General features: G+C 46.1%; 15 protein-coding genes and 1 long non-coding RNA gene across 23 annotated transcripts; 5 read left to right on the top strand and 11 right to left on the bottom strand.

Annotated features, from left to right (window-relative positions):
• Positions 690-3,448, top strand: LOC8082122 (cyclic dof factor 1). 2 transcript variants are annotated; one of them, XM_002468383.2, is made up of 2 exons: positions 690-1,040; positions 1,990-3,448. In XM_002468383.2, exons 1-2 carry the CDS (start codon positions 948-950, stop codon positions 3,169-3,171), a joined length of 1,275 nt encoding a protein of 424 aa, XP_002468428.1. In that variant the 5' UTR covers positions 690-947; the 3' UTR covers positions 3,172-3,448. The 2 variants fall into 2 exon arrangements, with proteins under 2 accessions (XP_002468428.1, XP_021306904.1); XM_021451229.1 differs by lacking the exon at positions 690-1,040 and adding an exon at positions 1,556-1,615.
• Positions 7,367-11,104, bottom strand: LOC8082121. Its single transcript, XM_002465744.2, has 4 exons — positions 10,662-11,104; positions 10,223-10,261; positions 7,706-7,790; positions 7,367-7,611 (listed from the first exon to the last, which is right to left on the bottom strand). The coding sequence occupies exons 1-4, from the start codon at positions 11,019-11,021 to the stop codon at positions 7,529-7,531; spliced, it is 567 nt and encodes a 188-aa protein (XP_002465789.1). The 5' UTR covers positions 11,022-11,104; the 3' UTR covers positions 7,367-7,528.
• LOC8082120 (protoheme IX farnesyltransferase, mitochondrial) lies at positions 12,099-17,099 on the bottom strand. Its single transcript, XM_002465743.2, has 7 exons — positions 16,696-17,099; positions 14,413-14,542; positions 14,017-14,154; positions 13,767-13,900; positions 13,089-13,214; positions 12,894-12,997; positions 12,099-12,805 (listed from the first exon to the last, which is right to left on the bottom strand). Exons 1-7 carry the CDS (start codon positions 17,082-17,084, stop codon positions 12,414-12,416), a joined length of 1,413 nt encoding a protein of 470 aa, XP_002465788.2. The 5' UTR covers positions 17,085-17,099; the 3' UTR covers positions 12,099-12,413.
• On the bottom strand, positions 18,238-20,909 carry LOC8082119. Of its 2 annotated transcripts, none has more exons than XM_021465092.1 (3): positions 20,519-20,909; positions 20,040-20,339; positions 18,238-18,550 (listed from the first exon to the last, which is right to left on the bottom strand). In XM_021465092.1, exons 1-3 carry the CDS (start codon positions 20,534-20,536, stop codon positions 18,503-18,505), a joined length of 366 nt encoding a protein of 121 aa, XP_021320767.1. In that variant the 5' UTR covers positions 20,537-20,909; the 3' UTR covers positions 18,238-18,502. The 2 variants fall into 2 exon arrangements, with proteins under 2 accessions (XP_021320767.1, XP_002465787.1); XM_002465742.2 differs by having other exon boundaries at positions 20,040-20,342; positions 20,519-20,892.
• Positions 23,612-24,629, bottom strand: LOC8059815. The gene has a single exon (XM_002465741.2). The coding sequence runs from the start codon at positions 24,185-24,187 to the stop codon at positions 23,828-23,830; it is 360 nt and encodes a 119-aa protein (XP_002465786.1). The 5' UTR covers positions 24,188-24,629; the 3' UTR covers positions 23,612-23,827.
• On the top strand, positions 26,712-30,118 carry LOC8082118 (3-dehydroquinate synthase homolog). Of its 2 annotated transcripts, none has more exons than XM_002468382.2 (10): positions 26,712-26,888; positions 27,103-27,288; positions 27,591-27,760; positions 28,071-28,169; positions 28,532-28,600; positions 28,804-28,950; positions 29,144-29,233; positions 29,332-29,499; positions 29,586-29,661; positions 29,800-30,118. In XM_002468382.2, the coding sequence occupies exons 1-10, from the start codon at positions 26,795-26,797 to the stop codon at positions 29,922-29,924; spliced, it is 1,224 nt and encodes a 407-aa protein (XP_002468427.2). In that variant the 5' UTR covers positions 26,712-26,794; the 3' UTR covers positions 29,925-30,118. The 2 variants fall into 2 exon arrangements, with proteins under 2 accessions (XP_002468427.2, XP_021320171.1); XM_021464496.1 differs by having other exon boundaries at positions 26,713-26,888; positions 28,804-28,944.
• Positions 30,173-34,035, bottom strand: LOC8059814 (probable serine/threonine-protein kinase PBL3). 2 transcript variants are annotated; one of them, XM_002465740.2, is made up of 6 exons: positions 33,050-34,035; positions 32,060-32,418; positions 31,836-31,971; positions 31,606-31,742; positions 31,380-31,503; positions 30,173-30,887 (listed from the first exon to the last, which is right to left on the bottom strand). In XM_002465740.2, exons 1-6 carry the CDS (start codon positions 33,105-33,107, stop codon positions 30,382-30,384), a joined length of 1,320 nt encoding a protein of 439 aa, XP_002465785.1. In that variant the 5' UTR covers positions 33,108-34,035; the 3' UTR covers positions 30,173-30,381. The 2 variants fall into 2 exon arrangements, with proteins under 2 accessions (XP_002465785.1, XP_021320160.1); XM_021464485.1 differs by having other exon boundaries at positions 31,606-31,971.
• Positions 55,382-59,448, top strand: LOC110432022. Its single transcript, XM_021451953.1, has 8 exons — positions 55,382-55,911; positions 56,000-56,179; positions 56,316-56,420; positions 56,520-56,594; positions 56,738-57,355; positions 57,442-57,582; positions 57,668-57,736; positions 57,810-59,448. The coding sequence occupies exons 1-8, from the start codon at positions 55,845-55,847 to the stop codon at positions 58,916-58,918; spliced, it is 2,364 nt and encodes a 787-aa protein (XP_021307628.1). The 5' UTR covers positions 55,382-55,844; the 3' UTR covers positions 58,919-59,448.
• On the top strand, positions 59,691-62,144 carry LOC110432688 (ATP-dependent DNA helicase PIF6-like; the record flags this gene model as incomplete). Its single annotated transcript, XM_021453468.1, has 1 exon — positions 59,691-62,144. A coding segment is annotated over exon 1 (2,454 nt), but the record flags the coding sequence as incomplete, so codon positions are not given.
• Positions 63,943-67,496, bottom strand: LOC8082116. Of its 4 annotated transcripts, XM_002465739.2 has the most exons (5): positions 67,329-67,496; positions 64,983-66,059; positions 64,703-64,885; positions 64,315-64,619; positions 63,943-64,220 (listed from the first exon to the last, which is right to left on the bottom strand). In XM_002465739.2, exons 2-5 carry the CDS (start codon positions 65,934-65,936, stop codon positions 64,178-64,180), a joined length of 1,485 nt encoding a protein of 494 aa, XP_002465784.2. In that variant the 5' UTR covers positions 65,937-66,059; positions 67,329-67,496; the 3' UTR covers positions 63,943-64,177. The 4 variants fall into 4 exon arrangements, with proteins under 4 accessions (XP_002465784.2, XP_021307307.1, XP_021307308.1 ...); XM_021451632.1 differs by having other exon boundaries at positions 63,943-64,619; positions 64,983-66,051; positions 67,142-67,496; XM_021451633.1 differs by having other exon boundaries at positions 63,943-64,619; positions 64,983-66,051.
• Positions 72,547-73,352, bottom strand: LOC8082115. Its single transcript, XM_002465738.2, has one exon. It carries the CDS (start codon positions 73,272-73,274, stop codon positions 72,735-72,737), a length of 540 nt encoding a protein of 179 aa, XP_002465783.1. The 5' UTR covers positions 73,275-73,352; the 3' UTR covers positions 72,547-72,734.
• Positions 80,303-83,036, bottom strand: LOC8059811 (homeobox-leucine zipper protein HOX21). The gene is made up of 3 exons (XM_002465737.2): positions 82,716-83,036; positions 82,208-82,614; positions 80,303-81,211 (listed from the first exon to the last, which is right to left on the bottom strand). The coding sequence occupies exons 1-3, from the start codon at positions 82,942-82,944 to the stop codon at positions 80,780-80,782; spliced, it is 1,068 nt and encodes a 355-aa protein (XP_002465782.1). The 5' UTR covers positions 82,945-83,036; the 3' UTR covers positions 80,303-80,779.
• On the top strand, positions 103,799-105,713 carry LOC8082114 (uncharacterized protein At5g39865). Its single transcript, XM_002468378.2, has one exon. It carries the CDS (start codon positions 104,216-104,218, stop codon positions 105,224-105,226), a length of 1,011 nt encoding a protein of 336 aa, XP_002468423.1. The 5' UTR covers positions 103,799-104,215; the 3' UTR covers positions 105,227-105,713.
• On the bottom strand, positions 105,712-111,671 carry LOC8082113 (sucrose transport protein SUT1). The gene is made up of 12 exons (XM_002465736.2): positions 111,123-111,671; positions 108,770-108,835; positions 108,560-108,658; positions 108,364-108,428; positions 108,169-108,253; positions 108,049-108,082; positions 107,817-107,916; positions 107,491-107,566; positions 107,209-107,403; positions 106,957-107,100; positions 106,618-106,851; positions 105,712-106,510 (listed from the first exon to the last, which is right to left on the bottom strand). The coding sequence occupies exons 1-12, from the start codon at positions 111,303-111,305 to the stop codon at positions 106,232-106,234; spliced, it is 1,560 nt and encodes a 519-aa protein (XP_002465781.1). The 5' UTR covers positions 111,306-111,671; the 3' UTR covers positions 105,712-106,231.
• LOC8059810 (transcription factor ILI6) lies at positions 131,660-137,305 on the bottom strand. Its single transcript, XM_002465735.2, has 4 exons — positions 133,625-137,305; positions 132,929-133,048; positions 132,403-132,827; positions 131,660-132,034 (listed from the first exon to the last, which is right to left on the bottom strand). The coding sequence occupies exons 3-4, from the start codon at positions 132,526-132,528 to the stop codon at positions 131,882-131,884; spliced, it is 279 nt and encodes a 92-aa protein (XP_002465780.1). The 5' UTR covers positions 132,529-132,827; positions 132,929-133,048; positions 133,625-137,305; the 3' UTR covers positions 131,660-131,881.
• Positions 137,631-138,819, bottom strand: LOC110431666. The gene is made up of 2 exons (XR_002449084.1): positions 138,608-138,819; positions 137,631-138,122 (listed from the first exon to the last, which is right to left on the bottom strand). It is a non-coding gene; the product is annotated as an uncharacterized LOC110431666 (long non-coding RNA).

Below are 140,048 nucleotides of genomic sequence, written 5' to 3'. Positions count from 1 at the left end.
TACTACGTGACTGGTGCTTGTGAATTGCTGATGTTTGGCGGGTATGGGTGACCCGCCGGTTCTAATTTACCCACCCGGGTATGGGTTTGGGGAAATTCCCCCACCCATCACTATATATGGGGATACCCGTGGTGTCATATTGTTGTCACGGGGATGGGTCTGAGAAGTTCATACCCGATGGAGATTTAGGCCTTGTTTAGTTTGGGAAAAATTTTGGATTTCGCCACTGTAGCACTTTCGTTTGTTTGTGGAAAATATTATCCAATCATAGACTAACTAGGATCAAAAGATTCGTCTCGTGATTTACAGGTAAACTACATAATTAGTTTTTGTTTTCGTCTATATTTAATGCTTCATGCATGTGTCGTAAGATTCGATCTGATGGGAAATCTTGAAAAATTTTAGAAACTAAACAAGGCCTTACCCATTGCCAACACTAGTAGCAACTACTAGCAAGCAAAGGAGAAGCGCTGTTGGACGTCGACGTCAGCAGTGAAGAGGGTTTGAATTGATTGCCAAGTCAGGTGGGGGCGAGAGGGACCCTAGGGGCAAAAGCGAGATAGTGGGGAGAATCAAAATACCGCACCCCGCGAGGCCACAAATCAAGCTTGTGGCTCTCGGCCGCCGCCCGCTCGCCCACGTGGCCCCCACCCCCACCCCCGCCCTCCCGCTCCCCTTAAAACTATCCCCAATTCCCCGTCCGCACCGGTCGATCCATCCATCCTTCGATCGCCCACACCTCCGTCGCCTCCATCCAGGCCGGAGATAAATTCTCATTCCTGGGCCGATCGCCGCCGCCGCCGCTTAGCTCCTTCTCTGTGCAGCTGTGGTGGTGGTGTCGCGGTAAAACAAGACTGCTGCTCGAAGAGAGATTATTCGAGAGCGCACGCAGCAGGCGAGAAGAAGTTTCCAAGAGAAGAGAAGCCTAGAGGGAGGGAGGGGGAGAGATGGGGGAGGGCAGAGCAGGAGACGGCCTCATCAAGCTGTTCGGCAAGACCATCCCCGTGCCGGAGACGCCCGCCGCGGGCGACGCTGCCAAGGTTGGTCTCGGTTTCTCTTCTCCCTCCTCCCAACATCTCTCTGCTTTCCCAAGCAAGCCACATGTTTGAATTGGGTAGGAGTGAGTGCTTGCTTGTACTTGTACACACCCAGTGATCAGGGGGCAATCAGAATTTTTTTTCCCCACCTACTGTACTAGCAGGGGCGGTCGGGCGGAGCTACAAAGTTTTAAGAGCCTCGGCGATCAAAAATATTTATTATCTAGGAAAATAGAGTATTCCTAGTTCATACAGAAGAAAAACTTTCCTTTGCACTTCATCGGCGAGCCGGCCGCCAGACGATTCCACCGTGGCAACTCATGCACTAGACGATTTGATGATTTTTCTGTAGCAGTTGCTCCCTTAAGATTTATATATGTTTAGGATAGTGATTTTCTGTTCTTCCTGGTTTTACTTTTTGGCTTCCATTAGCAAGCGAATTTTGCGGTATTTTTTTTCGTCTCTCTCTCTCTCTCTCTCTCTCTCTCTCTCTCTAACAGCAGTGTTCTTGCTGTTTTCGCCCAGCATAGGCTATGGTTTTACGTCAGCCGAAGAAACACTTGGTAGTTTATTCAGAGGTGGCGCAGGATTTGCCCTTGCTTTCAAGGATTTTGCCACCAAATATCTTTTATTACACTACTACTGGGTTCCAGAAGCTGCTATATCAACCACTACCGATTGCAACATCATTAATTTGTTTCTTGAGCTCTAATTCAGAACATCACGCGACGAATGATACGGGATCAATTACATCACCATGCTTTAGTGTTAAAATCACACCATCAACAGCTGTTGTGGTAGCTATCAAGGAGTTAGAAAGAAAATAATTAACATTAAAATTCACTGATCCAACCGTTCCTGTGAATTCTATTTTTTCTACCCGCAAACTTGAACGCTCTTGCAAGAACTTCAGTAGGTCAAGAACTCAACAAGCTTATCTGCATGATTGCAGGACATCCAACAAAGCGGCAGCAGCGGCACGACTGATCTGAAGGGGCAAGAGAACACCCTTCAGGATTCCACAGGCTCGCCTCCGCAGCAGGAGGTTGCGGACACTGAAGACTCGTCGGCTGCCAAGAACTCCTCGGCAGACAAACAGCAGGGCGAGGCGGCCAACCAGAAGGAGAAGCTCAAGAAGCCTGACAAGATCCTGCCTTGCCCCCGGTGCAACAGCATGGACACCAAGTTCTGCTACTATAACAACTACAACATCAACCAGCCACGCCACTTCTGCAAGAACTGCCAGAGGTACTGGACTGCTGGCGGTGCCATGCGCAACGTCCCTGTGGGTGCAGGCCGGCGCAAGAGCAAGAGCGCGTCAGCTGCTTCCCACTTCCTTCAGAGGGTCAGGGCCGCTTTGCCCATGGATCCCCTCTGCACTGCAGCCAAGACGAATGGCACGGTGCTCAGCTTCGGCTCAGACATGTCCAGCTTAGACCTCACAGAGCAGATGAAGCACCTGAAGGAGAAGCTCATCCCAATAGCGGGGATCAAGAACGGCGATGAACGTTCAGTTGGCTCTTGCACTGAAGGACCTGCGAAGGCAGAAGACTCAAACCAAAAGGAGAATGTTACAGCAGAGAAATCTGCAAAACTTGTTCAGCATCCATGCATGAACGGGGTGGCCATGTGGCCATTTAGCTGTGCACCACCACCTGCCTGTTACACCCCAGGCAGCATAGCAATTCCGTTCTACCCAGCACCTGCTGCCTACTGGGGCTGCATGGTTCCAGGAGCTTGGAATGCCCCATGGCCGCCTCAGTCCCCGTCCGAGACAGGTTCGACCCTTAGCACTGCTTCACCAGCATCCACGAAGTCCAATTGCTTCACACCAGGAAAGCGCCCTAGAGACTGCAACGAGGAAGGAGATACCAAAGGAAATGGCAAGGTGTGGGTGCCAAAGACGATCCGAATCGATGACGTGGATGAGGTGGCTAGGAGTTCTATCTTGTCGCTAATCGGGATCAATGGCGACAAGGCAGGCAAAGATGGCAAAGGGTGCAAGCTTGCAAGGGTTTTTGAGCAGAAAGAAGAGGCAAGGACGGCAACTCACTCAGTCATCAATGGCTTGCCATTCTTGCAGGGGAACCCAGCTGCGCTCTCACGGTCATTGACCTTCCAGGAGGGATCTTGAGCATCATATGAACCTCAATTCTGTGAAGACAAGCCGTTTAGCGCGGCACAGCTGAAATTTTGTACATTAGAGGATTGTAATCTAGGTGTGGGCAATGGAGGGGTGTATAACATAGCTCATAGCTGCAAGCGGACCTTGAAACTATACAATAGATATTTGTAGATAGCAATATATATGGGTCGGGGTCGGGGAAGGATAAGGAGAGCAAGTTTCCTTATTTGTGGATAATAAATAATATTATAAAGATTGGAATATTTGGTTGCAAAATTGTTTTTCAGCAATAGCATCAGATGTTCTGAACAATTGGCTGTTGGCCCATTTCAGTGAACAAAAGTGGTCCACCGTATTCTTGGAAATTTGATACCTTTTGGCATATATTCGGTTCGTTTCCATTTGTCTATTTCTTCCTGCATAAGAATTGTCAGCTGCTGAAGAAACAATATCTGAGTCGTTGTTTTAGAAAATTGCACCATAGGCCCTAAACTTGCGCAGTTGTCTCAACTAGACCTCCAAACTTACAATTTGCATCCTTAACCCTGTGAATTTGTGTAGTTATCCACTAGACCATGAGCTTGCATGCTTGACAGGCCCGTCAAACTTGCTTGGTTCTCTCACCGAGGCTGCTTAAATTTTGTTTCTACAAGGGGGATTAGGTGACATAACGTGTAAGTTCAAGGGGAAGCGAGAAAGAAAACTGTTTCATGTTTGAGGGGCTAGGTGAGATAATCAAGCAAGTTCAGGGGGCTCCGATGCAATTCTCTCCTCGTTGTCAGTATCTTTCCTTCCGGTCTTATCCTTTGTTTCTTTATTCCTTTTATTTTGAGATAAAAGGATCATGAAAGTGATACAAAAAGTGGACAAAGGCACAGAAGAAAGTGGGAAAGCGATAGACAACTACTGAATGTCCCACTGACCTCAAATGCCAAAGAGGAATAAATTATTGCTTTCTGCCTTCACACAAACTGGATACTGCCAACTGTCCTGCAGAAAAAAATCTAACCAATAAGAAAAGGTCACAAAAAATATTAAAAACCACACCAAATTCTCGTCTGAATATCTGATAAATTAGACCGGTATTCAACATGCCGCCATGTGATCGAAGAGAAGCTTCTGCAAAAAGTCTAGTCTCTAATTAGGCATAAAGTGACTGCTTCTGACCCCCCAAAAAATTGACAACTAGTGTACTTCAGCCTAATTGCTGACCTTTTTTCTTAACTGACTGGTAGCACACTTGTCCTAGTCTTTTATTTTAAAAAGTTAACAATAACACAACCTACCTCTAATAATTTTAAAAATGTCAAAGAAGCTGTATTTGTATTATGGAAAAAATTATATTCTGTAATTAGGTCTGCTCCGTGCATGTTGATATGACAGTATGGCACAACAGTAATTATCTTAAGCTGAAACTTAAATTTGGGATCCATAAATACGAACAAAATCTTGTACTCATCATGAAACATATGCTAATAGGTACTACTAGTAAATAAAGTTTCCCCTTTGTTAGGTAACACTCGACCATTTAGAATATTTCCATAACATGCATTATTACCAGCACTCATCCTACTTTTTCACTCATTGACATCCGGTAGTGACAACTCCACTTAGACCATTGTCAACCAATTTAATAGGCCAGCATGTTTGACCATAAATCGAAACTTCTAATGTCCATCTGATATCCAGTCTACTTATTACAACAACATGCAAATTTTTGCAGCCAAATAAAAACCTTTGGGTAAAGAATAGCGTAAAAAAACAAGTTGGGTTTAGGAAAGAAAAAAGTGCTTAAAACTGCTGTGGTTTTTGTTCCATGTCTAAAGCATAAAGGATAAAGTTTTTCTAACTGAGCATAGCTCTAATTAGACCACACTTCTGACTTTTATTCCTCTCTCAATGTGAAAAACATGTTTAAGATGAAATACTCTTTGTACTGTACTAATACAACATGATATGGTAAACCCATACTTTTTCGCAAGTATTTGGACGCGCACCATGTCTATTGTTGTGACTTTCGGCCATGTTATGAAACAAGTGAATGATCGCTTTTGACATCTAAAGGTCAAACCCAATAAGCAGGTGCCTTTTGGTGTCGACATACCATTGGCAGCTTAAAACCTTAAGGACATAAACTTTGACAAACTTTTTTAGTGCACTTTCCCATCGAAGCCACGTAACACAAAAGTTGCACTAGAATGCTGTCGTCACTGAGAGAGTACCTACCTTCTGGTCCACAATAAGTATTTAACAAATTCATCATGGTAGCTTTGAAAACTATTTTATGTATGAGGTCAAGCTTAACTAAAAAAAGGAAAAAGAGAAAAAGATAGATGACAATGAGATTTCAACGAATCCACCATGGACACAGTAAGAGCAGTGGGCATGTCATCCTCAAAAACAGGAAATGTCTAAGCAGATAACTCTTTGGTTGTTTTTACTACAACGAAAAATCCAGAGTACGCAATTGGCAAATATTTATATCCATCCTTGTCTATGTATAAAAAAAATGAAAATTAAAACGAATTCTGAAGGCTTCTAATCTGAAGACATCAGATTGTCTTCACAAGTTTTAAGCTACTTCCAAGTCCCTAAAATGATCTTGGCAATGAATTGAACAACATATCATAAAAGTAATTCTGTAAGTGGTTTGTGATTTTCCACATGCATAAGATATGGAAGAATTCCAAAATTTGGCTAGGGAATTTGTGGGTTGTAACCTGACTATAACTTGGAGACCTTGGTTTGTTTATCTAACCCCGGTACCTGCCAGGTAATATGGAAGTGGGCAGCCAGCCAAACTGTTCAGCTGATCTTTACAACACCTGTGACACAATTATAAAAACACTGTGTAACACAAATTAGTGGCATAAGCTACGAGGATATTGTCATAGTAGATTTCTTTTTTAAGGTAATTAGCACATAGTTTCAGATCTCAATTTCACATACCGAAAAAGTACTGACATGGTCTCATGGATGTCAACAACACTGACTTCTATTGAACTAATTTGGTTGATCAACAAAATTCAAGTTTACAAAAAATACATATACCGTGATTAATTGACTGCCTTAACATGTAAAGCACACATCTGTACACACTATCACATAATGACAGAAATACAATACAGGTCTGTGTTATTCAAAATGACAGAAAACATGAGATCTGTTATAGTACACTATGATTCAGGACGAGCGTGAAATTGTACTCATTCTTAAAGTTGAACAGCGATATAAAACTGTAAAGATTTCAGTGAAAAATCTAGTCATTGCTAAAGTTGAACGATGATATAAAACTGTAAAGATTTCAGGAAATGCTGAAAAATCTCACAATTATACCAGTCATTGTCGCTTCATTGGCATCATCATGGCTGATATGGATATTGCTGCTCCGTGTGTTGCCACTTAATAATATTATACAGCTCCATGCGTCCTCATCCACTCATACATCTATGGATACAAATGTTAGATCAATCAAATTCACACAGAAAAAAATGCAGTATCCGTGTACGCACTCCTACAAACAAAATATGCAGAAAAGTGCAAGAAATGGGATCAATTGTGATGTCACAACTGAAGCAAAATGCAATTCTACATGCTTGACCTGATCACACTTTTGAGCCTGGGTATGGAATGTCAAAAAGAACGATCCTGTCCAGCACAACTAAGAGCTTATCAGCCGAATCTGTCAGCCATTCAGCAGTATTTTCTCACAACAAATCAGCCAACAGTACTTTCTGCCATGGCTTATCAGTCAATCCCTAGAATATGAGCAGCGATTGCAGAAACTTCTGAAATACTGACAAAATCATAGAAGCTTATATACAGTACCACTACAGACCATTTAAACTGAGCACACGACTTACTAGTTATCTGTCAGTATCCCAACATTAACGAACTGAACCTACAGCTTAGGTACCATTTGTACTGTCGTTAGTGTTTCCAGATGATCCATGATGGTGAATTCTCTGTGTTGCATAGTAAAAGAAAAGGTACATTCATTGGGTGGTTGGTGTTGTCATCTTAAGACTCGCAGCCCGCAGGTGTTAATGTGTTCAAATCTCGCAACATCCAGGCAAATTACCCATCAACCTGTCATTAGTGGGATGGGTATCAAAATGTGGTCTTCACTGGAGATTCGTCGCTGGCTGTCCAGTTTTTCGGGGGGGGGGGGGGGGGGGGGGGGGGGAGAGAGAGATGGGGTTACTGAGTATGAATGCAGACAATCATTGATTCAAATATATTATATATCACAATTTCTTTTCTCGGGTAAATCACTTGAAGTGTTAAGCTACATAGTACAAACATTCCATTCAGGTTCAGGCAACTACTTCGAACTGATTGACGTGATTCCTCAGATATATCTACTTCATTGGATTTTGCAGCCCCCTGAATCTGGCCCTCGCCGGACATTTCCATAGGCAGAGAGTTCAACAAGATCCATGTCCCGTCCTGCCAGTATCAGATAGGATTATTCAGTAAGCAGAGAACCAGAATCGCTAATGCTCCACTAAAACAAAGACTGTTTAAGACAGATATTATTTACCTGAAACCCTACAATATGCACTCTTCTGTATGAGCTCAGATTTGGATATCTCAGTCTTGTTGCCTTTAGATCGATTCACCGTAGCCTGCAAGCATAAATCTCTACATCGTCATCTGTCGTAGTTTTGTGACTTCTAAAACAAACAGGTTCATCACACTAGTCATACATACTGCTTGCCACACTGTTTTCCCAGCAAGATATGATACTGGTGTGTTTGAACCACACATGATTTAATTTACTACCATGGCAAATCACTAGCCGGTTGCCTTGCGCTGCAACGGATTTCTAGTAAAATGGTATTTAATGCCACAAGCTCGAGCAATTGAGGGTCATTGTTCCAATCTTTCTCTTTATCAGGAATTCACATGTAGAATTAAGCCACAAACGAATAGGTAAAGAAGTGGAAGGACCTCTATGCTTCATGCAGCACACACTATACACAGACCATTCCTTGCACAGACCCTCATGTAGAACCAACAATCACCACCAACTGTGTTTTCTTATAGATGTAAAGACAACTGGAATAGCTATTTTAGTTGTCCAACTTTTGCCCGAGGCTCAATTCCGTCCAATAACTATTAAAATGGCTGTTTTAGTCCTCAAAATTTTGTTTTGGGCTCAGTTTCATCCTTCAACTATCAAAATGACCATTTTGGTCCTCAAACTATTATTTTAGGGATCATCTCGTCCCTCATCCTACATGGCATGCCACTTTGCCATGCCTTATCAGCGAAAACCTAAGACTCCTAGGGTTGACGAAAATGCAGAAACACCATGTCCCTTCTACCTGTCCCTACTATACTCATTACCTCGAACATGCACCGAGCCAAAGTCCCACTGGCCCAATTTGTCACTCAAGCCCATCTCATGCCCTTGCCTCCATCCCTATCCATCGCCAAAGCTGTCACCAAAAGTTGCTTGAACGTGTACTTGAATAAATACAAATGAGATGGAGGTCAGTATTGGGATAAATGCCTCTGTGGCATGTACCTAATTTTATATTCCTATTGGTCAGGCTCAGACACAGGAAGGGGGTTCTTGGCATGCTCCCAAGTCAAGGAGCCTTGTGATTTCTACTATTGAATAGACCAAGAGTTCGAAGAGACCAAAGGATTATTGAAGACCTGTTGTCTATCAAATGAAGCTGTACAGTGCAAATAATATGTATGCTAACTAAAATAAAAGAGTAAAATGCACCGCCAGTCCTCAAACTTGCCTCGAGGTGCAATCCAAGTACGCAAATTTCCAAAAAATGCACATTAAGGTCCCTAAACTTACTAATTGTTTGTGTCATGTGAGGTCCAAAGCACTCTAACATGTGCTATTCTGCCTGTGAGGCAAACTGGATGATGACATGGCACCAATATATGGGCCCACATGCCAGCCTCATCTCTTATCTCCCTATATGTGGGCCAATGTCTCGGAGCAATGTCAACATGCAACAGGCTAAATAGGGAAGGTACAAGCGACATCTTACTTGTGTCTACATAGCCATCATGAAAACCTATGGGTGGCAACGTGGCGTTCCATGTAGGATTTAGGACGAGATTGGTCACAAATTAAAAGTTATAAACCAAAATGATTATTTTCATAGTTGAAGAACGGAACTGAGCCCAAAATAAAATTTGAGGACCAAAACGGTCATTTTCATAGTTGAGGACTTGAGGGAGGAAGCCGAGACTCAAGCAAAACCTTGGGGGGACCAAAACATGGGAAGTTTTGTTCTCGCTTATCTCATTTGTACGAAATTGACTATTATAGGACTCCAAACAAGTGGTTTCTCTATAATAGGATTCCTAACATTGGTTTCCCCGAAATAGGACTCCAAACATTTGGACTAAGCTATAATGAAATTTTGTGTCTTTTTAATCTCTTTTCTTATCTAAATACATGTATTTATTCCCAAAGTGACCCTTTTACCCTTCAGTCATTAGATCGTGAGGTCGACTCTGTTACAGGAAAAAAATTCACCGTGGCCTGGCTGGTTCGCTGCCTTGCCATCTCCTTGGCTCGCCTTGGCTAGCTGGCCAGCTGTGCGTGCTGGCCATGCGTGCTGGTTTGCTGTGCGTGCTGGCCGAGCTGGCTGGCGTGGTCATGGCTGGCCGTGACCATGTACGCCATGCCCAGCACGACCAGCCGGCCCGCCAGCCGCACGCACGGCCAGCCGGGCGGCCAGCCAGCCATACACACGCCAACCAGCTAGCCAAGGCCAGTCAAGGAGACGGCAGGGCAGCAAACCAGCCAGGCCATGGTGAATTTTTTTCTCGGAGTCGACCTCACGATCTAATGACTGAAGGGTAAAAAGGTTACTTTGGGAACAAATACATGTATTTAGATAAGAAAAGAGATTAAAAAGACACAAAATGTCATTATAGCTTAGTCCAAATGTTTGGAGTCCTATTTCGGAGAAACCAACGCTATGAATTCTATTATAGTGAAACCACTTGTTTGGAGAATGATTCTCAAAACAGCAACGATGAGAGGAGTTTGAATAGCAGCAGAACAGATATGACGTACCTGCAAAACCTGGCAATTCTCCAATGTGCTCTTCCCGCCCTGTCAATTTAACAAGATCAGTGATATGCTGATAAAATGCCACAAAAAAACGCATATATACGATCTAATAAAAGCACTAAAAATTGGAATAGTAGATATTAGTGTGTCTTATTGCTGTCCAGGAGCCGCTGGGTTCCCAGGCTTTTGCATCAATCTAATGACACAAACTATTTGATTCCCTTGCTAAACTTTAGCCAGATTTTAGTCACTTTAGTAGCTATACTTACAAACACACTAACTAAAATGAGCTAAAATAGTTTAGTCCCACTAGTCACTCAAAAGTAGCTAAAATAATTTTAGCTAGCTAAAATTTAGCTAGGAGAACCAAACAGAGCAAAAAAAAAACACCAAAGGGAAGCGTCGGGACAAGTGGTTTGGGATTGTCGTTGGAATCAGGGACCTTGGAGTAGGGGACGATGTGGTCGTAGTCGTGGCAGAGACAGCCGGGGCACCCCACGAGCTTGCGGAAGACGATGTTGCCGAGCGCATCGCGGCGCCACCTCTCCGGGTCGCGTCCGGGAACCCGCTCCGCCTTCTCCCAGCACTGCTGCTTCACCGCGTACGAGAAGCTCCGGGGCTCCGACGCGGACGGCGGGGGCGCCGTCAGCAGCAGCTCGTCCAGGTCGGCGGCGACCGCGGCAGCGGAGGCAGGAGTGGAGGCGAGCGAGCGTGGGGAACTCGGGCGAGCCGTGGCGCCGAAGGATTGCGGCGGCGGTTGCCGGTCACTTCGGCGGCGGCGCATCGGCTTCCGACCCACCATTACTACCACGTCCTGTAATCGTAGATGAGAGTCTCAGACGAGATGAGCCGCTCGGAGGGGTGTACCTTGCGGACTTGCGGTCAAGGCGTCCGGAGCTTTGAGATGCTGCCAAGTGGGGCTTCCCAGATAAGATAGAAGAAAGAAAACAACAGAGTTTTGGAAAATGGCACTATTGGAATAATAATTTTATCAGTTTCAATAGTCACCAAAAAAATTATCAGTTTCAATGGCAATTCAGTTTTGATTTGAGAATTTCTGGGTTTAAAAAATTTTCAGTGATCCAAATTCGTAATGGGGAACCTGTGTATGCGGCGGTGAGTACTTAAAGATCAGAGTGGAGAAGTAAGTTCAAAAACCAGTAGCGAACTATAGTGTATAGATCATACTGCGGCCTTGTTTAGTTCACCTCAAAAACCAAAAAGTTTTCAAGATTTTTCGTCACATCGAATCTTTTGACACATGCATGAAACATTAAATATAGACGAAAATAAAAATATATAAAAATTAATTGCACAGTTTACCTGTAAATCACGAGACAAATCCTTTGATCCTAGTTAGTCTATAATTAGACAATATTTGTCACAAACAAACGAAAGTGCTACAGTAGCGAAATCCAAAATCTTTTCACGTCTAAACAAGGCCTGCCAAGAAGGTTTGGTTCCACACTAGTGTAGTTTTTTTTTCTCAAAAATAAGACGACAAGAGCCCAAGCACAAACTTCATATTCCCCATCACATGAAATGGCAAATGTATAAAAATACAATTGTCTGTAATTTACGAGATGAATCTTTTAAACCTAGTCAGTCTATGATTGAATAATATTTGTCAAATACAAACGAAACGGCAAATGCATAAAAATACAGTTGTCTGTAATTTACGAGACGAATCTTTTAAACCTAGTAAGTCCATGATTGAATAATATTTGTCAAATACAAACGAAAGTGCTACAGTATTCATTTTTGTAATTTTTTTGAAACTAAACAAGGCCAAAAAATGAAGAGAGTACATTCTTAATAACAGTTTTAACATAAATGTGCCGTCATCATGAAGACAACCGTTTTACATGGAACTTGAATGTGCATTACCATGTTACTCCCTGTCTAGGATCAATTATTATTGCATATATTTCAGGACATCAAAATTTACAAGAAAAACACAATGTTTCAGGACATCAGCATATCCGTATTACTCGAGGCATCAGAATGAGCATCAACAGCACTTTTTACATTTAGGTGAGCCACAAAAAGCTCAATCCATAAAAAAAATTATTCTATAATTTTAACAACAGACGCACCAAGGACTCCCCTTGATTCCAGAAATTCAAGTAAGCCAAAAAATGCATGAATACATTGCTCCAACTGTCCCATTGCTGCAGGAAGAACCAGAGAGTTTTCATGACTCATATATGGGTACCGGTAGGAAAGGGAATGGAGCCACAGAAGCATAGGCAACTGGAGGGCGTGATTGCAGACGAGAAGGTTTCCTGTCTCGGTGTTTCTGTTGCGATCTTTCTTTGTCCTGCAGATCAGCCCCGTACAGAACTCCATCCAGCTCACTTTTCTCAGCCAGGTCAGTTTTCTCGGCTAGGTTGTGCACCTTTTGTTCATTAGGAAGTCGATGTAAAAGAAGTCCAGCCATGAAAGCAGGGAGATACAGCAGGCTGCCATAGAACATTCTCCTCGCAGTCTTCGGACTTGGTTCCAGCACAAATGATAGAGCTCCAATGGTAAGGCCTAATGTTAGGAGTGAAGCTTCAAGACCGAACCACTCAGATGTGAGGCCCCCTACAAGGGTTAATTCCATAAGATCTCAAATTTACAGAAACACATTTAAAGGAAAAGGAAACTAGAAATTCAATATGTTAGTACTCACAGTTGTATGCAAATAACCCCAAAGGTAGCATGTACAGACAATTTCTTAGTGATACCCACGCAGTTCTTTTACCAGTAGGGTCAGCAAAAGAAAACATACGATACCTGCACCAAACAGCCAGTCACATGGACACAGTTTTCATATAGACTCTTTACAGATAGACCCGCTAGTAATGAACTGGGACAAGTTAATTACCCTCCAGCAAGATAATCATTGCGACATAAGTACGCAAGAGCCATAAAATGAGGTATTTGCCAATAGTACAATGCGGCAGGGAGTATCATCGCATTTAGCGACAGTTCAGTTGAAGCTGCTGCCCACCTGTACATGTACAGAGAAAGACATATAACAACAAAATAGTACAATATATAACAACAATATATAATATATAACAACAAAATAGTCTACAGCAAGAATTGGCCAATATTAAACACACTTGAAGGTTTCCAGAAACTTTTTGTAGGATCTAATGGAAACAGCAAGGCATCATGGATGGATGGATATTGCTTAAGGATAGATGCAGAGTGGTCAAGATCACCACTTTGTACAGATATTTTAGAGTTATTCACATTCTAGACATCAAACTTACTTAATGCAGTCATGATACGCCCTTGCCTAACAACCCAGCCCATAGTCCCATGCTCCAAGCACCCCAGATAAACTAGTTCAACTTAGTAGGCACTGTGCTTCATGCATTTACAAAGTGGAATCAAATTCACAATTTGACTGCTACTGAGAGAACCTTTCCTTCTATATAAACCAACTACTGTCAATTATTGATGGCCTTTCACGTAGAAAATGTAAACAGTGCCATTACACATAAACAGCTACTCAAATTGCACCTAAGAATACCAAAAATGCTCAGTAACTTACCCCAGAAGTGGTGGAATGGCACCAACGACTGCCCCAACCCATGTATTAACAGGGTGTATTTGCTTCAATGGCGTATACACAAATGCGTACAGAACAAGATTAGAAGCTGCAAGCCCAGCTGCCAAGCCATTAGCCTGCACAAACCTTGCCAATTTTTTGTATGTTTAGTTCCAGTATCTACTTCACAGCTGAGTGCATTTCAAACGAAAGTAGAATATACATCTATAAAATGCAAAGAGAAAGCAAGAACCTTCCAGGCCAGCAAAGCTGTTCCTGCAACTCCAACACTTGTAGCCCACATGGCAGCATGTGCAGGACTAATGCGACCAGATGGCAGGGGCCGTCGCATTGTCCTTTTCATTTTAGCGTCATTTTTTATCTCGAACACCTGAAAGTAGGTGTTAATGATCAGAGAGAATACTGAGTTGTCTTGGGGCAGCTAAAGTAATTACAATGTCTCTGGACAATAACAGTCATATCAAGCATGGTTATCATATAGCTCCAAATCCAGATATGGCATAATGTGTGGGAAGGAGGATACATTAAGAAAAATAGTATTTGGTGCAGGATCATGAAGAACCAAAGATGTGCATGCATGTCAATACAATGTATATTGATTTAGCATGTCAAAAAGTGAAATGTATACCTGGTTGAGGGTATTTGCAGATGCTGCAACCATCATTGTACCAGCACATGTGCAACAAAGTCCAGCAATGTCCACGATGTTGCCACTACCGAGCACATAGCCAGCCCCCGAAGTTGCCACCACAAGAGCACTAAATACGAATTTTGGATCAATGATTAGATAAAAAGATGCACATAAAGGAGAAATTACATCTTCAGTCATCAATTACAAGGGGCCCCAGAATGAACAAGAAAGGTTAAATCCTGAATCAAAAGATTGTCTGAACCTATTCCCAGAGAGGTGCCACACTGCTATACGATATCTAGAGACATTAAGTGAATCAACAATTGTTGCACTGAGTGAAAAGGTTGTAAAACTGAAAATTTTGATACCCAATCCATAGCATCCTGGGATTGAAAATCCCATTGTCTCACTGAAAAGTGACAATGTCTAAAGGACTTAAATGTTAGTAAGACACACGTGGCAAATCCTAAAGTGTTGTTGGTTATTAGCAAGAAAGAGCTTTTACAACCTATGTATTTCAAAATAGGAAGGTGATTGTATAAGCATGGAATGAAGAGCGCAGAGCCAAACATAGCAGGTTAGCAAGTTCAGTGCCAGGGATTACAGTTGACTTGGAAGTTCGAATAGATTAAACAGATGAGGATCTACCCCTATGTTACATGTAGCCAAAAAAAGAGGAACTCAACACATGGAACCAGAGTTTTCAAGCAAATAATCCTTTGCTATCTAAAAAAAATCCTGGTGGAGACAAACCTCCTGCCCACCCATTACCGGTACCAAATAAAAAAATGACACTTGACTTTCTTACCAGTGTATGGATGTTAGCTCTATACCATTATAATTGTGCTTTACATAGCTATTTTTATACATAGACGACAAGCAGACAGGAACTCCCTCTGTCCCAAAAAGTGTCATTCTAGTTTTATCATAAAAGGTTATGAATAAGATTATCAACATTTATGACACCCATATGAAAATATTTTTCACTATTTATCTAATCATACTTATTTGGTATCATAAATATTGGTAATGTTTTGTATAAACTTGTTCAAAGTCAAGATTGTTTGACTTTGGACAGAGCTGGAATGACACCTTTTTTGGATGGGGAATGGGTATTTCTTTCTGGAGAAAAGACCATTTTGCAGACTATGGATATTATTCTGGTTCCATGTGCTGAGTTAGCTGGTTCAAAACAGGAACAATGATAAGTGTGCACTGCCACTGATTGAATTTTGAGCAACTGCCCCAATTAAATTTACATGATCCAACTAGAAACGAGTGGTACTATCTAATGTTCTAAGGGTTTAGTAACGTAATGGAACTGGACATAGTTGACATTAGCTAGTGCAATATGCTCATGTAGAATTAGTATCAGCAGAAATAACATTTAGCATCCATGCTCGTGTAGAATTAAACATAAAAGAAAATGCCTACCACAAATATAATAAGCATATTATTCAAAGTTCGTAGCTAACTTAGAATAAAAATTAAAGATCAAATGTTTGCAGAAAAAAACATCACAAGGGTTAAGTTAGCACAGACAGCATCAGCCACAGCAGAATTCTCACTTAGCAACAAGTCCATATAAAACTGAGCATATGGATTCTACGCAGTATATGTACATTAAATACCCATCAACAGGTTTTCGCTCAATTTTAATAAGTATGTGCCAAAGATGTGCTATGTGCATACAAAATCCTAGTTCTAATTTTCTCAAAATTCAACAGAAGTACCAAAGCAAAGAATATACCCATACTCTATAATGATTAAATTGTTAACAAGGAAAGAAAACCAAATATTCCATTATCAAACTTTTGTCCTTAAAAATCTACAGCTTCATACGACTCTAGGACTAGTTGGATATACAACAACAGTAAATCCAGTGAAGCTAGCGGATGAGGAGTTCCACGCAATTTTTTTTTTTTGTTCTGTTAGCTGTTTGCGGGTTATGCTGTAATGCAAGAGTTTGAATCTCTTCACCTCCCTCTTTTTTTGCTGTTTCTGAACCTGTCTGGGCAGTCTAAACTTGTCTAAAACTCTGATGTATTTCCGTTCAATTGCAATGGAAATGGGGATGATCCCTAATTCGAAAACAAAAATTGCAGTGAAGCTAGTTGGATATACAACAACAGTAAATCCAGTGAAGCAGCACCTATCCTAGTGATATCTGCAGTCGCATGAAATGATGGCGTGCTATTCAATTCATATTCGAAAGTCATTCCGAGAAACGTTACAACAGATCCATGGGTAAGATGGGCTGAGGGGGAGAAAAACGCGCACCTGAGGCGGGCTTTCGAGAGCTCCCAGTAGCAGTTCCCGTAGTGCCGCAGCGCGTCGGAGATGGATCCGGTATGCTGTGAAACGGATACAGCCGCCGCCGCCGCCGCCGCTTCTTCAACGATGGCGTTCGCCGCGGCAGTGGACGAGGTGGAAGAGGAGGAGGTACGCGTCGAAGCAATAGGACCGAGCGACGTGGCCGGGTGGTGGATGGGGTCGAGGAGGAGGCGCGAGCGGAGAGCCCTCGCGGCGGAGGCGGCGGTGGCGCCGCCCCTCCACATGGCGGCTGCAGGTGCGGGCTGCGGCGACGACGAGGCCCGGTGGTGGCCGGTGGGAATGGGAATACGGCGTGTGAGGCAGGTCGGGGTGGTGAGCTGGGCTGAGAAGACCATGACCCAGGAGTGAAATGGGCATATGAGATGGGCCGGGCCCAAGTGGTGTTTTGGCGACGGTGCAGCCGGGCTCGATCTTGGGCTAACTTGAGGGTTCTTAAATAAATAAATAAATAAACCTCCACGCGTTATTGTTCTCAAAACATATCTCAATTCACAAGTTATATCAAAGACAAAGAGTACAAAATCACAACATATAGAACAAAATGAGCGGGACGTGTCGGGCCACGGGTCGAGCCACCACCGTGCTGCGGGCCGAGGGTGTGGCCCATGGCCCGGTTCGGCAACGGGCTGTGCCGCCCGTGGCCCGCAAGCACCGGACCGGGCCAAATTTAACGGGTCAAATGTACATCTATATTGTTCTGGGTATTCAAAAATAGTTACAAGCAGATTTTGGATGTTAACTACCGAAAATAGGAGTATACATATGTATGCCGTTTAGGACTTCTAACTATAAGCTAGTACATGTTTAGGTCCTCACATATGTGGTTCTTAAATAGCTTAATGTAAATTCGAGGTACTTGCTGTTCTATAAGAACTTTCAAATGTGCCTCAAATTTAACTATAAAATATGCAATAGCAAGTGAAATGTGTTACAAGCTCTCCTCTAAACTAAAAAAATAGAGATAAGGGCACATGCTTATAGATGTTTTTATCTGTTCTTATCTTGATCATCGTGCACTCACGCTTGATGCGAGAAAAAAGATGTGAGCAAAACCAATTTTTTGGTGTCGTCTTGGTTTAGAGGATAGGTCCAAGGTAAATTAAACTTGCAATATATGTGATCCATTGTAGGACTTTGTTTGGATGTAGTCGGATTTGTATCAATCCAATGTACTGGCCTGCTGAAGTCGATTTGAGTGAAACTTAAACTAAATTCCATCTCAATCCACCTCAACACATGTAAATTGAGTTAAATCCGATCCAAATAAGGTCATATTTGGGCTTCTTTTTTTACCTTAAGGTATATTTCTACTTTTTCCACGAACGGCATTGAACGTGTATTTCGTAAGGTATATTTGTACTGCTGCTTTTATATGAAAAATATGTGTGCGCCCTTTGAAAAAAAAAAGGTGTTAGGAGTCATTTGTTCCTTCCGTATTTTCCTATCATAATTACAAAACCAATTCAAACGAACCATGCCCCTTGATCGTACAAAAAGACGGAGCTGATGCAAATTTCCCATCCAATATAATGATTACAGGGTAACATTGCCAATCACAAACAAATTGATTGTGATGTGTCCAAAGAGAACGCTGTTTACCCCATAAGCTGGTTTGTTCTTCATACAGGCCCAACGAGTGATCATAAGAACAAATATATTACACATTTTTGGATACTTAACAAAACCGAGACCTGATTGCTCACAGGTGTTCTGCTGCGACAAAACACAGGCACAGGCAGCACTGCAGTCCTCTTCAGGCCTTGATACAACACTGGAAGTAGCTCAGGAACTTCTTCCCTCCCTGCATCGACAAATTTCTGATTAGTAACTGCATACGTGGATCAAGGTTATGCAATAAAATGTCTGGTGCATAGCGAAGTAGACAATATGCGCACACAATCGAGATTAGCGTGCAGTTGTTTGAGGTTCAGTTAAATAACACAATTTCATATCTGATGTACTGTAAACGCACTCATGAGGTGCGGCAGAAATTGGATTGTGATTCTCCATCGTCACAAGCAACAATGTAAGAAAAGCATTATGAAGATGCCAATAAACTGTTGCAAAATGTTCTAGGTTGTTGGCAATTAATTGTTGGTTTGCTGCTTCTTCAACCATTTTGCTATTTATCACAGCTACAACCTGAGAGTTTGCTTATCCCCTCAGCTGGCTAAACCCATCATTAGTTTCCCTAAGATTCCCCTATGGGCAATGACACATAGATACATCAGCGCAGCTTTCTAAAGGCATGTAGATATGGACAATATGATTAAGAAAATAAGAAGATTCGTCCTTTCCGATCAGTTATGACAAAGAATATAATGCATGAAGTAGGAATAGGTGGTTCTTGGCTTGACGCGTCTAATTACTGGACAACCGATCTACAGTTGTTGGGACCTACTCTGATCCCAATCCGAGTAGCAGAAAGGTCTCATTATGAAACTATCATCTAGCTTGTTGAATCATATTTCAGTAGAACGCCTAATAATAGTTGATTCTAAATGGGAAGGGGATTTTGCACCATTCAATATATTTTGCATTATTCGTATAAACCTTGCATTCAGAAGGCAATCCAGATTTTTAGCGCACACTGCTCTTGTGTCCACACCTTATTATAATTTACTGTGCAGCATATGCCTTTGAGGATTCCATGATGGTAATGCTTGGAACTGACCATCAGCCGAACAGATGATTTTCAGCCAGGCTTATCAGCCATAAAACGGACATTAACCATTAGTATTACCAGTTCCAAGCACTACCACGTGGTCAGTTCCACCGTCCATGAAAAATTACCCGTGCTTTGGAATATGAGCTTGACCCTGAAATCTCACGCGGCTGCTATTGACTAATAAGGACCATTTCTAAACTAAACCAGCAGAACCATTATGCCATTTCAGGAATCTGTTTCAGAAGGACAGCAGTAGGAAATCGAGCTTCTACAGACTGCAGGGATGCTGCCTACTGAAGCGGTGAGGTGATTTTACGGTAATGCTACATTCCAAAATATCGGTGCCAGTTGCAATTTTTTACTCCACTGTCAGCTTTGCTAATCTGGCTCATCCGGACTGTTTATTTAAAGTTTGTACGTACTTTTGTAGTACTCCAGTCACTCGCAATTAGCAGCAAGTTCAATCCTCGACACTAATTATACCCCGCGCTTATAAAAATTCAATTAAAATCACAAATCGAGATGTTATATGCTGAAATTCCACCCAAAAAAAAAGAAAGAAAAGATGCCTAAGTTCGTTTAGTGTTTCTGGAACGGAACGGGACGCGAAACGGAAGTTTACCGTTGGGGAGTGGTCGCGGGCGTGGAGCGGGCGGCGGCGGTGGTCGTCGGCGGGGCGGGGGCGGCCGAGCTTGGGCTGGGCGTTGTTGGACTGCGGCTTGTGTGCCTGGGCGTGGGCGAGGAGGTCGTCGTCGCCGCCGATGCTGGCGCGGGAGAGCTCCTTCTTGTTCTGCTTGCGCATCTCGCGGATCTTGGAGAAGTCCATGGAGTAGTCCGGCAGCGCGCCGTTCTTCATGTCCCAGTCCCCGAACGCCGGCACCGTCATCCAGGCGTTGTTGCCGCCGGCCGCGTCGTGGCCCCGCTGCTGCACGCCACCAACCAACGCACGCGGTGTGTGTGAGAAGGACGCGAGACGAACACATGCACGGATCGCAATCGCAGCAGGGACCCGAGGTGAGGCCGAGCAAGCTCCGCGAGATGAGAAACCAGGAAGGGAGTGAGGAAGGATTCATGGAGGCAGAGATCGCTAGCCCGTCTTACCTCCTTAAGGTTCTCCATGGATGGATGGATGATCTCCTCTCTCCCTCTCTCTCTCTCTGTCTCAGGTTCGTGTTCTTGTCCTGCTGGGTCCGCGCGTGTGGGATGAAGCTGTGGAGCAAATTCAGCAGTCAGGCAGCAACAGTGTTGGACTTGTCTTCTTCGAGAGACACGGGCCGGGCAGCAGCTATCGCACGGTGTGGAGACGACGAGAGCAGAGCAGAGGAGGGAGAGAACGACCTCCACACTATATAGGGATTGGGATAGGGGCTAGGCTAACACGGCAAAGAAAATGCTAATCCAGCTGGTTTCGAGCTAACAGTGGGTGCCCACTGTAGCCTTAGCCGCTAATCTTCCTGCAAAGCTCTCTCTCTCGCTCTCGGTCTTCGATCCGTTGCTCCTCTGACCGCCCGTTGGACACACCACGCCACGCGTTCGCGGACGCGGGCGGCGGCCACAGCTGGTGACTGCTGTAGTGCTGTGGTGGAGCTAGCACTGCATTGATGATTGCCTGCCGGTCTGGGCCCACCGACCCGTGACTCACCCGGTCCGGTCCGGTCCTGGCCAATGGCCATGGGCCCATGGCTTCACACGGCTTTTGCCTCCTCTCGTCTGCGTGCGAGCTGCCTTTCCGGGAGCACTGGCACAGGATGGTGATTGGTCGGCAAGAAAAATCTGCTGCGATTCCCGTGTGGCCAGCTCGGCCGTGCCCCGAAAAGGAGAGGCACAATTCGGTGGATCGCCCGCCCGGCCTAACCGTCCTTGCCATTGCCAATCGGAGGCGACACCAGTCGATCGATCCAACCATCTTCCAGCAATCCCGTGAAGCATGTCACGGCACTAGCACGAGAGACGACGCGAGAGCATAGCATAGCGACGCTGACCCCCAGGGGTTTCAGAGGTTCAGACAGCTGCCAATTAAAGTTCTCAGAGCCTTCTAATCCAGCCAGCGTGTTGTTGGTGCCAACTGCCAGCGTTCCCGATCATATATCATGATTCATTCGTGGTAGCGGCTGGACGCGTTGGCAAAGAAAGGTTTTCGTCGTATTAATTTCCCGGATATGCATACGGAAGGAATACTAATGTGTATTCTGGAGTGCAAGAGTTGGGGACACCTGTGACTGTGATTGAAGCTATCTATCGGCTTCATACTTTTCTGCTGGATGTACCGTGTACGCAGTAGACTTTACAGTTCAGACTTTCAGAGTTTCGGTTCCAATGGCACCACACTTTTGTACCTTACTTTTTCTTCCATATACTATGGAGTATGTCACAATAATTTGTATGTAGCTGTTGTTGGTTGAGAACACAATATGCTGCACTAACAAAACTATATATGTTCTACCTGATGCAACCATAGACATCACAGGTACAGTTTTGATGAGTACCGATATATATATACACACAAACAAAAAAAAAGGTTTTTTTGAACAAGAGTTGGCAGTTGTGCAATGAACTGAAGTTGCGTCTAGTTCGGTAGTTAGGAAAAGTTAGCTAGGGTTTGGTTACTCCAAGCAACATTCTTTTGTGCAGCAAACTACTTTGGTTGGTACCACTCCAATCCAATGATAAGCAGCTGCTGATTATGATGATGCTGATTGCATTCTCTTCCAAAAGCTGCAGCACATAACCACTTAGGATTTAGGAAACAGTAGGCAGGCTGTGTTTGGGCCTCAACTAGCCCAGTTGTGAGTTGTGACCTGATCTCCGAAACATCATTTGGGCTAGTCAATGGTTTGCAAGGGCTATAGGTGTGAAATGCACACGGGTAACAGTGACATGTAGGGCGCCTTTTTTACTGATGTTGTCGATCGTTGGGCACTTTGGCCCGGTTTATTCCGAAAAGTGAAAAGTTTTCGGTACTGTAGCACTTTCGTTTGTTTGCGACAAATATTATCCAATCATGGACTAACTAGGATTAAAAGATTCGTCTCGTGATTTACAGCTAAACTGTGTAATTAGTTTTTGTTTTCGTCTATATTTAATGTTTCATGTATGTGCCACAAGATTCGATGTGACGGGAAATCTTGAAAACTTTTTGGTTTCCAGGGTGAACCATTTCATAGAAAAAAATGCAGAGTTTACAAAAAAGAAAGAATCCCGTGTTTCAAATAGGTCTTAGTGGTAAAAGAATCTTGCAGTATGAAAATATATTATATATGCATTTATTTATTATTATTGTTAAGGAAAAATACAATTGGAGTACAAATAACAAAATGGTATAATTCTGAAGATTGCCAACGAAACAAGCAAGCGTTAGCGTATATCTCACATTTCTCGGGGGTATAAACCTGACATTTCTTCTATCTTGGGCCTTGTTTTGTTTACCCCAAAACAAAAAAAAAATTCAAGATTTCTCGTCACATCGAATCTTGCGGCACATACATAAAATACTAAATATAGACGAAAATAAAAATTAATTGTACAGTTTACTTGTAAATCGCGAGATGAATCTTTTAAACCTACTTACTGCATAATTAGACAATGTTTGTTAAATAAAAACAAAATTGCTACAGTTCCGAAAATCAAAAAAAATTCGGAACTAAACAGGTGAATTATTTACGACACGACAATGATAACTTGACTTGATGCCATTACATTATCGGATAGCCAGTGTCTGGTGTATAAACAAAAGGATCAAGGATGCGAATGAGATTGCCTAGGAACAACTCCGTTATTTTCCTCTCGTCAGTCGCACAATAATGCCTGGACGTTTCGATTTCTCTGCATTTTCTTTGTCAGGTAGTCGACAGATGGATCACCAGACAGTGAGAACGAAATGGTCAAGAGTTTTGAGTTGGTGGACGTCATGTACTCATGTTCAGAGCTTCAGACAGTAACCGATGGCTATAATATTGTGTACAGCGTGTGAGTACAACGCGTCTATGACTATGGACACCGAATTGAGTGAAAATGACCAGAACCGAAATCCAACCTCCTAAATTCTAATCGATCGAGTTGCATGTTTGACGACGTCTTGTTGTAAATGGTAAAGAATTCAGAGACGAAGGAGAAACAGAGTTAAAGAAGCTGATGAGCAAAATTCAGAAGGACCAACAAGGCAAGCACTGCATACTGTTATCTAAAGAACTGAAAGGCAGTCAGAAATGGCTATCAGCCATGTGTTTATACGTACGTCACTTCAGTATTTCCAATAGTATCATTGTAAGAGATGTTCATCAATATGCACATTAGCATAAGACGAAGAAGAACGAAAAAAAAAAGAATTCGGATCAAAGAAACGCGCAGGACGGAGCCGCCGCATCCAAGGAGCCGGGCTCGGGCATGCCGGAGCAGAGAATATAATCATCATCACGCGTCCTGGGCGTAGAAGTCGATGATCTCCTTGAGGTCGAGGTGCAGGATCTGGGAGACGGACCGGGCATCGCAGGCGAGCCAGAGGATGTGCTCGAAGAGGATGGCGTCGACGTCGACGAAGATGGCGCCGCCCCTGCGCTCCTCCTTCCGGGCCACCGTCTCCAGGAGCAGCCGGAACGGGTAGGAGTCGAGCACGAGGCGGTCCACCGCGAACGCCCGCCGCTCCTTCCCGACCACGACCGTCACCGTGGCCGGCGACTCGTCGGCGTCGGCTGCCGCGGCGTCGAGGGAGCGGTAGCCGATGCGGGGCGGCGAGGCTGACGGCCACCGGAGGAAGACGCAGCAGCCGGCCATGGCGACGGCGCCTTTCTGCTGCTCCTCGGAATGGTTTCCGCGTGGCGTGGCAGCTGATGAATGTTTCTTGGGTGGGTGTGCAAAGGCTTGGCTTTGGATGGAGCGAACTCGTTTATATGAGATGAGACGGCGGGGGAGGTTGAACGAACCGTTGGGGGAGAATTTACGGAACAGGGCCTAGTATCTGTGGGAATCACCCAATGTAGTATGTGCACGAGTGGTAACTTGAAAGTATCTGATTCTTGGAAAGTAGAGGGTTCTATATGAAAAGTGCTACCTCCATTGGATGCTACTCCGTACTAGCTTTGTCTTGGGATAGCCGTTGGGTTGGACCTGGCCATGCTGATTGCGAGATCGTGGAAAAGGACAGGCCGGGGGCGTATTTCCTGAACGGGACCACGTCTCCGTGTCCGCCACTCCGTTGTTCTCGCTCGATGATGGGGGAGGGGGGCTGGGGCTTGTGCCTTGCCCGTTGTTTCCCCGTCGTCTCGTGCCCTCATGGTCACACTCTGACTCTCGTGTCATGTGTACTAACAACTTGTACGCTATACCTGACTCATCTCCATGACTCCATCGGCTGCTTGGCCGTAGAAAAAGCACCACCGCCCGGGCATTAGCGTGTGCGACGCCGAGACAGACAGAGACGTGTGCTCCGCTCGGTTCCATGCACGCGGCTCGGGTGGCGGCGCGCGGGCAACCAGCGGCCGAACCGAACCGTGGTGACGACGTCCCCTGACGCGGCGCGGAAGTGGCCTCTGCGGCTGTGGGCCTGTGGTGGTGGCGCCGCACGCGGTGCGGCCGGTGCTAGTGCCGCGCGGGGAACACGTCGTGGTGGCAACGGTCCAGCCCAACGGAAGTTTCGCGCGCGCCGCCCGGATCACTGTCCGTCTCCTTATCGTGCCTGTTGCAGGCGTACCTGCAGCAGTAGGCATCACCAACTCTTGACTCTCTATGCGTGTGTTCCTCTGAGAGTATACGGGCGCAGCTGACGGATCAGTTCCGTTCCGTTGATGTGGACTGTTTCTTCGTAAGGTTAACGCCCAAGCAGGGTAGATTGGTCATCTGCACTTTTTCTCCGAGGTGAATGTAACTTGTTTCTTTAGATTTTTTTATTTGGCATAGCTCCTTTTTTTCACTAGTGACGTAACTTTTTTTAGCTTGTGGAGGAGCTCTACTCGTAGAGATCTTTAAATTATGTTCTTATAGAATCCCACAAAGCAAGTTGAAGCACGAAGAAACAACTATTTTCAGCATCATCCCGCACTAATCTAGCATGTTTTTGTTTCAAAAATACTCGTTTGACAAAAGAAAAGCTTCAAACAAGTTGTGAAGTTGCTCGAAAAGTTAGGCTCATAGTTGACGTCGGCCCTCAAGACACTTGAACTTCATATTGGAACACAAGAACAATCTGGACTCCCAGGGCCGGTCCCTAGATTCCATGGCCACAAATCCTCCAACTCCCTTGGGCGCCCATGCCACAACAAGGGAAAGAAAGTCATTTTTGCCTCCTCGGACTCTATTTGGGACAATGCACTTATTTTGTAATGCTTTATTTCAATAAAATTGTTATGCAAATCATATACTTTATTGCTTTTCAAACATGCCCTTAAATTGTCCTTGTAGTCTAAAATTTTTTTCTCTCAAATTCCAAAAACATACAATAACCACAACTTTCAAAATCCGTTTAAACACCTCCCCGTCCGAGTTAGAAGTGATTTTAATGTGCCTTTGTTATTTTTAAACCACAAGAAACACTAAGCTTATAATTTTTTGAGAAAACAATCCAGAGATAAATTGGGACACAATAATTCCAAAGAAAATATAGCTCATAAATATTTATAAAAGCTTAAATAATTATTTTTAGCTTTATAAATATGATAAAATATCCACATAAATTTGGAAAATCTTTAATATCTAAATGTGCTAGCAAGCATGAATGCATTCAATATCAATGTCATGCATGTGTTATTCAATATTTAAAGGAATGATATTTTTTGTTGTGAAGAAGATTAAAACAAATTCATACATTGATTATAATGCTTTAGATTTTTTTTTTCTAGAACTAAATATAGTTTCCGAAATCTTCTAGATATATTGTCATAATTTACACATTTTTATTTTTGATTCATACCTCAATCTATTTCTAGGATTTTTTTTCTTCAAAATTTAAAAGCTTAGAGATATTTTTTGTTGTTTAAAAATCTTATGAAGTGTTTATTTTTTCTAACGGAGGTAAAACTGCTTTTATAAAAGCATTACAAAATGTTTATCGGGATGTTTGGACTTAAAAAGATAAAATCACCAGTTTTAATTGGAGTAGGAGGTAAATTGATAAAACAACATAATTGCGTGAGAGTGTTCTTTTATATAAGGATATAAATTGATTCTCAGAGTTGAGACGGACAGCCTCGTCGGAGGGCTGCACAATCCTTGGGCCTACGGCCTAATCTTGTCCAACGTGGGCCTCCAAGCATACATGGCTCTCTAATCTCGATAGAACTCCTAGCAGTGAGGACCGTAGTCCGTAGGAGTACGAGTACTGGAGGAGGAAGGAGGTTCCGGACGGACGAGGATGACGACAGAAAGCTCTGATAATCAGTCATCACAATGGGGTCAATGGCAGCATCCTCCTCCCTGGGCTCTGCCAAAGCCCTAGCGTGCTCCCACGCCTCCCTCCTCGCGCCCCAATTCCAAAGACCAGGTACCTCCTCGCGCGTTCTTTTTTCGTAGGATTCTCTCTCAATCCGGTCCGTGTCTCGCGAGTGGCGACTCCGTTCCGGGCAATTCAAGCCGTGTCCCCTCGATAATCCGTGTTCCGTCACTTCAATTTTCTCCTTTGCTGATGGTTTCTGCACTGCAATGCCTAGTATCTACTGAATATGAGCTGGGATTTTGATTCTCGTGTCGTGATGCAGTGGTCGCGCCAGCTCCGTCGCGCCGCACTTCCGTCAGGATGCGCGCTTCTGCTACTGCTGCCCCGGCGGAGCCGAAGAAGACCGTCTGGGTGTGGACCGAGAGCCGGCAGGTGATGACGGCGGCCGTGGAGAGGGGCTGGAGCACTTTCCTCTTCGGATCCAAAGATCTCGGCAAGGACTGGTCATGTCAGAACTCAGAACAATGCTTTCCTTTATTTCAAGCCGATTGTACTATGTTCTTTGCAGGTCCAGCAACTAGATAGATGTTGAGATAACCTGAATCCCTGATTCAAACTGTTACGACTTACAAATCCCAAAGACTAACGCAAACTAATTTCACATAGAAAAGAAAAGTGGAAATATGTGCCTTGTGCTCCTATTTAAACCAGGGCAGGCTGAGCACATGTCTGCTGTCATGCTGGAGGGAGAATGCAGACTTCTTAGATTCTGCTAGTTTCATGACTCAGTATGCTCATTTGATTTTTCAGCAACTGCTCGCATCAATCCTCTATTCATTGATGGCCCGGAGATTTTCAATGGGGAAAACCAAAAGGTTGCTGTAATTTCACAAGTCTCTTCGCCCAGTGAACTTGACCGTGTACAACCTGAAAATGCCGAAGCCGAGAACATTGTCATAGACTTTCGAGGTGATTGGCAGGTTAGAGAACTGAACGTTGCAGCACAAGCACTCACTCTTAAATCTTAACGGTCCTCTGTTGCATAGCAAGGAAATTACTTCAAAGTTCTGATTTATTATTATCACTTACATGCTGTTTGAATTTTCATAGTGACTTGAGATTGAGTATCAAATTACCACACTCTAGGTTTCTTATTTATATTTCAACAAAGGCGTGTTTGTAACTGTGTACACATATTCTTGTTTGACCAACAGCTTCTGAACATGACTGCATAAACCTACCTTCTGAACAGCAGCTTCTGAAATGGTATTTTCTTTATGCATTTCATAGGTTATACCGGCAGAAAATATAGTTGCTGCTTTCCAAGGATGCAAAGGAACTGTATTGGCTGTTTCAACCAACTCAACTGAGGCACAAGTTTTTCTTGAGGTAATTATTTAGAGATTTCAACATATGACATCATCTCCATGCATGCAATGCTGTTAGGCCTTGTTTAGTTCCAAAAATTTTTGCAAAATAGGAATAGTAGCACTTTCGTTTGTATTTGCAAATATTGTCCAATCATGAACTAACTAGGCTCAAAAGATTCATCTCGTCAATTCCAACCAAACTATGCAATTAGTTTTTATTTTCATTTATATTTAATACTCCATGCATGCGTCTAAAAATTTGATGTGACGGGGAATCTTAAAAATTTTGTAAAATTTTTTGGGAACTAAACAAGGCCTTAGGTATATTGTTGTAAATTATGTTGCATGAGGTTGTTTCATGTTCTGACACCCATTTTGTAGGCCTTGGAGCAAGGGCTTGATGGAGTTGTACTTAAAGCAGATGACATGGATGATATCATTAAGCTCAAGGTATTTATCAAGACCCCTTTCAAAGTCCTTTGTGCTTAACTACTAAACCCCTGCTAGTATAGGATGGTCCTGTAGTATTGAACACCATTGTTGTACTATATTTATATATAAGTGTACAAGAGACTACTTCATGCTACCGCTTATTCTTTATCTGATTGTACAATTCACCAGACATTTGTTTTCGTTTCCCTTTAATGACTCAGGATTATTTTGACAGAAGGAACGAGGCAAAGAGTCAATTACCATTGACAAAGGCTACTGTATCAAAGGTTGAGGTTGTTGGTATGGGTGATCGTGTTTGTGTCGATCTTTGCAGTATCATGCGACCTGGTGAAGGCCTTCTGGTTTGTGTATATCTCTCTCCTTTTCACTGTTGCTACACATATAAAAAAATGTTACAAAATTGTTTAAATATTTCACCGCGTTGGACTGGTTGACCACCTTTCTGCATTACTACCTCTGCATTGAGTGGCATTTTCTTGTTCCTATTATAGATACAAGTATCAATCCTGCCTCTAAAGTCTCTTGACGTCCTATTTTCAGGTTGGATCTTATGCAAGAGGAATGTTTCTTGTTCATTCTGAATGCTTGGAGACTAATTACATTGCAAGCAGGCCTTTCAGAGTCAATGCAGTAAGTTTAAAACAAAATGGATGGCCACAAGCTATATTAGGTATTTAGTGTATTGCAACAGACCTAGACCTATAAGAGTTTGTTCTTTGCCACTTTAGGGTCCTGTGCATGCATATGTCACCGTTCCTGGTGGCAAGACAAGCTACCTCTCAGAGTTGGGGTCAGGAAAGGAAGTCATCATCGTCGATCAAAATGGGCTATGGCGTACTGCAATTGTGGGTCGTGTGAAAATTGAATCAAGGCCTCTCATCCTTGTAGAAGCAAAGGTACATAGAAAGGGTGTTCTTTGCTGTAAGTGTTATGCGTTTATCCGTATACATGTCCATTTAATGGCCCGATTGGTTTCCTGCAGGATAACTCTGGAGATGACACGTATAGCATTTTTCTACAAAATGCAGAAACAGTTGCACTTATCATCCCTGACACGGGTAAGTCCATTATGTTCAAATTCTAAACCGTTGGACCATAAATGCTCATTATCGCTCCAATGCTTGCATAGCATGCCAAGTTAACATTGAGTCTCCTTTCAATCAGCTTATTTGTGACCTATTGTCTGATGCATGCAGGATCAAGTGGAAGAACAGCTATTCCTGTGACTTCCCTGAAAGTCGGTGATGAAGTTTTGGTGAGGAAACAGGGCGGCGCCCGTCACACTGGGATAGAGATTCAGGAGTTTATTGTTGAGAAATGAAAGTAGAAACACTGAATGCACCTGTTACCTCAGGTAGAGAGATTCAGGAGTTTATTGTTGAGAAATGAAAATAGAAACGCTGAATGCACCTGTTACCTCATTACCTGGTACCAACTTTCACGTCATTTTGAACAAAAAAATGATGTATGGTTGCAACATTCATCTATTCTGCTGTTGATAATTGTGCAACTCAATTGCGAAATTCCATTGCAGCAAACAAAGAGATCAAGTTATAGATGCCAGGTAAGTGAATCTCAGAACAGTCATGACACAGGCCAATAATGAGTACCCATTGAACCGGGCCAGATAACTTATCATAGGTTGACATGGTCAGATTCTGGTGTCATACACGATCTCCAGAACATGAGTAGAAGCAAAAGTTACAACACTGCTCAGAGCTCACTGCATGAACCCACAAATATACAACCTACAGGGCGTGGCCCCTCTAAGTCCAGTTCTAGTGCACTTGTGCAGTGCGATATCCTGCCAATGGGGATGCTGCCGCTGCTCCAAGTGAGCGCCGTGGTGAAGGTTGAACTCTCATTGGCGACTTTGGGGTGGTGCTCATTGGTGATTTTGGGGTGGTGCTCATTGGTGATTTTGGGGCGGCGTGTGAAGCTGTCCTTATGTCGACTAATGGTGATGGTGAACCATATTTGGCATCTTGTAGCTGTTCCAGCTCTTCCAACACCTGCGACATAGGAGGACGCAGCTTGGCGTCACCGCAAATGCATTGCAAGGCAATGCTTGCAATGGCATTTGCGCCTTTTTTTGGATACTGTCCTCCCAGCTTCGTGTCCATGATACGGTATAGTCTGCGCTTGTCGCCCAAGTGAGGTCTGGCCCAGTCAACTAGGTTCTGCTCAAAGCCTGGTTTTGATTTATCCAGGGCCCTTCTTCCAGTGAGCAATTCAAGCAACACCACCCCGAAGCTATAGACATCTGCCTTTGCAGAGAGGCGGCCTGCAAAGATTCAAGCAACATGAGACTAAATAGGTCCATAAATAGCACTGTATATTACCTAAATCCAAGAGTAATATGCCACATGTGGCCACTAGTATGAACAAACAAGACTGGAGCTATGAGGATTAATCTTGTTGACCGGAGCATTCACTATGTGAGGACTAATCTGGCGTAGCGTAATGCTACCTTTTTAGGAACTGAAGCACAAAATGGAACAAGTACAGTTGGCTCCAACTTATTGAGATAAAAAAAAGAAATACAGATACACTTATTTAATGGCAGGATGCCAGGACCCCACAATAATTTCTTTTAGGTGGCTTTGTTATACCCAGTATTACCCAAGATGTGTAGAGAATAAAATGATTAGTCTTTAGCTAACGCAGAACTAGGACCCATTATTGACATTTCCCATTAAAAGCTGAAGTCACAGACCAGAATAATGAACAACACTACTGCAATATTTCATAATTACGTGAGGAAAATATATCTAACCTGTTGCAATGTACTCTGGAGCTGCATATCCATGAGTACCCATGACTTGTGTGGATACATGGGTTTTATCCCCAGTTGGACCGGCTTTTGCTAAGCCAAAATCTGAAAGTTTTGCGTTGAATTCCTGCATCGAAACAAGGACAGAGAACAAGATAAAAGGGTCATTAACAAGACAGGCATGGTCGGCAATCAAAGTTGCATGCCTTGAATTCCTAATTAAGCTTACTGAATCTAGCAGAATGTTTGATGCCTTGAAATCACGATATATGACTTGGTTTTCAGCATCATGTAAAAATGACAAGCCCCTAGCAGCTCCAATAGCAACTTTGAGCCTTATTGCCCATGACAAAGGATCCGCGCCTCCTAAACAGTAGAAATATTGCATTATTAAATGTCCAAGAAAGTTATAAGAAACTGGGACTTCACAAAGCAGAGTTATAGAGATGAAATACATACTTCTAAACAGATGGTTCTCCAAACTTCCCTTGGGCATAAATTCATACACCAGAAGCCGGTTATCACCATCTGAGCAATAGCCAATGAGCTTAACAAGATTCTTGTGGTGAAGTTGGCCAAGGTAATCAACCTCTGTCTGCAGCAGCAAAAAAGTAAGAACAATCATGCACAATGACAAATGTCCTAGGAGAAGTAGGAAAAATGTAGAAGAGCGCCGAACCTACCAGCCACTCCTTGTGTCCTTGAAAACCTTCTGGTTTAAGCTTCTTCACAGCAACAACCATACCACTCCCTGGTCTTGAAGGAGCAAGCGTGTGTTCATCAATCCAACCTTTGTAGACATGCCCAAATCCTCCTTCCCCAAGAAGACTGTCCGGTCGGAAGTTCTTGGTTGCATTTTTTAGATCATTGAATGTGAATGCCTTCAAATTAGAAGATGACAAGATTTCGCCTTCTGTCCGAGGAGTAGGAAGCTCACTTCGATCTCTCATTGATGGAAGAGTCAAAGTTGAACGAGTTGAGTTGCTCTTGATTGTGGAAGGGACAGATGACAAACTTGTCTTGCTGGTCACTTTTGATGGGTCTGATCTCTCAACAATAAGCAAAGGAAAAATACGCATCAGAACAACTTGATATGGTATCAATAGTGTTTATGATTATGAAGCATACTCATGAATTCTGGTACCAAAATTGTGAAAATTAAGTAAGTACTCGTTAGGCTGTCAATTTGACAGCAATCGATAATCCAGGCTGATCATAAGTGGAAGTACTTCCTTATCTGGTGCTCTACCAAAATTTGAGAACCTACTGCCATACAAAGGAGTAAAAATATGCCAACAGAATTCCTACTGGATCCATAATAACCTCTCTTTTGCTAGCATGAAATCAAACTAATATAAAGCCTAATGTTCCGATTTGCAAATGATGACTGTGAAAGCGCCATAACTATATTTAGGCACAAAAGTTCCGACTGTTGCCTTTAAACCCTATCTCTGTCTTATCCGACATAAGTAACAAAGAGGAACAAAAGTAGAAAGGAAGGTGGTAACTAACTGCTAAGAACAAAAACTCTAAACCGAAATAGGTAACAGAACCAGAACAAGCATGCCAATCTAAAAAATTCATTGAATAAGACATAGCAGTCCAGGTTATAAAAGGCAAAATTGGACAAATATAGAGTGAAATAACTCTAGAAAGAGAAGCAGGGAACTCACAGGCAGCATTGTTCATGCTGTGATCCACCCGCGCCGTCGTGTCGATGCAATTCCCCATCTTTCCTCTCTAGTCTCTACCGTTCACCCACCGCCCATGCACTGTGCACCCAAACAAGAACTCTGTAGCCTCAAGATCCCCAGCTAGCAGATCAGCTCAATCTTGGCTCGCAGCACGAGAAGGCCAGTAACGCAAGGAATCAAGAGGAAGAGAGACCACAAAGGTCCCAATCTTTGCAAGGTCTGGATGGAACTCGGCCACTAATTCGGGAGGAAAACCAGCAAGGTCGGTAGCCACAGAGCCAAGAAACCAGCGTGCAGGAAGCAACCTGTCTAGTCTTACCCCGGCACCTCAAAAGTCAATCAAAATCTCGACGCCCAACCAGGTCAGCTTCTCCTTCGAGCTGACCAACCGTGCGCCCCTAGCAAGAATCCAAGCTGCTGCTTTTTTTGCAGGTGGAAGAACCCCGCCCAGTGAGTCAGTGACCCACTCACTCCTGACGGGAAGGGAAGAAACTCTGCTTCCAGAACGGCGCCGCAGCAGGTGTCGGAGCTCACACCTCGAGTCAACTCGAGGCCGCCGCCAACGCCAAACACACCCCCACCAAGAACCGCACGTCCGGGGAGGTCGAGTCGGGGTGCGACCGGATTCTCGCTTGACTTGGTGCTGGCTGGCTGGCTGGACGGACGGAGGCGAGGTGCGGCGGAGGCAGAGCAAGCAAGCAAAGCGGCGGACGGACGGAAGCAGCCAGCCCGCCACCGGCCGAGCTCAGGTGGTGAGGTGTGGAAGCTACGAAAGGGAAGCGGTGGCTTCTTTGGCTTTTCCCTCCCTCTTGTGCGCTGCACGCTGTGCTCTGAGCGGGCGTGGAGATTTACGTATATACCCCTTGTGAAGGATTCTTCATTCTTGTGTGTATGCCCTTTCGGCAATAGTGGTTGGATTTGCAGTTGCACTGCTCAGAGGTTCCAGTGTATCTTTCATGATCTCTAGCACCAATCTTGGTCTCAACTGAACTTTACTAAAGCAAAGGAGTAGTAGATCTTGGATAAAAATTGCGTGGTTTTGGACCCAAGTCATGCTCAAACCCAAATTGATATTTTTTTTCCCAAAACGACGTGGATGCTCACATTGCCTATCATTCGACAATAGTGGATGTACAAACATCGGATACCAATGAAAATTTGGCATATGAAGACCCCTTTAAAGATAACAACGATTTATGTGGTATCTAAAGAAAGAGGTATCTAAAAAAAGAGTCATCTTAACAAAAGACAATCTAGCTAAAAGGAGTTAGAAAAGATAGCAAATCTTGCTACAAGATGAAATATATTAATCATTTATTCTTTAAATGTTACCATTATGCTAATAAATTTTTCTAGCATGCCACTTATTTATTCTAAGGTCCACTGATCAATTTTGAAGATTTATAATTCAATAATTTGTCAAAACAAGGTAGACTGAAATAAAACTTCCTGTTACTAGTACCACAGCCATTTGTTGGTTAATATGGTTCACTTGGTACAATTAGGTTTGTAATGAACGAAGTCTGAAATCTTGTTTGGATGTGTTATTCAAGACGACACATTGGCTACGATTTAGGATCGGTTGCAGCAATATTGAGTATCAAATGGGGCCTATGGTTCACGCGCATTTTTAATATAACCTTCCGTTATGGAAAAATGTAGTTACTGAAAGAATCGTTAACATTCATTCTTTGAAGAGATATAACTAATATTGGAGGTGCAATCAGATTGCACCCTAACTGTAAAATGACTGGAAAAAAGATACTATGGTGGAGTAATAACCAGTTTTGCTGGGTAACACGTGAGAAAGAGCCTTTTACGGTCTTACCCTTTCAAAGGAATCGTTTTTGCTTGTGTATCGGGAAAAGGTCTCCCGCACGTCCTGCAAGCCAAAGACGAGTTGAGAAAAACCACACACGTACGCTTGATCACAAGGCTCCTCCGATGGTCAGATTATTCCCTGCTGAGGCTGGGTTTCATTTCACCTTTGGCCTTGTTTAGTTCCAAAAAATTTTGCAAAATATGAATAGTAGCACTTTCGTTTGTATTTGACAAATATTGATCAATAATGAACTAACTAGGCTTAAAAAATTCGTCTCATCAATTTCGACTAAACTGTGCGATTAGTTTTTATTTTCGTCTATAATTAATACTCCATGCATGTGTCTACAGATTTGATGTGACGGATAATCTGAAAAATTTTGCAAAATTTTTTGAACTAAACAAGGCGTTTGTTTGAGGCCTTGGGAAATCAACCTTATCGTTTCGCATTTTTTAATACTACTACTACCAGTACCGCCATCAAAAGCGAGCCTGAGAATCTCACCTTGTCATTTTCCTGGTCTCTGTGCCCACTTCCAGCTACGATGATGCCCTTCATCTGTCCATCTCCCTGTCCCGGATGCCGGATGCATGCATCGTTCCGTTTTCTTTTTCAGGGCGAGCAGAGGCAGAGCACACAAAAACGTGCCTGAATTCCAAACATGTACTCCAGCTGCAAACGAGACTACTGCGTGTTGGAGCATGCAGCTGCCAAGTGGACATTAAGCTTCTCAAGCTGTTGGCATGCATCAGATTTGTTATCAAGGCAAGGAGCCAAAATCTGATGTTTCCTTGTGCAATCACTCCAACTCGGCAACTCCAATAATCTGCGTCCACCCACCAACCTAGTGGCGTTAAGCTTAAGCATCATGGTGCACATATTCTATGTTCAGATATGAATGGTGTGTAGTGTGGAGAGTACTGGCCGGTACCATATTCCCTTGTCAAATGTAGTACCAATATATTACTGCATACTATCTCCTTGTTTTGTGTCCATCCCTGCTGACAGTGACATACAGAGGAGTCAATGCACGATTACTTAAAGATATGGCAGTACTTACTAGCAATTAATCTAGAAAGATATATTGTCAATGCGTTTACATTTGAATCACGCCGTAGACATGTCGCATTTTGTAAATGCAACGACATGTCGCCGATCGATCAGTTTATTACTATTCCGGTGCTACTTGACCTTTAATTAATTACACTGAAACGACTCAGGCCTTGTTCAGTTCAAAAAAAACCCCAAAATTTTTCAAGATTCCCCGTCACATCAAATCTTGCGGCACATACATGGAGTATTAAATATAGACGAAAATAAAAACTAATTACACAGTTTGCCTGTAAACCGCGAGATGAATCTTTTGAGTCTAGTTACTCCATGATTCGACAATATTTATCAAATAAAAACGAAAGTGCTACAGTACTCCGAACCAAAAGTTTTTGCGAACTAAACAAGGCCTCAACTCTTTTCCCGCAGCGGCAGCGGCAGCGGCAGCCGCCAGCCGCCGCCGCCTCAGTTTTCCACGGATGTGACGGATCCAGATGCATCGCATGTGTACACTGTCTGCACTGTCCTTGCGGTCCGGCTCCTTGCAAGTAGCTAGGAGCAAAAGCATCACCAAAGCAGAGTACCGTTCCCATGGTTGGTGCCCCGCCGGAAAGCATCGCCAAACCATGCATCACTGTTACCATCTATCAATGCTTGCTCATGAACGACCCTGCTACTGGTAGTAACTGTGGCAAGTAAAACTAACTAACTACTGGGCGTTTGGCCGGCTGTGATTATTCAGAGCTCGTGTTTGTTTAGCTGAATGAAATGGTCATGAACGATGGAAAGGTCTGCAGTTGCCACTCAACTGCCTTTCGTAGTTCCATCATTTGATGATGGTGTACTATTATATATGATATGATGCGTCCGCCCGGACCTAACCGGGGCTGCACTGCATTGCCATATCATACACGTACGAGAAAAGGAGATTCCTGTGCCTTGGCATTTTCAGGCGTCGTTTCAGGCTCAAAGCCAGCCAGACGACGGCTCAAAACAATGGCAATGATGGCATTCAATTTAATCACAGTGGTAGGTACCCTTTGCTTCTACGTGATCGATGCGTTGTTGTCGTGTCACCGTGCTTTCTTCTCCACCCCGGCCGGGCCCCTTTGAGCACGCGCGCAAATGCCTTGCTTTTCTGCTCTTGTCCCTTGTGCTTTCTCTCGTACACCATCATCGATCTTCTCAGGATTGCCAAGCAGGCACGGTGAATGAACCAGACCAAACCATGCCCAGCCCATGCAGATCTCTGGTACTACCTGACGATGTAATATAATGGTAGTGCAAATAGCTAGACATGGACAACGGAGCAGACTACATCTACATGTCTACAGCTGTGCTAGCTTAAGGGTTACTGCATCCAGCATGAGTGTTTTAGTTTCACAAAACGATACAGTGTACGTAGTATAATCCCATATAGGAACTGAATGACAAGTACATACAAACAGGAGTCGCTAGTCCATGCATGCATGGCCTTGGATTACCTAGAATCTGGTACACACGCATGTCGAGTTATGGGGAACAGCAGGAATCAAGTCCAGTCCCGAGTCCAACAAGTCCTCCGTCTGAATGCTATCCAAAGACTGCAGCAGTGTCCTCATCCGACTGAGAGCTACTACTATCTCCTGCAGACTGCAGTCTTTGGGTAGGATTCAGACTCGATGGGCTGCCGTCCAGATGCGCAGGGAGAGCCGGAAAGCGAACATCATTCAGAGCACCAAATGAATCCTCGTCGACCGGACCCAGTCAATGGCTGACAAAACAATAAATCTCGCATATCTTGCACGAGTGAAAACAAAAGGCATACTGTATATATAGAGAAGAACATGGACGGATAAGAATCTTGCCGTCAAGATCTATCTAGAAGTCGGAGGCAGCAGAATAAAGGGAGCTGCTTGCTTGCAAGTTTTGTTTCAGTTTGACCATTCTTCTCTCTTAACAAACTGCTTAAATTCACTGCAAGGTGGGGAGGAATCATGCTAGTTTTCTTTTTCTTTGCATGCAAGGTTGCAAGTACTAGTACGTATTATTAGGCCTTGTTTAGTTCGCAAAATTTTAGTTTTTTGGCTACTGTAGCACTTTCGTTTTTATTTGACAAACATTGTCCAATCACGGAGTAACTAGGCTCAAAAGATTCATCTCACAAATTTCAGATAAACTGTATAATTAGTTTTTATTTTTGTCTTTATTTAATGCTTCATGTATGCGACCAAAGATTCGATGTGACGGAGAATCTTGAAAATTTTTGCGAACTAAACAAGGCCTTAATCTGCAACTCGCAAGTGTATTATTGCAACCAGGCACAGTTAGCTAGTGGCAGATTGGCAGACAGGAGTTACCGAGTTAGGCAGCGAGCACTATCTGATCTGGTCTGTCAACAGTGAGGGAGTGTACTAGATTGTTCTAATAATAAGCAAGAAACCATCAGTGCTAAATTAAAGACCAACTATATAGCAAAATCGATGGCCATACATACGCTCTTTACCTGGATAGCGGGATTAAACAAATATAACGGGGACCATGCATCTCAAAGATGTGCGATGTTGACAATTCCTATGATGAAGCGGCGAAGCCTGTGCGGCGAGCCACCGATGACGAGACGAGAGGGCTCCATCCATCGGCAAAGCGAGAGCGAGAGGGGGACGCGCGCGGAGAAAATTAAGGCCAAGGAATCGGAGGCGGGCAAGGCAAGGCAAAGGCGAAGGAATTGGTGGTCGACCCGCCCCCGCCCACTTCTCTACCGGCCCGGCACCCCACTGCAGAGCTGACGCCAATCATCGCAGGCAGGCATCTCACCGCCGTCTCCGCTTTGCCGAGAGAAGGATCGCCATTTTTTACCTGTTAGCATGATGTAATTAGGCCTGTATTAGCGAATGTAATTGGGCCCATGCGGTAGGCCTGCGTGCCACCCTAGCTGCCCTATATGTAATCCCTGTAATCATACGAGGAATACAATCTGTCATTCCCTAAACTGACATGGTATCATTGAGCGGTTACGATCCGCTACCCTTCCGCAACCTCCGCGCGCCGCCGAGCCCTTCGCCGTTCCCTGGTCGCCGTGCTTCACGCCCGGAACGCCGCTGAACAGCCTCGCCGCGCCCGATCGCCCTGACCACCGGTCCGGTCGCCGATCTCCCCGTCTGCCTTGGTTCGTGCCGCCGCCGGCACCTGCTGCTCCACGCCAAGGGGCCACGGCGCCCAGGGCGGCCAGCGCAATGGCAATGGCCGTCGACGCGGCAAGGGCGGGCGCGGCCAGGGACAGGGCACCCAGAACACGTTCCAGCAGCAGCAGGCAGCTCCTCAGCACGGTCCTGGTGGTGTGCAGCACCCTACGTTCACCCACCCTTGGGCCGGCACCCTGCAGATGTGGCCGTACGGCCGCCCACCGCCCCCTCCGCCGGCGTTCACCACTGCCACGGCTCAGTATGGTGCTCCCTTCGGTGCTACAACCGGCGGCGGCCCCGGGATCTACGGCGGCGCTCCCAGCTTCTACGGTGCTGGCGCTGGCTACCCCTACGGCTACGGGGGTGGCGTGCCCGCTACACCGGCATTCCAGGGTACACCGTATCACTCGGCACCCTGGAACCCCATCCACGGCGGCGCATGGAACCAGGACGCGTTGGCGCAGAACTTCAACACGATGACACTCAACCCTCCGGCCCCGTCGGAGGGTACGCCGATTCTGGTGCTGGCTCTCACATGTCCTCGGACGCTGGTATACTCTCCACCACCTCCCCGCCCACTTTATCTACTCCTTTATCTATCATTGTGGGCAATGGTGCTTTACTTCCTGTCACAGCCATCGGATCCCGCACTTTTTCTTTTCCGCATCGTAATCTAGTTCTTAATAAAGTTTTGGTCTCTCCACATATCATTAAGAACTTGATTTCCATTCGTCGTTTCACCACCGACAATAATTGTTCCATTGAATTTGATCCGTTTGGTCTTTCTGTGAAGGATTTACAAACCAGGAACGTGATCGCCAGGTGCAATAGCTCTGGCGACCTCTACCCGTTCTTCCCACCAGCCACCAGCGCCACTGCACTCCTCGCTGCACCCACCTCCTTATGGCACCGCCGTCTTGGTCACCTTGGGCGCGAAGCTTTGTCCCAGCTCGTTAGTTCCAGTGCTATTTCATGTAATAAGGATGATGATTATCACCTCTGTCATGCTTGTCAGCTCGGTCGCCACACTAGATTACCTTTCAGTACCTCCACCTCTCGAGCTACAAACAATTTTGATTTAATACACTGTGATCTTTGGACATCTCCTATTGTCAGTGTGTCTGGGTACAAATATTATTTGATTATTCTAGATGATCGGTCACACTATATTTGGACCTTTCCACTCCGCCTCAAGTCTGACACTTTTTCCACCATTGCCAATTTTTTTGCTCACGTGCGCACGCAGTTCGGCACCACCATCAAGAGCGTCGAGTGCGATAATGGTCGTGAATTTGATAATTCCATGTCCCGCACGTTCTTTCTCTCACACGGTGTTGCACTTCGCATGTCGTGCCCCTACACGTCACAGCAAAATGGCAAGGCCGAACGCTCGATTCGCACCATGAATAATATCTTGCGTTCTTTGCTGTTTCAGGTGAGCCTTCCTCCGGTCTACTGGGTTGAGGCACTTCACACAGCCACATATCTAGTCAACCGGCTCCCCACCAAAACGCTCGCCTCTGCCACCCCATTTTATCATCTCTACTCTACACCACCCTCCTATGAACATCTCAAAGTTTTTGGGTGTGCCTGCTATCCCAACATGTCCTCCACCGCACCCCACAAACTTGCACCACGTTCCTCTCTCTGTGTTTTCCTCGGCTACTTCTCGGAGCACAAGGGCTATCGGTGTCTCGAGTTAGAGTCGAATCGCATCATTACCTCCAGACATGTCGTGTTTGATGAATCTTTTTTTCCCTTCAACGACATGTCCACCACCCCCATGGCCTCCTCTGCCTTGGACTTCCTAATTGATGATGATGAATTAACCGCTCCTCTTCCTGGAGCAAAGTTCGTGCATGCAGGTACTCCTTCGGCTGCCTCCACAGCTGCGTCGCCGGCCGCTGGACCCCAGGCGCACGCGCGTGGCTCACAGCGGGCGCCCGGTTCACCCGTCGCTGGGCCGCTGCACGCTGAGCACCAGGCGCCCAGCTCGCCTGCTCCGCTGCACGCTGAGCACCAGGCTCCCAGCTCGCCTGCTGAGCTGACGACCCTGTCCCCGGCCGGCACTGCTGCCCCTGTGCATGACGTACAGGTTGCTGCCAGCAGAGCCACGGTCACGGGACGTACACTGGCCACGCGGCTGGTCTCCGTCGCTCCGGTCAACAACGCGCATTCCATGCGCACTCGAGGCAAATCCGGTATTGCACAGCCCGTGGATCGTCTTAATCTCCATGTTGTGCCTGTGTCGCCGCTACCGCGCTCTGTTCGCGACGCCCTGTCAGATCCCAATTGGCGCTCAGATATGCAGGCTGAATTTGACGCCCTGATTGGCAATGACACCTGGAGCTTGGTTCCTCGCCCTCCTGGCGTCAACGTGGTTACCGGCAAATGGATTTTTCAGCACAAACTGCATGCAGACGGGTCTCTTGATCGATACAAGGCTCGTTGGGTTCTTCGGGGATTTACACAGCGTCCTGGTCTGGATTATGATGAGACCTTCAGCCCAGTTGTCAAGCCAGCGACAGTTCGTGTTATTCTCTCACTGGCACTTTCTCAGGATTGGCCTATTCATTAGTTGGATGTCAAGAATGCCTTCTTACACGGCACCCTCGCCGAAACAGTGTACTGTGTGCAGCCTACTGGTTTTGTGGACTCTTCTCGCCCGGGTCTGGTATGTCGCCTCAACAAATCCCTCTATAGACTGAAGCAGGCTCCTCGTGCATGGCATCACAGGTTCGCTTCATATTTGTCTTCCATTGGCTTTGTTGAAACCAAGTCCGACAGCTCACTGTTCATCTATCGCCGGGGGTCTGACACCGCGTACCTGCTGTTGTACGTCGACGACATTGTTCTCACTGCCTCCTCTGCCCAGTTCCTACGTCAGGTGATTGTGGCACTTCAGCGTGAGTTTGCTATGACCGATATGGGACAGCTTCATCATTTTTTGGGCATATCGGTGACCCGTTCTGCTAAGGGTATGTTTCTCTCCCAACGGCAGTACACTTTGGACATTTTGGAACGCGCCGGGATGAGTGCGTGCAAGCCGTGCAGCACACCTGTTGATCTACACTCCAAATTAACCGAAGATGGTCCTCCCGTTGGTGATGCCACTCAGTACCGCAGCTTGGCAGGAGCTCTACAGTACTTGACGTTCACCCGTCCAGATATTGCTTACGCAGTCCAGCAGATTTGCCTATACATGCATGATCCTCGAGAGCCCCACCTTGCAGCCCTCAAGCGCATCTTGCGCTACTTGCAGGGCACTACGACACTTGGATTGACCATGTGCCGCTCTTCCCCTACAGAGCTCGTTGTCTACACCGACGCCGATTGGGCTGGTTGTCCCGACACTCGACGGTCGACTTCCGGTTACGCAGTCTTCCTCGGAGACAACCTCGTGTCATGGTCTTCCAAGCGACAGCACACAGTCTCCCGGTCCAGCGCGGAGGCTGAATACCGTGCTGTGGCGAATGGCGTTGCAGAAGCTACTTGGCTACGTCAGTTGCTCCTTGAGCTTCAGCGTCCCCCTCGCCGTGCTACTTTGGTCTATTGCGATAATGTCAGTGCTGTCTATCTCTCCAGTAATCCAGTGCAGCATCAGCGGACGAAGCACGTTGAGATCGATCTCCACTTTGTTCGAGAAAAGGTTGCCCTCGGTATAGATTTCCAGATGGCACGCGGCCCGTTGGCACGGCCCAAGGCACGAAGATTTGGCCCGGCACGGGCACGGCCCGGCCCGGTGATCGACGGGCCCGTGCCGGCACGGCCCGAGGCAGTGGGACGTGCCTGGGCCGCCACCTCGGCCCAAGGCACGGCACGGGCACGGCCCGAATTTGGCAGTGGCACGATGGCGGCCCGATGACCCCAACGGCTATTCCAGCCCACCAGGCCACCATCCCCCGCCCCGCCCGCTTCCATATATAAGCACTCAGCCAGGGGGTGGAGCTGAACCCTAACCCTAACTCCCCATTCCCCATCCCCACAGCGCCGCAGCCGCTCTCTTCGTCTCATCGACTCATTCGCTCCGATCCGCTCCGGCCTCCGCTCCGTCTTCCTCGATCTCCCTCTTCCCTCCGACCGCCGACCGCCGGCCAGGGCCACCACTCGCAGATCCCGCTCGGCTCCACGACGCCGCTTGCCGCTTGCCTGAGTTGCCTTACCCTCTCACTCTCCTCCTCCCTCCTTTCCCCTCTCCACTCCTCTATCTCCTCTGGACTCTGGTGAAGCATGTGAGTTCATCTTCCTCACTCAGCCGCTGCTCGCCGTCGTCTCTAATGGATGTCTGTCTGTCTCTGTCTCGTGTCTCATCTTGACTCGTCGACCGCTTGTCCTCCGGCACCGGGCTCCGGTAACGTAGGTGCACTGTCTAAACCCTAGATCTGCTTTGTTGTCTCACTCTCTCAATCTCTCGGTCTGTGTTCTCATGATCTCATCTTTATTCGTTATTTCATTCTTTCTTCTTTGTTTTTGCAGGTTCGTGCCTGACGCCGCGTCCTCCTCCTCTGGAGTAGTGGACATGGCCAGGCCGCCAAAGCGTCCGTCGAGGGGCGGTGCTGGAGGTCTGGTGGGTCCAGGTCGTGCTCAGCCGTCGAAGTCCAGTGCTGGTGCTGGTGCAGGGCTCGCAACGCGAGGGGCGGATCTGCATCCCCCTCTCGGCGACGGCGAGGACCTAGCGCCGCACCCGGACGAGGTTGAGGATATGGAAGCCGAACTCGAGAACGATGACGACTTGCGTGAAGACGCTCGTGAGTTCTTCGGCATCGACCTCGGTGACCAACAGCCGCCCATCATCAACCTCGAAGGGGATGGGGACGACGACAGTGGCGTGGCTGCTTCGACTGACACTCGTGGTACTTCAACCACGGGCACTGGTAAGCGCAAGTCTGTTGTGTGGACTTACTTTGATGAGATCAAGGATGAAAATGGGCTACGATCTGGTGCGGTATGCAAACACTGTCGTTCTCGGTATACTGCTAGATCCACGGGGGGCACTGGGCATTTAAGGCGGCACATGAGAACCTGCATGAAAAAACAAAAACATGCAACTATGATTCAATCTAAACTTGCACTTAACGCTGATGGCTTGAAAAACTGGGTGTATGATCCTGTTGTTGCTCGCACTGAGTTGTGTAGGCTGATAGCTAAGTTAGACCTTCCCTTAGGCATTGGTGATACTCAGGCCTGGGAAGATTATATCAAGCGTGCTCATAACCCTTTGTTCGAGCGGGTCTCTAGGCAGTCCACAACTAGGGATCTTGGCAAGTTGTTTGCTGATGAACGGTCTTTGCTTATGAATTCTTTGTTGCCTGCTTGTTCATCTGTGTCTATCACATCTGACATTTGGTCTGGTAATGCTAAAGAAGATTACATATCTATTGTTGCTCATTATGTTTCTGCTGATTGGGAGTTGCAGAAGAAGGTTATTGGGTTTAGGCTGATTGAAGTGAAACATACTGGTGAAAACATAGCTGATAGAATATGTTATGTGCTTGAAGAGTTTAATTTGACAGATAAGACCTTTGCTATAACTCTTGATAATGCCTCTGCTAATACTAGGGCTTTTGAGATTTTGCAACCTTGCTTGTTTGGTTACATGGGTTCTTATCCTGCACCTACACGTGAAGAACCTCACAAAGTTAACTATTTGCTTGTGCATCAGCGTTGTACTTGTCATATTATTAATCTGATTGTTAAGACTGGTTTGAAGAGGATTAATCCTTATCTTGAAGCATTTAGAACTGCAATAAACTTCTTGAATTCCTCTAATCAGAGAATTGCACTGTTCAAAAACTATTGCATTTCTAAAGGCTTAAGACCTAGAAAGTTTGGCTTGGATATGGATGTTAGGTGGAATTCCACCTATCTAATGCTTAAGCATTTGGTGCCTTATAAGGAAGTCTTTTCTGTGTGGATCACCACTAATCATGGTGAGAACTTGTTGACTAGAGATCATTGGATTGTTGCTAAACACATGTTGAAATTCCTGGAAGTGTTTTATGATGCCACTCTTGTTCTGTCTGGTGTTTATTATCCAACTGCTCCACTTGTTTTGCATCATCTTCTTCACATTGTTGAGCACTTGCATGAGGCTGAGAATGATGCAAATTTCAGAAATATTGCTTCTCCTATGAAGCTTAAATTTCTGAAATATTGGGAGAAAATTCCATTGATCTATTCATATGCATTCATCCTTGATCCTAGAGGTAAATGGAAGGGCTTTGTTAATGTGCTTGGCTTGCTCGCTGAGAGTACTGGTGTCTCTTATACTCTGTACTGTGGTGATGTTAAAGATGAGATGTCCAGGCTGTTTGGCAAGTATGAGGAGAAATTTGGTGGTACAAGTAGGTCTCAAAGGGTTGCAATGCCCTCAGCCTGTCCTGGTAAGAATAAGCAGGTATGGGGAAGGATCTATGGAGGTCCTGGTGCATCCCCTAGCCTTTCCCCCTCATGTTCATCTAGTCCATCTGCTGCTAGTGAGCTCCAAGCTTACTTGGACAGTGACCCAGTCACTGATTGGGATGAGTCATTTGACATACTGCTATGGTGGCGTGACCACAAGCTAACCTATCCAATTCTATCTATTATGGCTCGCGATGTTATGTCTGTTCCTGTCTCTACTGTCTCTTCGGAGTCTTGTTTCAGCTGTACCTCCAGGATTCTAGAAGACCGGCGGCGGAGATTGTTGCCTGAGCATGTGGAGATGCTCACCTGCATCAAGGATTGGGAGCAAGGAGCAACAAGAGAACAACATAAAGCTCAAGACTTTGACCTGGAGGACAAGTTCAAGAACCTCTACCTGGATGAAGTAGGTGAAGGGAGCGGCCGCGGCACCGGCAGTGGTGGTACTACTGCTGATACTACTGCTGGTACTTGATAGGAGAAAGAAGGAAACTGCCCAGGTAATGAACTTGTCTTAAAACTCAAATCATCACTCAATTCTGTATAACATTGCTTGATAATGGATTCTACAATTTGCAGGCACATTTTGGTGTCTTGGTGCAAGAAGTCTTTTGGTGCATCTTGTTGCAAGAAGTCTTTTGGTACATGTCTTTTGGTGCAAGTGCAAGATGTCTGGTGCAAGAACTCTGTAATAGGATAGAACTTTCATATTTGCCTTGCCACTGATGCATTGCAACTGATGCTGGCTATTGTAAATTTGTAATAGGATAGTTGAACTAAGACTTTGAACATTTGAGCTGGCTGCACTCTTTTTTCCTTTCTAGGGTTTCTCACAAGGGTGAGTTTTACCTAGAAAGGTTTTTAATGAGGCAGCATTGCACAAAACAGCTCCTTTTGATAATATATTCATACTATCTTATGCTGACTGAATTGTGTCTATATTGTGCTACCTGAATTGGCTAAGTTCTGAATTTGTGTTAGTGTTTGCACTTGTGCTCAAGCTCAACCCTCTCTCTTGAACGGGCCACGGGCCAGCCCGGCACGGCAAAATTGGCCGTGCCCAACGGGCGGCACGGCACGGCCAAATGGCCCACGGACCGTGCCTTGGGCCGTAGGCCAGACACGAGCACGAAGGAGGCACGGCCCGTGCGGCACGACGGCCCGCTGAGGCACGACACCGGCACGGGCCAGCACGGCACGCCGTGCCGAAGGGCCGGGCCGGCACAGCCCGATGGCCATCTATAGCCCTCGGTCATGTTCGGGTTACTCATGTTCCTACAACATCTCAGTACGCCGACGTCTTCACCAAGGGTCTTCCTACTTCCGTGTTTCAGGAGTTTCGGTCCAGCCTGACCGTTAGCGATGCTCCCGATTAGACTAAGGGGGAGTGTTAGCATGATGTAATTAGACCTGTATTAGCGAATGTAATTGGACCCATGCGGTAGGCCTGCGTGCCACTCTAGCTGCCCTATATGTAATTCCTGTAATCATACGAGGAATACAATCTGTCATTCCCTAAACTGACATTACCTGAAATGAAAAGGCAGGCGCCCACACTCGCGCACACGTACGCACGCGGATGTTCCGGCCTCTGGATCGTGACTTCGTCAGAGAGGAATCGTCTTCTCCGAGGACGGGGTAAAAGGAGAGACAGACGATGCTATTTTTTCTTTAGTTTTGCAAAATTGTCGGCAAGAATTGAGTGCGGTCAGGGATCACCGGCCATGTATCGGCAACCTGAGGGTTCGCAAAAATTTTCAAGATTCCCCGTCACATCGAATATTTGGTCGCATACATGGAGTATTAAATATAGACGAAAATAAAAACTAACGGTACAGTTTACCTGTAATTTGTGAGATGAATCTTTTGAGTCTAGTTACTCTGTGATTGGACAATGTTTGTCAAATAAAAACGAAATGCTACAATACCCAAAAACAAAAAATTTTGCCAACTAAACAAGGCCTGAAATGGATCCTTGGCGTGCATCCACTGTGCGCTGATGCTTATCATATATTAGTACTCATTACAGCTGCTTTATCACCATCATCGCTGTGGGCACCATGTCTACAGATACGGACGAACGACGTACACCGACGCGACCGTCTAGTTCTTGTTCCACTGCTGTACTGGCGTACTGCTCGCTAGGAAACATTGGGTCATGCATGTTATTGGAGGTGGCTTATATAAAGTCTTTTTAAAAAAAATAAAAGATGCAACTGTAGAAGAACATGTAAGTATATATACACATTTGTTGGAAGGTGTGTGAGCTTATCTCTTTATGGAGAGCTAGCTAGTTGATTTTCATTTCCCTCTCTTTCTTAGTGAATAAAACATGCTATGAGTAGTTGTTTGTACCTCTTGGAGCTGCCCTAAGCCCCTAACTGATCTCATGTCATATTTTTAACCTAGAGCGCTAAAATCAAAGCCAACTTCAAAGTGTTACGGAAGACATGTACTGAATTCAGCGGAATGCAGTTTTTCCGCCCCTAAGGGCATATGCCCTCGCAATATGGACCACAAGATTCGCATTGAGATTCGTGCCCAACAGGAGAGAGAATAGAAAACTCCTGCTAGGCACGAATCTCAGAGCGAATCTTGTGGTCCACATTGTCAGGGCATGTGTCCTTAGAGACAAATTTTACTTTACCCTTCACTATGTATTAGGCTCTGTTAAACTTTGGTGCACTTTAGCTCTTGAGGCTCCAAACATGAGGTATGAAGCAATGTCTAAAGTTTAGCTAAAGTAGTGTCTAAAGTTTAGCCAACCTTATAAAGTTTTTATACCACAAGTGAGGTAAAGTGATCTAAAAGCTTAGTTCTCATTCTTAGCCAACTAAATTTTAGAATAAAGAATCCAAACCCAAACTTTGGCTTTGTTTTAGATCACATGGTTTAAAGTTTAGCTCGATCTTGAGGCTCTAAACAGCATTAGTGCACATAACTGTGCTAAATTGGTCAACTAAACTTTATACCATGGATTCAAACAGGCTTTTACTAAGCAATTTGTCATCAAAGCCGATGCCTAAGGGTCAGTCCAAGATAATGAGCAGACTGTCTCCCAACACACAACATTGTCTCATGTCATCTCCTTCCACAATGACTCTGGTAAGGTTTCATCATTATGAAACTATATTTTTTACAAATCAATGGTTGAAGGTAGAAATATTTGCCTTGTTTTGAATAACTAAAGTGAAAAAGGCCTCAATTGATTTAGAAATAGTTTAGGATCTTAATAAAATATATTTACTATTTTTAATTATATTTTGCAAAACTATTGTCGAAAGGTGAACAAAAACTCGTGACCTCGATGCAATGCACGAGCGTATACCTAGTTAAAAGTTCGGACTGTTGTCTTTAAACCCTATATATCTCTGTCTTATCCGACAAAAGTAACAAAGAGGGAAAAAGGACTAAGGAAGGTGCTAACTGCTGAGAGCAAAAACTCTAGACCGAAATAGGTAATAGAACCAGAACAAGCATGCCGATCTTAAAAATTCATTGAAGAAGACATAGCAATTCCAGGCTATAAAAGACAACATTGGACAAATATAGAGCGAAATAACTCTAGAGAGTCACAGGCAGCATTGTTCAGGCTGTGATCCAAGACGACTCGGACCGGGCCCAAGATGTCATCACAGCCCAAGACGACCCGGCCCAAGATGCTCCGCCTAGATGAAGCCGAAAGGGAAGAGGCCTGGCAAACGCCTCAAAAAAAAAAAAAAAAAAAACTGCTGAAGGGCCAGAGAGAGTTGAGAGTCGTCGTCGGTACTCTTCTCTTGGCCACTGATCGGTTTCTCCCCCGCCTCAGATAGTCCGATTGGATTAGGCCGGGCAACCCTCCTCCTAAGGCTAATCCGGCGTTCGTGTACCAGATCATCGCCGCCGACAAGTGGGCCTAGTTTCAGCGCACGGGCGCCACCCTTGGCAGCAACCTCGACCGATCCACCAGCTGCATCTGCATCCATCTCAGCGATCGAAGCCTGGTAATCCCACTTCAACATGGCTTCATTTCTTCCTGCTTAGGCGCTAAAAGTTCCTCGATCCGTACTTCCTAGAGAAGTATCCGCCTTGCTTGAGCAGAGTTGGATCGTCTCTTGTATTCTTAAGTTGTGTGGAGTACTTGGGATATATCATCCGGTCGTCAAATCGATGGCTTGAGCAGGTCAATCTTGTCTGAAGATGCCATTCACTGCACAGCTAGTTTGCACTGTGGCCTTGTTTCAGAATTCTACTCCATTTGATAGGCTTCATTAGCGTACAATTTGTTAGTGACAGAACCCTGGGTAGAGGTTTGGGACACGTTGCTTTTTTTCCCCCTATGCCCAGGTGTCCATAGAAGATGTACTGGGTCGATGCTATTTAGGATTGTTATAACACTTGGTCATAAGATAATACCACCAGTACGTTGAGGAAAATGTGTATGTATTTAAGATGCAGAGGACATAATGAGCTCAGAATTTGCAAGGACGTGATTCACAATGTGCTACCCAAAAGAAAAATCAAAATTGAAGTATGATTTACATTATCGTTAAACTATGCATCTTTTATCTTAGAATATTCTGCTGATACATGCGCGTTATTCCACTTAGATGTATCGCAAATAATTGTTTGAATATCATTACTCCATAAGTAAGGACAGTACTCCCTCCGTTACTCTAAAAGATGACGTCCTGGCCATTCTTCCGATACATGCACCACGCATTGATACTGGACCGGTCTACGCTACCGCAAACCTCCTCGATTCACATCCACGCTGCTCACCTATGGCCCTCGCTGCATGTCTTTATTAAGCCATCGTCGCTGCTCACCATGGCCACTCGCCTCACTCACACGCCATGGCAGCAACATCTATTTATCTCCTACAACTAAAAAGACTAAAACGTGGACAATCTTTTGGTGCGACATTCTTCCCTCTACCTTTGTCCTGCCTGCTGCGACGGTCATCCCGCCCGCTCTCTCTTCCGCCCAAAAAAAGGAAACCTTCCATCCTCCGCGGCGCCCCCTTCCATCCTCGCGCCCGGCGCCCCGCTTCCCTTCCATCCTCGCGCCCGGCGCCCCCTCCCACTTCCGGCTCGCGGCGCACCCTTCCATCCTCGCGCCCGGACCCCCGCTCTCCTTCCATCCTCCGCGGCGCCCCTCCCACTTCCGGCTCGCGGCGCCCCCTTCCATCCTCGCGCCCGGCGCCCCCTCATCCTCCTCGTCGCACCGCTCGCGTATCCTCCGCCCCCTCCCGGATCTGCCTCCTCGGCGCAGAGGCCCCCCTCATCCGCAGCGCCACCTACCGGATCCGCCTCCTCGGCGCAGAGGCCCCACTCATCCGCAGCGTCGCCCCGCTCCAAGATCCTCCTCGTGGGCGGCTCACCAACCCACGTTCGCCCGCACCCGCATCCTGCTCGGCACCTGCGTTGAGCCGTCACGTCCCGCATCCTCGACCGAGCCCTTCTACACCGCCACGAGGAGCAACAGAACCACGACGACCCTGCAGCGAGTATCCTCGTCCTCGACAGCGAGATCTTCGCCCTAACATCGACCGAGCCGTACTCCACCGCCACGCCAAGCTACGAAGCCACGGCGACCCTGCGACTCTCTCCTGCCTGCAAGCCAACCGGTGAGCCACTACGGTAAAGCCCATGGCCAAATTCCACACGCCTGCAATAATAGGTAGCATCTCTAATGTGTAGCTAGGTGATCTACCTTTTCCAGAATTGAGCATTTTAACTCTGGTTAGCATTACCATCTAGAAATAGAGATAATCAGTATCAAATTGTTTTTTAGGAAAAAACAAGAAATTAATTGATAGAAAATAAGTTACTTTTGGAAAATAAGTTACTTTTGGAAAGCTAACTCAATTTATGATTTTAATTCATATACCGGTTCATCTAGACTGATGGAGAATGAGATGATAAAAGTTAAGTGCTAGGCAATTAAGTTAAGTGCCAGGTCATAAAGTATGCAGGTCGTTTATCTGGTTTGATTTATTGACATGCAGAGGAGTATAGAATATTCCATGTATGTTGTTGGCACATTTTGCTTGTTGCTTCTGTGACATTGCCATGCTATGACTGCTCAGGCCATAAAGTTGCAGAATGTGTATATTTCAGCAGCAACCTTGCTTACATTTAGTTGTAGGAGAAATAATGGGACTAAATATATTTTAATGCTACCACCATGTACGGCTTCCCTCTGTATGGTTTATCAATTGTAAAACTATAAGCTAAAAAAGAGAGGGACAGATTGCCTTTGTTGATCTGCATGGGTTTCAGGAGATCCTGAATAGTATTATGTCAAATACTTTAGTTATATGAAATTGGCTCAATTTAAGTAGAGGTTTAATGATAAATGCTATCTGATGGAACTAGACATACAATAGTTTGGCATTTCTCATACCTGAAGGACTGCATGGTAATCTTTTAGGTTCCACATCAAAAGTTTCACCTTTAGCCTTTAGAGGACAAACCAACCTTGAGAGACAGCAAAAACCAATTGCTGCTGATTTGTTGTTTTGGTAAATGCAGAGTCGAGGGATTTAGAGTTGTAGGAGATTTAGGTGTTTTTTGGTTGGTTGGTTGGGGGAGCGTTATTAGATGCACACTTTCTAACAGAGAAGTAAATTGATTGCAATACATTCGAAGTGCTGCCTGATTTTAGAGAAGTGAATTGATTATTTCAGACAGAGGACAAACCAACCTTGAGAGACAGCAAAAACCAATTGTTGCTGATTTGTTGTTTTGGTAAATGCAGAGTCGAGGGATTTAGAGTTGTAGGAGATTTAGGTGTTTTTTGGTTGGTTGGTTGGGGGAGCGTTACTAGATGATTAGTACAGTGTATGATGAGGATTTGTATTATCGCAGTACCAAGAAAATTAAACAAGTAGATTTATATATTTATCGTCTCTGTCTCTGCTCCAATTATCTGAATAAAATAGCATTGTCTGAATTGTTAAATTTATATTTATTGCCTTGCTCAATTCATAAGAAATTTGGCTTCTTCGGTCACCATTGAATTGCTTCTGTATTTTGGGATATCAATTAGAAAAGGTTTACTTTAGCAGTTTATGAGTTAGTTTTGTTACCCATCGATATTATACCCCCTTTTGAGTGGTATATTTACCTGATACCAGTAAATATGTTTTGATAGTGGCCTTTGGCGTCAAAATTGAGGAGCTCCACCACTGCACAGGAAAGGCATCTGTCTCCCGCGGTTCGGCTTCTTCCTCAGCTGCACCATCCTCAGAGTGAGTCCTGTCCTCTTCTTCTGCTTTTCCTTTCCCAATTCAGTTCCAGCCATATGCAGTCCGACAAATACTATTCTCTGTCTTTCTCCTTCAACCTACTGTCGATGGGATTGCTTGCAATATGACCTCGAATTGGCTCCACATAGTAAAAATTGCAAAGTGACCTGAGACACTTGATACAGACACTTAACGAAATCATTCTTTTTTACTCCAAAAAAGGCATTCCTTAAATCTGTATTGCAAAATAGCTTGTGTGCTTAATTCTACTCCCCACCATATGTTACTGGATTGTTTTTTTTCTTTCTTTTTTTCGCTTCCTGGTGAAAAGATCATTTTTTTTTCTTGTTGATGAACGGGACAGATTGTTTTTGAAGTGAAACGGGACAGATTGTGGCTTGTGGGCAGTATTGCCCTTCCCACGTGGTCGATTTGTCCTGAAAGCTCTCTAATTCGGCCAGAAAACTAGCCCTCCTGAGTCCTGACTGCAAGAAACAGCTGCCCTCATTTACTTAGAAACAATCATTGCGCACAACCGTGCATCAGTTGCTTTGTACAACTAAAGTTGCTGAGAAGTGTTGGCATCTTTTGGTGCTTGGCTGGAAAACCTTTTCTCCTACTCTCCTACAACTAAAAAGACTAAAACGTGGACAATCTTTTGGTGCGACATTTGGTTTCGTCCTGCCTCTGCCCCGTCCTGCGTCCGCGGCGTCTCCCCAGCGTCAAAATCCAAACTTGGAAACCGGCATCCCCTCCCCGATCCCCTCCCCCTTTCTTATCTTCACCGTATCTTCTTCACCGTGAGCAGAGACCCTCGATCCCCTCCCCCTTTCCACCGTGAGCAGAGACCCCCGAAATCTGTGTTCCGCATCACCGCATCATCGCCTCTTCCTCGTGCTCGTGGAGCAAGAAGCCCAAGAGCGGCAGCAAGGGTTAGGACACCAAGGCGCTGGACCATCCGGTGCACGTAGTCCGCCGCGTGCCCAGCAGCATCCGCGACGCCGCGCAGCGCCGCGCCATCCGCCGCGCCTACGCCGAGGCCCACGGCGAGGAGCTCCTCCGCTCCATCACGGACGAGATCTCCGGCGACTTCGAGGTAAAGCGATCCGCCATTGGTCGTCGCCGCATGCGCGGGCATCTCCCTCCGCGCGGCCAACCACCGTCTCCAGATCTCTCTCTGACCGGGCTGTGATGGGACCAGAGGGCCGTGATCCTGTGGACGCTGGACCCAGCGGAGCGCGACGCGGTGCTGGCCAACGAGGCGGCGCGGAAGTGGCAGCCCGGGAACCGCGTGCTCGTCGAGATCGCCTGCACGCGCACCTCCGCGCAGGTCTTCGCGGCCAGGCAGGCGTACCACGAGCGGTTCAAGCGCTCGCTTGAGGAGGACATCGCTGCGCACGTCACTGGGGACTTCCGCAAGGTGATGCGTTCTCGCTCTCGCCTGTTTTTCCATGCCTGTAGAAGCAGTCTCGATATTGCGATCACGACCATTACATCTGTTATGGAACCAACAATGGTCTGGGAGGTCAAATTCTTTGCTTGAGTATTAGCATGGATCCTTTTTTTTTCCTGGAAATCATAATGGTTGTGCATTCATCATTACTGGAGTCATCAGCCCAGTCAAAAATATATGCCTTTTGGAGTGGGCTACTGCAGTCACCCCTTTTGGCCAGGCACTGGGCTACTTTTGTGCCTAATATAGAAGCTGACTTTGTTCCACTCATTGGCTCAGCACTTATTTTGTGGTAATGAATGATAATACGACTACTGCTGCATCAATGCAATTGCTTCTGTATTTTGGGATATCAATTAGAAAAGGTTTACTTTTGCAGTTTAGGTTCTGGGATGCCACAAACTTCTCGAAATATTCTCTGCGCACAATGTACACTGCTGTTCAGACAACTTCTCGAAATAAGATTGGAGTGGTATAAGTCAACATAGGCATCGTGAAAAGTGAAGTTTATTTGATAACAATACATATCCAATTTTGCTATATGATCTTCAGGGCAGAGCCAACATATTAATATATTTTACTGGCTGCTGGACTGTGCTCAAAACTCATTAGAAAATTCTTTGAACTCACAGAACTTATTAAACTGCAGCTGTTGTTACGGTCTATGATCAATACAATGTGTTCTACTATTTGTGGAGTTAGTAAAATTACTAATATGTACATGCTTTATTTATGCACTGCAGATTATAAGAGCTAGAAAACTACTATTGGAGGACTCCAGTATAAAACAATAAAGGTAAGCAAATTTTCTAATGAATTTCTGTGCATTTTGAAAATTCAGGGTGAAGCATTTTTGCAAAGATCTTGACTGGTAGGCCTTTATTCCCTGAAAAAAAATATTGTTCACCAGACTGGTCTCTTTGTCAAACCATTGGCAGATACTATTAGCTTGTTCATCTAAGCAAAGAGAGAAAGCAAGGAGGAAACAGGTACGTACATTACCAATTACCCTTTTCAGAGGACTTCCATGCACATTCTTCATTGCTCAAGCTCTTGTCATTTTCAGTTTGCATTGCTGTTATTTAAGCTACTTTGCGCACTTGAAGTTGTCAAGTTGGTCGAAGGGCAGCTTGTCTTGTCAGGTTAGCACATAAGGCAATCGAACCACTTCCAAAGAGCCAAGGTATTACCGTTATCACCTCATAAAACACATGTTGTCATGTTCAGGTGTTCCAACCATCTTAGGTTCAATTGGTTTTGAAAACATTAAATTATAACTGGTCGTTTTGATTTATGATTGTTAAACATTTAATCAGGTATTTGGCTTACAATTCTCTTAAAATAGAATCATACTTGCTGGTCATTTATTTATTTTTGCTCTTACTTTCTTTTTTGCTATTACATGTCTATGGTTGATTGCTTTATACTCCGACCTTGTCACAATGCCAATTCTGAATTTTTTTTTGCTCTTACTCAACCATGTCTGTTAGCCCTCTAGATCCAAATAGACCCATATTGCTCTTTATAAGGTCCGGCTCGTAAATCAAAACATGTTGAATGATGTGTTTTCGTCTAGCTCAAGAGTATTCCTTCTTTGGGAAAGCTAGAGCATCTAATTTCTATCATTTGGTATCAGGAAGAGATTGTTCATAATGGAACCTATACAAAACAATGAAGGTCGTACGCCATTTGCAGACTTGACAAACTCCATTAATGGAGGTAATTGTTCATATATTTTTCCAAACACACTTTCACTTGTATTATTGGTGGTGATTAAGTAAATTTGTATGAACTTATTTTCAAACAGCTGTTCATACAACATCAAATTCACAAGTGCAAGCTGATGAACGTGTGCAACGTAAAAGGGAAAGAGAAAAGGCAAGACATGCAACAATGACTCAAGAACAAAGGGATGAAAAAAATAAAAAACGTAGAGAAAAATATCATCAAAAAAAGGCAGAAACTTCACTAGCTGCTGGGTCCAGAGGTCCACCGTATTCTAATTTTCCGTTTTTGATTTTTGTATTACCATTTTTTTCGTTTATGTGAGACATAGTATTGTATATCACCTACTTGTATTAGTCATTTGTTTGCTTATTTAGAATATAATTATGTTGTACCAGATGGATTTAAATCAACCACGGAAAACACCAATGGCTATGAAGATAGTGACTGGCTACATCGAGACAATTCATATAAACCCATGCCGAGTGATAAAGAAAACACATGTATCATTTTGTTTTTTTACTGATTAATTATTATTTTTTTCTTGTGTTTGTATGATGGTAAGGCCAAGGTTAATTTAATATTATTATATATATACGTAGATAATTACTCCGATAGATGTGTAGATCAAAGTGGCATGCTTGACTTGACTGTTGCATCACCTGATCTAAACCCAGGTACATTATTTTTTTTATTAATGTTATCTATTTGAGAAGAAAAAATAGAGTGGCCAACCCAATTGCCATTCATGACAATGTAACACGGAATTAATGTACCTCTATAATAGATTGGAAATCATACTTTTTTTTATTATATATAGGTGTTGTCAATACATCCAGTCCCATCAAGGACATTGTCACGTGTCTAAAAGAGCGTAAGCGCGAGCTAGATAGAGCACGAAGGGCTGCAATGTCTCCTGAACAAAAGGTGCTAATAAATAAGAGACGACGTGACTCGTATGCGGCAAAAAATGCACGGATAGCCGCTGCAAGAAAACTGCAAATGACTCCACAAGAAAAGAAGGAGAAACGAAAAGAGAGCAAGAAAAACTACAATAGGATGGTGAGGGAAAACCGGTCCAACAATTTGCATCCGGACTCAATTGCTATGGAGAGCCCTCACTTCAACCCTCAAATTGTTTTCCCTGCTTCACCTCAATCGCCTGAAGCGCCTTTAGATGATATGGAAATACCTGAATTCGGTGGCACGCCTGTCCACATTGCACCAACTGTAGTTCAAAATCCAGAAGTCGAGACCCCTGAATTGGTAGCGGCACAGACCATACATAGACATCGAGTGACCAATGGCGAGAGAAATGCCCTTCTATCCCGTCGCAATCGGGTTTTTGAAGCAAACATTGGAGGAAGGGCTAGAGGGTGTGCGGATGGAAAATGCAACGATTCGAACGGACTGACTCAACCGAGTGTTGTTTGCAACGGTAATGAACCTTCCTCAACCATATATTAGGAAGATTTTTTACCTTCGCTAACATATTACAAAACGTCATACTTTCTCTTACTACAGATGGTGTCACCCAACAAACTCCAATTCAAGCACCTAATAATTGTATAGGCACACAAACACAACCGTCTGTAGCTGACGGTACCTCTTCAATGCCTCCATATAGTGCACAAGATCATACATCAGACTCTATGGTCGAGGATGGTATTTTCTTTATTACATTTTATCTCTTTCTTGTGTTTATATGCCATAATATTTCTTTCAATATATATGTGGCCATGTTAAACAGACTATGACGAAGATGTCATATTTGAGGAGGACGAGGAAGAGGATGAGGCATACTTTTTCGCCGGTCAAGGTACATTGCGTAACAGTAAAAAGTTTAATTCATAAATTTTCTTTCAACACGTAACACGTGAACTTTTTTTTAGAAGACGAGGATGAGGGAACCGATGTCGACACATATGAGCAAGAGAATCATGAGCCTGATGTCCCAGATCCATATGACCGGGTCTATGCTAATGTCCCATCAGAGTCGCACATGTTACCCTCGGTGCCGAACTGCAAGCACTGTAACGCAAAGAAATTTGATGGCGAACCCCCCGGATTCTGTTGTAGGGGTGGAAAGATTCATCTTTCAAGTCCTGAGACACCACCAGAGCTCATGAGGTTGTGGTCAAGCTCGGACGCTGATGCTAGGCACTTTCGTGCAAACATCAGATACTTCAACGGCCACTTCTCTTTCACGTCTTTGTACTGCCACCTAGATCGTATCACCACTAACATGCGAATCTGTGGTGTCTACACATTTCGTGCCCATGGTCAGATTTACCATAACATACGATCATTTGGTAAAGAGGAGGGTGTCGAAAAAAGACACCTCGAACTTTATTTTTATGATGACGACCCATCCCTCGAGCATCGCATGAGCAAGTGTCGTGAGCAATGCGCCCAAAAAGATAGAGAAGTTATACAACAATTGGTTGGGATCCTTGAAGGGAATCCTTACTCTCAGCAACTAAGGAGTATGGGTCATGTTGAAAACCTCGAGGATTACCGAGTTGAGCTGAACCTTGACCAACGCCTTGATCAAAGAACATATAATGTGCCGTTGACATCAGAGGTGGCCGCCGTATGGGTTGAGGGTAGTGAGCGTCATGGCCAATTCGAGCATAGTGTTCTCCTCCAAGGGAAGGATCGGTCTATACATGGCATCCGCTCATATAATGCATGCTACGACTCACTATCATACCCGTTGTTCTTTCCAAAGGGTGAGCTCGGGTGGCACAATTGCATTCCAAAAGTGGGTGTAACTATGGCTCAAATTGATCGAGCTCGAGCAACCCGTAAAAGGCGTGCTGAGAATGGTGACGACGATGGAGGTAAATTGATCTTTTTTCAATTATGCAAAGTAAACTCTTTCTGCAAACTCATGATACTAATTCAAACAATGTCTCTCTGTAGAACCTGTTTCAAATACATGTGTCTCAGTACGCGACTACTATTGCTACAAGTTTCAGATGCGGCCAGGGATATTTAATCCTATACTCTATGGCCGACGCCTTTTCCAGCAGTTTGCCGTCGACACCTATATCAAGATTGAGAGCTCACGTTTAGACTACATGAGGAACAATCAGGATACATTGAGGGCTGACCTATACCAAGGCCTCGTGGATAGCATGCATTCGGGTGAAGGGTCTGCTGAGAATGTTGGACGGCGTACTGTGTTGTCTTCGTCATTCATCGGAGGACCCCGTGACATGAGGCGTCGATACATGGATGCAATGGCTCTGGTTCGAAAGTATGGTAAACCTGATATCTTTCTCACAATGACATGCAACCCTAATTGGGATGAGATCAAGAATGAACTTTACCCAGGCCAGACACCACAGGACCGCCCAGATCTCGTCACACGGGTCTTCAGAGCAAAGTTGGATGCAATGAGAAAAATGTTGATGGAAAAAGACATACTTGGTAAGGTGAAGGCCTACGTATATGTAGTAGAGTTCCAAAAGAGGGGATTGCCGCATGCACACTTCTTGCTAATAATGGAACGAAAGTACAAGCTCACATGTCCCGAGCAATATGACATGATCATTAGTGCAGAGCTACCAAATAAGAAAAAATACCCTGAGCTATACAAGATGGTCACGAAGCATATGATGCATGGTCCTTGCGGGACGCTTAATCCATCCTGTCCGTGCACGGCTGGCCGTGGGTCATGCAAGAACCATTACCCACGGCCATTCTGTGAGGCAACATCACAGGGAAAGGATTCATACCCCATCTATCGGCGACGCAATGATGGTCGCATGCTAAAAGTTCGAGGCCACTACTTGGACAATCAATGGGTTGTGCCTTACAACCCTTGCTTGCTTCGTACCTTCAACTGCCATATAAACGTTGAGGCTTGTGGGAGCATTAAATCAGTAAAGTATTTGTTCAAGTACATATACAAGGGACATGATAGGGCATCAGTTGTGATGAGGGAGACCGACAAAGAGGACGGGAAAGGAAACATTGATGAGATCAAACAGTATAGAGACGCCCGTTGGGTGACGCCTCCAGAAGCACTATGGAGGATATATGGCTTCGACTTGAGCAAGAACCATCCGCCAGTACAGCAGCTGCAACTTCATCTACCCGACATGCACATGGTGGCATTTCATAAACGGGACAAGGTCGAAAAGATCGTTAATAGGCCAGGTGTAGAAGAGTCAATGTTGACAGCATACTTCGATGCAAACAGGCATGATGAGGAAGCTCGCAAAATCTTATATCGAGACTTCCCAGAGTATTTTACCTGGCAGTCTGATGGTAAATTCTGGCAAAAAAGGAAAAACTCTGTTTTCCAAATTGGTAGAGTCATCTCGGCCCATCCTGCCGAGGGTGAACGCTACTTTCTTCGTGTTCTCTTGAACAATGTTACTGGTGCTACCTCATATGAACACCTCAGGACAGTTGATGGGGTGCTACTACCTTCGTTTCGTGAAGCTGCAGAAAGGAGGGGTCTAATCGAAGAGGATAATACCCTAGATGAATGTCTAACGGAAGCTACTTTGTTCGAGATGCCTAGCTCTCTAAGAAGGCTATTTGCAACAATATTGGTATTCTGTGAACCGCATGATGTGATGGGGTTGTGGACAAAACACTACGATGCAATGTCAGAGGACTATAGCCGCAATAATCCATCCTCAGATCTCGTGCAACAAATGGTTTTGATAGACATTAGAAACATGTTGCAGTCTATGGGAAAGGACATAAGGTCATTTCCTCTTCCAGATATTGATCACTCATATGATGATGCCAGCCATATACCTCGTGAGATATTTGAGGAAGCTAGCGTTGAGCAGAATCCTCAAGATGTGCTATTGTGTGACTCACTCAACGCCGAGCAAAAGTCTGCCTACAATGAGATAATGGCAGCTGTCTACAGCAAACAAGGTGGGCTATTCTTTGTGGATGGACCTGGTGGGACAGGAAAGACATTTTTGTATAGGGCACTGCTCGCAAAACTACGTAGCCAGGATAAGCTTGCCGTTGCCACAGCTACATCTGGGGTCGCAGCGGCCATAATGCCAGGTGGGAGGACAGCCCACTCGCGTTTCAAGATACCCCTAACTCTTCAAGAGGGCGGTTGTTGTAGCTTCACGAAACAGAGTGGTACTGCCAAGTTGTTGCAGCAAGCAGCTCTCATAATTTGGGACGAGGCATCTATGACAAAGAGGCAAAATTTGGAAGCACTAGACAATAGCCTACGTGATATCATGGGTCGATCACACCTACCCTTTGGTGGGAAGACTGTTGTCCTTGGTGGGGATTTCAGACAAGTCCTCCCTGTTGTGCGGAAAGGATCTAGGGCTCAAATAGTCGGTGCTTCTCTACGAAGGTCGTATCTTTGGGAATCCATGCGCCACCTAAAGCTCGTTCGCAACATGAGGGCTCAGAGTGATCCGTGGTTTGCGGATTATTTGTTGCGCATTGGTGGTGGAACGGAAGAGGTTAACGGAGATGGCAATGTTCGTATTCCAAATGAGATCTGTATCCCGTACTCTGGTGATGCCGAGAAAGATCTTCATAGTCTGATTGACAGCATCTTCCCAAATCTGAATGCAAACATGGCGGACAAAGACTACATCACCACCAGAGCGATTTTATCTACACGCAATGATTGGGTGGACATGATCAATATGAAAATGATTGATATGTTCCAAGGTGGTGAGACGGTGTATCACAGTTTTGACACCGCGGTAGATGATCCACATAACTACTATCCATCGGAGTTTCTTAATAGCCTGACCCCCAACGGGCTGCCACCACATGTCTTGAAGCTCAAGCTCGGGTGTCCTGTCATATTGCTTAGGAATATTGACCCCGCCAATGGGTTATGCAATGGTACAAGGTTGGTGGTACGGGGGTTCCGAAGAAATACAATCGACGCTGAAATCGTTGTCGGGCAGCATGCTGGGAAGCGGGTATTCCTTCCTCGAATACCGTTATGCCCGTCTGATGATGAGATGTTCCCATTCCAGTTTAAGAGAAAGCAGTTTCCTATCAGGCTGAGCTTTGCCATGACGGTCAACAAGTCACAGGGCCAAACCATCCCGAATGTGGGTGTGTACCTGCCTGCACCGGTCTTCTCTCACGGCCAGTTGTACGTTGCGATGTCTAGAGCCACATCAAGAACAAATATTAAGATCCTGGCCCTACCAGCTGATGCAGAGGCACAAGAGGAGGAGGCAAAAAATATAGAGAAGAAAAATGCTAAAAAAAATACCATGGGAAAAAAGGCTAAGAATGTGTTATTAAATAAAAAAGATAAGGATAAGAAGACCCTAACAACGGATGGAACTTTCACAAAAAATATTGTATATAAGGAGGTCCTAACGCCATAGATGAGGTAACATTACTTTACTAACTCATAATTGTATTTTTGTAATTCATATTGTTTTGCACAAATAATATCTCACTATCTCTATATTTGTTGTTCTTAGGTATTTTCAATTGGCTTATCAGACTCTACAGGGAGATGTTCTATACATATACTCAAATGTGTGACAGGATGGTATGGAGATGCGGCGAAACTTATTTGTGGATTTACTAGCGCACGAAAGAAATGGATATCGAAGATTTCTTCATGCCGATATTAAACATTATCTTGGTCGTATCACCGAAAGGTCTATAAAGTAGAATTTGTGAACTTATAACATCATGCTCTCCGTGTTTGAGTTCAGAAACTTTGCTTCTTTAAGATAAATATCACTTTATAGCTGGTATTTAAGTTTTATTATAATATTATTATCTTATTGTGCGATACGTGTATTTTTAATAAAAAATGTTAGCTATCCCGTAGCAACGCACGGGCACGCTACCTAGTAGTGATAAAATGTATCTGTGTTAATATCCATTGCAGAGCTCCATGGCAAAAAATTGTGCCCACTAGGCTTTGAACGTAGCACCTCAGGGCTAATACTTCGCTAGGCAAACCATTTGAGCTAGCAAATGTTCTTATATAGCATGCACCCACAACCTTATTTAATAGGGCCAAAGAGGGAAAACTCTACCCTAATTAATCACTTCTTGGTATGCTAAATGCTGTCCTAAACGTCATCTTTTAGAGTAACGGAGGGAGTATTTACTTATTCACACCTTATCGTCAACAATGTTAGAAACTTTAGACTTCTCAAGTCCTACAACATGCATGAAATTCAGTATATTTACTCCCCTTAAACCTGTCATTTATATTCTTGACAGCTATTTCAATATAATCAAAACTGGATAGCTTACTTTTAATTTGACCTGCATGGCTGCATGTGTATACTGTATCTCAAGAACTGGCATTGTTTGTTTCCTGGACCTGGACCTGTTGAATAGCCCTGTCCTTTATCTATTATGATTATGAAGACTGAAAATAGCCTGCTGCAGGAAACCCACATGTTTATTGACTACAAACACGGATTGCAGTGGGCTGAGAGATCTGTTGTCTAAACCTGACGGCAGCGCTTATAAAAATGTCCATGTTGCGTACTTGATGATTTCTAATCACTTGGGGTCAGGACTGCCAATGTTGTCAGTTGTCACTCCACCATTGCTTCAGAAAGAAACAAGCCAGCCGCAGCCTGCTGTGACCCGTTAGCCTAGAGCCAGCAAAACGAATGCAACTATAGATACATTCTTAATTAAAGTGTTTAAAGTTTGATCAAATATATAGGTGAGAAAATTCCAATGCTTATAGTACCAAATAAATTTATTATAAAAATATATTTCATGATGAATCTAATGATATCTATTCAGTATGATAAATAATAATGTTTTTTTATATAAAATATGGTTAAACTTGACATTTTTTAACACAACACTGTTATAAAATTACATTCTTTTTGAGACAAAGAGTAAATCACATAGTCAATCATTAAAAAAGTCGAGTTTATAAAGCACATCTCATGCGCTAAGATGAAGATAACAAAAGTATAAATGTAAAAAAAAAATACTTATATGAGATTTGCGCAGGTTATTGTAAGCATAGCGCAATGCGCAAACACTCAGTTTAGGCGAGCGAGGAACTAGAAATGCAGCGATTTGCGCACAGCACAAAAGTAGGGATCTAGCAAATAGCAATGGCAGTTTCCAACGCCTGATAAAAATTCATACAACATGGAAGACACAAACAACGATAAACCACAAGGTTTGGGTTTCGACTAGTCTCTAAATAAAAAAAAGTTAACGACTGACAACGATGATTCTTACTGTAGCTTGAAGCATGCTAAAAGTTAATCAACCGAGATACAAACACTGGAGTTCACTTCAGCTGTGTACCGTTCCCGGACGGTAGAGGCTGGAACCTTGTTCCATTAGGGTTTAGGGTTAATCAACCGAGATACAAACACTGGAGTTCACTTCAGCTGTGTACCGTTCCTGGACGGTAGAGGCTGGAACCTTGTTCCATTATCAGAAAAAACATTGGAGTTCACAGAAGGGTGCTCCTGGACGGTGTCGAGGAATATGTTGTACCAGTCATCAGTGACATTTTTAGACAGTTTCAGAGTCATCGTCTGAAGCATCGGTGCACATCTGCAGAGCAGTTTGAGGAAATGGATTTCCTCCTCGTTGCCTTTGAGTCCTTTGATATTCACTTCTGTGAGATTGATCGCAGAGATAGTAGTTTTAGTTCTCCATTCTCTATTATTCTCCTGACAAGGACACAATTCTTTGCAAGACCACCAAGATTGTGTCACTTGCACCTAGAACAAAATGTACCATATAATGTATTAATTACACTGTATAAACACACAAGCATTAGATTATATGTGGAGTAAATACGTACCTCGGGGGTAGCCACAAGAACCATGTCAAGCCTTTGCACTGCAGTGCAAATCCGAAGCAGGTTCAGCAGCAGTGGTCCAAGAACATGGCCCCTTGTTGAGATCTTCAGCTTCAGGACAGAGAAGTTGGTAACAGGGATTTTCTTCAAGTCTTCTGCAAAATCCCTCTGTGAAGGATAAGGGGTCTACAAAACAATCGGGCAGCATACAAAACAATTTAGAAGCCAGTTAAGTCCACGAAGCTAGCTAGGAAATCAATGAGTATGAGAGCCTGAGACGAACGCTAAGTATGCCCAGCGACAGGACATGGGCACGACGGGGCTGATGGCTACCCTCCTCGTCGTCGGTGAGCTCCATCTTCTCCACCGCCCATACTTTGAGGGAACCGACGCGCCACATTGTGCCAATCGCAACCATGGAGTAATACAAGCACTGCCAAGTGACCTCCTCCACCATTGGTGCCACCACCGACAAGCTGTTGTCTATGCCCGTGGAACCCAAGGCCAGCGTCAGCTTCCTGAGCGCGGGGGCCACGATGTCGATTGTGGACGTGGACCGGCACGTGCTCACGGCGAGCACCTGGAGCGACTCCGAGTGCACCGTGATCGTGTCCACCTTGTGTGGACTCGTGGTGACGCTAAGAACACGCAGGCGCGGGCAGCGGGGCACCAAGACGGCGAGGTCCATGATGCAGCCCGAGAGGGACAGCGTCTCCAGCTTGGGGAACTCCGTCGCCGGCGACAGGGCAAAGCGGATGTTCTGCACGTCCAGCTCGATCGATGTAGCGTGATCGAAGCGCGGCAGCTCGATCCATTTGTTGGCATCGTAGCGGGGTAGGTCGACCGGGATGGTGAGGGTGAGCTTCAATGGCGACCGATCCGCGACGGCGTGGTGGAGCAAGAAGGTAATGGTGGCCGCGTCCAGCGCGCGACGTCCTGTTCCCCTGGAGACGTGGATGTCGATGGCCTCCAGCGAAGTGCGGGTGACCCGGGCGAGCGCCGCGTGGATCGCGTCGGGCGCGAGCCCGCGGAAGGAGACCTCCGGGAGGCCTGTCCAGACCCCGCGCCACCGGCGGGCGAGAATGCTAGTGCGCGCGGCGGTGCGGGCGCAGCGGAGGCGGGTGAGGACTTGGAGGAGCAGTTCGTCTGGGAGTGCGCTGATGCGGTCCACCCGGCTCTGGGAACGTGTGATGCGACGAGGCCCGGGCGGCGGCGCGCCACGACGTTGGCCTACCATCGTATCCCAACTCCCAAGGCACCAGCGGCCAGCTCCGTCTCCCTCTGCAAATCACTGCAGCGTCATTTCCCCCAAGAAGGAAAGCTTCGGCCCCTGCTACACCACTGGAGGAAGCCTGAAAGACTGAAATTTTGTGAAGCCGGATGATTGTCATTGCCTAGAAATATTTATATGTTAATAAAAAAATGGATGCAATTAAGCTGCGACAGGTCACACGCTCGCAACCCTTCTTCCTCCCCGCCGCCGCGCTCCTTTCCTGCTGCCCCGTTCTTCGCCGCCGAGCCCCCGCGCCTCTCCTCCGTCGCCCCATCCATAGCCGTCGAGCACCCTGCCCATCCTCCTCCACACCCCCGCCACCAACCATCGCCCCACAACGGGCGCTAGGATTCGTCAGAGCTCCGGTAAACCTTAGTGCCCACGGCGACCTCCTCCTCCCCCTCCCCTCTCTCATGCGGAGCTCCGCCATGGCCATGCTCGTCGGCAATGCCGAGCTCCGAGCTCCGGCCAAGCCGCCCTCACCATGACCTGACTCGGCTATCGCTACCATCGCTACGCCCCCTAAACCATCCTGTGTCCTTCCCCACCGCCTAGCCAGCCTACCTCCTCCGATCGGACCCTTCTATAGCCCGTCGAAATTACAGAAGAAAGAGGGGGAGAAACTCACCGGTACCCTGCTTCCTCCCCGCCACCGTGCTCCTTTCCTGCCGCCCCATTCTTTGCCGCCAAGCCCCCGCGCCCCTCCTCTGTCGCCCCATCCATAGTCGTCAAGCAACCCACCCATCCTCCTCCACACCACCGCCACCGACCATCGCCCCACCGTGGGCGCTAGGGTTTGTCGGAGCTCCGGCAAACCTTAGGGCCCGCGGCGACCTCCTCCTCCTCCCCTCTCTCATGTGGAGCTCCGCCATGGCCATGCTTGTCGGCAACGTCGTGCTCTAAGCTCCAGCCATGTCACCCTCATCATGATCTGGCTCGCCTGCTGCTACCATTGCTAGGCCCCCTAAACCGCTCTACGTCCTTCCCCACCGCCTAGATAGCCTACCTCCCTAGATCAGACCCTTCTATAGCCCATCGAAATTGGAGAAGAAAGAGGGAGAGAAGCTCACTAGAACCCTAGCCACCGCCGCAATTGTTTTCATCTCCGGTGGTTACAGATCTAGATCTAGATCTAGATCTAGTGATAGTCGGAGAAGGAGGAGGCCTACCTCGCCGTTGCCACTGCCACCGTCGAAGGGAGAGAGGGTCAAGCTCGCTGGCGCTGGTGGAGGCGCGGGTGCGGGCGTAGGGAGGAGGTCAACGAGACACGTTCACCGCCGCCGACCTCGTCTCCGGTGGTTACAGATCTAGATCTAGATCTAGATCTAGTGGTAGTCGGAGAAGGAGGAGGCCTACCTCGCTGTTGCCACGGCCACCGTCGGAGGGGAGAGAGGGTCGAGCTCGCTGGCGCTGGTGGAGGCGTGGGTGCAGGCGTAGGGAGGAGCTCAACGGGACATGTTCGCCGCCGCCGACCTCATCGTCCTCGGGGGTGCGGGTGCGTGAGATAGGAAAAGGGAGAGGGTCGCGTTGTCCGCGCGGAGTATGATGGGTTGTAAAGTAACTTTTCCAAAAATATAGTGTTTTTCTTTGATATAAATGAAAAACCACATCGCTCATGAGCTCGGACGACCACCCGAATCGTCGAGTAGTGGCTCCACACTATGCTATCCAAATGGTCCTCTTTGGCAATGCCTCATGTGTTTTATTTCTTGATTGAGATGTGACACTGTACTCTCCTCAGACCAAAATGAACTAGCAAATAGAAGAAGATGGTGAACCATGCTGTAGTGAACTAAAGTGTATAAATTGAGACCATAACAAGCCCCATCAAAGAAGCAAGTTACGATAGCAGCCCAAGCAAGAGCTAACGAAGCTCAACCAAATAAACCTTTAATTGTATCCCCGTGATTTTTAGAATTAGACACCCTAATTTCTTCCAAGGGGACCTATTTGTTTCCACAATCGAAAAAATTGACGCAAAGTACCACACTCTCAACAACAACTCAAGGTCGGAGGAATTAAGGAATGAGAGTACTAGTGGTGGTAGCCTAAATTGTTGGCTAGATTAGTAAGGAAAGTAGTAGTCTATTAAAGCAGAAACTAACAGATGAAGTTTATGAGTCAACCTATGATCCCTCATGTTTGCTAAAAAATGAAGTTTATGAGGAAGATACAATAGCAAGAGTCTACTAGCTAGTTAGATGAGACGAGTGTTCGTTCACGTCAAAAAGAAAAAAACAAGAAAAGTTTCTTTAAAAAAGGAAAGGAAAATTGAAACATACCATATTACGGTATTAGTATGTTTTTCCTCTCCCCTCTCCTTCCTCAAAATATGATGAACTTAACTAAGTCTTTGGGTTGATTTGAGGTAGGGATGGGCTGAGATCTAGCGAGCTTCAAGAGAAGCCTACAGCGACAACCCACTTAGGCGCGCCGGGCTGTCATGAAGAGGATTCTTGCAAGGATGGTTTACATGACAACAAATCTGACAATAGGAGCCACGAAAGAGAAGAAAAAAAGTTGAGGCATGGGCAAGAGGATTGTGAAAATGGATGCCATAGGTGAGAGAAGAGGTTATTGAGGCCAAAAGACCACAAAACTCATCACAGAGAGTGAATCAATGTTGAGGATCAATGGGGAGAGGCGTTTCTTTGATCGTAGTGGTTCTCTCCGAGTTGTAAGGGGTCAACATCCATGTTAGTGAGACTAGAGCTCCAATATTTTTCGAAATAAAAATTTTGCCTCCTCTTCCCATTAGTCGTATCACATGGCATTTAGATTGGTATCCTATGCGAGGTTGGACCAGGATCCCAAAGGTGGCCTTATATCTATGCATTCGCGTGTTTGGTTCTTCAACCTAGATCGTGAGGTATAATTTGAGATTATTTTGATCACTGCATCTCTAATTTAGTGTGTCTCGGATGACGCAAAAATAACAACCAAACATGGCTAGTGGGATGTAGAATCCATCTGTATTTCTAACTTTACGCAAAGCCTGGCTTGGGTGAGTCTGCTCCATCTCAGCCAGGGTGTGACGATGCAAGCTAGGATGCCTCATCGTGAAACCAATCAGACCCTTACTGGGGATTATGCCCCCTCTATCCCTGCTCCTCTTCTATAGTTGTGTTGACTCCCTATCTGTGCTCTGCCCTCCCTCATGCGTGTCCCACTGAAACATGGATTTGGTAAGCATGTCAGGAGGTGTCCCTTATCAAATTGATAGGGAAGGGGGAGATGGATATCATTTTAGGAGGTGGGGAGGGTCATTTCAGTGAAATAATGTTGACATCAATTCCGATCATACACCAGCAAGGGCTTTATTGATTGCCCAGATTGTACACGAACAAGATACACAAGCAAGGGAGATCGTCCCAATGAGGCCGTAGGGAGGCAGGCTATGTTGTTTTGATGCTCGTTTTTTGCCCAAAAATCTCATGAACCTTCGGGAAAGACCCATTATGGAGGAGCACAACTGGAGTGTCTTAGGATCAGTAGGCCACCTAAAACAGCAAGGGGTAGAAAAAAGCTCAAGGTTGAAGAATAAGTAAAAGTGTAATAGATTGACTTTGATCGATTAGATCACTAGATCGATCGTGATCCTCTCATATATAGAGAAATATGGGATAGCTGTATCTTGATAAGTTTCCTACAAAATCGGACAAGTTTCCATCAAAGAAAACTCAAAAAATAAATAGACAATATCAGCTTGGGTCGATTTATCTAGCCTCAGACGGGTACTCACCCAAAACCTGATTGGGTCAGTTTGAAAACCGGTGTGGGACAATTTTATCCAACTCCTAGCCAACAAGAATATGGATCAGTTTTCTTAAGTTTTGTCAGACTTGTTAATTTGAATCTAACTCGATCCAAATTTGATTCCTTTGATCCAAACTTGCATCAATGTATTTTCTTGTTAACATTTTAAGAGAGGTTACACTGTAATGGTAGATAAAGGAGGCTCGAAGTGAAAGATACCTCTTGCAATCTATTTATTTTACTAATGAGTAGTGTGCGCCCTTGCGCGCGGGCTGGGACCAGTTTTTTTTGGAAAGAAACAATCCATTATGGATAGCAACATATGAAAGCGCAGAACAGCGCCAATATATTTAAAGAATACAACCTTGACATACATTAGTAATAGTAATATATTGGCTCTAAGATAACATAAAAGTTCAATGTCAAGTCTAGACGTCGACATGGTAATAAGAGGTAGCATAAACATCATTGCAAAAGATTTTGATACATAAGATGGCTATTACAATCACTAGATGAGTAGTGTAAGCAACAAGCCATGCAGTCAAACCAGCACACAAATGGGTACTAAAGCCAGGTCTAAGTAAAGTTATTTTTGCCCTCAAGGGCATGTGCTCCCACTCTCTCTACCACTGGATTTGCATTGAGAAGTGTGCAAACACACATCTCAATGCGAATATGCTTTGAGATGTGTGTTTGCACACTTCTCAATGCGAATCTAGTGGTGCAAACATGTGGGTTGTCGCTGTAGGCTTCTCTTGAAGCTCGCTAGATCTCGGCCCATCCCTACCTCAAATCAACCCAAAGACTTAGTTAAGTTCATCATATTTTGAGGAAGGGGAGGGGAGAGGAAAAACATACTAATACCGTAATATGGTATGTTTCAATTTTCCTTTCCTTTTTTTAAAGAAACTTTTTTTTTTGACGTGAACGAACACTCGTCTCATCTAACTAGTAGACTCTTGCTATTGTATCTTCCTCATAAACTTCATTTTTTAGCAAACATAATGTATGTATTGTTTTTTTAGGAAAATACCATATTTTCGTATCCGTATTCTTCTGATCCCGATACACATATCTGTATCCTTCTGACATGATATCCTTCTGACAGATGCTTGAGCAGAGTTGGATCGCTGTTGTGTTCTTAAGTTGTATGGTACTTAGGATAGGCCATCGATGGCTGGAGCAGGTCAATGTTATCTGAAGATGTCCACAGCTAGTTTGCACCATGTTGTTTCAGAATTCTACTCCATTTGATAGGCTTTTTAGCATACCTATTTGCTAGTGACAGAACCCTCGGTACAGGTTTGGGGCACGTTGCTTCTTTTTTTTTTTATTTGCTCAGGTGTCCATAGAAGTCTAGAAGATGTACTGGGGTCGATGCTATTTAGGATTGTTATTTACAATTGGCTATAAGATAATGCCACCAGTTGAGAAAAAATTTGATGTATTTAAGATGCAGAGGACATAATGAGCTCAAGCTTTGCGAGGACGTGATTCACAATGTGCTATCGAAAAGAAAAAATAAGAACGAAGTATGATTTACATTAACCAGAATCGTTAATTGTTAAATTATGCAATTTTTTCTCTTCAAATATTCTGCTGAGACATGCGCTTATTCCACTCAGATGTTATCCCGAATAATTATTTGAATATCATTACTCCATACGGAAGACAGTGTTTAGTTGTTCACCCCTTATCATCAACAAGGTTAGAAACTTAAAATGTTAGATTTCTCAGGTCCTACAAGATGCATGAAATCCAGTATGTTTATTCTTGACAGCTATATCAATATGATCAAAACTGGATAGCTTATCTTTTAATTTAACCTGCATGACTGCATGTGTTCTTTATTTGAACACAATCCATTTTTCATTTTATCACTCTTGTATACTTTATCTCAAGAACTAGCATTGCTTATTCTCTGACCTTTAATTCACAGTCATTTATCTATTAAGAAGACTGAAAATAGCCTGCTGCAGGAAACCCACATACTGCTTGATTAGAAACACGGATTGTTGTCTAAACCTGACAGCAGCGCTTTTAAAAATGTTCCATGTTGCGTAGTTGATGATTTGTAATCACTGGGGGTCAGGACTGCCAATTTTGTCACTCCGCCATTGCTTCAGTGTTGTTGGCAGACTCTCCAGTCTGTTTGAGCACTGGCTATGTTTTTTTAATGCAATCAATAGAAAACTTAGCATGTATGGAAATAGTTATTCCAACACAAAAAGTTTAAAGTTGGCACTAATATGGCAGAGTTACTTTTTGTGCATTGGTAGGGAGATGTTTTTGTTTGGTCACTGACAATTACTTGCAACATATCACGAGGGCAGAGGTGCTTCTCCTCTTCCGGTCCTTCCTCCGCACGGCAAAGCAGTTCTCAGACTACAACATCTGCGAGTACACAGACACACGCCGCCGCGCCGCGGATGCCTTCCGCGAGAACCGTGTTCTCGCAGACGCTCCAACCGCTGCCGCGGCATTAGCGAAGGGAGGAAGCAGCAGCTAGAGGTCGCGAAGCGGCAAGCGGTACTGCGGTAGTGTACCCGCTCTACGCCCCCAAGGCTAAGAGTGCGATGGAGTTGAAGGTGCAGTGATGGAGTGCTGCCCCCTCTACGGATCTGTTATCGCTTTTGCAAGATGATTGTCAATCGTCATGCCATAGCTGTGCAGTAATAAATCACTAAACCATGCAAGCTGCTATGCTCTGTTATGCTTTGGCATGCCATTGTCTGCAAAGCAACCTGCTTCAGGGGTTGCAGATATCATCACAACAATGCCGTTGTTCGTTGGGCCAAATGTGTTGTCTGTCAAACGATTCAAATGGAACTTTGAGAGATGTATCATTTACCAGTTAATTAATTCCTCATGATGCAGCAGAATTGCTGATGATGTAGTACGTCGCATAAGAAACAGAACAAGACTTTTAAACCGAACAACGGGTTATTATGGTTATGAACAGCCTCGATCGTCGCCCTCAGCTAGGCCCTCACTGGCTGGCGCTAGCTAGCTGACGAGGGAGCCCTCGGCGGCGGCCATGGAGAGGCAGTAGTCGGCGACCTCGCGGAACCTGGGCACGCTCCTGAGGTCGACCTTGGTGCCGTCCTTGAGCGTGATGACGATGTCGCCCCACTCGCCGATGAATCTTGGCACGACCACCACGGACGTCACGGACGAGTAGGGGAAGTCGGTGCGGTCGGCGCCGGAGAGCCCCGACACCACCGTCACGCGCCGGGAGGTGAAGCGGTACCGCAGGATGAACGCGCGGGACACGGCGGCCAGCGTCAGCGGCAGCCACAGCAGGGTCAGGCCCAGGAGCAGGTTCGCCGCCAGGTCGCCGTAGTGGGCGCCGCCATCGAAGAACACAGTCTCGGCGTCGCCTTCGCCGCGCGCCCCCGAGGCAGCGGCACGCGCCGCGACGAGCCGGGAAGCGGCGCCGGCTGAGCGCCTGATTTGTGGGAGCGGTATGGGGTGGAAGGAGAGAGCTGGAGGTGGCGTCGGGCGGATAATGGAGGAGACTGCCGCGGCGGTGGACGGCGGCGGCATGGCTGGATTGTCTCTGGAGTCTGGACTCTGGTTGGTGGTGGAGGGATTGGAACTTGGAAGCGCGCGCGGGTGGGGCTTCTCGTTTCTGCCTTTCTGGTGGTCATCGTGCGCGCGGTTTTGTCACACGTGGCACAGCACGATTGGTGCACGTAGACCACCTTATGGCCACGAGTTTATCTGCTAGGGGCCTACGTACGGATATGGGCCTAATTGCTCTCTTTTACCATTTCGGCCTGCTGTCCAACAAACTTGGGCTTTTTGTCTATGCCCCAAATTGAGGTTTAGAAGACCACAGCTTTTGTTATGAACCCAATGCAGTTAACCAAGGATTTTTTTTTTCTGAAAAACATTAGTCCGCCTCACATTAGAGCTTTAGAGTTCAAAATTGAGCTAAAGCTTTAAAGTTTAGAGAAGGGGCTCCAAACAGGCCCTAAATGCAGTCGGATGCTTGGCCTCCTTTTTCAACCGTGCATGCTCTCATTTCTTGTTGATGGGACGTGCGGCAAGAAACATGCAACATGCAGCGTGGGGAAACTAAAAGATTTTTGCGGCCTAGAGTAAATGGATTAAAGAGAGTTAAGGATTCCTTGGTCTTGATAAAAAAAATTACTTGTACGACTAACTTGGATGGAGGGAGTATATACCTAACAAAGTATAATAACCATGCCAGAGTATAACACCCCTGTGACCACCATCACACTAATTTATCATGGCATAATATTACCAACACTGGCCTCAATTGCTCCATGAGCAGGGGTGTGGCTGCATTGCACCAACTGCGGTCAACATCATTGAGGGATAAAGGTCTCCCTGCCATGTAGATGGTGGGGTGGACGCCATATCATATCATGCTCACAGGCCGCAATTCTCATTAGTTTACTGCCATTGTTCTTTCCGAGCTTACTATTATCATAGTCATAATAGGTTCCTCCGATGTAGCAAGGACACACAAAATGCATCAACTTCCTTATTTATGAGGATGGTTATGACCAAAACAGGTCTAGTATAGTATGGCATGAGGGGGAAGGGCGATTCGGGGCTCAACCCCCCCCCCCCCCCTCCGCGATACACACACACACCCACCACAACCCAATGGAGTTTTCTTTTTATGTTTGTACTAGTTAGTATACACAACATGCACAAATTATCATGTTTGTTATATACTTTGGAATACAGAAAGTAGCATAGTACAATATTCATACTTTGGTATTTTTATAAAATATTCATACTTTAGTAATTTCCTTGTTGTTAGACATATCTTTTATTAGAATGTAGAATTATTCCTGAATCCTATGTTTTTCCTAGAAATTGTTCTGATTTCTATTAATTTATAGGGTGATTCTAGTGAAATTCTTGTATTTCAAAAGGGTCCTAAATAATCTTTCTAACCAGAGTTAGGTTGCAACAGTAAGTTTTTTCCCTTATACAATCACTAGTGCATTTCATAAAAAAGGAAAAACAATCACTGGTACATGTCTGAACGAAGGACCATCCGTTAGTTCTTCCGGCTTTGTTTGACAAAGAATATTCTGAACTTTAATTTACAGAGCATCTGCAATAGTTTTCTAAATAAATTTGTTATTTCTTGTTTATTTGTCAAAACTAGAAACTAGTCACTCCAACAGTTTGATAACTGGGTTGCCATCTTTTGGCAACTTGTCATCCAGCAGCACCGCGCGGCCATATTTGTCAACTTATTATCCAACAGATTAGTTGATTTGGTTGTTAGTTGTGGGTCTTTTTTTAAGTTTATCAAGCCTAATTCGTAAACTGTTGGAGACAGAAGAAAATCTCACTTGCCATATGTTTTAGCAACTTGCCAAATCACAAGATTTGGCAAGTGAGTTTTACCAAACTATTGGAGATGCTCAGATCGTCGATTCCTACAGAATTAGTAATATCATCTTAGAGCAAACATGAATGAAAATATGGCAAAGCTGGAGTGCGTGCTAAACTTTATCTATTTTGACTGATTATATTAATCAAAATTTACAAAATTTCATATTTTTTCTCTGGTCGAAATTTATCTATTGGAGTAGTACACGCTACACAGTCATGTCCTAGATTGGCCACCTCAAGAAAAGAGTGCATGAAGATGCGGCAGTACCTTCCAGCTCTTCTCCATCAGAGTCACCATGATTCCGCGACAAAAGCGTGCACAGTCACCGGCACTGGCACTGACTGCTCCGACCGCGATCCGGCCGCAGAGTAGAGATCTGCAGGAGCGTTTTCACGGACGCGCTGGTCGATCCCCAGAACGCAGCTGCAGCTGCAGGCTGGGTCTCTGCGTCGCCGTCGCATCGGCATCGCGCCAGGGAATTCCAATTCCCGATCGCGAGTCGTGTTTCTTCGGTCGTGGTGTGGAAGTGGAACGGGGCCTCGTGTCGTGCAGCGCTGCCGCCTGCTGCATCGCATCGCATCTCCTCCTACATGCCATGTGCGCCACACCTGCGCTGGCCGCCTGTCCCTGCCTCCTCCAGTTGCCCGTTTCGTTAGGTAACACACAATCGCTCGGGACCTGGTCGACGCGAAGCACGAGCTATAGCACGGGGAAAAGTCCGTGCAAGCGCACAGGACCTTTCTTGGCCATTGCTCGGAAGGAGTGGTTCAGCAGAGAGCTAGGATCCGTTGCTGGTTTGGTGTACGTATGTAAAAAAGAAAAGAATCAAATCCTACCTGTATCACATGACGCCGATCGAGTTTTCTAGTGTGCGTAGTATGCGCGCCACGCTGCTTGCCGTTGCCGTGCAGGAGCAGTCCGTTGCCCGTTGAAGGACGGAGAGCAGTTGGCGACGGTCACATGCCTGTGAATCTGCTGCTGCCGCCGGGTTCCCTCTCGTTCCCCTGCGACGCCGCGACTAAAATACTCGGCGCCGCGCCGGCTACATGCACATAAATTTAACGGTCCAGCACGCCATGGCGGGCTGACTTTTGCCGCCGCCGGCCGGCTCGTCATCATGTGCGGATTCCATCGCGGTCGCGGCGGGCGTATAACCACAACCAACCAGGCAGCCAACCGCTGGCCTCCAGCTAGCTCTGTTCCGCGAATATCCAATGGATGAAACTAGCTAGAAGAGAATTAAACCGGCAACGTGAATGGTACAGTAGTAGTAAATCTCCATGCACGGGTCGATCGATCTCGCTCGCTTCTCGCCTCGCGCAAGCATGGTGGCGTGGTCAGGCCGGCCGGGCGGGCGGGCAAGCTGGGACATGGGAGAGGACACATGGTGGCCACTAAGGCACTGTGCTGTCACATGGAGATGGAGGCATGGACATGGAGCGGAGGAAAGGGGGGCCACGGGCCAGTGGCCATGCTGCATGCATGCGTGCGTGCCCCGGCTGCTCGATCTCAAAGCCACTAGTGGGACCGATTGATGCAACAGTTTGGACGGACCATATGTACACGTAGTCACGTACCAATATACTCCTCCTCCTACCACCACCAGCTGATCACGTACTGATGATGATGATGAGGCAGCCCCAGCCTCTTGGTCGTCCTCGCCATCGCTCGAGCCCCATCCACCGGGACCGGGTCACCGGCCCGAGCAGATCGAGCATCTCAGTACGCATCTGGAGACTGGAGGGGACGGCAGACGGCACGGAGACCCTACATGCATGGCCACGTACTACTACTCGGCTATCCTTTCCTGCTTTTTTTTTTCTTCTTCTGGTTTTCTCTTCCTCGATGTGCCGTGATGTAACAAGTATAATGTATTAGTATATGTATTGCACTAGCTACAAGCCTTAACCAACCATTTTCAGAAGGAAGAAAAAAATTTCATAAATAAATTGCAGGACGTCGTGTCCTCATGAGGTCCATGTAAATTACATCAGTAAGCACGTTACAGGGGTTTAACACTGAGTAATAAATTAAATCATGGTGCTGTTAGTCTACCGGGTTCAGAACTGGAAACTTACAGGACTATGCGGCGATGGAATGTTCTCAGTGATTCTGAACTTGCTGAAAGATTATTGGATTGGATGAACTGAAGTTTGTTCTGGCGCAGATTTAAAGACGACAAGGATTCTTTGGATGGTCCAGTCAAGATTATTTGACGTTTCGAATGGCCCAACTACAGAGTGCAAGTCATTTTCAATGTCTAAGACATCAAAACTATTAGTTTTATCCGGAAGTAGCACTGCATTATACTCCCTCCTCCTTGTAATATAATGTAGTCCCAAATATTTAAGACAACTTAAGGTAATACAAAATGCATATATCTATGGATTAAACCCAATTAAGAAGTTTCACTTTAAATTATGGTTTCATTTTTAACAAATTTGCTAAATTTGGGCATGGACACCACATAGATATGTTTCATTACAAAAATTATAAATTATAATACATTATTTCAAGATGAGGAAGTACCTAATAATGACATTATTTGGTACTCCTACATATTATTTCCATCCAGAAAAGATATGATTCTATTCTATTCTTAATCAAACATTTAAAAATTTGACTAAATTTATAGAAAATAATATCAATATCTTTTTCCAAGAGTTAATATACCATTCAAATATATTATATGGAAAATTTAATGATGCATATTTGCTATAATAAATATTGATTTTTTGTTGTAAATTCAGTTAAATTGAAAAGGCTTGACTTGGTACTAGTCTAAAATTGCTTTCTTTTTAGAACAAGAGTGGGAATTAAAATTTGCCATCTTTCCAGGTATCATAGTTTAATGTCTCGTTCCCGATATCTCCCAAGGATCGCGCAAGACTCTTCTACCCAACATGAAATTACTTTTTCTTTTGAAACCAACACCAAATTACTTGAAATCCTTTAAATAGACTGGTAGTAGTACTTCATAATCTTATTTTTAATTACACAATATAACACAGACACTCACAACGCATGTGTACTCATCTCTATGAACACACATATGTAAACCTTACCCCTATGAGCACATCCGACGAAGGACTATCACGAGATTCACGAAATCACCACATACGCCTCACTGTCGACGGAGATGTCGCGTATCACTAAAAGCATAGTGCCGTTAAATCATAAAAAAAAATCTAAAAAAACGTGAGTATCCATATCAATTCGAGAATTTAAATTCAGGTAGGCAAATTCTACCACAAGGAACCCCGCCAAGGCGCCAACTGATATCAATTCACCTAGTACTTCATAATCTACCATGACACGTGACAAAAACGTTTTGGCTGGCCAAAAGCGAATTGTTTTGCTCGCTGTTATGTTCTGTCCATGGCCATACATCTATCTGTAATAAGGTTAAAGACTTTTTTTTTTGTAGGAAGAAAGGTTAAAGACTTTCTGTGCCTGTACTTGCAGTCAGTGACGTTGTGAAAACTGAAAAAGTGTGCGTGGTCTCTGCGGTCCACGTGGGCCCAGCTCGGCAGAGAGGTAGGGGCCAGACACGGTCCTTTGGTTTCATGTACCTGTAGCGGACGGCCCCACGCACGGCTGCTGATGCTGATCCACCCACAAGGGATTGTTCCACGAGTTGTGGACCTGATCATGACGTGACCTACACTTAACGCCATGTATCTATTTTTTCTTTTCCTTTAAAAAATATGTTCTTGTTATCGCTGTCCGACTGAAAGCCCCCAACGAAAATTGATCATGTGCATATGCTTTTATTTTCTTTCAGATTTTACATGAGACCCCCGTAAATACAAGTAGGCAAAACGTCCAAAAGACCAAGCTAACAAATCTTCAAGTTAATTAAAGGAGTCATCATAGATGTTTTATTATCAATGAACACATCATCTAGCACTAAAAGAATGTCATTAAATTTAGAAAAATATGAATAGTGGCCAAAGACGAAAATTTAAATCCGAATAGACATGTTTTGCTAAAAGAGAAAAATTACGGTAACTTGGACTCTTATTTAAGCTCCATTCATGTCAATCGCAAATTTTAAGCCATTGCTTTATTAAACCTTTAATGCAACCTTAGAATTGAAAAATCACGACCATATACTACCTAGAGCTGTCAGAAAAGAAAAAGAAAAGGAGAGAGAAAAGAAAGTGTGGGTAAATTTGCAGATACCACCTTGCATTTTTACTCCAGTTGATTCGGCTGTGTGCCCTTGCAATTCTCATCCCACCAAGCAATCATTTCCTCCAGTCGCAGGCAGGCAAGGCAATCTAGCGAAGCCCGACTCGGACAAACTGTAGCTGCCAGCAATGAGCCAATGCTTGCATGACGTACGGGTACGGTGCATGAGATGAGATCGAGCCTGCGCATCAGCTAGAATAAAAGAAACTAAGCCCGGTCATAAACATTCTTTTTCACTATTTAATCAGGTGTAATAATGCTAGACCTTTGTGGTAGCTAGGTATCTACAATACAGTAGTAGTATATGTGCTCAGGTTTGATAAGAGAGATAGATACAGTAGTTGTTACTACACATCAAACACATGTGCAGTGTGTTGTGCTTGGTTGGACGTACGGACTGCCTAATTGCCAATATAGGATTAGGATGTGATAAGATTGATTGGGCTCTGTGAAAAAACAAGTTGGCTTTTGTTGCATGCAGTAGCGTAGTAGTAAGCGGTTGTTGAGCAACCTCTGAGGGAAAGGGGAGAAAGCAGGGCCCATGGGAACATAGATAGCTGTCCCGGTGTGTTGCTGTTGCCCATGCTTTTATGTCCCTTTTTAATTAAGTGTCCTTAATTGCACCATAATACTATGCATGTCTGCAGCAGCATGTGTAATGCTTATTTAACCACAAGTTCTTAAGAATGGTAGTAGATGGATCGAATGTTCCTGCTGGTGTGGTCAATGATGCGTTCATGTAATTATACATGCATGTGCAGTACATTGGTCGTATACTAATAACCTCAGTAACCTTTTGATGATCCTTTGTATATTAGAACATTATTATCCCAATATGTTCAGAAACATTGTCTGCAACTGCATCATTGGTCACATGTCGAGAAACAACGGACACACGTTCAGTTCTTTTAGAGAAATAAATAAAGTAACACAATGCTTGCTCATGCTGAAAAAAACAAAGTAACACAACGAGAGAGAGAGAGAGAGAGAGAGAGAGAGAGATGTACTGCTCTTGATCCAGGCAATTTTTTAAAAACCATGCACCTATACAACTCACAATTCACAAATTTATATATGTGTCAACAAAAATAAAAGAAAAGAAAAACGCAAAGACAAAAAAAAAATGAAGGCGCAAAAATAAAGATACTATCAAAACTCAAACCAAAACCTACCTAATTAAATTACACCACCTCTTCGCTTATTCCCCTTAATTACAACCCCTTGCTTCCCACCATGATCAACTACTCCATTTCCAAATATAAATCGCATAATCTCGCAGATACCTCGCGGTCGATCAGATCATGCACAGCCTGGCTTCCTCCTTCCCTTCTGCACTCGCCAAGAATTAATCCAAATTGGTGGTTTCCTCCACTATTTCTCCTCACTATATTGTTGATCGCCATCGCAATGCAATATGCCATTGTGAATCATTATATTATTGTTTGTGACGATGGAGATGAGGAGACGATGATCAATGGAAGTGCTGGTGGTCGGCCCACGGCCAGAACGGCGGCGGCTCGTCGACGCCGCACAGGAGGTTGCCGAAGCTGGCGGTTTCCGCGGCCTGGACAGCGGCGCCGTTGCCGAGCGGCTCCAGCTTTGGGGTGATGGAGGTGTGCAGGACGAGCTGGTCGATGTCCACGCCAGCAGCAGCAGCAGGGCGGCCGCCGCCGACGGAAGGGTAGAAAGGGATCAAGCCGCCACCGGCGGCGTGGTGGTGCTGGTGCGGGTGCTGGTGCGGCGGCGGAGGGTCCATGGGGCCCTCGGACGGCGGCGTGCGCGAGATGTCGAGGTTGATCTCGGAGCTGTTCTCGCTGCGGTTGCTGCAGGACGCCTCCGTCTCCTTGTTGAGGTTGATCAGCTCCGACGACCCTGCCTCCCTGCCTCCCTTCAGCGCCAGTATCTGCATCATCAGAGCCGATCGATTGTTGGCTGGCTGTTAGTATAATTGTTCTGACCAAACTAGACAATAATGCAGCAATGTATAATGAGCATCTGTTGAGATCAAGTTCCAGAGAGATGATGATCGTCTAATCAGTGATCACTACTGGTTCTTTACTGCAACCTAGGACACTTATTCTTGCTACTAGCTAGCTGCTAGTAGTACAGGCAGGCTTGATGCGAGATTCTTGGTACTACTACAGCTGCACGGCACGGTCCCAACGTACAACGAGTACTGAACGTACTAGTACATTTGCAAGCACTCGGATCCCAATCATACGAGTCCTGATTGTGCCAAAAGCTAGCTGGGCAACGTAGTACAGTGCGCACGTCATTTGCAGTGCAAATCAGACGGAAAAAGCTTAAAAGCAAAGACACATGCATAGGAGTAGGAGTACGCTCTGCGACGAGGCCCAGAGATGAGAGATGCGGACCGGCCATGATGAAGCCATTGACTGCGGAAGGCCAGCCAGCCAGCCGCAGCGCAGCGCAGCATCTTCCTCGCTCAAAGACTCGACGCAACTCTGCCTGCATATTCTGCTGCTGACCTTTCCAAAAGCCACTCCCTGCCTTTTTGCAGTTGCGGCAGCAAGATTCCACAAAGGCAGGCAATGAGGGAGAGGCAAAGGCAGGTGAAAAGGCAGCAAGCTAGCAGCGCCCAAGGCACAAGGGAGGGCGACGCGACGCATCCAACAACCTTTTTCTGCTGCGTGCACTGAAACCCACATGGATCCCAGCTGAGCCGTCACCCACCAATCATTGAGCTGGCCTGGGAAGCCAGCCATGGACCGACCCACGCACGCCCGGATCAACATCGCGATGCGGATCACAGTTCACACACGCACGCGGCTAGCCTAGTAGATCCGGGACGGCGGCGACGCGAGAATGAAGCTAGCCGGCGCCGGCGAGGATAAAGAGATGAGGTGATGACCGAATTGTAGTGTACGGGTGTACAGACCTCGGCCTGGAGCTTCTTGTTGTGGGAGAGGAGGGCGTCGTTGTCGGCCTTGACGGCGTCGAGCTGGCGCTTGAGCGCGTCGTAGTCCTTCTCCAGCTGCTTCGTCTTCCACCGCGCGCGCCGGTTCTGGAACCAGATGGCCACCTGCCGCGGCTGCAGGCCAAGGGCACGCGCCAGCTGCAGCTTCCGCTCCGGCTCCAGCTTGTTCCCGAGCTCGAAGTTCTTCTCCAGCGTCCGCACCTGCTCCACGTTCAGCCGCCGCTTCTTCTCCCCGGCCTGGGAGCCGTCGTCCGACAGCTCGTCCTCGTTCGCGCCGCCGCCGCCGCCGCAGCCGTTCACCTCGTCGCCTCCTCCGGCGACGACGTCCGCGCCGTACATCGGACGCTTCCCCAGCATTGGCGCCATACCTGCATCAACACAAAACCACAGGCGCCAGCGCATGTCAGGACCACCAGCGGATGCATCGATCGATCGGATTAGTCGTTGGAGTGATCGATCTGCGCGTGACCTCGGAAGTCTTGCAGGGAGGGGCATTGAGAGGACGGGAGGAAGGGGTTGTGGTGAGGATGAAGGGGAGGAGCAGGGAGGTGGTGCTCATGGTGGTGGTGGTGGTGGTGATGGTGTTGCTGTTCTTGGGGGTCATGATCGGAGGGTGTCTGCTGCATTTGGAGGAGGAAGTTTGGAGGGAAGAAGGGCGAGGGTGAGGACGCCATGCCATTGCTGGCCATTGGCCTCATCAAAGGAGGAGGGCAAGGCGCATGGGTGGGCAGTAGTATTTGAGAGAGAGACGCTAGCTGAGAGGGAGGGAGGGAGGGAGAGAGAGAGAGTGGCGAGGAAATGAAATGCAGCTATAGCAGGGGTGGTGGGTTGTTATAAAAAGAAAAGAAAAACTCAGACTACATAAAAAAACTTTTCAAGAAAATCAAAATAAACTGTAGGGGTCCCTTACGACGACATTCACTTTTGCTATAGAGAATGGTACAAAGTTAATACGAATTTACAAGAAAAAAAATTACTTCCTACGTTCAAAATTATAGTTCATTTTATCTTCGTCTGAATCAAAACTCTTCAATTGTAAATAAGTTTATATAAAAATATATCAATATTAAATTAGTTTTATCAAAATTTCTGTGACCTCCTCATGATATATAGCGTGTTTGCTTGAACCCGTATATGTATATTAATACAAATTTTCTAGAAACATATTTAAAAATATTGAAATTTGACTTGGAATAAAACTAAAGTGAAGTACTATTTAGAACGAATGAAGTAGATATCATACTCCTAATGCTTTTGCATTTTGGGAAAAATATAACCAAGGATTTTTCAACTTATTTAAGAAAATACTAGCTAGTGGGCAGCTGGCTCAAGGGCAAATAAGGAACTAACTTCAAAGGCTAACCCTCAAAATGACTAGGAGTCTAGGATACTAGCTAGATTCTACTGTTCCTTTATCTTCTTTATGTAGAACCTACATTTTCTTGATGCAACTTTTTCTTATCTTTCCGATGTCCTTTTCATTGCTTTAGGCGTTGTTTAGTTCCAAAAAATTTTGCAAAATTTTTCAGATTTTCCGTCACATCGAATCTTTAGATGCATGCATGGAGTATTAAATATAGATGAAAATAAAAACTAATTGCACAGTTTGATCGAAATTGACGAGACAAATCTTTTGAGCCTAGTTAGTCCATAATTAGACAATTTTTGTCAAATACAAACGAAAATGCTACAGTGTCGATTTTGCAAAAAAATTTGGAACTAAACAAGGCCTTATCCTTACTGAATGATCCTCTACCCATAAAATGCCAACGTACACAATACCAAAAAGGATAAGTAGAAGCCTGTGTTGTTGGTATAATATGAGGGATCGACTGTAGAATGCATGATAAGGGATGGTTGGCACTAGGAAAACACAAAAAATGTCGACTCAATGCATTGCACAAAATGTGTCTACATGTTGACAAGAATCTAATAATTACAAATGTTTTCATGGGAAAGCTGCATTGATGATGGCCCAATGACAGTGTACACATGATTCCAACTTGAGGAAGAAATGAGTAGCGTATCTCACTCCATCATAGGCAGCAGTAGCGCAATTATGCGTGCTTTACATGCATCTGAGAGAACTTTAAAGCAGCAAGAGGTGTTTGGAAAGTCAAGTGCAATACTACTTGGGAAATAATGGATTCAGGGCATCGCCTCTATCTAGTTTGAACCCTTTTCATAGCTACTAGAGGCTGCATAAGCATTTATTAGAATACCAGGCCGGGCGCGACTATATTCATGTCCAATTTTGGTCCATGCGCAATTATTCATGTCATCGAGAAATAAAACACTCGGAGAAGTTCACATTAGGTGATGCAACTTGGAAATACTCCAAGTGTTTTATTTCTTAAGAAAGCAACAGATTCACATTTTTGTAAAGGTCTTTTAATGTCAAACATTAGGTGATGCAACTTGGAAAGTTTAAGGTACAAAATGAAAAACAAATAAGGTTCTAGGAAGATATTTGGATTGGGAGTTGTTCTCTCCGAACAAAATTCCCAAGACTCGGCATATGTGTAAGGCTCGGCGACAATAACGTTCAATAATTTTTGTAAAAAAAAAAGTCATGGTTGTCATGTTTTATATCTAGTTTTATTTCTTTATAAACCAGATTAATGCTTTGGTAAGCGTTGAATTGTAGGAACTCCTTGCACTTTTCAGAGAGGTTTTCTTGGGGGAAAAAAAACTTGGAACCCTCCATCCTGACCTAACGCCCACACGTTTGGCGCGCGTACGTACACACATATATAGTTGGTACAGCTGACCGTGAGCTAGCACTAGCTAGCAGCGTGCACCAATACGGGGGGCTTTGAACGTTTCATGTGTAGTGTGTAGCAGGTGACGCCGACGGATGGCTACGCTGATAGACGTACGATGGATCGATCCGCCCACTCTGGACTGGATCCCGTGCATATGGATGACGCTGTCAGGATTGTGGCTTGCGTTAGCGGCTCCATCATCCTCAGCTCCCACGTTACGAAATTTCGGGCAGCGAGGGATGGACGGCATGCAGCTGCCGTGCACGGCCGCATCGATCGCACGCATGTGGATCAGTGGACGAGGCCTCAGATCGGATCGGATCCATGGGATCGATCGGTCGGTGCACGTACGTCATTGCCGTCGTGGGCTCGTGCCAGCCGTTGATCTGTGACGACCGGCCGGGCGTCTGATGATGCGATCGCGTCGGTTACAAAACTTATACAGGTTCGAGACCAGTAAACGCCAAGAGAGAGAGAGAGAGAGAGAGAGAGAGAGAGAGAGGGATCGGGGACACGACGACAGACGACGATGCGTGGTTGCAACAGGGGGCCGGGCCGATCAAGGATAGATGGATGGATGGATGGATGCATACAATGCAATGCATAGCGAGGCTAGCTAGCTGGCCCCACGCACACAGCGAGACGTGCAGCGTACATGGCTCATGGGCGCGGGCCCACCATCCGGGGTGGTGCTCCCTGCTAGTGCGAACCGGGTGGCCCTGGCGCTAGTTGGCGTCTGGCGTCCGGCCGCGCGAGGCCAGCGGCACATGGCCTTGTTAGTTAGGAGGGATCGGGGCCGGGTGCATGGTGGCCTGCCCTGGTGGTGGGAGAGGCTAGGCTAGTAGGCGCCGCGGGGACGGACGGATCGGACGGAGATCGATCGTCCCAGCTAGCGCTGCGCGTCGATCGATCGTTCGTATCCAATCCACCTGCGTGCTGGCCGTGTGTTGGATCCCTTTGGATTGGACTGGACACGGCCGGGCACACGGCTAGCTAGCACTACCCATGGAACCTCACGTTACGTTGTCCGCCGTGGATGGATCACTCGATGGATGATGGATGAACCTCGATCACGATCGATTGACACACCGAAAATTTCAGACCAACTTATAGCATTATTGGTACTATTACATTGATACGAAAACGGAAGAGAGCTCTGATTAATTAGAGACGACTCTTGGATCTGTGTGCTGTACATATTTTCCTGCTAAATAGGGGGGAAAAAAAAGCTGTATATTACTACTACATTACACGCCATATCGACATATATACAAAGCCAAATATATATGAATAGCAGCTAGCTAGGCTGGAATAATGCGGAATAGATAGATATATGTTTACATAAATATATACATGGCATGGTCACGCTGCTGCCTAGCTACTTGTGGTGTGTGCAGCTAGCGTGTTCCTTTGTTTTGTGTTTTTTTTGCATGGTAGTGGGTGTGTACAGCGGGAGCGCATGGCGTTTGGAACCTTCTCCCCGCGCCTAACCCTCACGTGCCACCCACATCTCGCCTGCATGCATGTTCGTTCGCCTTCGCCTCCACTGCATATAATATATTTTTCTATGCCATCCACATCGTCTCCACTTGCGCCCGCCCGCCCGCCGACGGCGACGGCGATTCCTTGTTCCATCTCCGATCGATTCCCCATGGCATGACGACCATGACATGCGCCGCGGTTGTTAACGAGTAATCTTTTTTTCCAGAAGATTTAGGTGTCCTTGCATTAAGAAGAAGAGTTTTTCGTAAGCATGCTAGACAGTCCAACACCTAGACCGACCTAGCACACGTACTGTTTTAGGTTCGATATTACATAAATAGATTAATCAACCATGTGGAAACCGCAATGTCCTCGTGACTTCTGCAAAGAGCTCCCTAGCGACCCCGTTGAACACTGGGAACAGCGCGTCATGGGCATCGACCTGACAAAATGTCAAAGTCCCCACTACGAATGTTGTCAAGTGTTATCTTAGATGTAAGTGAAACCGGAGCAGCTGGCAGCGTAACGCCCAACCTCTACTTGGGGAGTACCTCGCCCCGCTTGGAGGCCAGCAGTTGGGCGACAATCCGTCTGCTCCTGCCTCTGACAAGGGGCCTCGTGGTAGCTGCCATCCGCCTTGAAGGAGCGGCGAGTAGGGACGACACATGCTTCACCTCCACCTTATCGACAAATCGAGCGAGACACCGAGTGGCCTCGTCAGGCGTGGGCGTCGCGACGCTGCGGTCAGACATGGCTTGGCTATCTAGCAGTCCGCCCTTCGTCGGTGTGGAAGGGTCGGCCATGGCGTGGCGACCATTTCACATCGACGCAAGGGTATCTGCCGCGGGCACCGCCTCCGCGACATCGGCAGGCCTCGACGGAGGAGGCATGCCCTGCACAGGCAACGAAGGAGGTAGATCCATCGTAACTTGAGAAACCGACACTGGAGAATTGGGGTCTGTTTGGTTTGTTGGTCTCATAGAGCCTGACTACCAAATGTAGCCTGGGCAGCCCAGGCCTACTCCTAGGGAGCCAATGGGTGTGTGTTTGGTTATGTGCAAAGATAAAGATGGCTAAGTTGAGTTTTTGTTTGGTTAGTTGTGTTTCTTTGATACAATCATCACATCTCAATACCGGTAAGTTTACCCCAAAGAAGCAATTCATCGAACACCCTTCTCACCACACAGTAGGCATCATTGCCATTGCCATCCGTTCATCCTCATCCTCCTCCCGTTCATCCTCATCCTCATCCTCCTCCCATTCGCCTCCACCATGAACACAACAGAACACAGAAGAAGATCCAGAACCACCACATCGTGTTCCGCTAGCATGGAAGGTGGCAACCATGGAAGATGGGAGGCCGTGAAGGAGGCTGCGAGGCCATGGAGAAACCAAATCAGGGCAGGCTCGGTGAGGAAAACCACATGTGCAAAGGAGGCAGAGGCGACCGGCAAGGGGATGGCGAGCTCGACGACCATGCTCCTACTCGACGGCTTGAGGACCCCAGCCGCGTGAGGAGGAAGGGGATGGAAGGACCCCGACCATGGTTACTCTCGAGCATGGCAACTCCGACCATGGTGAACCTCGAGCCGCCCCACATGGACCCCCGCCGCGTGAGGAGGAAGGGGACGGAAGGACCCCGACCATGGCAACTCCGACCTTGGTGAACCTCGAGCCGCCCTGCATGGACCTCCACTTGGATCTCGTGGGTGAGCACGGCGTAACCGTCGAGCTTGTCGGGGATGCGGGTGGCCAGTGCGCGGACATGGAAAAACTTCACAGACGCGGATGTAGACGAGCTCACCGGGGAAATAGGTCGCCGACGAGCGGACGCGGAGGAGTGGCTCGACGGTGAGGAAACCTCGGTTGCGAGCTTAGCCAAGCCTGGCTCCCAGAAAACGACCAGCCCCTGCGTTTTTCTGGAGCCAGGCTAAGAGGTGGTTGGTGGCTTCATGGAGCCTGGTTTGGACATCAAAACATGCAACCAAACAGGCTGAAGGTGATATTTAGCCACCCAACCAAACAAACCCTTGGTGTCCAACAGAGGTCGAGCCTCCAGATGCGAGACGACGAACTCCTAGAGCATTTGATCGATCCTCACAGGTGACATCAACCTCGCGCACAGCTCCAACCCAAGCGGATCAGGCTTGGGGAAGCAGCTAGCATCAATGGCAGGAGCGGTGCTGACATCGCCGCCAGCGGTGATGGGCCTCGCCGGCTTACTCTGACGTTGTTAACATCGTAGTAGGTTTTCTCCGGCACCCACCACGGTATCTTACACGGCCCCCTCTGCTCCTGGCGAGCCGTGGGATGCATGCTACTAGTCAACTACTACTGCCCCTAGCTACAGATGAACTAAGGACGTACTCCCTCTGTATAAGATTTAGAAGTCGTTTTAGACAAGGTTTGGATTAAACATTAGGAATATAAACATTAATAACTTTTAAATTATTGAGTTTGTAAATATGAAAAATATATGAATAGATTTATCTTGAAAAATACTTTTATAAAAATATACATATATCATTTTTTCTAAATATTTTTATAAAAATAAGAGGTTAAAGTTTTGTTTTGGAGACCGTAATACTGTTCTAAATGACTTCTAAATCATATAGGAAGAGAGTAAGTCGTGCAGCATGCTGCTACCGGCCGGCTAGCTAGCGTTGGCGACAAATGCTGGGACACAGAATGGAATGTCCCAGCAGGGTTAATAAATAAAACACCCATTGCATGCCATCGTGTTAGATTATTAACCACGCGACCTAGTACTACCTTGCAGAGCCAGAGTCGTTGCAGCAGACTCGCATCGCATGCAGTTCGATCGTTGACATATTAAAGTTTCTTGCAATTGGTTCGTCCTGCAGCTGGCAACACACGTTTCTGAAGAGCCATGTGGATGACGTTTTTACTTCGCGCATCGCTATCGTTCTCACATGATGAATGAGTATCGAGTTTCAGTATCTTCGTTTGTTTTGGGCCTCTTGCCCATGGCCTGATTTCGTTTGGGCCTCAGGTCCATCCATCGATATTTAGCTAGTTGTGCTTGTGCAGCGCTGGCCAACTTACCTGAATTTTCTGCCGTTGCCGTGTTTTAAATTTTGACAAAGATGCACAGCATATACAGCATAAAAGGTGAAATCAAACAATATCATCGTGACGCAGCAAATTCAACGCAAACACGTAGTACTGGCAGCAACCATATTGCATCCCCATGCTGCTCGTTGCCGTTGTTCTTCGCCGCCGCTGCTGCCGGATTGTAGTAGTAGAAAACAAAAGCGGCGAGGTAACCCATATGGTTTTGCTGAAAACAGTCTATGGTTGGCTAGAACCTCAAGATGAGATTCAGAAACCGGCGATGATTCATCTTATCAGCACGAATGAGATTTGATTCTTCCTCCTTGCTCTGAACCTGATGTTTTGAAACAAACAACCTGGTATTTCGAAACGAAATTTCGGAATGAAGTTCTTATACTTGGCGATAGCTACCTGTCCAAATTCTCCTGATATATTTTTCTCCCTGCACCCAAAGGTGCACGCGTCTATGTAACTACGCGCAAGTGCTACAAAAGAGAGGCTCCAAAGCCAGAGCCCTGTCCCCTGTGAACAGGGTCCTCGAATCAAGGGCAGCGGAGATGCGTACAGGAAAAGCAGCACCAAAGGGAGAAAAAAATCAATGATTGTTTGACTAGCACGGCCCTAAACCAAGGTTAATTTCACTACTAGCTGCTACGACTATATAATGTATAAACACACAAAATGAGGGCCATTTCCAACTAAAAAACCACATAGCAGATTAGCAGACGCTTCGAAGGAAAAAAAAAAAAACAAACACATGGCAGACCACCATTTGAAACTACCCTCCAAAAGCGCAGTGTTGGGGAAAAGCTGCATCCTTCCCCCTGGTAGCGTCGGAGGTTATCCTTCACCTGAGGAACCTCCGACGCCTGAAACGTCGGAGGATATCCTTCGACGGGAAATGCTAATGTTGACGACTCGTCTGGTCGTGCAGTGTGTGTGCAGGGACTGAGACACCGGCGGAGGTCCACGAGCGAGGAAAGGTTGGAACCTCCGACCCTCCCGGGTCCGAGGATGGCGGGAGAACGCAGCCAGGCCAAGGAACCTCCGACTGGACCAGGCTAAGGAGGAACTCCCGGGGTGGCCAGGTCGAGCAACCTCCGACCAGCCAGGCTGCGGAACCTCCGACACCAAAGCGTCGGAGGATCCGCAACTAGGCGGAGGATCCGAGCCTCCGACCTGCTGAGGCTCCAGTCAAAGGATGAACGAAGGGTTCGCAATGTGAAATTACGCGAGTGTATTGGGGTCGGTAGACTGCGATGAGAGAATATGCTGGAATATTCCCCCACCGTCACGGGGCATTTATGTAAATGTCGTTGGGTCGGTTTCCGGGCCCTATATAAGGGGCGCGATGCCGCTATTAAGAGAGAGAGAGCATTCACTGTATTCACCTACTGTTGAACCCACTGTCCGTTACTGCTCAAGCCTCTCACGGCACCGAGTGAGAAGGTTCTCGATCTACTGTACTGCTGGGGCGTGCGAAGAGCATTTTCCCAACATTGGCGCCCACCGTGGGGCCCGAAGTATAACCTGCGATGGCTGGAAAGAGAACAAGCACCACAAGACCTCGGGGAGAGCCCTCCAGGAGAGGAAGGCCGAGGAGGGCCGTGCGGAGCACGTACGCGACCGTGGAGGGAGAAGGTTCTGAGGGCGAGCAGCCAGAGAACGAGCAGCCGGAAACACGCCAGGAACCTCCTCCCGCCGCAGACCCGGCGCAGCCCTCGGCCACGCAAGAGCTCCAGCAGCTTCAAGCGCAATTGCGGAACCTTCAGCAAGAGCGAGACCGGATCGCTGCTGCCTACGCCGCCAGCCAAGAGGCAGCGGTAGCCGCGACGCAAGCGGTTGAGATCAGGCAACAGCTTTCACTCCTGCAGGCAGAAATCCTTAGCATGCAACCTCCAGCTCAGCCGACAATTCAGCCCGCTGTTCTGAACAGCGCCGGCCCAACATTAGATGTGCAACCGACGAACTACGGCGGCATGCTGCGGGGCACGTTGGACCTTCGCTCCCCTCTGTCCGAAGGATTGCAGACCTCGCCTTGGCCAACAACCTACAAACCAATCACACTCCCTAAATTCAGCGGAAAGGCCAATCCGCGCCAATTCCTGATGAGCTTCGAGGCAGCCGTGGCCTCAGCTGGAGGGAACGAGACTGTGATGGCAAAATCCTTCGTGATCGCAGCCGAGGGAGATGCCTTAGCGTGGTACTCGATGCTCAGACCCGGGTCGATCTATTCATGGGAGAACCTTCGAGACAAGATTTTGGCGAATTTCCAGGGATTCGCGGTTGAATCACTAACCTCCACGGACCTGTTCCAGTGTCGCCAGAATCAGGGAGAGGCACTGCGGGAATACTTCCAGAGGTTCGTGCAGACTAAGGCGAGAGCACCCGGTGTGCCAGAGGAGGTTGCCATCGAAGCGGCCATCAAGGGTCTTCGCATAGGACCCTTTGCGGCTCATTTGGCCAGAGAAAAGCCGGCATCCATGCACGAGCTGTACCACGAGTTTGAGAAGTATTGCAGGTCAGACAACGACTACCGCAAAAGGTTGGAAGACCAAAACTCTCAGAAGAGGCAGGGCAATGACAGAAATTCACAGAAGAAGAACCTCAGCCAGGATGAACGCCGGCCACAGCGAGAGGCCGGCGGACAGATGATGAATATCGAGCAACCGAAAAATGACAGGCCGGAAAATAACCGTCCACCAGTGGAAGCGCGGAGCTCGGAACGCATACCCAATCAAGCCGGAAGAGGGGGTCGAAATGCGGGATGGCGAAAAAATCAGAGTCAGCGACCACGGAAACAGTATTGTTTCTTCCATGGAGAAGAGAAGGGTCACTCCACCAGAGATTGCCCAGATGCAAAAGAAACTCAGGAGAGGATCAAGAGCAGGTCGGCTCCGCAACCTCCGGTACCAGTTGCTCAGCCTCGGGAAGTAAACCACACGTTCCCTCAAACCTTCTACCATTCATATGTCGGAGGTTCAAGCCAGCAGCACTCAGCTCCACTTCAGCCCAGCGCGCTAGCCTCCGCTTACTATCCCAGCTTCCTACCAGCTTGGCGCCCAGCCCAGCAAACCGCGGATCACAACCTTCCACCAAACTATGTTCCTCCACGACCTCCACATATCACGTACATCGAAACCCCGCAACCCCACCAGCAGTCACTACCTCCTCCCTCAAACCAGCTACAGCTACTCCAAGCCCCACCACCACCAAAAACCGAACCCCACCCTGATAATCAGATCGGCCCTCATACACCCCTGCCCACAATTGGAATGATTTTACCAATAGCCGGGGGGTCCTCAATGGAGTTCCAGACAAAGAAACAGAAGAAGGATCACCTCAGGCTCGTCAATAACGTTGCAGTTCAAGGGCCAGTGAGATGCACTGATTGGTCCAGAACCCCAATAACCTTCACCGAGGAAGACTTAAGATTGGAAAGCTACCCTCACACAGACGCCTTGGTCATAACAACAAATGTTGCGGGTTGGGGAGTAAGCAGGATCTTAGTGGATTCAGGGAGTTCCGCAGACATAATATTTGCTGGAACCTTCGACCAAATGAAGCTCAGCAGAAGCCAACTCCAACCTTCGGAGTCACCTTTGATCGGGTTCGGAGGAAAGCAGATACATGCTCTGGGAAAGGTCGCATTGCCCGTATCCTTCGGCACAACAGAGAACGCAAGAACAGAGTACGTCACCTTCGATGTGGTAGACTTGCACTACCCATATAATGCCATATTCGGGCGAGGATTCTTGAACAAGTTCAATGCGGCCGCTCATATGGGATACCTGTGCATGAAAATCCCGGCTCTGCACGGAGTGATAACGGTTCACGGAAGTCAAAAGGAGGCAAGGAACATAGAGAAAGCAATCTACAAGTCCTTCCGGAACATAAACTCCGTAGACTCTACGCAACATGAAGCTTCCCAGCCACCAGACATGCCAAGGGGGAAAACAGACCTGGCTTATCAGGAGGAAACGAAGTGTATCCCTCTGCAGGAAGCTGTTCCAGATAAGAAGGTCACCATCTCCGCCACCCTTAGTAGAGAGGAGGAACTCGAATTGCTAGACGTATTGCAAAAGAACCAAGATATCTTCGCTTGGAGTGCCGCTGACCTACAAGGAGTCAGCAGAGACATAATAGAGCATTCGCTGGACATTGATCCGAGAATGAGGCCGAAGAAGCAGAGACAGAGAAAAATGTCTGAAGAAAGAACCTTAGCCGCAAAGGCAGAGGTACAAAGACTCCTGGACGCAAAGGTCATTAGAGAAGTCATATACCCGGAATGGTTGGCAAATGTGGTCTTGGTCCCCAAGAAAAATGGCAAAATGAGAATGTGCATAGATTTTACGGATCTTAACAAGGCTTGTGTCAAAGACTCCTTCCCCTTGTCAAGGATAGATACCTCTGTGGACAAAGCAGCTGGTTGTCAGAGATTCTCACTGCTGGACTGTTTCTCTGGTTACCACCAAATTTGGCTCAAAAAAGAAGACGAAGGAAAGGCAAGCTTCACAACCCCATTCGGCACATATTGCTATACCAGAATGCCAGAAGGTCTCAAAAACGCTGGAGCAACCTTCTCCAGAATGATGAGGAAGGTTCTAGGAAGTCAGTTACAGAGAGACATCATAGCCTACGTCGACGATGTTGTCGTCATGAGCAAGCGCAAGGAAGATCATATCAAGGACCTGCAGGAAACCTTCGTCAACCTTAGATCTGCCGGGCTGAAACTTAACCCGGAGAAGTGTGTGTTCGGGGTCAGCAAGGGAAAAATGCTGGGGTATATCATCAGCTCCGAAGGAATTAGAGCTAACCCAGACAAGACAAAAGCAATCATGTCAATGGCAGAACCTTCAAACAAGAAAGAAGTGCAAAGACTGACCGGCCGAATAGCAGCCCTCAACAGATTCATTTCAAGATCGGCAGAACGGAGCCTCCCATTCTTCAAGGTGCTGAGAGGAGAAGGTAAAACAGAATGGGGTCCAGAGCAATCAGAGGCCTTCAGGCAGCTCAAGAATTACATTGCAACCAACCTGGTGGTAACAGTGCCCGAACCAGACACTCCACTACTATTGTATGTGGCTGCCTCCGAGCACGCTGTCAGTGGTGTTCTAGTGCACGAGACAAGCGACACTAAAGGAACGGTGCAAAGACCCGTTTACTACGTATCCGAAGCTTTGTCAGGAGCAAAGCTGAACTACACGGAGATAGAAAAAATCGCATACGCGGTTCTGTGTGCATCAAGGAAGCTCAAGCACTACTTCCAAAGCCATGAGATTAAAGTGCCCACTTCACAGCCATTGGGTGATATCCTTAGGAACAAAGAGGCTTCCGGACGTATAGGAAAATGGGCAGCCGAACTATCACAGTTTGTTATCACCTATGTCCCCAGAACCTCCATCAAATCTCAAGCCCTGGCTGACTTCATGGCAGATTGGACACCTTCGAACAAAAACGAGGAGAAGGTAATCGATCAGCCGTGGACGCTGTATACAGACGGCGCCTGGGGTCAAGCGGGAGCAGGAGCGGCAGCCGTTCTAATCGCACCATCTGGACTCAAACTAAAGTTTGCTATACGACTCGAATTCAAAGCAACAAACAACATAGCTGAGTATGAAGGTCTCATCCTCGGGCTGAACAAAGCTAAGGCTTCGGGAGCAAAGACACTAGTCATCAAAACAGACTCCCAAGTAGTGGCAGGGCAAGTGGAGAAGGAATACCTAGCACACAACCCGGAGCTGGCAAGATACCTGGCCGTCGTAAGAGGTCTGGAGAGAAGGTTCAAGGGATTCACTCTGCACTACATTCCAAGAGCCAAAAACTACGAGGCAGACGAGCTAGCCAAAGCAGCAGCCAACAACACCCCCTTGCCAGAAGGAACCTTCCACCAGATTGTTGCAACACCCGCAACCGAATCGTTGCCAAAAGCCTTTCGCTCAGTCCTGCTGACAGAAAGCGAGGATTGGAGGCAGGCAATAGCTGATTGCCTCAAAGGCGAGACAGCTGTAGATGACGAAGCAACAGCCAAGAGGATGGAGGCAAGAGCAAGGAATTACACCTTCATTGACGGGACCCTGTACAAGAAAGGCGTAGTCCAACCTTTGCTGAGGTGCATATCACAAAGCGAGGGCAGAGAACTCCTACAAGAGATACACTCCGGGATGTGCGGGTCTCACATCGGACCTCGCGCATTGTCTGCTAAAGCATTAAGACAAGGCTTCTACTGGCCAACTCACATTAAAGATGCTGAAGAAATAGTGAAGACATGCAAAGCCTGCCAAACCTTCTCACCAATTCAGTCAGGACCTTCAGCACTAACTCAGCTCATACCAGCATCATGGCCGTTGCAGAGATGGGGAATGGACCTGGTAGGACCAATGCCAACTGCCCAGGGGGGAAACAAATTCGCCGTCGTGGCCATCGAATACTTCACAAGATGGATCGAAGCTAAGCCACTGGCAACCATAACCTCTGAAACAATCAGAAAATTTTTCTGGCAGAACATAGTCTGCAGATTCGGAGTTCCACGCTTGCTCACAGTTGACAACGGGAAGCAGTTTGATTCAGACAGTTTCAAGGAATTCTGCCATCACATAGGAACCAAAATTGCTTTCGCATCTGTTTATCACCCAGAGTCAAACGGGGCCGTGGAGAGAGCAAACAGAACAATATTCTCCGCAATCTCCAAGACCTTACTCAACCTACGCAAGGGAAAATGGGTTGAAGAACTACCAAGAGTTGTATGGTCACATAACACAATAGTTTCAAGAACAACTGGGTTCACTCCATTCAAGCTCTTGTATGGGGAAGAGGCAATGTTGCCCGAAGAAATCAAGCATCAAAGCCTGCGTTCCATGAAGCAGCAGTTGGCTGAAGATGAAGAGTACTGCAAGGAAACCTTAGAATCAATAAGACTTGAGGCAGTGGAGAACATTACCAGGTATCAACAAGAAACCAAGAATTGGAGAGACCGCAAGGTAGTACGAAAAGACATACAAAATGGGGACCTGGTGCTCAGGAAAAAAGGAGATCACCCAAACGCTGGTAAATTGCAACCCAAGTGGGAAGGACCTTACACAGCAATACAAGCGGGCAGGTCGGGATCCTTCTACCTGAAAGACCTCGAAGGTAGAACCTCCACCCACACGTGGAACATCGACAACCTACGTAGATTTTACATTTGAGTGTAAGGATGACCCCTGCAAAATAAGCGGCGGCATCCACATCCCTAAATACGCTTGTTTTCTTTTTCTCTACTTTTTCGCATTCCAAGGTCTGCACTCTTTTCCTCACAGGGGTACTCCTACCAGGAGGTGAGGTTTTTAACGAGGCAGAACCTATGTAAAAACCTCTGAAATATAAAGAGGAATCCACCCCAGAACCAAAGCCCAAAAAGTCGAAAAACAGCCAGCAACGAGGCTGTAGCATTCGACAAAACATCACGTGATCACAAGGACCCTCCGTAGCTTTCATCCAAAAGATAAGAAAGCTCGGAACGTCCTCAAAGGTGAAAAAACACCAAATCCTTAGCAAAAGACCTAGCCAAGAGCCGGGCAGCAAGGATAACATGGCCAAAAAGTGAAAAAGTCCTGTCCTCCTCAGGCATCACAACATGGCCAGAAGGAACAAAACCTTCAAACCTGACAAAGACCTGAGGAAAATCAGGCATCAGGAACTATATTATTTTTGCCAAAAGGCAGCGGAGGTTTAACATTCACAAGACAGACCTCAACAAAATTCACATAACCTTCACCAAAATAAGGTCGAAGGTATCCTGCTACTCTAAGCAGACCCCCAACAAACAAAGTGTGAAATTAAAACGAAACCACAATAACCCTCAGTCAGGTACAGCAAAACCAACTACAACAACAACCATCAATAACCCGACAATAAATTTTAACCTAACTAAGTACATAAAATAAATGCACGAAAGCCTATAAAACCAGACTAAACCTGCCCCCCACCCTCAATCAGGATCAGTATACAAAGACCCGATCATCGAGTGCAAACCTAGCAGTCAAAAAGCAAAAACCCTAGGCCACCATGGAAGCAGGAGTTAGCCTCACAACAGCAACAAAAGTTTGTATCGCACGAAGCTTCGTAACACTAGAACTACGGCGTTGTGATGAACATCGACCACAAAGTCGTGTACAACCACAACAGAAACAATGGAAGTCAGACTCAGAGGTCTCTGAAGGGTATCGCACGAAGTCTCGTAACATCCCTTCAAAACCTCCGACTTAGACAACCGAAGGTTCTCCTCGACAACACTCCACGGGAGTCGAGCAAATGAAAAAAATAGCACAATTCAGCGAAGGATCCTTCGCACCAATAAACTCGAAGGTCCCAAGGCCAAGAAACAACGATCCTCCGCGCAAGAAAAAATCAAGAACTCCTTCGCAACAACAAACATCAAGAACAAGCAAGCCACAGCAACACAAAGATCCCTATGATCAACACCACCGTAACGTTGCGAAACATAAATGCTGTAGCGCGAAGGTTGTAATAAAAATGAGATCGAAGGTTGTAGTAAAATTAAAAACTTTATTATCGATGAAGAAATCATTACAAAAGTTCGTTTACAAAAAAATGAATAAAATCACCCTTCGACCCATAAAAAGTCGAAGGTTATGGGTAGCTTGTACAAGTTCAACTTTCAAACCCTCCTTCAACTAAACAACCGAAGGATCTATGAGTCACGTACAAACTATAGCGCGAAGGCTGTCAAAGTTAAAAGGTGCGAAGGCCATGTGGTAAAAATATCTGATCTTTATTAACCGTATACAATGTACATAACACAAGCTTACAACAAATAATGAAAAACATCCTCCGACCGTAAAACGCCGAAGGTTCTAAGACCCTCGCACAATTCTAACATACGAATCTGGAAAAAGCCTAAGATCATCACAGTAATCACGTACAAGGAAATCAACTAAGTCATCTATACTACGCGTAGGATACTTGTGGCGCCACCAGTCAATTAGATAACCCCTCGCGTACAAATCTCCACGCTTGAACGTCACCGGGGTAACGTAACTTCCTTCGACAAAGTTCGAAGGAAGATCTTCCAACGGAGAGGAATTCACAACCTGCGCGCAGAAAATAACAACTTCAAATCCAACAAAAACGAAGGATAAAACTAAAAAGCCAAACGAAGCTTTCGAACCTCCGGAAAACCTTGAAGAAAAGGCTCAGCAACATCCTCAGAAGCCTCCGCCACCCAGCGTACCCTATCTCTCTCACCAAAGATGCGAAGGATAGGATATGGCAACTACATAAACACATCAAATCATGTCATAAAAAATATAACCAAAACCTACGATAAACGAAAAGAAAAACAAAATCATCCACCTAAGCCGGAGGCCATGAACCTCGGCGCGCAAGCGATTGGATAAATCCAGATCCTTCGCCATCAATATCATATCCAACAAACTCGAACATATCCACCAATCTCATATTAGGGAAAGCAACTTGCCAATACTCCAACAATTCACCAGAAACATAAATCCCTTTGTAAAAAAACGAAAGGGGAGTAATGAAACGATCCTGCGCAGGTCCTCCGCCAGAGACCTGCGCAGGATCAAAGTGTAAAACAAAGGCTTATCTGAAAACAACTCAATATATTATATTTTCAACATTCTTTACAAAATAAAACACAACCTCCGACCTTACTTACAAAAAAGCGTCACATGCTTGGACGCAAAAAAGACTAAGAAAAACCTAAAAACTAAAAAGCCTCACACCTGAGGCGGAGGAGGAGCAGGAGCCTCGGGAGTCTCTGAAACCTTGGCACCAGATCCCTCCGGAGCTTTGGCACCAGTATCACGGGCCTCCGCTTCAGGCTGGGTCGGAGGACACGCCTCACTCGGTGGACGCGAAGGACCGGCCTTGACAACCTTAGCCTTCTTCTTCGCAATCTCCTACAAAATACCCATCTTAATTAACATTGCAAAGCAGCGAAGCAAAGTACAAAAAGAAATAACCAAATAATACAAACCTCAGCTCGACGATCCTCCGCCATTTTCTTCGCCTCATCCCGCCCAAACCTAATCCAGAACGAACTGATAAAGTTCCGGACAGATTTGCGCAGGGAAGGAGTCCCTTCGCCAACGTCCTCCGCCGCGGCAAATTCCTCCTTGGCGACTCCCTCCGCGTGAGAGCAACCTCCGCGGCGCAAAAGCCTAGCGAAGGAGCTAACCGCGGCCAAAGCCCTAAAATCAACAGCACCTCCGACAAAGTCGGGGAGCATGCGGATATGAGACTTCAGCCACGCGAGGGCAGCCCCAACATCGCCGCCGGGCGGAGGAGCAGAGGTGCTTCCCCCAAACTTCGCAAGCGAGTCGGCATAGAGCCCGACAATAGCTGCAGCCTCCGCTTCCGCCTTCTGTATGCGAGTCTGCAGCTCAGCTGCAGACGTCCGCTCAGCGTCAAGCTCTTTGCGAAGGCGTTCAGCAATGTCCTCCGCCTTCTCAGCTCGCTGCAGGGCTACATCCCTAACTCTCCCCGCCTCAGCAACACTTGTGCGGAGGACCGCCACCGAAGCTTCGGCATCATCTTTCTCCTTCCTTAGAGCCTCCGACCCAGCCTTGTAGTCATCCCTCTCCTTTTTCAGGGATTCAACCTCCCTCCTGACGGAGGAAAACTCCCTAACCTCCTCCGACAGACGAGCCTTCTCAGCCTCCAAGGTCTCGTTCTCCTTCTTCAGAACACCAATTGCCTCATCACGGCAGATAACCTCCCGGGAGCAACGCTCCTCTAAGGCGGCAGCCATGTGGTGACCCTGCTCAAAAAATAAATAGTTACAACAAACCTCCGAGTGAAAAACCGCGAAGGAAGATACAACAAAGCGCAAACTTACAAGGCTATGGTGCTCATATTGCACGCGAAGGAGCGTGTCAAAGTCCATGCCGCGAAGCTTCTGACGAAAACGATTTGTAAACCAAAAACAATTAAGAAAAACCATCGTAAGAAACAAAAAACCATTGGCGGAGGCCAGAACACTAACCTCCGACCAAGGAATGAACCTCGCGCAAGGCATCAGTCCAACCTGTGATCGAAGGTTCAGAAGCACCTGCACATAACAAAAACAAACCTTAGAATAAAATGCCAAAAACAAACCAAACCGACTGAAACCAAAAGAGGAAACTCACCAGGACCAAGAACATCAGCAGGCGAAGGCCTGTTGGCCAACGCAGAAGGCGCAGGCTCACGCGGCGGAGGAACGGCAAGCCCCTCCTGCGCAACGCTGGCGCCTTTAGCCATCTCCTCCGCGGTAGCCAGCCCAGCAAAAACTTCCGCTGAAAGATAAACCAAAAACATGAGAACAAGTCAATCAAAACTTGCATAAAAACAAAATAACCAACCAAAAATCATTACCCATGTATAACGAGTTAATACCGTCACCAGCCGGACGAAGGGGAGCCTCCGCCCTCCTGATCCTCCGAACGGAGGCGGACTCAGCTTCGTCGCTGGACTCCACCTGAACCTCCTTAGGCGGAGACCCTCCGCCAACCGAAGCAACGCGCGGACCCTCAGACGCTGCAGGATTCGCCTCCCGCGCAGGGCTCGCCCCAGGGGCCTCCGCGTCGGAAGACTCCTCCCCAAGAAGAGACGCGAAAGGCGCGCGCACAGAGGAGACCGCACGCGAAGCTTCGACTTCAGGAGCTCCACCAGCAGCAGCGGCCTCCGCAGGTGCAGAAGCTACCGAGTTCGACTCGGCACCCGATGAGCGGGCGGAGGAAGACTCCACAGGAGTCTCTAGCACAACCTCCGCCTTGCGCTTCTTAGCAAGTTGCTTCACAGCGCCGCCACCCTTCCTCTTCCTAGCCTCCGCCGCAGCAACGGCCTTGGAGGAATCCTTCTTCTTCTCCAACCCCAACAAAACATCCGGAGGAACAACGTAATCCTCATATTCAATCCCCAATTCCTCAAACGGAAACCTCCACTCGATCAAGGAAGGACTCCTTGGTCTCATCCTCCGGAATACCCGCGCCAAACCGGGGAAACGGCAAACCTTCCGGAGGACCAAACACAGGGACTTGCACCATCTCAATGGTGAACTCATCGGTCCTGCGGCCAAGGGGCCAGTAGTCAGCAGCGACCATCTCCTCAACCAAATCCCGACCTCCGGAATATCGGCATGCCAGCGCAAACGCCTTATCACAAGCAAGTCGCTCCTCCGACATCTCCTGCGAAGGATCAACCTTCGAGAAAGGCTTCAACTCCTTCATCAGCGACGCGTAAGGATAAACCTTATCAACGCTGCCGTCATCTAAAGTCTTCGACGCAGCGGGGGTCCTCACGTAGAACCAAGCTCTCATCCAATCCTTCTCCCACTTCCCCTTTTGGCAGTAGGAGATCTCGCACCTTGGCCCAGGCATTGTGCGGCGCGGCATGAACGCGCAGCTTCCAAACTGCGCAATGCACTCAACACCTTCGGCATCCTTCACCTTTTTAGGCTGGCGCTGGAGCTCAAAGTACGAGCAGAAAGTGTCGATGTGGGGCATAGCTCCGTAGGATTCGCACGCCCAGGCAAATTTGCTAAGGGTCAGTATCCCATTAGGGCTGAAATGCTGCAGCTCCACGTTGAAACTCTCCATCACTTCGCGAAGGAAATGATACGGAGGCATCCGAAGCCCGCAAGTAAAGAAGTCCCTGAATACCACCGCATACCCCTCTTCAGGCGCAGGCACCGTCTGACCCGCAGGAGGAGCCTCCGCACGACCTTCCTTGAAAAACCTAGCCTCAACCATGTCAGCGATATCCTCCGCCCTCACAGTCGACTGCCCGAACTCAAAAGTAATCGCCGCCATCTCCTCAAACTCCTTCGCACTGATCAAATCACCGACAGAAGCTTCGACGTCAGACAACGTCTCCTCCAGATCTTGAGCTGCAGCCACCTCAAGCATCCACTCCTCAAACCTCCGCAGCCAACCTCCAGACCTCACGCTAAGGAAACTGCGCAAAGGACCAGAAAAATCTGACCTCGAAGGACGCGGTGAAGGAAGCTGAGCCACCGTAAAACCTCCGACAACACTTTAGAACTAAACGCACGCGAGCAGCTCAGAGAGAAAGACGTAGCGAAGGAAGGTGTGCAGGCAATGAGCAGCAGGGGTGAGAGCTCAAAGCTCCCCAGCATCCCCTTTTATAGGGGGGGGGCCTGCGACCGCGCGGCCGTTGCGATTCCCCGCGCCCAACGGCTATAAGCGGAGGAATCGGCCAGACCGTTGCGCTTCGTCAATGCCAACGGCTAACTCTAACGGCAATAAAATCCTCCGCAATCCTCCGCAGTCTAACGCGCGTAGGATACCAGACTAATATAGCAGCAATGATCGGAGGATCCCGGCAAAATAAAGAAACAAGAAAAATTACGACTAAGTAAAAGAAACAATTATCCAACATCTGCTAACAAACACATCCTGCGCACCAGGGGGGAAGGCAGCAACCATGCTCATAGTCTCCGCAGCGTAGCATGTTTTTGAGCACATGGACCGCAGGAGTGCCATTAGCCCAAAAAGGGGGGAACTGTTGGGGAAAAGCTGCATCCTTCCCCCTGGTAGCGTCGGAGGTTATCCTTCACCTGAGGAACCTCCGACGCCTGAAACGTCGGAGGATATCCTTCGACGGGAAATGCTAATGTTGACGACTCGTCTGGTCGTGCAGTGTGTGTGCAGGGACTGAGACACCGGCGGAGGTCCACGAGCGAGGAAAGGTTGGAACCTCCGACCCTCCCGGGTCCGAGGATGGCGGGAGAACGCAGCCAGGCCAAGGAACCTCCGACTGGACCAGGCTAAGGAGGAACTCCCGGGGTGGCCAGGTCGAGCAACCTCCGACCAGCCAGGCTGCGGAACCTCCGACACCAAAGCGTCGGAGGATCCGCAACTAGGCGGAGGATCCGAGCCTCCGACCTGCTGAGGCTCCAGTCAAAGGATGAACGAAGGGTTCGCAATGTGAAATTACGCGAGTGTATTGGGGTCGGTAGACTGCGATGAGAGAATATGCTGGAATATTCCCCCACCGTCACGGGGCATTTATGTAAATGTCGTTGGGTCGGTTTCCGGGCCCTATATAAGGGGCGCGATGCCGCTATTAAGAGAGAGAGAGCATTCACTGTATTCACCTACTGTTGAACCCACTGTCCGTTACTGCTCAAGCCTCTCACGGCACCGAGTGAGAAGGTTCTCGATCTACTGTACTGCTGGGGCGTGCGAAGAGCATTTTCCCAACACGCAGACTCCCAAGTCTGAATGTTCCAAAACCAATTATCTTCAGGAAAAGAGAATGTTCAGCACCTCCAAAAACTGTTATCCTTTTTAGGCCAATCACTGCATAGGACATACCATTTCATGCACATATAGTAAATCTCAGCACTTATCAAGTCCTAATTCCACGAGTAGTTTTATACCCCCAATGGCAGAGTACTATAAAGATCCTAAACCCCAGAAACCCCGATCCCCAAAGATTAGTCTCCAGCTCATCCATCCACAGCTTAGATAGAAGTTAGTAGAACTCCTCAGCAGTCTGCTCGTGGCTGCTTGATCACATTGGCACCGTCAAGTTAAACTAGCTCCTTCACATTACCAGCCGGTCAGCCAGCCACTGCCGTTGCCCGCTTGGCGTTTTGGCCGTGTGATCCATTGGCGCCATGGGGTGCACCACCTCAAGGCAGGCCCGTCACGACCTCCGGTACTGCCCGTCGCCGCTGGGGGCGCTGCCGCGCAGCCAGTCGTTCCCGGCTCGGTGCCCCAGCGACGTCGGAGTCCACGTGGTGCGGCTCACGTCGTCCACGCTCGGCTCCCTGGAGCTCGAAAAGGCCCTGCCGCGGGCACCGGAGCCCGCGGCGGCGCGCGCGACCACGAGGCTTGCGCCACGGACGCCCACCATGACGCCGCCCAACGAGCCCGAGGACATCGACGCGTGGGCGCTCATGGCCGGCCTCGAGGACCACTCACCGCTGCTGGCCGCGCCGTTCGGCCGCCACTCCTTCTCGTTCCCGGTCGCCACGGTGCCGCAGGACCTCACGGCGTCTGCCAAGGTGACGCCGCTGCCGATGCCTCGGCCCGACGCCGCCCTGGTGACCGGTGGCGAGGGGAAGCCGGCGCCGCCGCCGGTGCCGCCGCGGAGAGCGGTGCTCTACTTCACGTCGCTGCGCGGCGTGCGCGCCACGTACGAGGACTGCTGCCTGGCGCGCGCCATCCTCAAGGGCTACGGCGTGCGCCTCGACGAGCGCGACGTGTCCATGCACCGCGGCTTCCGGGACGAGCTCCGCGGCCTTCTCGACCTCGGCGGCGGCCCGCTCGCCAAGTGCCGGGCGCCCGCCACGCCCGCCGCACTCCCGAGCCTGTTCGTGGACGGGGAGCTCGTGGGCAACGCCGAGGAGCTGAAGCGGCTGCACGAGACCGGGGAGCTCGCGGCGAGGCTGGCCGGGTGCGAAAGCGCCGCGGCGACCGGCGCCCATGGCGAGGCCGGCGCGTGCGAGGCCTGCGGGGACGTGCGGTTCGTGCTCTGCGAGGTCTGCTCGGGCAGCTGCAAGGTGTACGTGGACGACGAAGACGAGCCGGAGGAGGAAGGCGACGAATGCGGCGGCGGCGGGTTCCGGCGGTGCACGGAGTGCAACGAGAACGGCATCGTGAGGTGCCCCGTGTGCTGCTGCTGAGCCGAGACGTCCGCGGAGCTGGATACGCGCGACGCGACGTGACGTGAACAATTATTTTTTCGCTCCCAGCTACGTGCGCACCACTTGGGTGTGGTGCATGCTAGCCCTCGGAGTTTTGTGAATGGTATTCTGTAATCATTCGTGTGCGATCAACGGCGCGCGGCGATGGTGCTGTCCATGTCTGCATTTTTACATTGCATTGCATGTTAAGAGTGGTGTGTTTTAGAGGAATTGAGTTCTCCTAGTCTAGTCCAAATAGTCCAATAGCGAACAACTGAACAAGGACATCTTCTTTCGCCGGCCACACCGGCAGTGGACTGCTTCGCCCTGGACGCGTTCCTCCTTTTTGGTTTTTGCTCGCGAAACGGACGGTGGCCGTGGCTGGAGCAGTTGGGGCGCGATTCAAAGCCGGCGCCGGCGCCGGCGCGGCGCGTTTTTGTATGCGACAGAGCAAAAGCGAGGCGCAGGAACGGGACAATTGGAGCAAAACAAGGCGGTTGCATTGCTGGGACCAAAAATCTCAAACGGCGGACAATACACAGTAGGAGTAGTAGCAGTAGGCTCTAGCTCTAGACCAATCATCAACATCATCGATCGTCTAGCTGTACTATACTATACTGCACATTGATTGATCGAATAATCCTTTTGTTCTTCTCCTGATGATCGGTCTGCTGTAGCTACACACACAAGACAGGGACACAAAGATTACAGGAGCACTCACAACGCACCAGCCTTAACTGACCTACTCGCTCCTTATACACTAGCTAATAGCACTAGCACAGAGACCTGACCAGACCTTGGTAACCAGCTGGTGCTGGATGCTCACCTTCACGGCTTCACCTCCACTCCACCTCGCCACGCCTATCAACCACACACAACAAAAGCACACAATGGTTTCTCGTTTCGCCTGCTTCTTATTCTGTTCAACTTTCAACATACAGCTCGATCTTGCACGGTTGGGTTTGTGTCGCCGTGCCGTGCTCCGGCGGGCCGGGCCGTGCTCGATCAGTGGCCGCCCGCGCTGACGGCCCTGAACTGGCGCTTGGAGATCCTGGGCAGCAGGAACATGCCCACGACGCCGCCGATGAGGGCGAACCCCGACGCCACGCCGAACGCCGGGATGTTGCCCTTGCCGAACAGCGCGTCCCACGGGCCTGCGCCCACCGCGATGATCACCTGGGGGATAACGATGGAGATGTTGAGGACGCCGGTGCACAGCCCCTGCCCGCCGCCCATGCTGGCCGCTAGCTGCGCCGTCACCGCGAACGGGACGCTGTACAGGATCTGCATTGCACAAAAAGAGATCGATCGATTAGGGCATGCACCCAGTCCAGTGGCGTGGCGTGGCGTGGCCATGGCATGCATCCGGTGGCGAGCGAAGGTGTGCTTACGGCGAGAGGGACACCCAGGAAGGCGAAGAGGACGAGGCAGACGGCCTTGATGCTCGTGCTGGCGGTGATGGCGTTCTGCACGTATCCGTGGTAGTCCTTGAGCGACCAGAAGCTGATCAGCGCGGTGGCCGCCATGGCGATGCACACCATGAAGTTGCTCGTCACCCACACAACCCTCGGCCCGACCTTCCGGCACATGGGCTCGATCAGGAACGAGCTGAATCCTAGAACAATCTGCACGTACGGTTCACCAGCCTCGTGGTCAGCTATCTATTACTACTGCAGGACAGAATTTGCAGCGAAGCGTCTGGAAATGAATGAGAGGAGACTGAATCTTACCGAGTTGAGAAGCAGCCCGAATGCGCCTATTCTGACACCTTCGTTGAATGCCGAGATCTGAGCATTGGTGCCCTTTGGGTCGCCGTGGTAGATCTCACGGCCCATCCAGTCGGTGTCGTAGAGGATGAACGGGAACCACGAGAGCTGCAACGACAATGGCAGCGTCAGTCGTCAGTACAGAATTGCCATGGCCGCTTGATCGATTCAGAAACAATCTGAAACTAGTGAACAGACTGCATGGCAATGGCATACCCAGGTGAGGCCAGTTACGAGAAGAACGGATGGCATCCCGCGGGGCAAGTTCTTGAAGCCCTTGAGCACAGCAAGTGGCCCGGTAGGTTCAGCTTCAACCTCGCCGTTTGCTTTTGTTGGGAGGTTCTCGTTTCCTCTGTATGGTACTTCCTTGGCGAAGACGAGGGTTATAGCCAAGCATATGACTAGGAACACCTGTTGAAAGAAATAAAATTACTCTGTGTTTGCGCATTGGGAAAGAACAGTATTGCAAGAACGTTTTCAGGAAATGGTAAGACTTACCACAGCCACCAGAAATGCACCTTTCAGGTTTGCACAGGCTTCACAACAGGCATTTGTTTTGAGGAAGGGAAACCACCTGTATGTGATGATATCAGTAATAATTCAGAACACGCATTTTCAGTAAATCAGTGATGATATCAGAAATTCAGAACACGCATTTTCAGTAAATCAGTGATGATACCATATGGCATTTTCAGTACATATGTCATTTTTAGAAAACTAGATGTCATATTCAGAACGCACATTTTCAGTAAACTAATTTCCAGAATAGAAAGTTCAGAACGCGCATTTTCAGTAAACCAGATACGTAGCAGTGGTGGACTTACTTGTGCCAATTGTTTGTGGAACCAGAGGAATAACCTAGGATGTTTCCCAGCGCCATCCAAGAACAGAAGATTGAATTAGCTGCACTAGGCCCATGATGACCTGTTGAGTGAAGAAAAGCAATAATTACAAATCAGGTCACAAATTCTACTTGTGTCACTCACAACAAGTACTAGCACCGGCTAAACAAGAAACTGTTAACAAAAACTTAAATGAATTATCCAAGAAATTTACCGCACAAATCAGCCATCATAGCACGTGCTGGACCCTGGCAGTTGGATGGAAAATGTCAGATTAACAACAGTGCGTTTTTCCAAAATGCTTAATCTGAATTATTGATAGAAATGCACTCACTTGCACAGTATTGTTGGAGAAGTCAAGGAGCCAAAACCCCAGAACATATACAATTGCAGCATGCCAGCGAGGACCATGATAGAGACTGTATTGCATCAAGTGTCAGATCAGATGCTAATGATACCGATACAAAAGCAAAAGATAAAGATATACTACTATGCAGAGGTAGCCCCCAGAGCAAATCAGTTTGTTTACCTGCAATGTTCCTTTGTGTCCCCTAGCGCAGCTCCGATGTCTGACGAAAAGCCAACAACAATGACCTACACAGCATGAATTGGAAAACATTAATCGGGAACTTTAAAGAAAAAAAAAAGAGGGAACAACTGTGAGTAAGTTTCAGTTCCAGCTTCCAGGAAAAGAGAGAGTGTAAGGTTAATTCAGAGGTTCTCACAGCAATGCAGATGAGCACACATCCTGTCAGAATGAATGGCCTCCGTCTTCCCCATCTTGCTGTACACCTATCACTGTACAGGCCAACCAACGGTTGAACCTGCATGGTAGATGGAGAGAATCCATGGGTAAGTACTACAGTAATGTTGGTGAAAAATAACATCAAAAGCAGATTAGTGTATTATTAGAATCGATTGGTTCCCGTGCTCACCACTAAGCCAGCAATAGGACCGCATAGCCACATGAATGAAGTGAGGGCATGTGAAAGCCCCAGAGTCTGCAAAGATATAGGTAAAATTCAGACATCAGTGATCACTGATCAGACATCAACTGTTCATATATTTACCGTTAATAAATTTCACGAAAACTAATTCAGTCTGTCTAGTCTAGCACTGCAAAGGAAAACTAGTAGTACTTGTAACTGTTTATTCAGAGAAATCTGCCAGTAGTAGTTCTGAAACTCTATTTCTTCCACGGTTCAGTTTTTTTTTTAGATAAAAACACTATTTTATTAATTAGACTGTGCATGTGCACTTGTGCATGCTGACTTGTTGAGGTACTTGAGACCGGGCATATCTAAATAAAAAAACAGAGGGGAAAGGGAATATATCTGGCCTGAAACTAAAGCAGATTCCTCTCTTTTAATCAGGCCATTCAGGTTGGAGGGTGAAGGTAGGCAACGTGCCAGATCAAACCTGTCAGATACGCCTGCACATGCACCAACCGGCTCCATGGCACTTGGCTCAACAAGCCTATATGCGCTATGGGCTATGGGCTACGGCAGGCAGCATAAACTTTATCCAAAGTTGCTCGCCGAGTCGGCACTGATATAAATATTCTGTTCGGACAATAATGAAAGTATTCCTTTTCTCTGTGTGGACGCTCAATAAGCAATTTGTTATCGATCGGACAATCAACGGAAGCTCTAGAACAACACTTAAATTTTGTTTGCCATATGGAAAGCATGGATATATACAGAAGGCATAGATATTTTATTTATCCGCTAAGAGATTAGCATCTAAATTTGTATGCATCGGCGGACTGAAGTGTAGCATAACTTAACTCCATCCACCTTTCGGTTGTTCGCATGCATGGCTAAAGAAAAGGGTGTGTGTGAAATGATGAAATTGTGTTGGACTTTCTAGAACATCCTTTTCTTTTTTCTTGTTGGAAATAATTGTGTTCTTGGCCCTGAATGAAACAGTTCAAATCCGATATGATGATGGACAGATCACTAGAGTTTTTATGTTAACAAGGAAAGTATGGAAGGTTGCAGTTAGTTAGGGAGGACCCATACATGACGTGTGGTCTTTGTTTTGGAGCTTTGGACGGCGGGACAATGGTCGGCTATGGACAGGTTTCCTTATCCGGCCGCCGGACGGGCTGTATATATGCTTCTGAAACGTCTGGCTGACGAGAGGGACGTAGGAGTGCTCTGCAGTGCAGCAGAGGGACACGGTACACCGACCGACCATCATGCAGGCAGGCACCGTCTTCCTTCCTTCCTTCCTTCCTTCCTGCGTCTTTTCGGGAAGGCTATCTGCTATTCTGCTTCGGTCATGCATGCTATTAGGGACTGAAGGAGTAGCTAGCTACTGGCACATACGTAGGTGTCAGATGAAGTACAATACCATATGGCACGTCAGAGCAATACTCCTAGTAGCAGTACTCCTAGCTAGTAGTACTTTGTCACACACAAGCCGTGCACAGAAATGTTTTGAAAGGTTTGACTTTTGTATGAAAATAAAAAGAGAGATGAAGTTGGACGTCTCGAGGTTCAGACTAGCTCTACGTGGTGGCAGTAACAACTGGTGTAGAGGAAAAATAGGCAAACATATATATTGGGTGGAGGAGCAGGAAATAAGGGGAGCAGGATTTTAGGTTAGTTTTTGGCAGAGGACAATTATTAGTTTGTGGCCAAGGAGATGCATGATCGATCTATCACTTGTGAAAGATGCATCACGGTACGTGCATCCGAACACGTACGCACGCGATGCATGATCGATCGATAGCTTCCAACATAATCTAAACAAAACCACCCACATCAAGTAGAAACAAAAGTGTACGTGTAGCTATCAGCGGCAAGTTTGGCCACACATGTACGTGCTGACGATTCTTATTCTCGGCGAACGTACTACTCTCTACTTTTTCGCCCGTGAGTTTGACGAGACAAAGACAACATGAAAACATCCATTACATTACGGGTCATCGAAAAGCTAATATATATACCTTTTTCAAATTCAAACTAGTACTCGATTACATATGTATGGGACCATATTAGGTTCAATAAAATGGTTGCAAACATGCATATCATGATCGTCGCGGTACTGTATAGTATATGTGTAATATTCATTCGCAAGCAGAACTGTACGTATATACGTACGTAAAATACGCGGGCGCGCGGTGTTCAGGTACGTAAAATCCGCCGCATACGCACGTACGTACGCGGACGCGACATATAGTATGTATGAATTATATTTATTTATATATGATCACGTACATGCACACGCATGCGCGCATGATGCTGGTGGCGATGAAGAAAATATGTAGGTAGACGTCTATACCTGCACGTAGGGCGTCAGGAGGGAGAGCTGCAGCGCCCAGCCGTACTGCACGCCGCCGGCGACCATGCCGGCGAGGATGAGCCTGCCGAGGCTGATCGGCGCCACGTGGTCCGCCGCCGCGGCCCCGCCGCCGGCGCCGCGGACCCCCACCGACAGCTCCAGCTCGCCGTCGCCGCGAGCCATGGCGGACGCGAGCACACGTACGGGACGACGACCCCGGTCGTCGGTGCAACCACCACCACCACCGAGCTAGACGACGATCGCCCTGGCAGGCAGCTAGGATCGATGGACGGAGCCGGTCGACCGCCGACGACCGCGCGAGAGAAGAGAGATAGATTGTCGAATTCGAAGGACGAACAGGAGATCAGAGCTTTGGAAGAAGGCGCAGGGGTCTCGGGAGACAGGTAGACGAAAATGGAAAGGGCGAGCGGGTGTGGGTGTGGGTGTGGGTGTGTAGGGGAGGAGGAGAGCGAGGTGCGCTGCCTCTTCCCGCGTGGAGTGAGGAGACGTCGTGAGGTGAGTTGAGGTGAGGTGTGGGTGTGGAGCGGGGGAGATGGAGAGGCATTTAAAGGCCGTGGCGTGGCGCGCGACGACCCCCGCCGGCCCAGCCCGGCCCGGCCCGCGCGGGCCACGCTAGCTACGCTACGCTACGCGATGCGATGCGAGCCCGCGCGGGGCGGAGGCGGATGCGGCCACTCGGTCCGCCATCCTACCAGGGCACAATTAATTAATTAAATTACTACTAGGGCTGCGCCGGCCCGTCTGCGCTGGCCCACAGGGAAGGCCGCAGGCAAGGCAAAGGATGCTACAGCAGTCAGCAGGAGTGCCTCCTTATCCATCTGCCGCCGCTGCCTCCAGATCGTGCGGTCTAGCTTCGCCAGGCTGTGCGAATCCTTTTATCCCCGGGGTGCACCTAGCGATTCCACTACAGTTTCGGCCATGCAGTGCGAGGCGCCGCCCCGGATCGGGTGTGGCTGGCTGGCTCATCTGTTGGCGTCGTCTCGTCGCGCTAGAGAAAACGCACAACCGTAGGTCTTTTTGTGCATGGTCCGTCCACTGCGTCTGCGTGCGTTCGTCCAAGCAGTAGCAGATGAGAGTGATATATGTCCTGGCCGGGGAATGGGGATGGATGGAGTGACACAATCACGTACATACTACGCGTACGCCGCACAAACCGCATGCAAGAGCCTGCTGCTCGAACGAACGTACGGGAGCTTCAAGCCTTCAACGTACTACGTGTACAAAGCATCGTAATCAATCAGGGGGCGGTTCCGAAAAATTGAGGCATTTACGTCATATATAGTACAATGATTTTACTAATAAAATCATATATATATATATATATATATATATATATATATATATTATATATATATATATATCTTGCACAAATAGCTAGCGTTTACAAGATAATTTGTCCAAACTCTCATTGTTGCACAAATAGCGTTTACAAGATAATTGAGGCATTGATGTCATATATAGTATATTTTTGATTGAGCCTATCCAATGGATATGCACGTACACAGAGCTTATTTGAATAGAATAGAACCCTAGATAGGAAAAAGTGTTGTCTCAGAAAATTGATGAAGAAATTCAACGTCTTGAACGCGGTATGCATGAAGAAATGATTGTTTGTGCCATTGTAGAACTAAGTGTGTAATCTAGGACCAAGAATTTGTTATTTAACGACACACAAATGAAAATGTTAATAAAGTATAAAAAATATTAGATTTTGAACTTGACACGACTACTAATAATATCAAAATTTGGAAGTCAAAATATCAATTCATGAGTCATGGAATGTAACAAGATATGATATAACTTAAGTAAAGATTCAAGCTATATGGGTTCTTAATATGATATATTAAGAACCCATATAGTAAGTGCAATGCAATGATGAAAATAGATATAAAGTAGTTGGTATATTTATCACAAACGTATAGAAATTTAGAAATTATAGAGCATATAAAAGGTATTATGTTAGAAATGAACACTACTACAATATTTTTAACTATGACGGGCAAAATAGCTTAACCGTGGCAGGCAAGTCAACCGTCTCGGAGCAAAAGTCACAGTTAATCGTGGCCTTAACCGAGGCCGTTGACCAACCGTCTCGGTTAATGGAATAACCGAGACGGGCGCTGTAAAGGAACCGGCTTGGTTAATACGATTAACGGAGGCGGTTGCCTTAATTAACGTGCCCGCCTTGATTAATAAGTTAACCAAATACAAAGAGATTAAAGATAATCAATGATTATTTGTATGTACTAATTTTTTCACTAAATTTTTAATCCTTGTGTACCTTCATACTCCAGAAAGTGCTAGAGCAGAGGTTGCTTGATAAATGATAAATGAGATGACCCTCCTTATTAAGTGCTAACTAGTTGATGTTCGAGGGGTTAAATATAAAATGTAGACACATGCATGGCTTCCGTCCATAGCAAAGCACATAAATCATGTTTCCTCGTTTAGAGTAACTAGCAAATCTATTATGATCGAATAAAAATCACAAAGCATAAATGCAGTATGTATCGTGTGAGAAAAAGTTGATACAACACAAAGATAAACAATTTTGGTTAATCATAGGTAATAAATCTATCTACAAACTTTTAATACTTATATATCTCATGATATTTTAGAACAATAGTGGTTATACAATGTACCTAATAAGAATATTGAAAAGTTTAGAATATTGCTCCTTTTCTTAGTTAATAGGGTTATCAAAAGAAAAAAGCCATTTCTGATAATAAGCATCTTAGTGTGTATTTAATAGAGGCAATCCAAAAAAGGTGAAACAAAATATCTTCAAAAATGCTAAGTTAGTGACGATCTATTGCGTTGCTAGTTGCAAGTTAATAAAATGAAGTGGATATGTGGATAGGGCCAAAAGCTTATTATTCGTCGTGAATATATAATGCGGAAGACAGCATCATAATGGCCATCCTTTTGTGAGACCATTGATCCAGAACGTTAAGCGCTTGATCAGTGGAGGAATAATCTGACGCATTCAGGCAGCATGGTCTGAAACCTGGCAGCGAATTTTAGAGCAGTTGCATCACTTGCATGTATGGACCAGGGAGAAAATGATGGCTGCAAATGGACGATTCGTTTGGTTTTTACTGGGGGCTGGAACTCGCCCCTGACTAGTAAGGACTTGGGTTTTATCTGGAACAGGAAGATCCATGGACATAGGAAGAGGCCACGACATGCGCATGCGCCTCCAAAGAAGAAAACGATGCTGGGAGGTGTTGCCATCGTCGGCCCCAATTAGTGACAGGCAAAGACGACTTTGTTGTCTAAATCCCTCTACCGTCAACGCTGGGAGGACCACAGTCATATGCTGCAACGTAGCCAGTGTAGTCTGTAGAGTCGATCAAGGGCACGCCTATGGCCATTGCCTCGGTAATTTGGATGGGATCCGGATGGATATTGCTTACATGATATGTTTTTTATAATCAGAGTCGATATGTACGAGCATTGTCAGAACATAAATATGAATACCGATTTGTCTTAGTTACAAATACTAATAGATGTGGAATACGGATGAGTTTGATCCAGACAATATCGTCCATAAATATTTCTTCAGACCTTTGAGTAAAAGCAGCAGCCATTTATCTTCAATTATTCAAGATACTTCAAATACCAAAAAACTATAGTTTCTTGAATATTGAAAACACATGTTAAATTTCACATAAAAAGGCTCTCAAATTTAAAACTTTTGCGAAAAGAAAATCTCAATAATTGGATACCTGTATGTTTCTTATTTTATTCTGAGCTTATTGAAATATTTCAGTGAAGAACATACTTCGTAATTCATGCTCCCATATGCTTTAGAAAAAAGATGACCAACTCTACTTCACTTACCCTTTTTTGGCTAAAATTTATCTTGCTTACCTTGGTCTTCCCATCCACTCTTCATTAGTGGAGCCATCGCCCGGCGACCCCAGACGGCCACTTGTGCTCGCCGAAAAGTGCAAAGTAAAGTTTTCTCTATATCAATGAGCTTCCATTGTATTTTTATAGATAAGTATTTTTGTATAACAAGAATCGCTCAAGCTCCTAAAAAATTATGCTTCCACTATTGTCACTCTTAATGGACATCTGATAGAACTATCTGAATCTAATACCCTATGAATAATATAATGCTTTCTTATATTCATATCTGATATCTGAAAAAAACCGATCAATATCTACCGATATCTAACAAAATGCCTGGATATAAAAAAAAGGATACTACCTAAATCACTGTTAGACTCTCTTATGTACGGTTGACCGAACGGTCAGAAAATATTCATACCTTTCAAGGCCTATTTGGCAGAGCTCTTCTTCGGTTCCGGCTCTGGCTCCTCTAGAGAAGCGCTGCCAAACATTTTTCTAGAGAAGCCGTTTTTAAGTAAAAAGCAAAGGAGTCAAAGCCATTTTGACGAAACCACAAATTATGGCTTCTTCGAAATGGCTCTGACTCTTCTAGAAAAGCCCCTTGTGAGGAGCTCAGCCAAACATCGTCTTATACTCCTAGCCCGAAGTCAATGTGTCGAATTATCTATACCTCTATGGCTCTATGTCTCCACAGGTATGTAGAGCCCTGGTTGCCTGTTGTCGACGGTGACGTGCAGTGCACAACCACGTTCTGATGATGCCACACCATAAATCCAAAACACGAGTCACCCCCGCAAAGGCCATGGCAGATTAATTGGCCCCTAGCGCGACGAGGACAGATCAGCCTATATATTAGAGATACTCATAGATATGTTGTCACTTCTCTAATACAGCCCAGACAATAATCCGGTCCGGGAGACGCCGCTCCGGCCGATCGAGATGAAGCCAAATCCAGCTCTAACTCTTGGCTCGATCTTGCGGCAACTGATGATGATCGAGCGCCCATGTACCTGCTCCTCTGACGGCATGCAGTGTAAACGACGGCCGCGACAAGAGGCGGCGTGACGATTGTGCATGAAAAAAAAAGACCAAAACAAAGACAAAAAAAAAAGAGAACATGTACTGTACAGACACGGGATAGGAATTGGACGGATGAGTTGTCGTGATTTCCACTTGCACCTTGGGATAAAATAAAACACCATTTAATTTTTGTGCAGAGTAGTTGTTGAGTGGCACTACACAGTCTACAGCACTCAAGGTTATGATGCGCCAGTTCATCGTACGTGTATCCACTAACTATAGCGGCCACGTAGGTGCCAGAAATGCCAAAAATCCACTGCCAGGAATCAAATGCGGTGTGGTCACCTCGCATCACATGGACACACCGGCCGGACACGCGCAGGAGCACTTGGATCGTTTTGGACGCACACCAACCTGTCGGTTCCAATAGGAGGTCTTCCGGTTCGGTTCAGACTTTCAGAGCTGATGAGTTCTTGTTGGATCATATCACTTGCAGCGGTTGCGTTTTCTGCAGTGCTCGTGTTGCAGCGTGTACAATCGACAACCGGCCTGTTCTTGATACACTTGTACTATACATTGTCTATACAGTAGTAGTACAATAGTCGTAGTTGTCTTTTTTGAAAGGCAGTCCTTTCGTCTTGAAATCCTGTAGCTGTTGTTGGAGATATGATGCCTGACGAGTTTTCTGACTTTGAGAACGCACTGGCCGGCGTCTAGCTTCAGAAAGGCGGTGTTCTTTCTGCTCGGAGATGGAGATCGATAGATTCGTAGATAGATAACATGCATAACAAAGTGATGGTGGGCGTGGTGGGCTGTGCAGTTGTCCTGGGAGGGCATATAGATCGAGCAGCTATAGGGACGACGACGAGATAAGCGAGGGAAATATGAGAACATATATATATATATATATATATAGATAGATAGATAGATAGAAAGATATATCCATCCAACGCACGCATGCATTTGCAACCAGATGGAGTGGAAGGCTAGCTATATACTCAATCCATCCCAAATTGTAAGTCGTTTGACTTTTTTAATATCAAGTTTGACCACTCGTCTTATTTAAAGTTTTGTACAAAATATCATCTTTTTTTTGTTGTGTATTGGTTTATTAATAAAAGCTCTTCAAGAATGACTTAAATTTGACTATATTTACACAAATTTTTTGAATAAAACGAGCGGTCAAACTTGGGGTAAAAAAAGTCAAACGACTTACAATTTGGGATGGAGGGAGTACCTTGGTATCCGCATCTAGCTCAAAGTGGATATCAATCATGCACTCCCCTCTCCGTGTTGAGAGAGAAGGAGGGCGGGAATTCGAAACGGAATAATGAGCAGTCGGCATGCATGAGCTTTATTCAAAGCGCTGGGAATTTGGGATCGATGATGGATGGATTGATTTCCAAAAGCTGATGCAGAGCACCGGATCCATACCGGCGAGATTGGACCCTGCTGGTCTCCCTGGATTTTTTTTATTACGTACAGAAACCTGATGCCAAGTTAAATTTGTTCCCTGCTGGAATTTATATTATTCCTCCTCTGCAAACAGATCGAGAGAGAAAATGCCATTTGGTCACCATCCGGCCGGGTCCCATCCCATTGCAGCTGCGCCGGCCCGGCCGCCGGCCGCTTTCATCGGCACTGTTACTTGTCTTCGTTGTTTCGTACCACTGTGAATATACTACACTACACTACTATTGCTAGTTTGTCATGACTCATGCATGGCAAATGGGATGCGGGTTTATTTGTTGTCCAACGCAGGAAAGAATGTTTTGTTTTCGTGGCCAGCTGCCTAGCTTCCACGAATGGAGGAGCAGAGCATAGCATGCGAACAAGTTAGTAATTTGTTCCCTGGAATTCGCCCAAACCAGATCGAAACTGCTCATGCATGGACATGGCGGACCGATGATGGGCGATGATGAATGGAGATGGACAGGACGTCCAACTGGGCTAGTCAACCACATCATCCATGATCCATCCGTGCATGCATCTCTCTGTGTCTGTGTTTCGTACTCCAACACACAGAAGGATCTGAATTCTGATGTGTCAAGGGGTTTTTCGCTTCCCGAGGCTATCCGGCGGCCGGCCGGTTTCCATTACCGAGGCCGGAGTTAAATCCGATCCGCCGCCGGGGCCCCGCCTCCGTGGACGGATCGGACGGGATAAGGAAGAAGAACGTGATGTGGCCGGAACCTAACTGCAGGGCTACCTAGCTACCTGCGCGCCTGCCCATGCATGATGGACCATCGCCGATATAGTAGCTAGCTAGCTAGCCTTAGGCGCTAAGCTTCTGCTGCCCGCGGTAGCGCGTGTGCTCGGCGCGCGCCGGCCGGCCGGCATCGCCGATGGGCCAGCGGGCATCTCTCTGCTTGTCGATCGTGATCGCCATCGCGCCGGCCGGTTCACGCGCGCGGCTAGCTCATTGGCAGGCAGGCAGGTCGCCTCGCTCTCGCCCGCTCCATAATTGGATGCCCGGCGCACACGGCTGGGCGCCGGGCTGACCGGCAGGCATGGCCTCTGCTCGATCTGCCTCTCTAGTGATAATTGATGGATGCCCCGCGCACGTAGTAGGAATGCAGTGCGGGCGCCTGTCGTCTCGGCGGCCGATTCCTTCCAGATGGATGGACGGATTGTTCAGTGCACACGGCACACGGCTGTGTATGGCGCGCGCGGCGCGGTCATTTTCGGATCGGACGGGAGGTGCGCGAATTCCGGTATGAGTACTGTGTGCGCCCCGGGATAGCCTAGCTTTTCTTTTTTGTTGGTAGTATATTTGTTTTCTGGGATACTTTTTTTTTATACCAAAGGTGCCTACTGCGACGACGACGTACGCCGGCCGGTACGCCCGCTCGTCAAGTTTACAAGTATTTTTCTTTTTCGGAATTTATTTGGATTGGATCCAAAAGAGCTGCTAGCGCGGGGAATAAAAAATGTCACTGCCATGCGAGTATATGCATGTGTGGAGCATTTGAGTTTTCGCTGTAATGGTGAGGCACTACTTGAGGAGAGCATATACGTATTTCACTACTCGCATAATAATGAGTGAGGAGATAATTCAGAACGTGTTCCATTCCACTGATTCCAAGCCGTCATCATGATGACTCTGAAGCGTCTAATGTTTACTCTTAAAAGCGGGTTCAAGTGTTGAGCACGCCGAGGTCGTAGCACCTACGTACGTGGGCAAAAGTGACGGGCATTACTCGTGAGACACGTTGGTATTGAATATTTTTTTTTAGTGGCGGTCTCACGAACATAACCATGGCACATCGCATGTATTTTTATCTCTTTATATAGGCCAGCACCTGAGTAAAACCCACCACTTTGTGATGCACGAAAAGTGAAAAGTTGTGGTCGTTCTTCCTCCCCTATAAGGTCTTTTTCAATGCAAATTTTATACGAGTTTCATTAATATTAAATAAGTTGATGTGGTATAATATTGATGAAGAGAAGTATGATAGTGTAAACCGTTTCGAACATATGGGAGTTTTGGAAACAGTGAGATAAAACTCCCACTAAGATTAACCTATGTGATGGATCTTAGTTTTGCTCATCACTTTTTACTTAGCGCTTCCCTAACACTCTAGCATAGAGTACTATCTGCCACATCCGTATCAATCCTCCATGTCACGGTGTATTCAAGCCCACAGAACGCCATAGTCTCTTGCAGAAGATACAACAACTTCGTTTGACAAAAGTAGCTAGTAGCGATTCAGAGGACGTTGTGGGACCATAGGACAGTAGCATGCTTTGTAAAGGACCAAAAAGGGCTAAAGAAAGAAGAGAGACGTCAATATGGTTTTTGGGAGTTTGCATTGAGAACTTGGGAGTCCTAAACCCTTCATGTATTCCTACCTTTTGGTTCAAGCTAACAAACTTGTTAGCCCACGTTGGGCCTAGCCTTAATGCCATGTAAAAAACTAAGCCCACACTCATTCTTTCTCATGAACCATTTGAAACTGTTAAGTCCCCTATCGCATAAGTTAACAAGATAAACTAGAATGTGTTCCACAATTTCAAATTGACGTCATGACTCTAAAGCACCTCATGTACTCGTAAAACCATGTTTAAGTGTTAAGCCCTGGTGTTGCCATGTTGATGAGGTAGCCTATATGTGGGCAAAAGTGATGGACATAATAGACACATCGGTACCGAGTACCCCTATTTGGTGGCGGTTTGACATACCTAACCAATACATATCACTTATCATGACAATCGTAACTATGAAACTACTCGGTAGTTTTTATCACTACCACACAAAAAAACTCCATTCACTACTATTTTTTCTATCTCCTTATCTTTTCTCATTCTCGTCCCCTTCCTCTTTCTTCTCAATAGGTGCAAGGTGTTAGCCCGGTGCAAGGCACGAGGAGAGATATCACAGCGTGGGTGCATGTTGTGAAGGTCGTGGCGGGTCAAGCAAGGTCAACAGGCATGGCGCGAATGCAGCACGGAGGATCGAACTGTCAGGGTGAGAACGTGGCTCTTGGTTGTAGGGCACACTAGCGACCGCTCGGGCATGGACGATAGCCGCGAGCTCGCACACGCGATAACGGTTGGGGAAAAGGGGGCACGACAGGTTGGTGTGGACGAGGTGGGCGGGGTTGTTGGCAATTACGGTCAAGGATAAGGGCACGGTGGCCACGACAAGAGTAGGTAGTCATTGCTGTCGGTGGCTGTTGGGCAAGCAAGCAAGCATGAAAGGCACGACAAGAGTAGGTAGTCAGTGTGGGCGGCACATAGGCCTGGGCAAATTACCCGATACCCATTACCCGTACCCGAATTACCCGGATCCGAACCCGAATTACCCGAACTCGAGGTACCCGATCCTAAATTCGGATAGTGATTTTGATTACCCGAAATTAATTCGGGTAATATCCCCCGGTACCCGAACTACCCGAATTACCCAAATATTTGTCCATATTTTTATATTTATCATGTGTTGTTAGTTAAATATTAGAACTTATCAATTTATTAAAACACAATTCTCTTTGTTTGAACAAGTGATAGTAATATATTATTCTCTGCAAAATGCTATTAAAATTCTATACAAATTGCTGCTGAAATTATATATAAATTGCTATTGAAATTTTGTATAGTGTGTTATTTTTTGAAAATTCGGGTAAATCGGGAATACCCGAACCCGAACCCGAATTATCGGGTACCCGAAATTGCGGGTAGTGATTTTTCGGGACTAATATCGGGTAACAATTTTCATTATCCGAATTACCCGACCCGAAAAAATCGGGTAACCCGAATGCCCAGGCTTTACGGCACAACTCGTGAGCAAGCGAGCTTGATGCGGCATAGGGCACGGGCGAGAACGACTCAAGCGCGTGACAAACTCGGAGTAGGTGGTCGGCACGTACAGGTTAAGAAACTGCCAATTTTTTACTTGAGAAATAGTGTTTTCTATTTTTCATCTCTAAATTGCTTGCCACATCAACTTTTTTTATGACGTGCCAACTCATTTAGTTCTATCAAAACTATCTCCCCTCTTTGCATTGAGATTACCCTTACGATGCACGAAAAGTGAAAATTGACGAGTGTCATTGCTCCTACAAGTGATGGATTTTTGTTTTGATCATCACTTTTTACTTAATGCCACGTTAAAAATGCTAAGCTAACCCAATCTCTCTCATGAACCATTCCAAAACGCCTAAGTAACCAATCACTAGCTTATGACCTAGTGCCCCCGTCGTTTGGTGCAAATTCATGTGTCTAGCTTCCACCCTGATGACCTTCAAGTACACGTTGCAATCTTCACTAATGATGTCTAGATTGACCGTGGGACTTCTCTGTGATGTGCTTTGTAGAGATAGCTTCTTCCTCCCAGCGGCTTCGATGGATCAAGTGCGGCTTCAACGAGTTTGCCTCTTCTTCCTCCTATGATCTATGAGCATTGGCACCTCATCGTCCTCTTCATTAAGCTTGGTGTGCGCTCCGCCTACTGCTCTTCTGCCAACGTGGCAATGGCTCCACCAACTTTTTTTACCGACGTCAATTCCCGAGCATGAATTGATGTCATCGCCTCTTCCCTTTTTAGGGTTGGAAAGGCAATAGCTCACCTCAGGGATGTGTTGATGCTTGTATTTAATAAATAAATGGATGTGTTAGAGGAAAAATGGATAAATACAATGGATATGCATGGGTTCGGGCTTAGAAGAATTAGGGCTTAAATGAACTAATAAAGATATTATGTCTTAGATGAATGCTTGGATAGATTAAATTTGTCAACTTGGATGAGTTGTTGCATGGGTTATTAGGGCTTAGATTATTTGATGGACTGAATTTTGTGATTTTCTTTCATTGATGGATGAATAAATAATCAAAATAATTGACCAAATGTGTTACAATTTCAATGAATTCATGGATATTAAGTATTAACACACAGCTCTGATCATAACGCTCTTCGAAGATTGACTTAGATAGCATATTGAGGCAAGGGGCATATGGATCGGATCTATGCAGATATACTTGCCTATCTCTTCCTCGTGCCTTTGCTTATCGGAGTATGGCTATGTATATGTCGGGAAGCCGAGACTTGAGAAATAAAGGGGAGTCAAGGACTTAGGGTGTGTGTACCTGGACATCCTCTTTAGTAGGTTGGTTTTTGTGGCCTCAAGGCTTTCCCTGACTCATGCTGAAGCCCCACACCCCACTCTGGATCCCGTGACAGCGGTAAAGCTGATTTGATTAGTGGCCACAATTATATTCTATACCTGTGATTGGTATCCAATTCTAGACTATGCTATTGAAGATATATATATAGGTTATCATACAAGACATGCATAGACGTTGGTAAGTGTAAGATACAATTGCCTGAACGTTGCTAACGAATGTAAGATGCACCTAGTGTGTAAGCATGTCTCGTTGACTTGTCTCGATCGGAGTATGTCAAATAGAGTGATTGGTATATATCTTCAAGATTAGCAGTTCGGTATGCATCCAAATCTCTTTTCGGCTTCATTCACCTTTGTTTTCCCGCTTGGAAACATCAACTATGACCATCGTGGTCATTTTGTCTCTAGTTATTATTCGATCAGTCCGATAACTGCAAGCGACATGTTCTAGGGACGGATAATCAAGAAGGTGTTTCCACAGATTCCAAACCGGCGTGACTGTAAAAGCAGGTTTAGCTGTGATTGATGAGATGGTAAGGCTTGTCGTCCAGCAGCAAAAATTGACGTATACTGGCATTCCCTTTTTACTTACCGGACCTCGTTTCGTGGAGCATCTGCTGATCGATCGGAAAAAGGAGTAGCTAGTGTGTGACTGGCAGCAGTACATACAGCGACGACGATTCAGCCGTGGATGTCGATCTACCGAATATACGGCGGTGGAGTAGTGCAGGTCTCTCCAGGCCTGCTGCACGCCAGTTTATTCGTGCACCTTTTTCCCCCCTCCTCTTGTCAGATGAGAAGATGCCACGGCCGGTTGGACGACATCTGTGTCTGGACGTGGGCGCACGCGCGGGGCAGTGGAATCCGTCGTCCGGGACGCAAAAAAGGCCAAAGCGAAACGGCATCTTGCCGGTCGCGTCCCAGCGCGAATGGCCGCCAGACCGCCACGGCCTCCGGCGCTGGCCGCTCTCTGGCGCCTGGCGCCCGCGGCCTTCTTCTTGTTGACCCGGCCGCGGGAGGTGGAGGTGGAGGTGGAGGTGGACACGCCGCGCCTCCGTGTCCGTCCCTCCGATCCGAGGCCACACGAACTAGTTAGTACTCCAGTCCACGGCACGCCGGCGCGGGACAAACGTGCCGCTAACGAACCGTCGCCCTCCGCCACCGGCCACCACCACCGCCCACCACCACCACGACAGCCACGCCGGCCGGTGCGCCTCCCTCGGGCCCTACCCCGCCTGGCCTGGCCGCGTACTACTACGTGTCAGCCCGGTTGCGGCGCCCGGGATTGTGGTGGCTGCTGCTGCCTGGCGCGACGCCAGTGGAGTGGAATGGACCGAGCGCGCACCGCCCGGCACCGGCACCGGCAGCCCGGGCCCAATTCCTAACTTCGCACCTCGCAGTCCCCACACGGAACGCCGCCCGCCTGGGTCCAGTTCCGTACCGCCGCGACTACACTCCCTGGCCCAGCGCCGGGCGATTCCACCCGGCCGGACACCCCACAGCGGTCTACGCGCGTGCGCTTCAGCTTTGGGCCACTATAGAACTCCCGCTAGTGGGCCAGAACGCGGCCCAATTTGGGAAAAAAGTATTATATCAATCTAAATGGCAATGCACCAGATTCTCAAAAAAAAAAAAAGGCAATGCACCAGAATACATAGCACCGGCTCTATTTATTAGTCTGATCAGACGCAAGAACACAACCTTAGGCACTAGATTGCTAGAACATGTATCCATGTGACTAGGTAAAGCTTGCTATGAGAAAAAGGGTCTATGATACCTAACCAATATATCAATCCACAACAAAAATAATAGGAATCAAATCAAAGAACTGAATGAAAAGGTAATATATGTTTTAGCAATCAGTCAAATGTTTCGGCAATCACTGAATGAAACTAGAGGTTTTTTGCTAGGATGGTTTAGCTATGGTTGTTTTAGATCGATCTCCTTCGACGCTCGACACCTATGGCCATACAGCCCGCGGCCCGGTGGGACGGCCCATGGCCTGGCGATTTGGCCTAGCCCGAGCATGGCCTGAGGGACCAGACCGTGCCTAGGCCGCCACCTAGGCACATGGCATGACTCGTTCCAACGGTCGGCCCGGTAGCGGCCCAATGAAAACAAACGGTTGTATAGTGATGTTAATTGTTAAACTGGTGAAAATGATGAACAATTGGTGAAAAATGATTGTGGCAGAACCTCCTGAATTAAGTGGCCCACATGCACACATCATTGTCCCAAAGACTTCTGATCGACGTGCACGAGTTCCAAATGACTCAAGAAGTCTGTCGGGTGTCCTCGGGAAACCCGAATCATCCACGTAACATTCTTTTCAGGAATTCCCTCATCAAGCATCACAGTATTACAACATTTCATAGATAAGAGAAATCAGAGTAAAAGCGGAAAGGTTACATAACATAGATTGAAACTTAAGTTCATAGTTTACAAACCATAAGTATTTGATACATAAAAGCTTCGGAACTTTATATTACATAAACCATAGATCACACAACAAGTTTTACTTGCCCAAAGTCACTCATCAGATTCATCATCATCATTACTCTCCTCCACAAGAGTAAAGTAACCATGACCAACAAAAGGATTCTCAAGAGGTTCACCTGCAACAGGGGTTAATAAACCCTGAGTACAAAAGTACTCAACAAGACTTAACCGACTATAAAAGAGGTGGAAACTCAGGTATGCAGGCTATAGGGATTCAAGGTAAAGCTTTATCAAGATCAAGTATTTCTTTTGCATAAAAGCTTACTAAGAGTAAAGCCTACTTTCAAGTTTTAACTCAAGATTATCACTTATAACTAGCCAAGATCATTATCCAACTTTCATAAGCAAACCACCTCTTTCTTATACCAAAGATTCACTTATTACTACGATGATGGGGTGAGGATTGAGGCTCCATAACCGAGGAAACACGGCGATTCGAATCGATTAAACCCAGCTGGGGATTCAGTACCACACGACATATGTAGAACTTAATCTTGCATATGTCAACCTTTTCTATAGATCCTCCCATACAAGAACGGGTCCAGCGTCACCCGAGAGTACAGTACACCACCATCCTACCGCCAATCTAGATGTTTCCCGGTCATCTCAGATCCGTAAGGTGGGTACACGCTACTCTCGCCATCTCTCCACTCCCAGTACGCGGTTAGCCGTTCTCAAGTATCGGAATAGCTATAGGTAAGGCTTACCAGCGCATGTGGGCTGTACTCAAAGGTCTCAATCACAACAGGCCAACAACGGTACGGTCCTTAATCGACACAGTCGGAGACACTACTTTAAGACTCCATTCTTAAAGCAAGTCCACCGACCGGTCTCAAGTTTAAACATCATTAACCATAAAAGTATTCCACAACAACCCTTCAAACTTTCTTATTTGAAAACCTATCTCATAAGCAGGGCTAAGCATACTAAGTATTTTCATAAAACAAGTGTCAAGGTTAATATTGAAATCATCAAGGTAAGTAATGCAGCAAATAGGATTCACTCAACTCCTATTCACCTAATGCATCATATTGACTCAAGTGATATAAATAACTTTATGAAAATACAAGGGTAGGGTTTAATGTCCGGGGCTTGCCTTGACCGGAAGGGACGTTCGACAACTCAGCAAAACCCGAAGGATCCACAAACTCGGAAGCAACCCACTGAGGATCAGATTCTTCCGGAGCGTATTCTATACGTAAAAGTGCATATGCATGATTATGCTATACTCAAGGCATAATAAAGACAGGTTACATGTTCTTGGACGACAACAATAAACAGGACTACCTCGAGTACCATTTACCTTCATGGTAAAGAAATAAACTAATCTAGCTACCAAAGCATGGGTTATTACTAAATCAATTTTATTATTTTTATAAAACAATGTTGTGGACTTATCATATCACAAGGATCATTTACATGAATTAAACCATAACCAGGGAGCATATCATGCTAAGTAACCACTGGTTGCCAATCAATCCAAAATATCACACAAAGCCTAAAGGAATAATTATTTCTATTTCTTTTATAATTATTTTAAATAGCTTTATTAAGAGACAGAGCATACTTTATCAAAAAGAGTTGAAATTATTCATGGAGATAAATAACAGTAACACAAACTCACATGTCAAATTTCATAATTTTTGGACTTTTACAGAGAGCTAGATAAATCATCAAAGCTTCATTTATTAATTAAAGCATGGATTTAATTATCACAGAAAAATTACTCAATATACAAGTTTGATAATTTTTATATTATCACAGACATATCATAAGATAGCATGTAAATTTTCATGAACATCAGAGCTATAGATTAAATATAGCAAAATAACAAAACTAGCTACTGTTTAAATCATACAAAAAAGAAAAACGCAGATTTTAGCCCTAACTGGGCTTTCAGCCCAGTACTAGCCCAGCTGAGCAGCCCACTGCGCGCGCACAGCGGCCCAGCCGGCCAAACACCCGCGTCCCATGGCGATCTTGCAAAAAGATCCCTCGGCTTAAGCTAAACTAACCCGCAGTCCAGCCAACTATTCACATGAGTCTACGGCTTCGCAAACAAACCCCTCTCTTTTCTCATCTTTACAACTGCGAGGTCCCCGACGCCCCGGCCGTCCAGAGCGCGACATCACGCGGCGGCGCGGCTTACGCCGGCCAACTCCGGCCACCCCGAACCAAACGGAGGCGAGCACAAGCACTAGCAAGCAACCCGCAACCGAAAGAGCTAAAAAACCCTAACTCTACTGTTCTAGCGAACTCTGGCCACGAGCGGCGGCGGACATGGCCGCGGTGGTGCTTACGCCGGTGGCTCTAGACTGGTAGAGAAAGAATGGAGAGGTCAGGAAGCATCGGCGTCTCACCCTGGGTGTGCTGACGCAGAGAGAAGGAGTGGAGAACAGCCGGGTGTTGCTCGTCCACGCGACCAGTGACTCCGGCGGCGAGCTCCGACGAAGAAGCTGACGTTCCGGTGACAGTTGTGAAGCAACGGAGAAAAGAACGAGCCGATGAGCATCACAAGGTCATGACGAAGCAAAGACGAGAGAAAGAGAGAGCAGAAAGTTGCCCGGATGGGCTGACCACGACGAGCTTGACCACGGTGACGCTCTGTCGCCGGCGGGGAGAAAGACGACGAACGCCGGGGCTCTGGTGCGATAGAGATAGGAAGGATGGGTTCGGAAGGTGCGCAAGGAAGTAACCACTTTATGTCCGCGGTGAATTTGGATGAGGATCACTGGTTTCGATGAATTTGGATTGGAATGGGTCACTGCTCGTCGGTGCTCCGGTGGCGAAAATGGCGTCGGTGAGCGCAGGATGGAACGCCACGAAGCAAGCAGAGGCGCCAGCAGCTGCTACTCGATGCCACGGAGACGGATGCGCGCTGGGACGAGTTGACACGGTGCTCACGCGCTGGCAAACGCCGATTCCAGCTCGGCGGTCCACCGCCATGAACAGGGACCGAGCTTATCCCCCTTTTCCCCAAAAGCCCTTTCTGTTCTTTAGCGAAAAACAACCAAAATTTGAACAGAAGTCAAATTTCTGTCAAAATAAAAGTTGTACAAAATTTTGTGAGCTACAAAACATCTTTAATGACCAAAGACAGATTTGAAATGGAAAGGGATGAATTTGAGCCAAACAGTTTGAAATCAAATTTCAATTTGGGAAGAATTTTCAATTTTTAATTGGAGCAGATTAGAAATTCCAAAATTACTTTTGATTTTCCAAAACAACTTGAAAAACTTCCAACATGAAAGTTGTTCAACTTTTCAAGCCCTACAACTCTCATGTTGACCATTTTTCAAAATTCCAAACAGATTTTGAATTGGGGATTTAAGTTTGAAAAGGGGACACTTTTCGGAAATCTGTATTTTTAAAATTACTTTGAATTTTGTACTAAATCTTCAAAAACTCAAAACACCAAAGTTGTACATCTTGACAAGATCTACAACTTTTCTTTTAAACTCAACTTCAAATTTTGCTTGGTTTTTGAATTGCACAAAAGGGGGCAAATCTAGGGTTTTGAAAACTAGGGTTCCCCCCTAAGCCTTTCGGAAAAACTTTCACCCAAGGGTTTTAAACTCCAAAACAAGCATCCATACATAAAATAAACACACTTTAATTCTTAAGCACATTCAACCAAATGTAAACTTATTTTAAGTTAATGCATCAGGGTTTACTTAACAATAAACTATGCAATGCTCATGATGACATGTCATGTTTTAGTTCGCTTAACACGAGAGTGTTACAATGATGAAGTGTTTCAGCACTTGATGAAAATATTGATGAAATGTGATGTTTTCGGCTTGATGGGTCGTGGACTCGCACACCACGGGAAAAACGTTGTGCTTGACGGGCCGGCACAGCATGAAAATCGGCCCATGTCCCGTGCCTTGGGCTGAAGGTTAGACACGAAGCCCGTAGAGGCATGGTCCGCTAGGCACGACAGCCAGTAGCGATTCGACGACCTGCGGTACGGCATGACACGACGTCGGGCCGTGTGGCCAGGCACAAACTGTTCGACATATATACAACGCTCCGCGTTGTCTGTATGTTTAAACTCTTCTTATAATACAATAGTACACAATTTTTTTTTGCGTATTCAAGAAGAAAAAGAAATCTACATACATCATGAAAAGTGATCTTAAAAATGTAATATGCACCTAAAGGGTAAATGTAAGCAAATGTGCTCTAAAATTTAAATGACGACTACACTCCAATTTTTCCTAAAATAAAGGAGTTAGTTGGTTCGTACCTCATCATAAAGCTGTTCTTAGAATTTTGTTAGTAAGTGGCATATAAATCAAATTGAAGTGAAGTAAAACTCTGATGCATGATAAATTAAAGTGAAAATATTGTATCCACCACGTTTTGTTTATCACCCTATCAGGCGTTGTGAATTACATCATTTCGTACAAAATTTAGATGCTCATAGCAACGCACAGACTAATATCTAGTTATGAGTAATGTATAACGCTCTCTGTTTTGACCAAAGAAAGAAAAAATGGACTGAAGAAAAATAAACATGAAAGGAAAAGCGAATGCATGTCTTCTGAAAATGTAACTAATAATAAAAACATACGAATGGGCTGCTCCATTGCAAGTGCGCTAGCTAACGAAAGACGACTAGAAGTAATAACAGACCAAATAAACTTTTAGGCCTTTTGAGCCGGATCTTGCTTGCTCTTTGCAACAACTACAATAGCATTAAAATTCACCGGTTTTGTTTCTCAAAAAAAAAAGAGGCTTCTAATTTATTTTGAGAAAAAGGAGCATGGAGATACTAGAGCTTAGCGTCGGTTGGAACTCCATCAAACGCGTCTAAGCAGCGATAGTGCTTGGATGAAACATTAAATTGAATACACAAGTATGCTGCTTGCGAGAGTGCGAGCTCTAGCAGTTGGAGTGCGAGTTATGGGAGCTCATCATTTTCTTCCTCCTCATATTGATTATTTATGGAATAAAATAGGTCGATACACCTACCTCATTCCTCACAAGCTATTGAAGCAATCGTACCACAAAATCAGGATTGAACTCATCATAATACATTATCCCATTTAGGATGGGATGGTTTCTTAAACTAATCACTTAGGTCCCATCCTATCTTCATCCTTCCCGTTCATTTGACTCGGAGGAATACATATAGGGGGTGCTCTACCATTAGTAGGAGTGGAGGCGCAATTGAAAATGTTATCATCTCATCTCTACTCTTAAGTATAGCACTACACCTCATCCTTGCAACGAAGCACGTAACAGTTTGTGCACTTCACTAAATTAACTCTCAAACTCAAAACTTGGATGCATCTTTTGTCGGATATACCATCTTCGTGAAATGGAAGCTCCAAATTAAGGGTGTGTTTAACGGAGATCCAAGTTCTATATATATGCTTCTATGTATGGACGAAAAACAACTTAAATACACTCCCTTGTTGCACTAAAAAAGATTACAGTTGAAAGAAATACAATTAGTGGCATACAAGAAGAGAAGAGAATCACTATGAAACCAGCATACGGTTGTTTCAAGAACTAGTGAATGAAGAAAACGAGAATTGTTTCAAGGAGAAACGGAAACGATTCACTTTGATCCAAGTGCGTTTGGAACCGATTGTCATGATTCCGACCAGGGGGCGGGGGGTGCAGAGATTTCATCCGATGAGATGTTATTTGCCAAGTGTGTTGTTATCTTGAAAGCAGGTGGCTCGAAGAAGTTTAAAATCTAGAATGTTTGTGATTACTTGACCACATGTTTGTCAAAAAAAAGGAAAAATTTTGACAAACATGATAGGTTAATATCCTATGGACTGTCTTGTTTTAAGAATGCGATGATGCATCATTTTCTTACGCTCGTACTTTTGTTTGGTTTATGGAATAAAATGATTAGATTCGCAATACCTTATCACCCATTGGCTAATAACTGAAAGTAGTTTGGCAATAACTTATTTGGTAAAGCTAAAGCACTTATGCAAAACATTTGGCAAATTTTTTTTCTTTTTAGGAAGATGGAGAAATAAGAAAGCAGTAGAGCCATACCAACAAAATCCTATAAAATTCATAGAATGAACTTTACAATAGACCACCTCAAACCCAAAAGTAATTGAGAAAAGGATATGCCACATCTGCGTATTCCTCCTAATTCGCTCCTAAGACTTGATCCAAAGCCGTTTGACAGCGCTCTTTGAAACAGTTCCGTAGTGATAAGAGTATTTTTTTTCCCATTTACACTAGGAACTGGAAGCTATATATAAAACGTTCCTCAGTGCTCATTATTTAATTTTCATCAAAGTCATTCCAAAATCAATTCACACCTATTCGGCTATTCTCCATCAAAATCATTCTATTGAAAAAAAAATCAAGAAGTTAAAGCTAAAATTCAAGAGAGTGCAGCTCTCTATAAAACAAGTCTCGCTTTCTGCTCCGAAAGAGGCAGGCAGGCAGCACCGCGGCAGCACATTCGGTAGCCAAAGAGGTAACGCGGTGCGGCGCCCCTTCGCCAACCACTACGTTGGATAGCACAGTTGCAAGAGATACACGAAATGACATAAGCTTTGCGCCAACAACGATAGGATTGATTAATAAGTACACAAAAAAGATAGCTCTGGCCTCTGGCTCAGGTAGCGAGACGACAACAGTGCGTAATGCACGTAGGCGAAGTACACGGGCGAATTAGGTGATTGACCTGCCTCTCCAACAAGTACTAAAAATCACTCTACTTAGGCTATGAACGCTGCTGCGAGATGCATGTCTCAGCTACATGAGCAGGCTTCGGATGACAGCCGCCTGCGCGCTGCTCATGTCGGACGTAGCCAGCAGCTCCGACAGCCTCTCGCTCAGGTCGTCCACCTCCTGGTGCAAGCTCCTGATGTAGTTGCATGTCTCCTGCAACACCCTCGCAGATGGCACCTGCATGGCAAGACGGCAAATTAAACGGAGAACAGTTTACGGGACCGTCAGCTCAAGCTCATGTCACTTGAAGCAAATAACTGGTTGACGCGTGAGAGTACAGCGTGCAACTGAATGGAACTGCTTCGCATAGTAGAGGTCATTCAACTTTGACTGGAAATTTTGGCCAATTTGGTTGTTGTAACAACTAACAGGTCGGCAGTAGGTACCACCGTATCAGATTGTTTCGTCGACCTCAATGTAGTGAATGCCACATTGGTAATGACAATTTACAGCTCAACTGTGATCACAGCTAACCTAGCTAGAAATTCTGGATAATCATCCAGCTCATAAAGTAGTGGTAATGATAATGAACTTCAGTTACATACTCTAGCATTGCTCTGAAGGCGAGCTTCGGGGAGGAGGTCCTGCAGCTTTGATACAAGGTCGCTGATTTGCTCCTCAGTGATCCTCGACGAACCAGACTGCCTAGACCGTGACCTCCGGCTCGACATCTTGGTTGATGTGGTTGTCTGGGAGATTGGGGAAAGAAGTTTTGCAAGAGATCGAGAAACAAACTGAGATGTTAGGAGTGAGGCAAGCAAGTTTGAGATACACAGATGATGAAATGGTAGTCAAGGACTGGAGAGAAGCTTATTGGAGGAGGAAGACAAGTGCATGGGAGAAGAAATGGGCAGGTGGTGGATGTTAAATAGTGCTAGATAGCTGCACAGGAGAACCCCAAAGAGCAGGCAAGATGGAGCGAGCTTCCCGTGGCACTAAGACAGTATAAATTCCAGCTCAAGTCCCTGACCTATAGGGACAAAGTACCAGGTGGCCCAAATTATAGATTCACATGTAGGATATTCTTTAGTGAAAACTAGACTGTAAATATTTTAGAGAGGCAGGCCATACCCGTACCGACGACCAACGAGCTTGCATCACTGTTGTGTTGTATAGCACTGCAAGTGGGAGAGCCTCTGATCAACAGGATATGAAGAAATGCCAGTGAGAAAGCCGACTTGGAGACCAGAACTGTCAGAAGGAACCACACAAACCATGTTACTTGACCTACCAAAATATGTGTGTTAATTGTTTTCGCCCCACATTATGTATTTAATATATGCACATGAACACACAACAGTGGCTCTACAGTTACTGGTAGATGAGGTTGTGGACAACTCCCTTTTTATGCGTCTAGATAGAATTCAGGACACATCCATGCACTATGAATCAATTGTCTTCCTAAGCAGGAGGAGATTAAACCCATGGCCCACACGAAATCCAGTCATTACTCACGATTACAATCAATATGCATTTGCATCCCAGGCACCGTGTATTCTAATAGGACTGGCGTGTTTGGATACAGTTCAGTTCAGTTCAGTTCAGTCTATAGCCAAATGAGGAAATTAGCATCATCATAAAATTTATTCCCTATAAAAATTGCTCTTGCATCATATATTAAGACATAACCACATGTTCTCGAAAAAAAAAACCACTATACATGCATGATGGTCAAAGCATCAGCTTCTTTCCAAAAAAAAGATAAAATCATCAATTGCTGAACACATAGAAATAATTGTGCAGTGAAAAGATTTGAGTGTTAAATACCTCACACTGTATATCAGATTCAGCAGTGTTCTGATGCAGACTGGTCTATCCGATACTTTGGCACCAAGAGCCCATGTCTTGCGGCGCCTCATAATCAATACAGGTATGGGTCACATAGTTAATTTTAATTTACTGTTCTCCTCACACTATAAGGAAATGTTGCTTCAAATGCTGGCTATCAATGAATATGATCCCTGCACAGTAGTGCTGAATTATTGCATTGCACAAAATATTTTTTACACGCAACTGTGTAAAAAACAGTTTTCTTATATGATGCCTTTGGCGTCAAACTTTAATCAGCTTTGTTCTTACTAAAGTTCGCATGCAGTATAATAAATCAAGCTTTTGAAAGAAAAATGTATAGAAATGCTGGAAAATTGATAAGAGCATAAGTGCTAATGATAAAGGCTGTCTAACCATGCAGCTCATAAAGTGGTAATGATGATGAGAAAATGTATAGGGGAAGGCATGAGTGGTAAACAAAATAAATTAATCTCATTGCTAAGATGGTGGGATTTGCAACACAACAGATTTGAACAATTAGCATTGCATAACCATTTTAGCTCCAATTAGCAGCCTGAGAGTAAGAAAGATAAAGGCAACTTAAGTCCAATAAACTATTGCTTTGAAAAATAGTATATGTAAAAAACATATAATAAATACATCCTTCCAAGGAAACAATTGCTGCACATCTCAGAAGAATCATGGTAAGGTTTGACCAGTCAATGCAGCCTGTACACAAGCTATAGTGCAACTACCAGCTGTGGTACAAGATTTTTTGTTCTTTTAATGACAAATGATGCTAGTGTGATAAGATTAGCCCTTCACAACCTCCAGAATCTTAAGAGAGAAGCATTAGAATGTGATCTCACAGTGTAATCATGTGCAATGCATATGCATTTGTACTTGCATTTTTTTCAAACTGTTTTCTCTCGAACTCCTAGAGCAAAGCATACATGCAAAATAAAAGTTTTCTGATGTGGACTGAACAAAAGCAAATCTGAATAAAGTAAAATGTCAGAGGAGAACATATATAGTTTCCAGACAGTTTAATGCCATTGGTCATGTTAGTGTATGTAAGTAGCATGTATAAAACTATGCCACAAGCAACGTATATGTTGCTAAAAAAAATAGCATTTAAAATGCAATTAATGATTGTGCATCGATGTCCGTAAGTTTGATGGGTATCTAAGGTTGCATGATGTTGGCAAAACTTAATAGTAACAAGTGGAATAGTTCACGGCATTGCACAGCTAGATTTGGAACTACAACTGTATTTGCCATACAAATCCAATGCCTGTGTCTGAAGGCATAGAGCTATGTTCTGTACAGATGTAGTACCTAAAGCATTATAGCTTGTTCGCTAGTCTGAAAAGTCATGACTGAAAGTACTGTTCGTTGATTTATTATGAGAGAAAAACACTGTTGGCTGGCAAAAAAAAGTATGGCTTATAATCCTGATGCTAACAAACTGCATGTACTAGTCATTTACTCCCAAAACATAGAAACATTATAGTTCTTTGTTCTTCGTTTGACAGATTACTGTAGAAAATTGTAGCCCTCAAAATGAAGGTGGCTTAAATCTCACCAGTTATTTCTATTTATACAGATACAGAACCTGCATGGTGTAGTGTCAGATATATTCGATCATGACGAATTAGTGACATAGGAGGAGCACAATAGTTAGAGAATAAATATCTCGTTAGGCTAATAAAGATCCAATTAGACAGCCAATGACAGCATATAGATGCAGAACAAATTCTCATTGTCTCTTGAATATTCAATTCACATGATCCACTGCCACTAGTAATATAATCCTAGATCATTAGGTGCCTGTTTAGAAAATTGACACATTGACCCTAAACCCTAGACTCAATAGCATACCATAGCTATGTAATGAACTTAATTACAATCAAAAGACCTGCATATAGTACCAATTGCAGGGTAAGATGCTATGCAAGGGACCATGTAGCTCTTAAGTACGATGTTAATTCAGTATAATATGCCAAATCACCAATCAAAACCAGCTAGTGGTAGTGGGAGATGATCAAAGTGTATCCTGATGGCAGCATGGTCTGACGGGGCACATGTAGCTGAATCCAATTAATTGGAAACACCATACAGGTTGTCACGTGGACATGGTTTAATTTATGCAGAACCCCTTCAGCTCCACGCAAGGTCACACACACACTCACAACCAAGTGAGATCAGTCTTTTGTTTAAGCCTACACTTGATCAAGGGACTGAATCAACAGTACTGCCTATCTACTAAAAAAATAGCCAAGTAGGCCTTGCCTACTACACAGATGGCTGGAATCACATGGATTATCTTAGCATATATCACTACGTTAACAAGCTCCCACATGCTTCACTTATTTTTTAATCTGTCACCCTGTTTGTGCGTAAAGTTTGAGAAGGCTTATGTGAATCATGTGGACCAAGTAATCTCTACAGCAGATCAACCAGGGACAGTGGACTGATGGGGCCTCACGGTCTGATACTGAAAAGATCCTCAAGAGGATGGTCAAGTTCTGGAATGATTACGATATGCGAGGTTATAAAAAGTGTCATTTCACACCTCAGCACTGACATGATTTGGCCATCACTAGTAAAATCCCTTAACTGACAATCTCTACAGCATGATGAAAGTGTCTTCAAACACTTATGTAACAAACTTATGTTTATGCTATCACCTCACGTTGTCAGTCGTCACAGCTTTTAAATCACTGAACAGAGTAAAATTATGATTCCTGAATGAAGGTAGATCATACCTATGACACTGTCAAGTATATACATAGGCAACACATTGGAAACTTTTACCAAATTTGAGTTTGTTACACAAGAAGCTTCCACTCTACATAACCACCAGGCTCCTTAACCAGAGTTACAAAATGACAGGTATTACTCTGACACAAAAGGTATCATCTTATCTGGAGATACTGAAGGTCAGCTGTCTTTTATTGAAAAGACTGTCAAAATAATGCACCCACTTCTGCGAAATCCAAGACCTACTTAACGATGAATATTGAAACAAGAGATCTGACAACGTTATGTGCTAACAGCCAAAAGAATATAGTATAGCTATTTGAATTAACAAGGAAAAGAATCCAGATCTTGCCGCAGAACCTCAACATGCTCATCATTGAAAGCTAGATTATACTAGGGTGGGCAGTTGGTACACAAGAGAGAATAAAAGCTTCTAGACCAAAGCTACTATTTGAAAGCATCTTTGGTTTTAGGTGTAATCAGCAGCCAAATATGTACCCTACTCATAAAGTTGAGGGTGGAAGTTATTCAGGATATGATTGTGGTCTTTGTAACTCACGTGAGAGCCGATGAAAGTACAGCTACATGAAAAAGAGCTCCTAGACAGACAGTAAAAAAGAACACATCAAGGTGACTGCTACCAAATTTGTGTGCAATTAGGGTTAAATAACAATGTCTTCATGGCTAATGATGCAGGGTAAGCAAATATGTAACTAAAATCCATAAAGCTTGATCATGGTTATATGAGATAGAGAAAGAAGAGTAGGGGAACTGGGGAAGTGAGTCCAACGGAAGGAAACAACCGAGGGCAAGTGTGCATCTTGGCAACAAAAGTGTATAGTTCCTTTGATCCATGCACATTGAAGCCAGCATGTTTGAATTTATTTGGTATGGTAGATCAATATTCGCTCCATCAATCCAAACTACTGCAAGTAGGGCACTGTAAGTATAATTGCATAGAGCATTGCCTCATATATGAAAGGGTAATCTGTAGTAAGGTCAGAGATGAAGTCAGTTCCCTTTTATTTGACTCAGGCATGGTTATGGTTTTCTCAAATCACTGCAGACAATATCAATATTGCAGCTTGATTATCTTTTTCACATGATAAAGGTTCACCGTAGTACGCAATTGCCAATCAGTGTTATCATGAAAACCCCAAAGTAGAAGTAAAGATATCCAAAAGGAGACCATTTACGCTGTCTTCTGAAACCAAAATGAATTAAAGCGACAGCAAATGTCTGGATTGAAATAAAGTATCTTTGTTTGCCTAGTCGAGCTATACTGTAGCATGATTTAGAGGTGTCTGTGCGGATAACTAGTGAAGCTTTACATGAAAATAGTCCCCTTCCAATATTTTTGTGCTGAACAACACTGGCTTCACAGTAACCAAATAGTTTTTTCCTTAGTCATCTCGATGATAGAGATATACTGACAAGATAACTGCAGGCTCCAGATCAATAGATGTTTTGGTTGTCGAAAACTAATCAACCTAACATATATTTTTTAACATACATAGGGGCAATTTCTAGGTCCCAGCATCTAAATCACAGCAGCATTACAAAACTCGAAGGCTAGGAGACATGGAACTTGCCTATGACCGGCTTTCGAAGCATCCAAGTGCAGTTCAGAGAATTTATAAGTTCCACTTGAAGGTCAGCTATCTCTGTTGAAGTTTATTTAACCAATGTTCTCTCTCCAGTTACATTATGTCCGTGAAACACAGATTGCAACCTGCACGGAAAGGAAGTTTGCTGAATCAATGAAAATTGTGGCTGATAGGGATTTAGAACAACAAATATATGAGAATAAAACAAACAAAGGAGAGTCTAGTTGGAAATTCCGCATTATTCTGATATGTAGTACAAATGTACAGTTGCATTTTTAGGACACTTTAATCGGCCTCCAATTCTTTTATTACGTCCTTCTTAAGAATGAGCATTGTGGTTGATTACTAACTTCGAAACGGACTCATGGACATCTTACTTGAGGATTGAAAAGACTTTCATCAGCATCCCAGATTCCCAATGAACGCGAGGCAACCATGTAAGCACAAAACACAACAAAGGCACAAATTTGCAGTGACAATCGACAGCACAGGCGGCGCTGAAGCTAACCGAGAACAAAATACACCAACTCGCAACCCGCAAGCGCCATCAAAAGGAACGCTATTCACAACAGCAAAATTTGACAAGAGGAAGAAGAATGGGAACACTGACACAGAGAAACCCTAGCGGGGGATCGCGACGGCTTTCCCCAGAATCGAAGCAGGACGCCGTCAAGGGACACGCATTGGGGCCCGGACGAGCAAAGGAGCTCGGGGGATCGGAGCGAAAGTCCACCGAATTCCGCGGAGAAATCGCGAAGGACGAAGGAAGCAGAGAGTGAGAGATGTGGAGGGGCAGATCGTCTCGTCTCACGCTCCGCCATGGGCACATGGCAGAGGCGAATCGCGTGGGTTCGGTTTCGGTGGGCCTCAATGGGCCATATAGCTAATTTTTGTTAGGCCAAAATTTGACGATGTGTACGCAGGCCTGTTTAGATGACTTGGCACGGCGGCATGGGCTCCAACTCTTTCATTTGATGACGCTAGTCAAGTGTGCGGCCCATGCGATGCAGATGCAGCACGCCGCGTCTAAAAGCGAAAGGCGACGGATTGGACCACGCGGCGCGGGGTCGGGGTAGTTGGCTTGGCGCGGTGGGGGCGGAGTGGACTGCGCCGGCCTGCGCCTGCGCGATGGGATCATGGCGATGCGCGTGCGGCCGCCCAGCCGTCGCCATCCGACCAGGTGGGCAGGCGGTGGCACGCCCATCGCGATCGCATTCGAATCGTGTCGTCCTCTCTCGCAGTCGCAGTCGCCAGTCGCGCGAGGAGGGCAGCAGCAGCAATAACGAAAGCGCCAACGGAAGCGACCGTCGTCAGTTCACCACCGGCCGCGCGCGATCTGGCGACGGCCGAGCGGGGGCGGATCCGATGCGCAACCAACCTTCCAGGCCACACAGCCTGATGCATGACAGCAGCCAGCACGTACGTGTACGTCTCTAGTCTGGACGTCCGGACGTCGTCGTCGTCGCCGCCGCCGTCGTCGTATCGCGCGTGCCACCCACTTCCGTACCGTACCCCCTCGCGCGCCGCCATGACCACCACCGCCGGTACGTCTCCGTCGAGCCACGAGAGAGTAGTAGGGGGAAAAAAAAACGTTTGACTAACGCCACCGCGACGATAGTTAAAAGGCTGGGCCGGGCCGTGCGTACGTGTTCTGGGGTTGGGGCCCGGCGGATTTGCGAGAGACGATGCATGGCCTGCATGGCAATTGGCAACGAGGGCCCGCCCATCCAACCCAGACGTACGTCACGTACCGCAACCAACGTACCAGTCCCTGTGCTGGCACGTACGAGTACCCAGGCCACGCTGCCGCGAGCTGCGATGCGCGAGAGCATGTGGAGCCATGGACCCAGCCCGTGCACGATTTTTCCTTTGTTTCCGCTCTCGAGCAAGTAATTTCCTGCCTGTCCGCGGCGCCGATCGCCGAGCATGGACCACGCCGGACGGGGGGGTGGGTCAGGCAGAGGCCAGTTACGCGAGATTCAGGAACCGGCACGGGCCATGCGTCCCAATGAATGTGTCAGGCAGGCGTTTCGTCAGGTTCCCCGAAATGC

The sequence above is a fragment of the Sorghum bicolor genome, chromosome 1 (genome assembly GCF_000003195.3).
Source record: "Sorghum bicolor cultivar BTx623 chromosome 1, Sorghum_bicolor_NCBIv3, whole genome shotgun sequence".
In the NCBI taxonomy this organism is placed as follows: Eukaryota; Viridiplantae; Streptophyta; class Magnoliopsida; order Poales; family Poaceae; genus Sorghum; species Sorghum bicolor.
Note: the sequence above shows the minus strand (reverse complement) of the source record. Positions and strands in the feature narration are given on the sequence as shown.

Excerpts from the sequence above, each read along its gene's own strand:
- LOC8082122 (XM_002468383.2), top strand. The coding sequence starts at position 948 with ATGGGGGAGGGCAGAGCAGGAGACGGCCTCATCAAGCTGTTCGGCAAG. Across the intron at positions 1,041-1,989 it reads CCGCGGGCGACGCTGCCAAG|GACATCCAACAAAGCGGCAG; the intron begins GTTGGTCTCGGT and ends GCATGATTGCAG.
- LOC8082121 (XM_002465744.2), bottom strand. The coding sequence starts at position 11,021 with ATGGTGGGTCGGAAGCCGATGCGCCGCCGCCGAAGTGACCGGCAACCG. Across the intron at positions 7,791-10,222 it reads AGAATTGCCAGGTTTTGCAG|GCTACGGTGAATCGATCTAA; the intron begins GTACGTCATATC and ends TTATGCTTGCAG. Across the intron at positions 7,612-7,705 it reads TGCATATTGTAGGGTTTCAG|GACGGGACATGGATCTTGTT; the intron begins GTAAATAATATC and ends TGATACTGGCAG.
- LOC8082120 (XM_002465743.2), bottom strand. The coding sequence starts at position 17,084 with ATGGTCTTCTCAGCCCAGCTCACCACCCCGACCTGCCTCACACGCCGT. Across the intron at positions 14,155-14,412 it reads CTGCAAATACCCTCAACCAG|GTGTTCGAGATAAAAAATGA; the intron begins GTATACATTTCA and ends ACCTACTTTCAG. Across the intron at positions 13,215-13,766 it reads GCCATTCCACCACTTCTGGG|GTGGGCAGCAGCTTCAACTG; the intron begins GTAAGTTACTGA and ends GTACATGTACAG.
- LOC8082119 (XM_002465742.2), bottom strand. Across the intron at positions 18,551-20,039 it reads CCCGCGACCACTCCCCAACG|GGAGGGAAGAAGTTCCTGAG; the intron begins GTAAACTTCCGT and ends TTGTCGATGCAG.
- LOC8059815 (XM_002465741.2), bottom strand. The coding sequence starts at position 24,187 with ATGGCCGGCTGCTGCGTCTTCCTCCGGTGGCCGTCAGCCTCGCCGCCC.
- LOC8082118 (XM_002468382.2), top strand. The coding sequence starts at position 26,795 with ATGGGGTCAATGGCAGCATCCTCCTCCCTGGGCTCTGCCAAAGCCCTA. Across the intron at positions 28,601-28,803 it reads ATGATATCATTAAGCTCAAG|GATTATTTTGACAGAAGGAA; the intron begins GTATTTATCAAG and ends TTAATGACTCAG. Across the intron at positions 29,662-29,799 it reads ACTTATCATCCCTGACACGG|GATCAAGTGGAAGAACAGCT; the intron begins GTAAGTCCATTA and ends TGATGCATGCAG.
- LOC8059814 (XM_021464485.1), bottom strand. The coding sequence starts at position 33,107 with ATGGGGAATTGCATCGACACGACGGCGCGGGTGGATCACAGCATGAAC. Across the intron at positions 31,972-32,059 it reads AAGGACACAAGGAGTGGCTG|ACAGAGGTTGATTACCTTGG; the intron begins GTAGGTTCGGCG and ends TTGCTGCTGCAG. Across the intron at positions 30,888-31,379 it reads TCCAGAGTACATTGCAACAG|GCCGCCTCTCTGCAAAGGCA; the intron begins GTTAGATATATT and ends GAATCTTTGCAG.
- LOC110432022 (XM_021451953.1), top strand. The coding sequence starts at position 55,845 with ATGGAACCTATACAAAACAATGAAGGTCGTACGCCATTTGCAGACTTG. Across the intron at positions 55,912-55,999 it reads GACAAACTCCATTAATGGAG|CTGTTCATACAACATCAAAT; the intron begins GTAATTGTTCAT and ends ATTTTCAAACAG. Across the intron at positions 57,583-57,667 it reads AGACTCTATGGTCGAGGATG|ACTATGACGAAGATGTCATA; the intron begins GTATTTTCTTTA and ends CATGTTAAACAG.
- LOC8082116 (XM_021451632.1), bottom strand. The coding sequence starts at position 65,936 with ATGGTAGGCCAACGTCGTGGCGCGCCGCCGCCCGGGCCTCGTCGCATC. Across the intron at positions 64,886-64,982 it reads TGTCGCTGGGCATACTTAGC|ACCCCTTATCCTTCACAGAG; the intron begins GTTCGTCTCAGG and ends ATTGTTTTGTAG. Across the intron at positions 64,620-64,702 it reads TTCTTGTGGCTACCCCCGAG|GTGCAAGTGACACAATCTTG; the intron begins GTACGTATTTAC and ends ATTTTGTTCTAG.
- LOC8082115 (XM_002465738.2), bottom strand. The coding sequence starts at position 73,274 with ATGCCGCCGCCGTCCACCGCCGCGGCAGTCTCCTCCATTATCCGCCCG.
- LOC8059811 (XM_002465737.2), bottom strand. The coding sequence starts at position 82,944 with ATGAGGCCAATGGCCAGCAATGGCATGGCGTCCTCACCCTCGCCCTTC. Across the intron at positions 82,615-82,715 it reads CTCCCTGCAAGACTTCCGAG|GTATGGCGCCAATGCTGGGG; the intron begins GTCACGCGCAGA and ends GTGTTGATGCAG. Across the intron at positions 81,212-82,207 it reads ACAAGAAGCTCCAGGCCGAG|ATACTGGCGCTGAAGGGAGG; the intron begins GTCTGTACACCC and ends CTGATGATGCAG.
- LOC8082114 (XM_002468378.2), top strand. The coding sequence starts at position 104,216 with ATGGGGTGCACCACCTCAAGGCAGGCCCGTCACGACCTCCGGTACTGC.
- LOC8082113 (XM_002465736.2), bottom strand. The coding sequence starts at position 111,305 with ATGGCTCGCGGCGACGGCGAGCTGGAGCTGTCGGTGGGGGTCCGCGGC. Across the intron at positions 108,083-108,168 it reads TCTCCAACAATACTGTGCAA|GGTCCAGCACGTGCTATGAT; the intron begins GTGAGTGCATTT and ends TCCAACTGCCAG. Across the intron at positions 107,567-107,816 it reads TCCACAAACAATTGGCACAA|GTGGTTTCCCTTCCTCAAAA; the intron begins GTAAGTCCACCA and ends CATCACATACAG.
- LOC8059810 (XM_002465735.2), bottom strand. The coding sequence starts at position 132,528 with ATGTCGAGCCGGAGGTCACGGTCTAGGCAGTCTGGTTCGTCGAGGATC. Across the intron at positions 132,035-132,402 it reads GCCTTCAGAGCAATGCTAGA|GTGCCATCTGCGAGGGTGTT; the intron begins GTATGTAACTGA and ends CTTGCCATGCAG.